General features: G+C 41.6%; 3 protein-coding genes across 6 annotated transcripts; all 3 read right to left on the reverse strand.

Moving 5' to 3' along the window:
* Nucleotides 1–15499: 15499 nt before the first annotated feature.
* On the reverse strand, nt 15500–50801 carry LOC121659205 (gamma-aminobutyric acid receptor subunit rho-2-like). Of its 2 annotated transcripts, XM_042017105.1 has the most exons (10): nt 49018–50801; nt 43318–43424; nt 33931–33998; nt 29748–29971; nt 26338–26420; nt 24977–25117; nt 24606–24758; nt 23793–23989; nt 19142–19273; nt 15500–16174 (listed from the first exon to the last, which is right to left on the reverse strand). In XM_042017105.1, exons 1-10 carry the CDS (start codon nt 49371–49373, stop codon nt 16136–16138), a joined length of 1500 nt encoding a protein of 499 aa, XP_041873039.1. In that variant the 5' UTR covers nt 49374–50801; the 3' UTR covers nt 15500–16135. The 2 variants fall into 2 exon arrangements, with proteins under 2 accessions (XP_041873039.1, XP_041873038.1); XM_042017104.1 differs by having other exon boundaries at nt 15500–19273.
* An 805-nt stretch (nt 50802–51606) lies between these two features.
* Nucleotides 51607–80532, reverse strand: UBE2J1 (ubiquitin conjugating enzyme E2 J1). Of its 2 annotated transcripts, XM_042016730.1 has the most exons (8): nt 80390–80528; nt 69452–69525; nt 67634–67765; nt 66985–67069; nt 65475–65580; nt 63484–63613; nt 59650–59781; nt 51607–52827 (listed from the first exon to the last, which is right to left on the reverse strand). In XM_042016730.1, exons 1-8 carry the CDS (start codon nt 80418–80420, stop codon nt 52555–52557), a joined length of 963 nt encoding a protein of 320 aa, XP_041872664.1. In that variant the 5' UTR covers nt 80421–80528; the 3' UTR covers nt 51607–52554. The 2 variants fall into 2 exon arrangements, with proteins under 2 accessions (XP_041872664.1, XP_041872666.1); XM_042016732.1 differs by lacking the exon at nt 59650–59781 and having other exon boundaries at nt 80390–80532.
* An 11323-nt stretch (nt 80533–91855) lies between these two features.
* Nucleotides 91856–111325, reverse strand: RRAGD (Ras related GTP binding D). Of its 2 annotated transcripts, none has more exons than XM_042016859.1 (7): nt 111061–111325; nt 104304–104599; nt 103688–103887; nt 102597–102711; nt 96859–97001; nt 94959–95107; nt 91856–93025 (listed from the first exon to the last, which is right to left on the reverse strand). In XM_042016859.1, exons 1-7 carry the CDS (start codon nt 111206–111208, stop codon nt 92874–92876), a joined length of 1203 nt encoding a protein of 400 aa, XP_041872793.1. In that variant the 5' UTR covers nt 111209–111325; the 3' UTR covers nt 91856–92873. The 2 variants fall into 2 exon arrangements, with proteins under 2 accessions (XP_041872793.1, XP_041872794.1); XM_042016860.1 differs by lacking the exon at nt 111061–111325 and adding an exon at nt 110901–110954.
* Nucleotides 111326–115417: the final 4092 nt, after the last annotated feature.

Genomic DNA, 115417 nt, shown 5'->3' on the forward strand with positions numbered 1-115417 from the left:
AAAAAAAAAAAAAAAAAAAAAAAAAAAAAAAAAAAAAAAAAAAAAAAAAAAAAAAAAGTGAAGGATAAATGAGAGACAAAAAGACACTTTCAGAAGTATACTTTGCTGTTAGCAGTTTAACAGGGTTGAATTAAAATATTGAAACTACGTACCAGTGCCTGGTGCAGCCTGGTGGAAAGGATTTTTGTCTGCTCCTAGCAGATATACTAGGAAAGGCAGACATGGGATGCTAGGCATGTCAAGGATTCCCCTGATGCTCCCCAGTATGTCCTAATCCCCAGAGCACACAGCATTCATTTACTAAGAGGGACTGCTCCCTTAAAGGGAGTTCTGTTGGAAGGTCCAGAACTAAAAAATTTTAAAGCATTCAGACTGGATCGAAGTTATGCTCTGAACATTGTAGACAGGGACTAATTTCACTCCAACTACTAGATTCTGGTCCTTAGTCCTCTTATCCAGCCCATGCCATTCCGCTTTTTTGCAAATAGTAAATTTCTTACACATACAACCCTAGCTAAAAAGGGTTTCCCACTTTCCTCTGCTGTTCTCACAGCTCATCCGTAGCACTCCATGGGAAATTCCAGCAGCAATATGCTAAGGGCCTCTGCCTGTTGACCAAGAAATTGTTCCAAATGTTTTTCAAAAAACAGGAACAAAATGGAAGAAAAAACAAAGGCGAAGAGTCTGAAATTCTTACACACAAACACTGAGATTCCAGCAGGACCATCGCAAGGTAAAAGCTGACATGGGTATGAGTAACATCTACAGAACTATCAGCAGCAATTCAGAGAAGACAGTAGTGCTTAATAAGAGAGCTGCTCTGCCAATATTCAGAGGGGATTAAAGGAACAACTGGACTAATTACAGCCCTCAGCCTGACAAAATATTGGAAAGGCTGACATGGCATTCAATAAATGAAGAGTTAGTGAATAATTTGATTAATGTCAATTAGCATGGCTTTAAAGAAAAATAGATCTTTCCAAGTTAATTCTTTTTTGATTAATTTAAAATGTGTTTGCCAGAGGAAATGAAGCTATGTGATGTGCTTCTATAAGGCATTTAATGTTGTAGCACATGGCATTTTTATTAAGGGACTGCTGCATTTCAGTACCAAGATAAAATATGGAAAATATTTTAAAACTGGATAAACTCCCCCATATTGAGTATGACTGTAAATGGCAAATCTTCATCAGGTAATGCAATTATCTCCCCAAAGAGACTGGTTCTTTATCCTATGCTGTTCTTGAATTCAGGAATAAAACACAGACTGCTTCCTGAATAAGCATGCAATGGCACAAAGCAGATCAGAAAAACTGAAGGATAACTTGACAAGGAGTAAATGAAATATCATAGGGGAAGGCCCAGAAACTACTAGTGTCATTTGACTACAGCTTGCTACAAAACTGTTTCCTTTGTAGATACTAGACTGTATCTAACAGTCAAGAATGTGCCTCATAATTTTAGGATAAGGAGGAGAAATTCTAGACACCAATGGAGAGTTTTCTTGGAAAACTAGCTGACCTTACCATAGCAAAAAAAAAAAAAAAAGAAAAGAAAAAGAGGAAAAAGAAATAGCAGGGACAGAGTTTGCTAGCTTTTGTGTTTCAAAAAGGAATATTGTAAGAGTATGAAGTATGAAGCTTATGTTTCCTCTTTTGGTGTTGAAACAAACTGGGCAAGTATTGAAAGTGAGCGTTCTCTATCCATCAAGCTAAAGATTTATTCAAATAGCTTTATTAATTTTATTACAAGATCCAGTGCCTGGAAGACCACAGAACACAAATTTGAAATAGAATTTTTTTTTCACCATAGCAATGAAGTTAGTTTCACTATACATGTATTTATTAACTAAAGATAGTATGATTTTCTAGGGGATTTGGACTAGTACTCAGACAGCGATAAATACGAGGAAGTCCAATACTAGGGCCATAACAAAGAGATGATTAGATGATCAAATAATGAGCCAGGCTGAGAACCATCAACTGTTGACACCAGATAAGTGATAAATTTGAACAGTGCTTTTGAAAGACAAATTTGTTTGGATGTGACAACCTTTGCTAAATTTGGCAGTGAATTAACTTCAGAGGGCAGGATGTTATAACAGTTAAGCTTTACAAAATGATTGGCCAAAAAGAGTTTCCTAAATGAATAATAGGCTAAAACAGTTTGTATTTTTTAAAATAAAGACAAAAAAAGTCACAATATTCTCCCTTGATAGACGTATTCTGAGGCACATGGTGGTTGTCAGTTAGCTCCTTCTGTCCGTCTGGTGGACCCACCTGCCAGTGCCAAATGGTGTCTGGCCATTGCACACAGGACTCACACAGTTCATACGTGGCTGCAGAGTCAATGACATGATTAATGTCAGCAAGTCTCACCTTTCTAGTCTTGTTTTGTTCTGATGGAGTCTCGTATGAGGAATGCCCCTGGGCAACCTGTCCTATGGCTTCCTGCATATTTTCCCTCACTGGAGTCACTGCAGTTTAGTTTTGGCACAAAGAAATCCAGTAGGTTTTGTTTTCCTCTGTGAATATGCTGCAGCATCTCCAGCTCTGTCAGTTCTGAGATATTTCAATTTTGCACTAACATTGAATCATGACTGCAGGCTGGGGCAACTCTAACAATAATATTCCCTGAATTTCTGTGTGGAAACAGTATTAGCTGGCATTTGGATATACTGAAGCTCTGTGAATTATACATGGTCATTTGGAAAATTACTGGTTGGGTCCTTTCCTTCTGCTACTCATCTTTGCTGTAACAATGATGCCTCAAAGCAGCAGTAAAAACGAAACTGAACAGGTAGTATGAGGAGGAAACAGGAGCCACTAATTCACATGCAATTCTGCAATTTCAGTGGCAACATCTAAAAGCTGCTAGGTGGGTATCACAAATAAACTTGCCTGACACAGCTTCACCAGCATGGCTGGTGCTGTTCACTGCCTCTGGATCCCAGACTCCTGCAGTCCTTCCAGGTCTTCAGATCTGTGGTTAAACAGAAACGCCTCAGCAGACATTTCAGACAATGTCTCCCTTTAGCCCGTTGCCCAGAAGCGTAACCCCACTGGTGCTCATTTGCTCTGTCCTCCAGATTTACAGAGATGAACTGGAGTTCTTTTAGACCATTTCCTCAACCAACAAATTCCCTGTAAAAAATTCTTGTACAGGATACATCTAGGATTTCCGTATGTTTTTAAAATTTTATTGAAATTGGAACAATTGACTTTTTAATTGTCTCTCAGGATCTCAATTTAGCAAAATGATCATTTGCTCAGTTTGTCTTACTGCTGTTGTTAGTGTCTTTATAGAAATAGTGGGCTGAATACAGTGAAACGTTTTGTGTTTCTCCACCAGATTAGCTTCTGCCTCTTGTCTGCAGATACCATATGGTGTAATATGGGAAGAGACAAGACTGTAATTAGTAGACCATTAGTCTGATTGCAATATTTAACTGAAATAAAATGCTAATAAGAGGTCTTGTTGTGCAGACATTGACTGCAAGTGTGCAGGAATCAACAGATGATTGTGTAGCGTAGAAATCACTGCCACTGGCAAATGACCAAGCTTAGAATGTAAAGATTCTTGTCAGATCATCCTGCTTTCCCTCTGCAGAGTGAGGGAGTTCATGACTTTTAATCTTGTTGTTTCCCAAACTGCATGGTCAGTAACAACTGTTATTTGTCAAGTCTTAGTGGCATAATAGATTTGTGTTTGGAATAGAGCTTTTATTAATTTTGGTCTTCATATAATTTACAATCTTTTATTAGCATCATTTTGATGTTCCTTTTGCAGCACAAATTATCATTGGTCTCTTGAGATGTAATTGAAGGTTTTGATAGGCTCTTTTCACATCAAAGTCTTAAAGCAATTTTCCTTCATTGGATGTGAGACAACTGGCCTTGGTATCTGACTTCTTGCTGTACCAAGAAATTGTCTGGGATCCAGACTTATTATTAACACAACCACTGTCTGGAGATGAGGTATTTATCCCATGCCATGGGTTTAATTTTTTCTTGTGGTTTGCAAAAATATTTGAATTTAGTATTTACTGTTCAGTATGAACTGAACCTTAAGAGGAAGTCCTGATGTTAGTGTGTCTTTTCTGATGACTATACACTGGTGAACTGGCCTATTTCCCTGTATAACCTACTAAAAAGTTTTGATGGTACTTTATGGTCTCCAGACTGAAAGATCCAATTAGATCAGGCTTCTCAGGACCCTGTACAGTCGAATTTTTTATACCTCCAAGGGTGAAGTTTCTACAGCCTCTCTAAACAGCTTTCTCCTTGTACCTTGCTGCAGCTTGTCACTATTGCCACTTGCCTTCTGCTGAGCATCGCTGAGAACAGGTCTACACCTCACAGAAAGCAGATCAGCCACATCAGCCCCCAGCCTGTATCCGTGCTCAGGGCTATCCTTCCCCACGTGCAGGACCCTGCATTTGCCTTCGATGAATTTCAGATGACTCCTCTCTCCACCCCGTTGGGGTCCTTCTGAAGGGCTGCACAGCCCTCTGGATTATCAGCCACTCCTCCAGCTTTGTGTCATCAGTGAACTTGCTGAGGAGGAATCTGCCCCTTCATCCAAGTCATCGATGAACAAGTTAACTCAGCAGGGTCAAAGATGCCTGGACCTGCTGTGAAGCAGAAGCTGCATAGGAAAAAGAGTGCCAGATGTTGAAAATAAAGGTGTACAGTGTTGAGCTTGTAATGTGTTAGGTGAGCTGTGTTACAGAAAAATCCAGCCCTTTTATTTTTTACCTTTTCCACATCATTTCACCATTGTTTCCTCTTTCCCCCTTCCAAACCAGGTCAATCCCAGTTATATGAATCCATGCATGTACCACTAAAGCCATTGTGTGGAGGCCATTGAAAAGAGTCACTGAAGTATATGAGCAAGCATAAGGCACATCACCAGGAGGACTGGGGCACAAAAGATCTATTAGAAAGGTCTCAGCAGTTCACTGAGGTGGAATAGATAGAAGAGGCAGTCTTTATCTTAGTGGTTTTATTTCCAGATAAAATAGAGAAAACTGGATGTACACTTCGCTGCAAGCACACTAGCAAATGGCAGACTTTAAAAAGGATTATTCAGACCATAGAAGAAGAAAAACACAAACATAATTAGTACAGTTTTTGCTATGACAATTTTGGTTTCTCACGTCATTGATTTCTGCACATATTTCCTCTTCCGCGCATTTATTCCCTTTAGCCTCTCATAGCTAACACATTCCCTTTCTAGTTCAGTTTCTTGCTCTCATTCCATGACACATCCAAGCCAAGGTAAGCAGAAGTGAACAAGCCACAGCAGTGGCAGGACAGCTCAGCCCTGAGCAGCTGCCTGTCCCCAGGACTTGTGTCCACATCAGGGCTGCCCCACTTCTGCCACCAGTGCCATTTGCTTGTGTCGCATCTGGGGACTGACCTCGGGGATGAGACAGGGTGGGGGTGAGCCTTACACCCAGTACTGCCCAGACAGATCAAGTCCTGTAGTGTCAGTCAGGGGAACAGAATCATCTGCAATTTTTCTTTCCACTGCAGTACAGAGACATGGAGGTTAAGGAAAAGAAAGGGAGAAATTTTGCTGTCATTCACTCTATTCTTTCACGTGCTTTTCCATCTGGAATACCAACTTGGAATTTTTTCTTTGCCAGAGACTCCAACACTGCAATAGGCAGCTGCGTCAGGAGGCAGCACCGACTAAGGCCGGGTCTCTGCCTCTTGGAGCATAACGTGGGCAGTGGGGCTGGCAGGGACGTGGGAAGCAGCGGGGGCAGAGCGACAGCCAGGCGGCAGTGGTTGAGGCTGCGGGGCTGAGCGGCGGAGGCAGGCAGCCGGCGGGCAGCGGCGCAAGCAGGCGGCAGCGCTGCAGGCAGGCAGCATCGCTGCAAGCAGGCTTCCACCTGCTGGCCACCAGCGGTTCCACAGCTGCTTTTCCGCGCTGCCTGACAGCACGGATCCCAGCAGATGGGGGCCTCGCAGGAAATGACCGCACAGTGAAGCCATCACGGCCCAGGGGCCAGGGTGGGTCAGCAAAGAAGTCTTTGTCATGCAGTTTGGTGTATCAGGGTGCAGTCATGCACCTTTGTCATGCAGTTTGGTGTATGCTGTATTACCCCAGCATGAAAGAGGCTGCAAACAGATGTGTATTTGTATCTGGAAGGAAATGACACCTTCCTGATAGCCTCTGGCCAAGGCAGAGGATTGGAAAGGATGCTTACTGCCCAGGGTGGGGGAAGCGTCAAAAAAAATCCAGATTGCCATAGTCCACACTCGCTCCAATGTGCGGGTAACTGGAGGCTTCAGGAGAGCCAGCTGAGCAGCTCCCGTGGGTGGTAAAATTCACCCAGAGATGCAACAAACCAGAATAAAATAGATCTACCCTCCTTCCTCACTCCCTCTCCAAAAGGCATCACTCTCTAGCTATGGAAAGATGCTTAGCATTAGTAGGTTTGTTTATGGCTTTGATTTAAATGACAGTTTTTCCTTCATTGAACTCTCAGGCACCTGAAAATGGGCTCTGATTTCTTAGGCTAAATCCTTCCCACTCCCTCTCTGGCAACAGCAAATTTGTTGTCAGAGGTTTGATACTAATAGCATTTGAATGGTTTATGTTTAAAGGAAAATAAGGTCATTATTCCAGAGAGAAATCCAGAGCTAATAGAAGGAGAGATAGTGGTTTGAGATGCTCTGGGCAAGGACCCAAAAAGCAGGCTATTAGCATGTGGAGTAGCAAGTTTATGGCTTTGCAGGACAGTGTGCTGTTGTCAGCCCAGAAACAGTCCAGGAAAATCAGAAATCTCCAGGAATTCAATCTGTGGTATGGAGGAACACAATGGATGAGGTTTGTGCTGAATATATAAAGCATGACATGTACGGGAATACATCATACCCTTCCCATGATTGTCATCAGTGGTCAGTGCAGGGTGTCCTATGCTACCACCCAGAGTTGAGCTCTGAGAATGCCGCTTTTCCAACATTAAAAAAAAAAAAAAAAAGAGAGAGAGAGAGAAACCATCTTCCCCTCTACAATAAAATGTTTCTTTTCAATATTTGTCCTTGAAAACTTTTCAAACTTTTTCCTTCTGTTGACTTCCTTCATTTCCCTAGCTTCTCAGCAAAGGCTGAGCAAAGAAACTAAATAAATCCAGAAAAATACAGAGCAGACATATCTAAAGCAGCATGTTTTGAGACAGAAAATGTTGGTGAATTTTTCTTTTAAGATTTTTTATTTTAAAACTGCAAAACTCAAGATTATATTGAGATTTCTAAAAAAAGGTTGTCTGTTTTTTTGTCTTTTTCTAGTGCTGGAGGTTGTTATTAATCTGTACATGCTTTTTGCACATGGATTCTGAAGCTCTTATTAGAGCTTATCTCTTCATTTTACACTAAGGACATTGTCCAGAGTGCCAGAGCCAAAAAAGCCATTAACAATCTTCAGACTGGCATCCCTTTAACAGTGACTTCTTTCATAGCCCAGACAAAGTATTAGAAACCATTCAGCATTTTTGAGAGATGAGTAAGATGATCTAATGGGGCTGTTTCATCTCTGATGCCAATAGTTGGATGTTTTCATCTCATTGCTCACTTTGTATTGGTGTCACAAATTTTCTCTCAGCTATAAATGTGGCCTGTAATTTCCATTACAGCACATACAGAGTTGTCCATGAGTAAAAAGTAGGTGGATTTTGCCTTGTGCTGAGAAGCATAAAGCTGCTCAGAGACTTTACTGGTAAAAAGCAGTGTATGAAAAAGGCTCAGAGAGGGGCTGTTGACCATTTTCTCTGCTCATGTTAGTACCCAACCCGCATTGCTTGCATGGCAGCCTGCTGGGAAGCCTCCTTTGCACACCCAGGTACTATCAGCTGACAGACCTTTGGTAGTCAGGGACTTCTGGACATGTATTCCCTGGGCAGCAGCCCCGTGGTGTTTCTCTCCACCCCTCTCGTCTGCCACAGTGTGTAGCTTAAGCTGCAGAGAAGTTTGGGGGTGCTGCTGGCTGGGCTGTTGTGTTGGAAGTACCTCAGTGGCGGTGCTCCTGTCCTCCCATCCTCAGGATCTGGGAAGCCTCAGGGGCAACATCACGGTCCTAGACAGGAGAACAGGGCTCTTCCAGGTCCCCCTAACACAAGTGTACATGAACGACAAAAACTCTAAGGAGCCATTTAAACAGAAATCAGTAGAGTTCAGCCTCACTCACGTGTACCCCGCTCTGGCCATGCCAATCAGCTGCAAATTCAATCACTTGCCATGCCTCTTTTGAAGTCTCTGCCTATGACAGTATCTCTGCCACCAGCCTCTCTCCCTGTTTGAAGTCCTTTGCCTGCACAGAACTTACTTTGTTCTCACACTTCTTACAGATTTAATCTGCTTTCCGCAACTTGGCATCACTGCAGAAACGCAAGGTGAAACGGAAAAGAGATGAAAGAAAACCCCAGGATCTGAGAGATCCCATTTAACCTGCTGAGTATCCATGCTGCTGGGGAGATATGGGTCTCCTTTGCCTTCTCCTATTCACGTGTCACAAGTTGTGGAGCTTCTCCTGCTTCATGTACATTTATTTTGGGTAAGTCAGTGTTCCATAGAAGATAAAATGCTCAAGTAATATGGAATAATTCTTGCTTTAAGACATTATTGTCAAATTCCTCAGATCATCAGTAAATTAGTAGGAAGATTCTTATCAGGTAATGAATAAAACTAGGTGTAGTAAATAACCTGACCTCACATGTACAAATCACCTGCCTGCATGTGAAGCAGTTTTATTGTATCCATACCTTAGGTCACAGGGTAACTATAGTGATTTTTAACCGGTAATTTTTGACACTATTTATCGGTATTCCAGGAGATTTAGCTTTTCAGTGAGTTTAGTTTTTGGTCCCATGACTTTGGGAGAATATCTCAGACCCTCTGCTGGGGTGGGTGCAAGCACCTCTGCAAGTTCCCCCTGCAAGGGTGACACTGGCACAAGCCTGGAAAGAAGGTGACACCTACAGAGTAGCCCAGGAACCAGCACCTAAGGCCTCCTCTCAGGGAATGTCTTAAGGAAGGGAGAGGAAAATCAGTGAGTCAGTGGAATGCCTTGCTTCCTTGCAAGTGGAAATAAACGTCCCGGGAGCCTCCTGATGGCGAGGAGGGTGAAAATCTCTGTGTGTGCATCCACCACATCATCGGCTGCCTGGATCTGGGCAGCTGCACAGTCCCCTGCCAACACCCCTGCTGCTTAAGCTGCCTTTGACCTCCTGCTTTTCACAGCCCATCTCACAGCCTGGTACAGCTGCACCCCTGCTCCTTGCACCTTCCCAGGGCGACTCCTTTAACACAAGCACCCATCGGACAGCCCCAAACACCCGTGGCTGAGGTCAGGGAACCTTCATCATCCCTCCAGCTGTGAGAGCCCTGGTGTGCCCCCACAAGGCCATCTTCTGCATCCCTGGGGCTCCGGGTCCGCATCGTGCCCTACTCCTGCCTCACACCACCTCCTCTGCCACATCTGCGTCACCAGGCCATGGTGTAACATATTGTACTCTTTAGGAAACAAGCTCAGCGCTCCTGGAATTAGAATCTGAGTGACACTGGCTGAATCATAACCTTTAAAAAAATAGCAGGTTTGTTTTTTTGGGGGGTTTTTTTGTCTGTTTTTCCTGCAGTGGAACAAAGCCGGATTTAAAGGTCTGCTGTGGGTGGATGATTGCAACCCTTGATCCCCAGCCAGAAGCATTACATTACATAAAGAGTTTTTTCTTCATTAGGAATTAATCTGTGCTAACCAACTGTCAGCTGCTGGTAACAACTGTTTATTAACATGCTGCCCTCCCCAGACCAGGGGCATTTAACTGACTTATTACATTAGATGTAATATGAAAATGCACTTATCCATATCCCAGGCATTCACGTGGCACAGCTTTCCGCCTGTCTGCCCGCGCGTGTGCTAGTGCAGGGGAGCGAGGGCAGCTGGGCAGGGCAGGGCAGGGCAGGGCCTCAGCCATCCTCCTGCCTCCCTGCTGCCTGGCTGCAGGGTGTAACCTCAGCTCACCAGCAGCTGAGCTGATAAAAGAGACTTGTCTGTGAAAGTCCTGCTTTGGATTATACTGGGAGCATTATTTGCCTCCATGGCAGGAACCAAAGTTTGCAGCAATGCTGTAGGCATGGAAAAGCCCTTCTATGCATTTATGGAATGCACGAGTTCATTGGTGGTTAAGTCATTGGTTTATTCTGCCTGGTGGGAGTTTTTTGAATGTTCAAAACTAGTCACTTCTGGGCTACAGGTAATCTTAACAGGTGTTATGGAAAAGCTGGGGATGTTGCTCATGTACACACCAAAAAAAAAAAAACAAAAGTCAAATTCCAGTCTCAAATCATGCCACTTCTTTTGCAGAAGGAAATGGTGGATGCAAGCAGGACTTGTATGCCTTGATAGCAATAGGACAAGGAGAAACAGTTTTAAACTAAGAGACAGTAGTTTTAGATTAGACATTAGGAAGAAATTCTTTCCTGTGAGGGTGGTGAGGCACTGGAGCAGGTTGCCCAGAGAAGTTGTGGATGCCCCAACCCTGGAGATGTTCAAGGCCAGGCTGGATGGGGCTTTGAGTGATCTGGTCTAGTGGAAGGTGTCCCTGCCCGTGGCAGGGGAGTTGGAACTAGTTGATCTTTAAGGTCTCTTGCAACCCAGACCATTCTACAACTGAAGTAAGGCTGTTGTAAGATTTTTCTGTAAACAACCCAGGGGACTCTGAGGAGGATCTCAGACAAAGTGGAGGTCCCTTAGTCCAGGGAAGTGAAGAACAGAGGAAACATGGGATATATCTGCACAAATTTAGGTACATAAACTTTCCTTCATACCCACAGGGCATAACAGACCTGGCAAGGCAGATTCAGCCGGGCTACCAGTGAATACTTCCTAATTTTGAGGCTGGTTAATCACTGGTAGAAGCTCCCTGGGGAAGCTGTGGCATTGCAGGTTTTTAAGAGAAGCCTGCACAAGCACCTGCCAGAAGTGGTTTAAATGTGGTCAATGATGCCTCCAGGCACAGGAGCATCAGCTGCCTGGTCCTCCCCACAGCCCTGTTTGGCCTGACTGTTGTGGCAGCACTTGGCATGGCAGCCTTGTCCTGGTGGTGGGGACGTGCCCCAAGACTATCATTCCTTGGCCAGAAAGGTGTTGGTGCTGGAGCTGTGCTGACCCTTGCTGTGCTGTGCCGGAGACCTGGCACACACTGAGCCCTAGTGCCATGTGTGTGTGCTCTGCCCAAGCACTCAGGGAACCCAGCTCAGCAGCTTCACCCTCCTTATTCTTCCTGACCCTTGACAAAAGTTTTTCAGCCTCTTTCTCTCTTCAGCTTGTTTCTGGGTCATTGCTGATCTCCTCTCACAGCCTTATGGAGAGCAGAAACAAGGATCAGGGTAGATACGAGGAGACAGTTGGAGGGGTGTCTGTTTGGCATGTGAAGCCTTTGACTCCATCACCTGCTCTACTGACAGCAGAAGCTCATGAGGCTGGGATGAGAGATGGATGAGGTCCTTGAGGTGTTCAGGGATCTCCAGATTCAGGGAGGCAGCTGGGAAATGGCACCAGGGGCAGTTTAACACCACAGTGCTGAGCCTGGATAGGAAGCTGAGCCTGGAGGCTCATGAGAATTGAACATCATGGCATTCTGCTCCATACAGGCTGAGCCAGGGCCCCAAGACATGCCTTGGAGTGGACATGAAGCTTTGGGGCAGCCTCTGTACTGGAAATGGATGTGCTTGGAAGCAACTGTGAGCATTTTAGAGCTTAGGCGGCAGCTTAGCAGCCATGGGATGGAGAGACTGAGGAATGAAACTCTGGGTCTAAGGCTCATCCTGCGTGTTTGCTTCAGTCCTGGGTGCAGTCCTGGGCAGCCCACAGGTGTTTCTCCTGTGGGAAGCCTCCTGGACCTGCACCCACCATCCAGCTGGGCCATGACACCTCTCCACCATTGTGTGTCATGCATCCACACAGCCTTGACTGAGACCTGAAGTGAGGGTAAGACTCAGACTTCTTTCTGAGGCTGCTTCCTTCTCTGTGAAATCAAACAAATTTTAATTTTTATTATTTTACCAAGCTGTTTTACCACTTCCCAATTAAATAGCTTCAGCTAATTGGATTCATATAGTAAGGAAACCTTACAGAGTTTGTATTTGTGAAGCAGCCTCGATGGTTCCTTCCCTTGGCAGAGCACCAGCACAAAGGTGTTTTGCACTGGAGCTGTTAGTCACTTGTTTTTATGACTTTTGTCACCAGCTGAGACGTGGGAAGAATACTGACATTCTGTAATATTTGCGTCAGCTACCAAAGAACTGAGGAGGAGAAAGCACAAATATTACAGCTGTGATTAAAGAAAAGCTGGAGAACCAAGGAGCAGCTAATGGCTTGGCAAAAATACTGCCTTTGGCACAGTCACAAAAATACTTTCATTTTGGGGGGAGGACTTTTTTCCTCTTCTTGCCTCTTTTGCTACTTTTTCCTCTTCTTTAAGGAAGCCGTGTCCTGCTAAGCACTGCTGCATCTGCAGGAGGGTGGGTAAGAGATATGGAGAGCCCTTCAGTGGGAGGCTGAGTGTGGGGAAGGGAAAGCTGATGGGCAGCATTGTTCCTGGACAGCATCACCAGACAGCTCCAGGCGTTCCTGTACAGGTTAATGAGGTACAGAATTGCACAGAGCTGCTGCCCCAGCCTTACTCTGTGAGTGGTGGTGAAGGCTTATGGCAGCTCAGCATGTGCCATTTCCATTTAGCAGCTCAGTTCAAAATCGAGTTGCATCTCCTGCGTCATTTAGGACATAGAGTGCCCAAGAGCCTGGGACAGACCCCCTGACCCCCAGTAATCAGCAGGGCCTCCCATTTCAGTAATTTCATTTGCTTTCTGTGTCATACACCAGCCCTTCTCCAAACAAAGGAGCCCTTTGAAGCAAGAGCTCCTCCTCCTCTTCCTCTCCTAGGTCACCACTGGGATGAAAGGGAAGTCTGATGTGGGAGGAATCTGACAGGAAGATCCTGCAAACAGACACCACCTTTTCAGACTGAGCACCAGCCTCCCTCATGGATGAAGAGAGAGCCCCCACCTCAGCCCCAGAATAAGAGAAACACTTCTTTCAGTGTGCCACCCTGGGAGCACCTCAGAGACCTTTGGGGCAGGGGCACACTGATCCCATAAAGAAAGTATCTCACAGAGGCACAGAACATGGGCCAAGTCCTGAGGAAAACTCCTTTGTCACCTTGCCCGGGGTGGCAGTTTGCATCCACGGCACCGTCATGGATGGTGGCTGTGGTTAGGGTGATGACCACCTAGGTGGTTAGTGTCTCCAGGTCTGGCCAAGCAGGAGTTTCCTTTCCTCCTCAGAGAGCCTTACAAAGTCCCCCCCAGCACCACGCTTGAGCACCCAGAAATATGCGTTACATGTCAAGGCCTCTATCTGGTGCAAATGATAGGATCTTTCTCCTGTGCAGCTCCCTGGAAAGCACATTGTGTCCCTGCCCAACAGGTGAATAATTCTGCCTTTCCTGTTTTGTGGAACAGCAGCTCTCCTGAAATTCTAGACACAAAATAAGCAGGTTTTTCACTTGGATACTGCTGCAATTACAATCTGTGCAGAGCACTGAAGGTCTCCTCCCATCTGTACCTATAAAAATGTGGTCATTATGCACCTTAATAAGAAAGCTTTAAAATTCCATGGTTGAAATGAATTTGGACCCTAATAGAAATCCAGATAAAATGGAAAGAGCCAGGAGGCTAGAGAGTTTTACAGCTCTAATGTTCTGTCCCTTTTCCCAAAATATATTTGTTCAAGTAATTCAAACTGTCGTTACAATTAACTTGTCCTTTCATTTCTCTCTCTGAATTCCCTCTAAGCTAAACACACAATTTTCTTCTATAAATCTGTGTGACAAGTAGAGCAGTAAAATCTTTCCTTCTTTTTTTTCCACATCATTTATATGCATTTTGCATGGGTTGAGTTGCCAGGCATTTCTCCTAAGCTAATTTCTATGGTTGCAAGTGCACATATCCACACTCAGAGACCCCTAAAAGACTTGTGGTATAAGTCCAATTTGGACAACTGGCCAAAAGGAGTCTTCAGCATTTTCTCAAAGGGAGGAAGTCTTAAAAATCAGGTATTGTATTATCTGCTAAGGGCTTTGCTTCTTGCTCTAGGCAGTGGGCAATTCATGGGTGTCCTGATTCCTGGCTGCCTTGCAAATGGAGTGCTGGGGCACACATTCTGGATGTAGCCCCTATCTCTTTAGTGCTGCAGGATGAGCTGGGGGGGGGGGGGGGCACACCTGGGAGCTGTGCATGTCTCTCTCTGTTGGTGTGGAGGAGACTCTGCCCGTGGCTACCACAGGCACGTGGCACCTGTGTGAAACCCTGACCAAGGACCAGCTAAAAAATACACATGGCCAGAACGGAGCCCAGACCTCTGGCCAAAATAGCTACACCACCTGCACTGCACCACCTCTCATGACTACCCTATGGCTGGTGGGGATCCCACCCCTTCTGGCAGAATATAACCTTTTCATGCCCAAATCAAGGAGAGGCACATGGTGATGTGTGTTTCCCAGGCAACAAGTGCCTTGGGAAAATTGGATCCCCTCACCTTTGCCTCCACAGCAGGCTCTGCTCAGCCTGGCGGTCACTCCTGTACTTCCACAAGAGCTGGATGCCAAGAGCGGCACCTTTCCCCTGCTTGAGCACAATTTCCCTTCTCTCTTCATCTGAAATGATAATTCCTCTGACCAGGAAAGTAATGACCCTGATACATTATTTCAAATGTCATTTTTGCAAAGTAATTAATCAGCTTAATGTGGGACTGGATTACATTTTAATTTTAATAGTGCTAAATTCTTGCTGTTTTTTAAATAAATTTTCCTGCTCTTTACATTTTAGCAGGGCAGTATCTCACTTAGTTAGGCTGTACCTTGCTGTAATCTCTCCACTGTGGAAACTTGACAGACAATAACCATTATTCAGTGGTTCGGGCATCAGCCTCACCCATGCACATTTATTTTTGTTCCATAAGTCGGCATTAGGGATAATAGCTGAGATCTGGTAGCTGGGACCTCGGAGCAGTTTTATCTTCCATTGGGAAGTGTGGAGACAATGTTTTCAAAGGCACACAGCAGGAATTAAATGAAAAGTTCTCATTTGTAGTCAAATGGAGATTGAGATATATACCTGTCGCTTGATCTTTTGAAAATGTGCCATCAATTGTAAAGCAATTATTAAACTTTCTTCAGTGTGGGTTGCAGTTTTCACAAAAGGTCTCCATAGCTTATAACTGTGATTAACAGCTCCCTTTTCCCAAAGAGCTTTGCATACTTCAAAGTACTCGCACGCTTCCACTACATTCCTTCCACCTTTTGAAATGTTTTTTACTTGAAATCAATTACAAATGAGGTGTTTATTCAAATCCTTTGCCCCTGGATATCAACTCATAGATAACAGATTTCCAAACAGAATTAAAATCACATTTTAAAGTTCACACCATGAAATGAACTCTTTTCCACTCTTTCCATCTGTTATTTTATTACCAGGTTTGATTACAACAACCAGCACAGTGGATTGTACCCATTGCACAAGTTTAGCCTCAGCATTGCTTGCATCCTTCTCAACACCTCCTTTTTCAGAAAAAAAAAAGTAAGAGAACCCATATTTTTTGCCAATACCTCACTTCTTGGCCCTTGGCTGACAATAAGAGCTTTTCTCCATTCAATGTAGTAAGTTTTCTGGGCATAATAAACGGTAATTTACATACAATATATTACAATTTCACATATGGACACTATTTAACGTAGGTACATATCCCAGTGTCTTCGTTTGTTATAGATTACGCCTGCATACACATTATACATCTGTGCACATAGATATATACTTACTTTTTCTCAAAGACATGATTTGGTCAGAAGTAAAAGTAAAATGGAGCCAGACCTAGAATGAGCAGAGCTGGCATTTTCTCTCATTCCAATTGGACCAGGTTGTGCAGAGAAGGCATTTTCATCAGTGACCTCAATTTGCCCAAATCTCCTGTGCACTTCTGAAAATCCTGTCCTTCAGTAGGTTCATTGTCCGTCTGCTCAGTGCCTCCCAGGATTGGGTTGTATCCATCAAACAGCATTCAGAGCCCAGCTTCAGGCACTCCCTCTCAAAACGTTGGTTGGATCTGGCAACTGGAAGTTAGACAGTGCTCATGGAGTCTCTTGTAATCCAGGTGAAATCAAAGGTGAAATACATTGTCAATACCATACTTCAAATATTTGTTCTAGCTTCATGCCTAGCCACTCTTCTCTGAATAAACAGAAAAATACAATTCATAATGCTGACTGAAGGAGAACTCTTGGCTTTATTTGCATCTATACTTTTCATTTTAATTAATAATAAGCTTAAGTAGTGCCTAAGATAGAGGAGGGATTTTTTTGCTCTAGTGGAAAAATACCCTCTTGATAGTTTTATAGGCTGATAAAAGCAGACATCAATATCAGTTATGTACACATGCAAATAAAATAACAGTAAGGTATCCTCTCCAAAAGATGCTTATTAGGCTTTAAAACTACAGGGAATGCTAGTACAAAGATGGTAGGACCTAAAGGATGTCTTTGCCATCACATAACTTCTAAGGAAACAGGAGGTGTAATAAAAAGAAATGGCAAAGTAAAGCACTAGGACTTCCTGGGTTTTGTGTGCCAGGAGGCATTATTCATCAACAGCCTTCACTTTTTGGCTATTTGTCTACATTTATCCCTGGTTTAATGTCATTATAATGCAGGGGAGTTGTAATAGCATCATAAGGCAGGAGAGATACCTGCTTTCTGCCAGCTGGACTGGTTCCGAGGATGCATTTAAGAACTCACTGGTAAGTAATACAAAATTGGATTCCCACTGGGTAACCTGCTCAGAAATCATAAGCATGCCCCCCACACATGCTAACTAAGCACATTAAGCCCCTCGGCACCTTATGAGGTAGGTAAATCCTAGTGCTCCTCACTTTCTAGATGGAGGAGCTGAGGCACTGAGAGGTTAAATGGCATGTGCCATGGGTAATGCCGAAAGACTGGCAAAACAGGGGAGCACAGGAACCAAGTTTCTCACTCCCTGAACTTTCTGGTGACTTCATAGTGCAGTTCTGCTTCCTTTCCCCAGCAAAGGTCCCTTTGCAGCACTGTTCTGCTGCCAGCTGGGACATTGGCTCCTGTTTTACACTCAAAACTGCTAATGCTGAAGAGCACACTCTTATGCCCAGGCTTTAACATCTCAAAAAATGAGTGATCTATTTCTTTCATATTTTTTGTGTCTTTCTTGTAGTGATCTCCGCCTGCCAACGTGAGAAGTATCCACGTTTCAGCTGCAGGAGCAATGAGTGGTAAATGCACTGAGCTGGTGGTGGCTCAGGAGACAGTGACAGGCTGGGCAATCCTGCCCCTCATATACTGTCCTTCCTCTTCTTGCCAGCAATTTCAGGGCTGTGTTTTCTTACTTCCATGACCAGACAGAACTCCATTCATGTCAGTTATTAACATGGCTGATTAAAGGGAAACGTAGTTGTTAATTTTAGCTTCTCTCATCAATTTTGTTTCCACTAAATCGGTGCCATCATCAGCTTGACTTAGGCAGTAATATTTCTTAGGCAGTAATATTTGAGGCACAAGGGAAAATCTGGGTATTGTTGACAGCCAAGAGTTGACATTTCTCTGCCACCTTCTACGTCCCCTGAGATTTAGGATGTAAGAATTCCTGCTATGGTTAAGAAGAAAATTTCATGTGCCAACAAATACTTACAGTTACATCAGTATTCTTTGTTTCCTTTTTCTTTTTTCTAGCCTCAGTCCTGGCACTTCAAGCTCAGCCCCCACTGCTCAGTTTCAGCTTGGTAAACAAGTGTTTTGATGTACATAATCTCCACGACAGCCAAAAACTCATGGTGTTTTCTTAAAATAAGGAGCACAAAAACTTGAGCATCACTGTCTTGTTGGTGTCGTGCTTCTACATTTGGGTTTTGCTGTCAGCATTGTTAGCAAAGAGAAGGGAGATATCACGGGATAGGAGAAGAACTGCCAAGCACGTAAGTTTGTTACAATGCTGTGCAGCAGCTTCAAAGGACTTACACAGACCTTGGACCAACAGTATTACTCTTGGCCATTTAATCTCTGACATGCCTCTGTTTCTGCAGAGAGGTTCTGGCAGACATATACCCCTTTTGATCCCAAATGCCTGAACAGAAGGGCATTGTGTTGACTGGGAGAGGCACATTGGGATGTACAGTTTGTCTGTGGACTGCACTTTGTAATCTAGAAAAAAAGCCTGCTGACTCAGACATACCACCTGTGCTCTGTAACCAGCCCAGCTGATCCTGGCCAGTCAGCTGTCCTAATGGTACTGATGAAGGTCCTATCCAGAGAGAAAGCAGAATCCGTACCCTTAAAGGAGGTGTTCTTCAGAAAACAATGGAAAAAAAATTACATTTGTATGCCAAAGAAAAAACAAAAGAATTTGCTCAAAAGCAGAGATTTTGTAAAAGGAAATGCTCATTCAGTTTCCTTACAGGAGCTGCACTGTCCAGACCTCCCCATGCAAGTTGCATTTATTTAATTCCTTACAGCTCACATGAGCACTGTCTTTGGTTGTCCATTGCACAGCAGGCACCACCAGCGTGGCCAGCCCCAAACGAGCATCCAGCACATTTGGGTGTATGGTGGACACGTATTTTCAAGTATGAGAAATGGCATGTGTCATAAAGCAAACGGGAGCAGGGGTGTGGGTTGGAAATCAACCAGCACAGCAACTTCCTCCATGAGGTCTGTGCATGGAATTGCCTTCTGGAGGATGTGTCCTCCCCTTTACCCTTTGAAGAAGCAATAAAATAATCAGGTTTCTGGCTTTGTGTCCAGATCAGACAAAAAAAATACCAACAAAAGAGTGTTTTGTAGCCATCTTCTGATTCAGTCACTGCTGTGCCAGCATGCTTAGCTAAAGACAGACCAATATATCAAATTAAAAACTATGTAGGTGCCTGGGAATATTAATCTTGAATATTTATCAATTGCATGAGTGTTCTGGATGATGCGCAAGCCCACATAGCCCCTCAGGCCTCTCTTCCTTGATGAATTAGATTCATTGTTCATAGCTAAATGCACAACCACCTTTTCTGGTTTTTCTTCTTCTGGTACCATCTGGTTTCTTGTATATCCTGCCAGGCTGTTGGCATCAGATTCACTGTAGTTTCCATCCAGCATCATAGTTTTCGAGTGAGGTATTCCACATGAACATGAAAACTAGGGACATAAGCAAGAAATACAGCTGAATATTGGAAAAACACGTCAGCAACAGAAATTATGCCTTTCTATTAACAGACAGATGTAAACAGTGGAGTTCAAAATTTTGATTGAGATATTTTAAATTTCTCTTTGAACAAAAAAGTCACTTTTTTTTTCTTGTTTTCAAAATGAAGAAACAGGGTTTATCTCCACTGTTTGGACGAGCAGCTTCAGAAAAGATTAGAACAATGCTTTAGCAGACATATAGTCTAAGCAAAAGATTTTCTTAGCTAGCTGTTGTTCAGGCTTACTGTCTTGAGGTTCCTTATTTTTCATTCTTTGTTTTTATAAATATTCATGGACAAGATGCAGTTTAATCTGTGGAAATGGCTTATCCAGTACATGTTATGGGAAGAAAAGGGCCAAGTTCTGGTTTCACAGATACACATTTTCTTCATAAATCTGATTTTAAACCAAGCAGAGGACCAGCTAAAAGCATAATGTAAAATACCAGCTCTGTTGGAGCTAACATCAAAACTTTCATTGGCTTCAGCAGCACTAGCATGCATCCCACAAAAAAATCCAATGAATACATATAGAATTTTGAATAGGAAATACAGTCTTCTATCATTCAAAACCTTCAAAACCTTTTCCTGTCCCAGAAATATCGATTATGTAGTTATGCACAATGAAAATGGACTCCAAAACCTCCTTTCTGCTAGGAGCTCCTGTCTCTGATTTCCCACAGACCAATTTCCTCACCTAGTAATACTTTGCACCCTCCACCAACTTTGTTGTGTGAGTTTTCCAAGAACTTGTTTTCAAGGATATGTTCAGCTAAAGCAAATGTATATATCTGAATATATATATATATGTGTGTGTGTGTGTAAAAATGTATATAACATCAATATGTAATATTCAGGATGCCATTGGAAAACACTACAGTCAAGGCTTTTCCTTCAAATTATTTAAACAACAGATCACATTGCTTATTGAAGACCTTAAAATCAACTTAAGGATTGTTTTCTATGTTCTTGACATAACCAAAAGATTTGGTATCAGCAGGTTATGTTCAGAAAAACATGGCAAGTTAGTAGCCCACTTACTTTACTTTTTTTGAGCACTCCGTAAGTACAATTGAACATCAATTGGATTTTAAGACATATTTTATTCTAGGCACACACACTTAAAAAACCACACACCCCAAAACCAACATAACCAAACCAAAACAGAACAAAACCAGAGTGAAGCTCCCCAAAAAGGACTGTCATGATTTAATCCCAGCTGGCATCTAAGCATCATGCAGTCACTCACTCAACCCACCCTCCCCCCTGAACTCCGGAGGGTTGTGGAGGAGAATCAGAAGTAAAACTTGTAGATTGAGATAAGAACAGTTTAATAACTGAAATGTGTTCTGTGGAATATCCCTTTGGCTAGTTTGGGTCACCTGTTCTGGTCATGTTCCCTCCCAACTTCTTTTGTTTGCCTCCTCACTGGCAGAGCATAAGACACAAAAACATCCTTGACACAGGACAAACACAACTTAGCAACAACATCAGTGTGTTACATTATCCTCACACTGAATTCAAAACACAGCACTGTACCAGCTACTGAAAAGACACTAATCCTATGCCAGCCAAAACCAGAATAATACCAAACAACAAAAAAACCACAGGGAAGAGTTACACATCAGGTTCTTTATCAGGAACTTACAGGTCCAGGAGATGGTGGCTGAGCGTGAGGGACAGCAGTTGCAATAACAAGCTAATTGCTGCAGGACTCAGCAGAGAAAGCAATTCTGCAGATTTACTGTCAGCCCCCAGGTCAAATTACAGTTCCCATGGCTTCATGCACAGATGATGACAGCCACCTCTATGGACAAGAGAGCCTGACGAGCTAGAAACCCACCTCCACAGATCCTAAAATTACACTCATCCTCACATAGGCATGTACCCACAGAGGTGCACTACATAATTTCACCCTGCAGAAATTTTAGCCTATGTCTACAGCAATAATTCAAAGACTGCCAAAGAGCCTCTTTGGGCATGGGAATGCAGCTGACAGTACATTTAGAGTGTCAGAAATGTCTCTGGCCTGGATTTTGTGCAGCCCAGCTGATGCCTTAGGATTTCAGCTTTTATATTTTTCATATCCTGTAATTCGTTAGTGTATAATTCTAAACTCCATGTAGCCTGTTAGCTACAGTTCTCCCATTTTGGTCAGACAAAACAATTTCTCTCTAAGTCTAAAACTCAAGGACACCTTACTGTCTCAGGCCCTGAGATATGTAAACAAAAGTGAATTGGGGGGAAGCAAACCTGGGGTAAATGACTTCATTACCTGAAGCTGTAATTGGAGGATTAACCCCTGATATGCAAATGGACCAAACTTACAAAGGTGAAAACCTGTGACCTGTCGTTCATTTTAGGTGTAGCCCCGGGGGGCTTTGACGGCCCTAACGTACCTGAAAGCCTTTCAATAAATATAACTGCTTTTTACTCTCTTAATTTTGTCTAGCCTCTGTAGCCTTACATAGTCCCAACAAGGCATCATAGCAAGCTCTGAAAAATTTCCAGGTACGGGCTGGGAATAAGCATAGGGCCACAGACCTTTTGACACAGGCATTTCACAGCAGCTCCTGTAACCTTGAGGAAGAGAAGGCTTTGTTTTAGACACTGCATCCCTTTGTCTCTGGCACACTGAATTTCTTAATGTAGACATAACACAGCTCTTCTCTGGGTAGTCTTACATGTTCGTGCTGGACTTTTTAGATCTTTCATAGGGGAGTAGCACTGGCTGACAAGATCTACATTTACTGTGAGAAATGTCTCTTCTGCTTCTTCAAGAGCTTCCTCCTCAAATAATGCTCTTTATTATCTCTGTTCCCATTTCCCTACTGAGGAATAATATCGTCACACATTGAAGACTGGGTACAATGTTTTCCCTGTTGTAGTAAAAAGGCATTTGCTGAATATAGAATTCAGTGTACAAAACTCAGTAAAGGGCAGATTTATGATATAAATAACAAGTTACACCATCACTGGATGTGGGAAAACATTCCAGAAAACTTAGCAGAAAATTAACAAACCCTCTCAAGTTCATTTCATCCCTCTAGTAGAGTTAAAAACAAAGGAGAAGAGTTTTCATCTTTAAAAAAAACCATACAGGTTTATTCTAGGCAAGTCAGACCTAGCAAGGATGTTTCTTGTTATTTCCCATGACCTGTCAAGACACTGTATTCTTTGGACTTGGGAAGCCTGAGCATGGCTGGCTAAAATGCCACAGATCACTGCTCACATGCAGCAAGTCAGACACACTGGAGTCGCTGTGCTTGCACAGAGCATCTCTGCCTTGTGTTGCAGAGAATTGCTGGGCCCCAGGTGGGGACTAGGAAGGGCATAGATAAATTAAGAATCTTGGGACCTGTTCAAGTAGCTTTCCAGAATCATAATGCTGTTGAGAAGGCCTTGAAGAGAGGTAAAATCTCATCACAGAAGTCTGGTAAATTTATCCAATTGTTTTTTTAAGTATATCTAATTATATTCTTTTACAGTATGTCAACTGGGAAAGGTGCTGGAATGTTATGTGGCTTGTGCTGCTCTTCAAGAAAGTCATAGGAAGAAGAGGAAGGGAAGAGAAGGACATGCAAAACCAAAAGAGTAGTTCAGAGAGGGAAATAGCATGCTTAAATTGTATCAAAGATGATGTCTGCATTGGCATTTCCAACAAGCTTGTACAAATTTCTCCAGGAGTCAAAGACAGTAGGTTACCAATATTACCAGTAGACTAATGCGGTACGTTCCTACTGGGAAGAAAGAAACTGTAAAACATGGTGATGTCCTGGGTGCATGGGGACTGAAAAAATTTGGTCTCAAACCTTAGTGTTCAAAAGGAGATGGTGCTTTGTGTAATCACAAAGAAGAAGGGCTTACAGGTCTGTAAGATACTTCAGGCTGGAAAGGACTTCAGGGGATCCCTAGTCCTATGTCCTGCTCCCAGCAGGGCCAAGCTGCTCAGGACTGTCTCTGGTCAGGTCTTGAAACACTCTAGGGATGCAGGATAAGACCTTTCATGGTACATTAAAAAGTACAAGCATAAGCTTGGCTGAGCATTGTTTGTGCTCGGTAATGGGCAACACCTCCACTATTACATCCATTAAATCCAGTTCCCAGAGTAAAGCTGCCTAGAGAGAGAGGAAATTAATTTACTCCAAATAACCCCTTTAGCTTACTAAACAGGAATCGTGGCAGCTGCAGTGAAGATTTTCTATTTTCCCGTCTTGCCATTCCCTCGCAGTTCAAGGCTGCACTCTTTTCCAGTTCATATCACACTCTCCTTTCTGATGTTTCTATGAAGATCCATAAGATCGAATCCTGTTTTTCTGTGTTACTAATTCAGCCTGAGGTGGAGCAGTCTAAACAGACCCAATTACACACATGGTTGTCAGTGTTTTCCCATTAACAGACAGTCAATATAAAGACCAGATCAGCTGTAAGGAAAAAAAAAGAATAAATGGATGAACAAAAGTTTTCCTCACCCTCTCCTGCAGTTTCCTCTCCTTCTGCTCTTGCACCGTTGTCAGGTAATTCACAGCCGCGTATTCCAGCACCGAGAGGAACACAAACACAAAACTGACCCACAGGTAAATATCCACTGCTTTGATGTAGGAAACACGAGGCATGGAGGCATTCACCCCAGTGATGATCGTGGACATGGTCAGCACGGTGGTTATCCCTGAAAGGAACCAAGAGAAAGAAATGTTATTGACTGATACAGTCCATAAAGTTTTTTTGTTTTTAGAAAAGCAGAAATTACAGTCTACATGATGATCTAAAAGATGTTCAATATGAAATAAATGTGCATTAAGTATCTGTTCTGCCAGTGCAGAACTGCTCCCCTGCCTACGTTTTTGTGCTCATGATGGGTTGAGTTTTGAGGAGTAATGGAGCAGTCAACATTTTGCATTTAACAAACAGCATTTAACTCCTTCCTTAACCTCGAGGGTTTAAACACAATGCTGTTAAAACACATTTTTAACACACCTAATCCTAAGGTCAGGTCTGCTAAGACCAGTGGAGACAAGGACTCCTGTTTCCTAGCTGTACCAATCTGTGTTACAGCTTCATTTTTAAGACCACAGCACTTTCTGTCCTGAGCTACAGAAAAGTGAGGAAGACAGCTTAGTGATGAATGACTTAAAGTGCAAGTTATACATTATATTAATCATCAGATAATACCACCATTTGCTTGCACAATAACTTTAACCATCAAAATGAACAGTTCCCTTTCCTGCCAAAACTTTCATGTTCAAAGTTTTCACACAGCCATGGTTTGTTGCAGTTGTTCTCACCCAAAGAGACTCTGGCAGGAACTGCTCGTCGGTCGATCCAGAAGGACACCCAGGACAACATGACCATGAGAGTGGCAGGGAAGTAGGTTTGGAGCAAGAAGAAAAAGATGTGTCGACGTAAAGTGAAATTTATATAGAGTCGATTGTACCAACCTTTGAGAGAGGAGGAAAGCCAGAATCAGTGAGAACAGCCTGGACAGTAGGCACAGAGAGAAGATCTTTCTTTTGTTCTTTTATTTTTAAGACTAGTAAAACAAGAAACTGAGTTTTCAAACAGATTCTGAAGACTACATTTCAGTGACATTATCTCTCACAAGCAGTTAATGCAGCATTAGGTTTAGCAATAGTAGGAAATAGGAAAAGGTCAATACCCGTGCTACTGTAGAAAGCCAGTCTTGATGTGGTGTGGAATTTTTGTATCAAAAACTGAGACAAAGAAATTTTTTCATCAGTTTTCAGAGATTCATTGCCATTTTTCCAATACAGCATCAGATCTTCATCAGTGTAAGCATCTTAGGAAAAGAAGAAATACAATGTGATGTGACTTTATCTTAGAGGTTCAACAAAAGTTAATACATCCAGTCTTTGGCATGAACTAATGGCACAAATAAGTTTGCCAACAGCAAGGGAGTTCAAAAGATCTTCTCATATAATGTACCATGACAACAACAAAAATCCAGGTCATCCTGATTCAAGAAAACAAATCCTCTTTTCGCTCATCATTGAAATGACAGCTAGAATGGCACTCCTCTGAACATCACAGACCAAAAATAGATAACAGCTCAGGAAATAATCATGGGTAAAACACCTTAATTTAGAGGAAGGAGGAAGCATGGACACTTCAAACTATCTTAGAATGATAAAAGCAAAGAGGACTGGTGAGAAGCAAGAGCCCAGAAATATGTTAGAAGTGTAAAGAAAAACTTAGAGAATTTGTACAGGAACAGGGAATGAGAAGAGGGTTATCAAGATGGTCAGGGACTGGAGCACATGGCTTAAGACAAGAGGCTGGGGGAGCAGGGCTTGCTCTCTTGGGAGAAGAGCAGTCTGTGGTGGGGTCCTGTCATGCAGAAGGCGGCAGAAGCCTTTTCCCAGACACTTTGACAAAATGGAGAACAAAAGGACGAGAGGCAAGGGATGCAAGTCTCAGCAAAGGATTGTTCCCAAGCAAGTAAAAGGAAACATTTTCAGGATCAGGGCTGTCAAATATTTGAGCAAGTTGCAGAGAAAAGTTGTGGACACAGCCCCAAGCAACCCATCATAAAGAGCTCCCTGCTCTCAGGAGAGTATTTGGGCAGGTGATCTCAAGGTCAATGAAAATTATCCTCTGATTCTGATTCTGGCTTTTTGCAGAGGAACATTCAGTTAAACAGCTGGAAGGACCTCAAAACAACTGGATACTAGTCTTGCCATACAATGGAAAAAGTCTACAAAAACCCTTACTGTTCACATTACTTTCTCCACAGAACAACTCCTTCCCAAAGAAGCTGAGCCCAGATCACAGTGTTTGCAGAATCAGGATTATGACATAGGACACTTTCCTTGCAAATTCCTGTCTTGCAGCATAAGGGCTAGATACACAATACTGCTGAGTCAATAGAAGGACTCCTAGTAACTCTGATGAACTATTTTTTCAGGCTCTAAAACAGACAGTATTCTGAAATGTGTCCAATGAAATGTCTGTGCAGCCAGCCTTGGAGCACATCTAGCTACAAACACAGATATAACATACAGCTTTCCAGCTCCAGAGAACATGTCTGAGAATCCAGGGGGAAGCGGCTGAAGTCCATGTTGCACATTGCTGTCACTGTGACCCTAGAAATTGAAAACAAGAAAAGCTGGTTTCTATGAGGAGCAATCAAGCAAGAATGTTATTGCAGATAATTATTCTGCAGCTTTAAAGCCAGCAATCATGCACGACGTAAGCAAAAAATCCACAGGAAAATGCCTACCAGTTCTCCAAGTTCAAGCCAGAGGGATTATACACAGAAACTCCAAAGAAAAACATAATCTCAATATCTAGCCAGGAATTAAAGTGCTGTCTTGGGCATTACTGTTATACTAATGTCAGTACAGATATTTCCACTATGTTTAATATCCAACTATTTGCCTACAAGACTACAATGTAAAGTAACTTCATCATTTACATTTGAAAATTCCCTTATGTGCAGTTTGATTAAGGTTTCCTCATTTCCCCTATTGCTCAGTTCGCTCCATAGTCACCCCCAGAATGACCCAAGCCTAAGGAATATGACCACCCTTATTGCAAGCTACAAAATTCGTCCAGTACATACATGATTAAGGCAAAAGCAGCTTCTTACAGCACTCAATAAACTCTTTTAATCTGAGGGGTGTATTTCCGGGGCAGGGGTTGTAAAATGGGTGCAGCTGGTTTTCAGCAAGTGAGATTTGCTTCTGTTAAGTTTGTGTCTTAGCTAAAGGACTGCAGCAATCACAGCTCTGGTTTTTAAACTAGTCCAGTTGTGCACAACCTTACATAAGAAATTTTCCATTGGATCAGTGAACTTTCTCTTGCAGACAGATTTGCAGTGGAGCTCTCGATTTAGGAGGGGCAAATCAGCTGTGACTCATCATTTCAGAGGCCAACTTACGTTGGCTGTGAACATTTTCTGGATTCTTGCAGATGTCGATGAAGAACTTTTCCTCTGTTCCAGGGAGTGTGATCCAAATCCTACCCTGACCTACGCACTCATCACCTCTGAAAGGCACATGCTGTTCATTTTGACTATAAACCAGAGCAAAATTTTGCCATATTTGCAAAATTTAAAGAATGTTTTTGGGGATACACTCCAGAAGGTATCCTGCAAAAATGACCTCCCCTAACTGTGTGTAGCATTTAAGCATTGTATAACTCAGTCTCATTAAAATGTGTTATTTTCTTTCCTTGGCATCACCTGTGGCACAACCTGTGGTCAATAACAGTTTGTTAGTCAGGGACAGCACAGAAACTTGCCTCATCAATATGATATTCCTCAATTAGAGTGCAGTGTCCAGGTGGCTTTGAATGCCCAAGGCACAAAACAGGAATGAAATGTTCCTCAGTCCAGTGTCAATCCCATGCAGACATCTCAAGATATCTGAGGGCATTTCCAGCACCACAGGACACTCATGTTTTTTCAGCTGGATATTGTTCTGAGTGCTCTAAAGCACCACCAGGCTCAAATGCTATTGAGATTTTCTTTCTCCTTGGATTTTACCTATCAAATGATCAATTTGAGTCTTGTGCAATCAGCTGTGGCTTACTCACAGACTTGTCTCTTTTGCGTAACGTTAAAAAGTCACATCACCTCCTCAACAGATCACAGAATCAAACTTTATAGACAACCTTTCCTAGTTTTTGAAAATCATTTTACCATAGCTGAAGCGAATAAGTTCCAGAAAGATCCTAGAACAGAAATCCTTGGCTACAAAGCATTCAAAGGTCACTGTACACTTAGAGCATGCTTTCTGTCCTGAGGAAATATCCTTTTGTTTGGGCTCTTGAGCTTTTCTCCTCTGTCACTGTGTTTTTCTCCGCTTCTCTTTTTTCATTCGTCTGAACGAAATTAAATCTGCTGGGATGCTGATGTGAGCAGCCATAAAGGTAGCCTGGTTAGAAGGAGAAACTACTGAGCAAAAAACCTGTCTGCTGAAAAATATGGACAGAGGTCTGCCAAGCCTACCAGCCTGGGAACAAGACAAATCCTTGAGAAGCACAGCCAGCCTCTTTGACATGCAGATAGGGTACCTAGAAACTGGAGATATCCTGAAATAACATCAATAACTGCCAAAAAAAGTGATTTTAAAGGCAATTGATTGTCAGAAAAGGTAAGAAATTATATTGAAAATAAAAAAGGGTCTGAGAGAGCAGAAAACCTCATTATCTATTGACCATCACAGGTGAAAAGCAGAAATTACCAGCATCTACTGCCTGTTCAAAGTGGTGGCATCCTACACCCTCTTATCTCTCTGGATATAAGGAGGATATAATTTTTATCCAAAATGAAGCCTTCCTCTGAGAACTTCCCATACTACACATACTTTTCTGTTCCTTAGAAGGTTGAATTCAGTGCATGAACTTTCTACCATCTCTTGGACACCCACCAAGGACACCTGGCTGACTCCACACCCTATGACTCAGAGCATCTCTGAAATGAGATTCTGCTGTCTCACTGGTCCCCTCTGAGCCCACTTTGGAGTCTGTTTCAGTTTTCCCTCCCATCTGTTGGATGATTTGGATCACTTGGTGGTATCTCTATGCACCCACACAAGCAACCTGTCCTAAGTGTACCTGAGGGTATATTGTGGACGAGTTGCTCCACCAATGCTAAGTAACCTGTAACAGTGTATAACCTGGTTAGTTAATGGCTGTTGCCACATAATTGATGGATGCTAAATTATTGACTGCTGATAGTAATTTGCAATAGCATGATATGTATATATAGTCACTTTATTAATCACAGGCATAGTTGCCAGTGGTGATTTTGTGGTAGTTTACTGGCTAGTGGTGATTTTTGTGGTATTTTTGATAATCTGTAATAAGGTAGAGAAGTTTAGAGGATTAAGTCTCTGTGTCCTTGTGTATTACAGAATCCTGCAAATCCACAGTCATGGTCTGGGTATACCTGCAGGATGGATAACTGTCCAGGTTATGACAGACATCCCTCAGGATTCTTCTGGCCAACAAATCTACTAGAAAACCAGGATGTCTTTAATACTGCCATTTCAGCTTCAATAAACTTAAACGCTTACATCAACAGGAAAGCACCACAACTACCAAAAAAAAAAAAAAAATTCTAGACAAACAAGAAGGAAAATAGGATAATTATAGAGGTCACCATCTGGTACATCAGCAGCTTCCAGTTTAATCACACACTGACCCTGGGATGAACACTTCAGCTTGACTAAGCCCTGCACTGACTGCAAAGAGTTGGGGCCATGCTTCCCCCTGGCTTCCCCCAGCATGGTTTCTCAGAGTTTCCTGCAAAGCATTTTGCACTGGACATTGTGGAAACAGAGCACCAGCAGCAGGAGTAGCAGGATTGGCAGTAGCAATCCTGGCGATCACCAAAGTCAAGCCTAGAGCAAAACTGGCAGCAAAGCCCCAGGGGATGCTCAGGGGCAGCAGGGCTGCTCCCTCACCTCATGCTGTAGAGGACATGCCCATCAGGGAACACTCGAAGCATGATGTTGTCTGTGGTGGTATCATGAATGAAGGATCTCTTGGAATGCACGAAGAAGACATCAGGGACCCAGATCTTCTTCACCAGCCTGCCGTCGAAGGTCCTGCTCTTGTTATTGGTGCTGGAAAATGAGAGACGCTCATCCTTCCAGTAGTGCCTTAAGTACAAGGTCATAGTGAAATCCTTCAAAAAAGGGAAGAGAACCAAGAAAAGGAAGAGAGGGGTCTGTCAGTGCTGGGCTCTACAACTAGAACACATCAGAAAGAAAACTCACTCCCAGCAGATAGATGAAATCTCTCCACTCTCAGCTCCTGATTCTTTCCTAGGTCAATGCCCTCTGTGAATAGATTTTCCTGACAAAATAATTTCAGCCAAAACAAAGCATAACCAACTAACGAATTTATCACAGTACCCAGCAATGTTCAGTCCCAAATGGGATATAAATATGCCCCAACAGAAGCAATGCCCTGCAGAAATGATTCTTCAATTCTGGCAAAATTATCTTACAGGACTATGGTAGCAAAAATATGGTCAAGAGGAAAAAATTGAAAGTTAGCTTAATGCTCAGGCTAAACACTAAACAATTTATCCCCAAAAGGACTAAATTGTTGCAAACACCAACCAAGTGAGGGAACTGTGTTTCCTGCCATATAAGTGTGTAAATAAAGTTGCCTTTTAGGCTTGTTGATGGGGCAGGAACTTCAGTCACATAAACAAAAACATCTTTTTGTTGATCCCAACCTGGCAGCTCCTGCTTTTAGAGCTGAATCCACTCTCATGCTGAGAGATCAAATACACTTCTTTTCTTTATATTCCCAATTAAGCAAGTGATTATGGGAGCTGCAGCCACCAAGCCCAAGCAGGCAGCAACACAAGCCAGGGTCTCTCCCTAACCATGTGGCAACCACTTTCTCAAACCACAACTGATCAGTTTGGTGACAGTGACAATCAGTTACCCTGACTCTGCTTCAAAGGGCTGTTTCACAACTGCCTTGCATTGCCAGGAGGTTTTTCATTAATTTGTCAAAGAAGGCTTTAGCGCCAGTCCTCACCTTGCAGCCCTGCACAGTACAGAGCTGGCCAGACACCCACCTCTCTGACCATGGCAGAGACTGGCCTGGGGGACACTTCTGCTCACCCACCTGCAGGTCCTCACCTTATCAGACTGGTCCCAGGCTCCCCCACTGCTCATCCCAGGGATGCTGCCAGCTCCTGTTTCCTACTGGACACGGGACACCTTCCCCTTACATCTACTGCCACTGACAGAGCTTAGGTTGCAACCTGGCTAGAAGAGTCAGCCTCAGGGGCCAGACATCCAACTCATCAGTTTGACTAGAGCTGGGAAAAAGGAAATCAAGGAAGAGGCACAATTGCTGCTTTCTTAGGAGATAGGGCAAGTTATGGTAGAAGTCAAAAAAGGTGTAAAGAAGAGTCTGGCTAGTCAGGGTTACCAGTTGCCTGGCCATGACATGAGGGGCACAGGACTTCAGGAGAGGAGGACCATTCTCATGGTTTAACCCCAGCCAGCAACTCAGTACAACACAGACACTTGCTTACTCCTCCCTCCCCCCACCTCCAGCTGATGGGTTGGGGAGTAGACTCAGACGAAGCTGGATTGAGATAAAAACAGTTTAATAATTGAAATAAAGTAAATATTAATAAGAATAGTAATGAAAAGGAAGATAAAAAGAGAGAGAGGCGCAAAACTCCAGAAAACCAAGTGATGCACAAGACAGTTGCTGACAGATGTCCAGCCTGTCCCCCAGCAGCGATCAGCCCCTCCCAGCCAACTCCCCCCAGTTTTATACTCTGGGCATGACATTCTACAGTGTGGGATATCCCTTTGGCCAGCTCAGGTCAGCTGTCCTGGCCATGCTCCCTCACAGCTTCTTGTGCCCCTCCTCACTGGCAGAGCACGAGACACTGAAAAGTCCTGACTCAGAGTAAGCACTACTGAGCTACAACCAAAGCACTGCGTTATCAGTATTATTCTCATACTAAATCCAAAACACAGCACTGGACCAGATACTAAGAAGAAAATTAGCTCTGTTCCAGCCAAAACCAGGACAGCTGCAAAATGCCTCTGGGCAGCTCCGTCATCAGAGCACAGGGAAACAGGAACCATCAGCCAGGCACCCTCGGCATGGCTTACAGCTGCTGGAGAGGAGGGGAAAGAGACTGTCTGAAGGCACAACATGGGAAGGAGCCCACTGCTTTCCAGGTCACCCCTTTCCCCATCCTACCATACAGGAGCTTTTCATCTTTCACCTTCAGCCCCTTTCTCTCTCCAAACAGCCAACACAGTGGCCTCTGCAATGGCCAGCTCTCCTCTCTCTCCAGTGGCCAACATGGTGCACCAAATGCTGCAAACACAGAGCCAAAGTGGCAGCTGACAACAGCTTCTAAGTATAAAATCCAACTTAAGGAGTCTTTTTCATGGCATGACTCAAAAGAGGCAGTGTGCTGATGGCTTGTTCCTTTCTGACCAGCACACACACTATTTAAAAGCAAGAAAAGGGGTTTACTTCAGCACTCACAAATAGGAAAGTCCCGTGGAAAACAAGGTTTTACAACAAGCTGGGAGAACAATAGTACCTGCCAGAGGGACAGCCAGTGAGTCTACACAAGTACCTCGACTTTGGCAGCACATTTCATGTTTGTTCCATGCTCCAGGCAGCCTCAAGAGCATGCCCCGCCACTGCACACAGCACAGCCCATCCACATCAACCAGACAGGCACCAGTTTTAAACTCACACACTTTAAACAGCCCCTGGCTGCTCTCATTGGCACGCACAGCCTTGCAGATACAGTGGGTTGCGGCTGGTGATGCTCTTCTTTGGGGCACCAGCTGCCTGCTCAAGCAGTGATAGGTAAGGACTGCCCAGCCAAGAGTACCTGATTTGCAGGGCCACTTCAGAGCAGTTTGAAACAAGCCCTGCCTGCAATGGGAAGACAAAGAGGGCACCTTGTTGCAGGCACAGCCAGCCCTGGTCCCCTGGCCAGGCAGACAGCTTACTGCCCACTCTCCTCCCTGCAAACACACATGCTGGGACAGTCTGTTGGAAAAACATACCAAGATAACTCAGACCGACCCGGGACAACATTCTTCTACCCCAAACACATGTCAGCAACTGCTCTAGAAAGTACTTGAGCTGGGAAAACAAGAACTATTAACAGCTAAGGGAGAGAACTGACCTCAAAAACTTCTGATGGGCAAGATTTTTGTTGAATCCTGACAGAAAGCACTGTGAGTTATTTACTTGCGCTAATTAGGCCTCTTTGCTGCTCTGACATTATCTTGATATACTAGAGCCCCAGTTCTCCTCCTGGCAGCCATTTCCTATACTGACAGCTCCCTCCCACACACCTCACTGCATGCATAGCCCCAAACCCTCTCTTTCAATATCCAGGCATGCAAGCTCCCTGGTTTTAATCACACAACACAGAATAGTTTGGGTTGGAAAGAACGTTTAAAGGTCATCTAAACCAAGCCCTCCAAAATAGGATGAAGATGTAACTGTAGCATAGTAAAAAACACTCAACCTAAAGCTCTTCCTTTATCTTTACGTTTTGTCTAGACCACAAAATGTGCACAAGAACAGGGAGGAAAAGGCACAAAGAGGGAGGAGCCAAGAAGCTTCCTCTTCTCCTCTGTGTTCCCCTTTCTACTTCTCTTTCAAGTGTTTTTATTCCATTTCCTACAATTAAAAAAAAAAAATCACCATGAAACAACCCAAAACCAAACAGTGAAATGTGTGTGAGCACTCATGTTATGTCATGAATGGTTCCCTAAGGAAGAAAACTCCTGCAGCAAGTGCAGCTTATGTGAATTTTACCATATAGCTTCAAACCTTCATATGCAGCTGCTTGTATTTTAGTTGTGACAGATCTTTCATAGCATTGATTATTCTCCCATTCAAGGTCCCTTTTCCCTTCATGCTTTTTATCTTTATCTGGAGATACAGAGGTAAGACTTTGATCACCTGGTTTTATTAAGTCTTTGGCTCTGAATATCAGCCTCTTTGAATTTCAGAGGTGCTGCTAGTACTTTCATCTGACCAATGATTACAAGCCCACAGATTTCAAGTCAGAAGGTCTTTTTATGACTAGAAGTAATTGAGGCTTAGAAGAGGATTACATACCATGTCAACCTCAGAAATGCTGTCCAAGCTTTCAACTTGCACATCCACCCCAACAGGAATCGCAGGGCCTGAAAGAGAATGAGATTTAGATATGTAAATAAATGTTCTCTCACATCATCTGCATTTAATTAGCACTTCTAAGGTGACATGCAAACATTTCTGAGCTAATGTTGTACATTTCTGTCAATGGTTCTTCATGAGGGGGCTGGGGAAAGAGTCAGTGAATAATCATGTAAGGGCCCTTTCGAAACATTGAATTATCTTCCCCTTGGCATATGCTGCAATGTTGACACTTTGCCAGTTAATCCAGAGCTTGGATGAAACATTTGCATATGTTTTTAAAAACTAAGCCATCCCACCTTAAATTTTAGGCCTTTTTGAACAAATTTATCCCCAAGGACAGGGGACTCAGATGAAGAAATGGCAAGCAATGAGCTCTTGCTTGGAGGTTTCTCATTTTTTACCAACAAGACAAGTCACATTAATCTCTCAAGAGCCCATCATCATTTTGATTCATGTTACTCACTGATGATATCACTAGTTTTCCACAGTAGTTTTAAAATTAGCAGCCAGAGAGTTCACAAAGAGTAAATAAGCAGAAAACATCCCATAATGAATGCCCACTCCTCTATTACTAGAAGCCCTGTATCAAAACTTCACTGTAGACTGCTACTCATTAATGGCCAGGATCTGCTCAGATGACTCAAGATTCCTTTAGTGTGTTTTCATGCAGCTTTTCCCAAATTCTGGTGGTAAGCGCCTCCTGAGACATGCACACCAAGCACGACCCAGCGGGGCAGCTCAGCAGGAACTGCTGAGGAGCAGTGCAGGTGGGTTCAGTGTTGCCTGGTGGTCTCAGTGTGTCGCAGTGGGTCTCACAGGACTCACACCAATGACCCTGCCCGGGTCGTGTCTCCAGCCTGGGCACTGTCAGTGAGTGTGACCATGCCAAAGGAAGCAGAAGCTCTGAAGACGTGTCTGGGACTTGACCAGCAGAAATTAATTTTCCAAGGACCATAGTAGCCTCCATGAAGATATGCAAAGACTTTTAGCAGCTAGATTTTGAACCTGCTTAGCAGTCAGATAATACGTAAGATGCACCACAGTCCCTTTGTGGACTCAGACCCATATTTGCAGTGCCACAAACAGCAGGGCCTGCTGCATGCACATATTTAGCTAGAGTAGCATCTTCCTCGAGACTATATTGAAGCTCTGAATACACCACAAGCCTAACCAGAGAGCAGAAATGCTGCTGAGAGAGCAGCACACTTTTGCAAGCTGATATCCATCCTGTTCCTGTACCTGCAGCGGCACGTACAGACTCCCACACATCTTCAGGGCTTTTGAACACAGCCTTATGTTTGCCTCTGCTGGGGGAGAAAGAAGCACCAACTCAGCCTCAGTAGGGAAAGGCTGATCCCCATGCCCTTGAGACAAGATGTGACCAACCCCACAGCAGGTTTGCCAGGGCTTTGATAAGCCAGCCTCACCTGATTCCAGCAGAGCACACTGTCCCCTTCCCACGTGCCCAGCTCCAGCCTGTTATGCCCCCAGTGTCTGTCAGCAGCTGTGCTGGGAACAGGCACCTCGAAGCAAGCCCTGTGGAGCAGGACCAGGCTCCTCAGAATGACCAATTCCAGTCTGAGTGACTGTTGCCCCCAGCAGAGAAGCTCTAACAGGGCTAACCCAGCACTCTGAGATGACTCCCAGATGTTTACAAGCACCTACATGACACATTCAGACACATGGCTCAGCGCTACGTACTTTAAAAAAATTGCCAGCAAACATTTGCAACTGAGAGAAAGAATTTTTCTATGACATTTCTCTTGCTCAGTAAAACATGCTTTGCTTTATTGGGCTTTTTTTTTTAAACAAGATAGCAAAAAGCACTGTATCTGTGGTGACGAGACATTTTGATGTGCAGTACAATCAACAGAGAAACAACACAAGCCTGCTGATGGCAGTGTCCTGTTGGTAGCCAATTAGACTTGTTTTGCTCAGATACCTTGTGAAGTCATACATGGTAGTCAAGAAGAGCTTGGGCAATAATTCAAATACTTATCTATTTCCTTAATGCATTCAAGTACCTAAGAGCTCTTCAGTGTGGCCATGCCTGTGACACTGATCTTGGGCCTGTGCTACAGCGAGGCTCGATGCTCAGAGAAGCCTCTTCAGAAAGGTTCCACAGCCCAGCACAATCCACTTCAGGGCAGGCCCAAGGCTGCCCTCAGCACTGCCCTGTCTGGCAGCAGAGAAAGCGTGTGTGACTAACATTACCATTGCCACATCCAGCTGGGGACATTGCAGCCGTGCCCCCCGCAGACATGCCGTGGCAGGCAGGGTGCTAATGGAGGAGAATCGAGGTCTCTGCCAGGATAGCCTCACACTGCAATCAGGCTGTGCCAGACGAGGATGGCAGCAGCTGGCCGTGGTACTTCCCACCACATCTCCCTGGTGGGAGCCGAGGAACACATGGTGGGCTGCCCCCCACAGCTCCCAGACTGCAAGAGAGACTCCCTGTGTATGGATCCTTAATTTAGCCTTGATTCAGGAAATCAACACCCACCCATAGTCTATTTACTGCTGCGATTTCTATGCTTCTCTGAACACTAATCACAGATTTAAAAATACCCAAAAAACAAACAACTAAAAACCAAACCCATAAACATAAGAACACTGCCAAGCTGGTATCTGTCCCGCCCTCCTATTCCTTCCCTATCCGCTCTTGAAGATAAAATACTATGTCCATGTTCTTTTCTTTGTTCATGTTCCTGCATCAAACACTCAATAACCAGAAGTTATCTCATTGCAAGGACAAAGCCTAAGGTTCAGTTTGGGGCTGACACAAAGCTTTGTTAACCCCAAAATAAAGGGTGTTCTTTGTTAAGGTGGATGGTCTGGAAAGTCCTTGAGAGAAGAGGTCCTAGGCTGGATTAGGTGTCTTTTCTGCAGCTGATCACAAATTTGGGGGGATGATAAAATAGTGGTTGTAATAGAGAGAGGGAGAAATTATTTGAACATTGGACTCAAATGTTTAGTACTTAATACAGAAATGTAAAGATGAGACTGCAAAACCAATTTATCAGCAGAAATATTTACTCTGTCTTTTTTTGGGCAAACTCCTACTACAATCAGCTGGAGTAATCACTACTTTTTCCTTCTCCCTGCTCCTCTTTCAGCACCTGGGGCTGAGGCAATGAGAGAGCACACAAATAGGATATGTTGAGACACCAAGACCCTTTGGAGGAGGTTTAGACAAGAAGCTGGACCGAGCAGGGAAGGGTGAGTGAAGGGCCAGTGGGGACAGCCTGTGAGGTAGTGACAGGAATCAAATGATCACCAAGTCCTGCTCTCAGCGATGAGCATAACTGATAATGATAATTGCGAATTCACTCGGCCCATCACTCTACAAAACTTCAAGATGTAGTTTTGCAGAAGCACTTGATGGAAGCAACACTGAAAGTGCATACAGCTTCTGAGGCAAAACAGAAGCCCTGTCTAGAAATTACCTCTTTAAACCACAGAAACAAACCCTGTGTTTCCTTGAAGGTCATGTTGGCTACAGCACATACCATTGAATTAAATGGCTGTTGATCACTCAGAGAGAAATATCAGGAGATCTTTGGTCTCACTAACCCATGGAGTCAATTAGCAACTCCCAGCTTTTTAATCCTGTCCCTCTGGCAACTAAACTGTTGAACCACAGAGGCTCTGGGTGTTTTGCCAAAATCCTAATCAAATGCCACTAGGGATGAACAAAAAGAAAAAAACCTCTGTATTGAGAGGGAGCAGGGTATGATGAGGGTGTGAATGTGAACAAACAAGAACAGCTGAGATGGCATATGACAAACTGAACTGGTAGACAGAACAATTAACTTAGATTACAGCATTAGATGCAAAATAGCCCTCATCAACCAGCCTTTCTTTGTCATAAGCAATATTTTATCATTATTCACTTTTTCTTCAGAAAGAAGAAATACAGAAGGATCATCCTAGAGAAATATAAGCAACAAAAGACTCAAACACTTTAACACCGGAGAGATCTCAAAGCTCAGGCTCCTCTCTAGGATGTTCACTGCTGGACAGGCAGCTAAATGGATCCATGTGAAAGCTGGGGATATGGCTGACAAAAGGAAACAGTGCTGCTTTGCTCAAAGACTGCAGTCCAGCAGAGTTTTTTAGATCACAGTTTAGAGTCTCTGAAAAATATCAGCCAAATTCATGGAATTATCTGAATTAAACAAGTATTTACAGTACAAGGTCTAGAGATAAATTGTATAGCCTTCAACTGAAACATTTCTTCCAGAAACAGCAAACATGTCAACATCCTTTATCCCCATCACTGTCCACAGCAATATCTTGCAGAACACAAATCCTAATTCAACAGGACCGATAAAGTCAGGAAACAAATCCTGGACTCTTAAGGCTTCATAGAAGTCACAGGCTTCTCTTTACAACACAGAAATGAACACACCAATAAACACAGCACAGCAGCAACTTCCAAACAAACTCAAGACACTTGCACCATCATTAGCAAATTTGACAATTTAAAAATTGGAAATGGAAAATAGGAGATTTTCCTTTTGATGGAGATATTTATATTTGTGTGTTGAGGGAGGATTTAAGTGACCTGAAGCACAAACTGGGGCTGATGGGAGGGAGAGCACTGCTTTCTCTCTTTTATTGGGTAGTATCTGTTAGCCCCAAAATTTCTGCATGGGATTTACATGCAACATGATGGAGCACCCTTGCACCTTCTCACCATAAAGGTACTGCCTTCTGAAACTGAATCAGACACATCTTATTTCTGTAAATTCCTCCACATCAGTGTTCTAGCCTCAGCTCAAACTTTGATGTTAAAAAGATGCTCAGGAACCAGCCTGTCAAGGTGCTTGTGGCTTCAAATATTCATTCCTTTGCCAAGCTCACAAACTGGTGTGCTGACAATCAGTGGCTCCTTATTTCCCTTTCCCTTGCAGCAAACTGCTCTGTCTTGAGACCTGCTCTTCAGTGAAAGCCATCACCCATTCAGCCTAGGTGCTGCACACAGAAAAGATGGTGTTCAGAATACCTTTAGAGAAGACCCACCGCACATCTGCATTCAGTGGTTGTACAAGGAGAAGAGATGTACCCAAAAAGCCTCCATTTTGGGTGGGTTCTGTCATGAAGACTTTGTGGCTTGTTTCATATTGCAGAAACTCCTGTTTGAGTATCAAACTGCCCCAGATAGAATGGGATGTCTGGCCTGTGGCTAACCTCTCCAGGGAACCCAGGAGGTTTCCACAAGTCCTGTGCAGGAATGACTTCAGAGAAAGTCCAACATTAAAGCCTGTTACATCCCAGTGTGTCTCCACACCTAAAAACACCCACCAGTGAGCAGCATGAAAGCTTCAAAGGGTGAGTCAGTTGCCAGTTAGAACTGGGCACAAACGTGGTTTCTATTTCTGACCACTGGAGCAGGCTTTGGAAGATAGGGAAGAGTGTGCTACCATGAAGATGCCTGGAGTCAGTTTTCCACTCCAGCTCTGAGAATAAAGCTTTGTGACGCCTCTGATTTTTCTCTTTGGCAGTGCTTTCAAAGGCATGTTTGTTTCTCTCTGAGACAGTGTCTCAGTCCACTCATCTATCTTGGAAGGAGGGAGGACCTGAGATAAAAATATCTACATGGGAAACAAGCAGGTTTGAGATTTCCTTCCTGACAAGTATCTCATGCACACCCAGAGAGACTGCAAATATCCATAAGAGATCCATCCCATGTCTGCAAGAAGCAAAACAGCTTTCAATGTATCTTCATTTATGTGTGTGTGCGTATATTTACTTTTTAATGAATGTATATCTGATTGGGACCTCTTAGGTGTGGGCAGCTTCCAGGCAGAGAGCACCAGGACATGCTCATCACCTGCCTCATGCCTGCAGAGCTTCGTCTCTCTGCATCTCACTGACAGCTGTTCCTCAGCAGAGAAGCAAGTTCTATTCCAGTTCTTGATACAAACACTCAGTGAACTGCTCGTGCTTTATTCACCCCACTGTTCACCCATCCTGGCAAAAGCACTGCCCAGAAAGGGCAGTGAGGACCAGCTGACGTTAGGCTACTAGGCTATGAGCAAATATAATACAAGTAAAGCATTAGGCTGGTCCTCAATAAAGAAGATACAGCTATTTTAAGTATCAACTAAAGCTGCTTATTCACAGGCTCCCCGTAAAATACGAGATGTCATAAATGAAATGCTTAAAATGGGTGTTTAAGGAAGGCAGGAAAACAAACATTTACATAATCTTTAAATATTAATAATAGTAAATAATACCTGAACATCTGCTAGCTAGAACAAGGTCACTGACATGGAGATAACTCCCTAAGGGTCAAAACCCCTGCAGTCTCTTTTAGCTTAGGGAGGCTCTTTGACCATCAGCAAAGCAAAAGAACTTTGTCATTGCCTCTGTACCCAGTTGCCTGTCTCTAATGGGCTGAGGGCAGGCAAGACAACCATGCTTATTGGGCTGTTAATAACACAACTTACACAACATTTGTTTGCTCACTTGCTCTTTACAAAAATACTTTTTCTTGAAAAACCCTTCACCTTTCTCTAACATTGGGGGTTTTTTTCCATTTCACCTTGCATAACCCGAGCCTTCTCTGCCCATTGGTCACAGCTGTGTTGGGCTGGCAGCTTGCTGACTGTCATCTGCAGACCAGCAAGAGTCACTGTGGCCACCATAAAGCAGCCCATACCCCCGTCCCCTTTTTAGCTTAAGGTGAAGTTGCAGGCTGGCCCACCAAGCTTGGGAACCATCATCATCACAGTACTGGGTTTCTTTTAGTGTTAATACCACTCACAATTTACTTAGGGTATTATTTAAATTTTCCAGAACTGAGGTGCCTTTCCCACCTGCAAGGTAACATCACAGGCCCATTGCAATGCCACAGAGCTGGAATCACAATTAGACCAGAGAGGGTCTTAGGGCAGCGACCCATCACAGCCACACGTATCCCACAGCCTCCTCTTCTCCACTTCCACAGTACAAAAGCCTTTTTATCCTCCGCAGGTCAGATTACATCAGTTTGACTGACATTGCCACAGCAAAAAGCTGGAAGCACTCATGGTCCATAGCAAATCGCTGTGATTGCCTGACGAATAATATTACAGACAGAAATATGAGGAACACCTCTTACCAGACTTTTGTTTCCTTTCCTTTATGTTTTTTTCCATCAGGCTTATCATCTGTCACTAAAACCACACTGTGCAGTTCTGCAGCTGAGCAAGAACCTGTAGCACCTGCTATGTCCGTGTGTCTGAGTCAGGCTTTCCAAGGCTGGAGCCTCAACAAAGCTGTTTCCATGCTTTGCTGCTTCTCACATACAATTTCAGTACACCTTTGTCCAAGAATCTCTGCAAGTTAAGGAGGTTTTAAGCAAATTTTTTTTTTAAATGATGAATTGCCATTATAAAAAAGGGAACCTTCTCAGCAAAGCCTCTTAGGATATTTCTCAATTTTATAGACATTTTTCCAAATTTTGGCTCTAAAAGAATCTTGATGCCGTGATGGGAGGTAGCATGGGAAAACAAGGCATAAGAGAGATTAAAATGCAGTTCCATTAACACTAGAGGAGTGACTGTGTAATTCAGTGTGTCTGTTTGCTGTGACCTGTGCTCAAATGTGTTCTTCAAGGACTCTGTGACACTGATGAAAATAGTTAAATTCAGATCTGTTTCCAGAAATACAATGCAGTGGTGCCACTGGGCATCAAACCATCAGCACAACAAAACAAAACCCCACAGCTTCCCCCCAAAACAGGTATGATGGCCTGGCACGCATCCAGTTAGGGGGAAAAAAGTTAAAAAATCACCATGGCCCCCCAGCTGTCTCCAACTGAGTCAAGGTAAGGAGTCCAAATATTCTCCCAGAGAAGCCCTATCATCCCACCCATCAGACCAGCATGTCTTTTGTCCAGAGGACAGATCAGCTGCAGAGGGGACAGATCAGCAATTCTAGTTTTTCCATATCAGGCACTCAGGAGTCAACAGCCAAGCTTCAAAAATTGAGATTGGCTGGAAAAAAAAAAAAAAAAAGATCTGAAAACCTAGGACAGCATCCTCTGAGCTTATAGCAGGGGAGGACATACCTGGGATTTAGGGTGGCTTGTGCACTTTGGTGAACTCACACTTTTCCAGCCTATTCATAAAGGAGCCCAGTGCCTCCAGGGCCAGCTCCCAAACCTCATCCCTGAGTCTCAGCTGCACCCAGGGCTCTGTGTGTTCCCACTAGCCCCAGGGAGATCCGCCTATGCTGCACCCAGAGGGCAATTTAAGGCAAACCCTTCAACCCTACAAGTAGCAGATCAAGGTTATCACTAATTAGCAAAAACTTACCTCCAATGGTCGGGCTGGACTACAACTTGCTAGTAAATAACATTGTGGGGGCAGGAAACACTGGTGATGACAGGTTTTGAACTCTGGAGTTTGAAAATATATATATATAAATTGTGAGCAGGGGTCAGCACTGTGCTCTCCGAACGGCACATGTGCACCGAGGGGCAAGAAACATCTTTTCAGCCATGCCAGGAACGGGCAGGTCTGAGAAGCTCTGTTCTACGGACCAGGTGCAAAGGGCACAACACTCGTGTGTCCCACTGGGCAGGGAGAGGTAGCACTTCACCCTAGATGGCCAAGTGACAAAGGATACAGCATTAGTCCTTCAAGGAAAACTATAGCAAACGCTGTCCTTAGCTCTGGAAGGGCTTGGTGATTGATCTAATCAGAAAAGGGATTGTCATACTGGTATTCCAGCAGTTTTTGTTCAGGTACGCTCTTATCTCTGCAGTAGTGAATCTAGAAAGGTCAGGCAAGCACATTCCTGTAACTGGGTGTGACCAAAGGCAGAAGTGAACGTGGCAGAGGTCTTCCCTCCCACTCTTTTATTCACTTATGAGCATTTGAGACAAGATTTTTTCTGGACAAAAGTATTCCATTTTCTCCTAGCAATGATGGGCTGTGATTCACCCAATGAGTTCTTTACTCTGCAATTTAATCCCATCAGCTGAAAAGCTCATTGCAACTTCACAACCACAAGTGAATATTAAAACCTGCAGCTTGCTCCTCTTCTCATTAGAGTGAAACACTTACTGGGAGGGTCCATCCTCAGCTCGGGGGAATGCCAGCCAAAACCAGAGCCAACTCAGTAACAGGAAGGAATGTAGGAACTGTACAGAGCGCAGAGGGCAATGAGAATGAGTATGAGGCCTCTCTGAATTGGCACCAAGTCTGTTTCCTTCACACTGATGCATCTGGACAGAGGTTGGTTTGTTTGTTTTAATTAGATTGTTAATTGGATAATTAGATTATTCTTAATTAGATTAGCATAAAATCAAGAGAACCATTTTATTCTCACCTCCAAAGGCCGGCCTCATGGTGAAATCATGTTCGTCGATTTTGAGAAGCTGCTCTGTCTTTCCTTTCCAGGCTTTGGTCAAGTCCTCATTCTTCTTAGAGATGTGGCTGCAAAAGACAGCAATAGCATTGTTCTGAGGTTTCTGTGCCCAGGTGCCACAAGTGCCAGCCTGATTTCGGAGCTACAGGAGCAGCAGCCTTGCAGGCGCTGTGCCAGGGACTGTGGGGAGACTGCCAGCACCAAAACACAGACACAGCGCTGCCTTCCCCCAGCATTAGTTCAGACCTTTGTACCCCACAGGCAGCCCTGCTGCCTCTGTCCCCTGCCAAGGACATGGGGCTCACTCTGCTCCAGACACCAAGGCTCCCAGGGAGGCACAAGGCGGAGAGCACAGCATCTCACAGGGGAGCTGGATGCAGCGAATGTCGCAGCTCAGAGCAAGCAGCAGTAGAAGCAGCTGGCTGCTCCGTGTTACCTGGCCAGGATTTGGCCAGGTACCAAGGCAACATTGTCATGAGAAAGCTCTTTTCAATGGTGGTCACGCAATGTCATGCACTACTTGGAAACTGCCCCACAAACTTCAATTCAGTGCTGGCAGTTTGTGTGGACAGAGGGTCTTCTGGCTTTCAGCAACAACAAAACCACCCATTCCTCCCCACAAGAGCAGGAAGAGAAGAGTTTTATCTAAAGAAGCCTTCAGTCCTTCACTTTTCTGAACATTAAGGTAGGAAAAATTCTTACTTTTTATTTGAGATACAATATGATGAGTGGGAGAAGGATGACAGCATACCCCTGAGAACAGTGCAAGATAGTCACTAAAATCACGTAAGGGGATAACTAACCAGCAGGCAAACATACTGCATGCACTTCAGGAAGAAAATCCAGATCAGCATCCCTGGCTTTTCTCCAGTGGTGCAGAATGGAAGACTTGGACTGTTAAGGCTCCTCAATCCCTTTGTGCTCTGGACATAAGATCTGATGAAATTATAAATACTGCCACAATTAGCTGATTTCCAGTAACTCGCTAAAAATAATTATGATAAATAGAAAGAACTTTATACAAAAGGGTTCAGGTTCCTTTTCCTGTATGGAAGAAATATTACTGAAAATAAAGAACAGAAAATCTTGGAGGAAAAATAGAGAGACTACTTAGGCTTAAAGTATTGGTCAAAAATTCAGAACTTATAAAACAATCACACCTCTCATAGGTGTGGGTATGGAAAGGGGTTCTTAGCTTCATTAAAATATAAAGCATGATAAGTATGAGCCAAAGGGAGCATAAATCACAAATTAGATGAAAAGTTTCCCATCAGAGCACTCATTTCAAGAAAGAAATTATGAAACCTAAAGGGTGTGGATAGCTGCTGCTAACATCAATAATCCATTTCCTTATAAAAAGGAGGTGAAAAGGAAGCAACAGAATTTTAAAATAATTATATCAAATAGATGTTTTGAAGGAATATAACCCCTTGTACCCCAGGGCACATGCTACATAGGAAAAGTTGGATCTCCCTCAGGTTACTTTGGGCTCCTGTTTCACTCGGGATGTCAGGGCTTCTCCCCCCGCCGGCTGTGAGAAAGAGCCAGCTGGAGCAAGTGCCCGGACAAGGCTGCATTAATGGTTACCTAAACGCAGGGGTGTAAAACCAAGCACAGCCATTAATGGGAATGGTTGGAGGCAAAAGTTTAGCTTTTAACTGCTTGCTGCAGGGGGGAAGCTTTGTTTTGCTGCAAAGGTTAGGGCTGCTGCCAAAGCGCTCCACTTCACCATCCACAGCGCAGCCTCTGCGCCCGAAAAGCTGCAAGTCGGGAAGAAGGATCTGCCTGTGTCTGCTTGACTTTAATTATCAGGGAGAAGCCAAAGTACCAGTGAATGTTCAACCAAGTCTCTCTCCTCAAAGAAGAGGGTAAAAAAAATCTAATTAAAATCCGCTAAAACATTGGATTGCACATTGTATGAGGAATTAGTATGGAAAACCCTGGCAGTGTTATCTTGTAAATCAATGGCTCAGCCTCACTGAAATGCTACATTTTGATCAATTCTTTAAAAATCATCAAACGGCAAAGAGCACACAGGAGAGCTGCTGAAAACAGTCTGTGGCTGCAGAGGCTTCAGCGGGATGGTTGGGGACACAGACACTGTCTTAGGAAGAAAAGAGGTTTTCAGGCACATCCTGAGCCAGAGGTTGCATTTAATAACCATCATTTAATCATCAGTTTGTGCCCAATCCTTCAGGTATTATGACGGCCGATTCAGATTTTATAGAAAGAGCTCTGTCAGCCCCTTTTAAATCAATTTAATCCATTTAAAAAGTTTTTGTGTTGAGATATTTTTAATGACAGGAAGTCTACACAGCCTTTAAAGTTTATTACTACTTTTGTCTATTTAATCCAATTCAATTCAAGTTTGTTTGAAAAAAAAAATCTTTATAACACAGCTTTTATAACAGCTGATGTTTGACATCAGCTCTGCCGTATCTTCTGCTCTCCTCTGGCAGGCACCCCGTGCCAGCCCCACTGCTGTTTGGCATTGGGAACATCTCATTACCTGCAGCAAAGGTGACACCAGCTGCTAATGCTCTTGCAGAGCTGAAGGATGCTCTGAACACTGCTGCCTGCCGGGTGCCTTTACTGACAATCTGATCACCAGTATCTCATAAATCCTCCCTGATGTACTTATGGTCTTTAGCATTTCTGATTATAGATTTGTCAGGGTTTCTTTCAGCTTTATGCACACTCTGCAATTCACCACTATTCATTTAAATCCACCCATCTCCCTTTGTCTTCTTTTGCCACATTTTTCATATATAATTTTATTGCTGTTTAGATTTCATTCAAGGGGCATGAATTTGATAAATCTGACTTCTGTGAAGAATTGTTTCTGTTTAAAGAGGAGAGAACTTTTTTAACCAACAATGCTGTTACAGTTCTAGAGCCCTTGGTTTCGTGCACCATTTGTATATCTTGCACATCAGCAAGAACACCCTCAGCTTCATACAAACAAGTATCACTGATACCCTTCAAACAGTTTCTCAGTATAAGTGGCAGAGACTCTACACCCTGGAAAATGTGAAAAACTACTGTCAAAGTACAAAGCTGGGAGCTGCTACGTGATGAGCACACACCAATTTCCTACACAAAGCCTGGGCTCTCCAGAGCGTAACATGAAGCAGTGTCGGGCAACAGTCAGGGCAGTGATGCACAGAGGCAGTTGATTCTTTATGTTATACCTCAATGTGTAGGAGGAGAGATGTGTTAGCAGTGAGGGGGGGATGCAGGAGTAAGAGAAAATTAAATGCAAGGTAGTTTCTAATCAAACAAGGATTATCCATTCAGCATGCTGAGCGAGGCACTGCTCACTGAAAAAAGAATGTGTTACAATTTATTAACACAAACCACTGCAAGTAATTAAGGATGCACAGGCAACCCTTAACCTGGCATTTGTTAATTTGTGTTCCTAACCTGACTTTCCCCATGTTCCTTTCCCACTTAGGCACAGGCTCAACAACTCCTCTGCAGAACGGTGGCAGAGAGCTGCCCCAGAACCTGCAGGACCAGCCACCCCAAGCTCCCAGAGCTCCGTGGGGAAGGACCTCTGCGCCAGGGGAACCTCTGTGCAATGCCCACGTAAGAAACTACAGCACTGAAGGGGTTCTGCACCTGCACAACCCAAGCTATCTTCTTCAAGTCAGTATAAAGGTCTTTACACCAGGCTGATTTATCCCCTTAGTGGACACAAAATATCAAACTTACCAAATGTACATTCCCAAACACAGGAATAAATTTTCTTGAATAAGAAAAGCTTACAGTAAAATTTACTCTATTTCTTACGGTAAGTCAGCAAGAGAAATACTAGGCAGAAAACGTGATGAAATCATTTAAAAGATCATTCTTTTAATTTTTCTCACATGATTAGGAAACCAGCCTAGGAACTAGTTTTAGTTTCCTTTTACTAGAACAGTCCACTATTCATTGTTGGTTTAGGGACAACAAAATTTTTTCTACATAACTAAAAATTAAAATATTAGTGACACTGCTCCATACACTTCTTTTTGTTGCAACATTGCAGAATTCTCTGTATTTAAAACGTAATTTACATTTGACAATCCCTAAAATCTGATTTTATAAAATTTTAAATAACTACATTGCATAGGAATTGTGGGGGGGGGGGGGTGCGTGTATACATATCTATATCTGGCATATAGTTCCTCAGGTCCTACCTAGATGGAAAATTGTTCATTAATCATTACATCACAGAAAACGAAATAGTATTGTTATTCTTTACAGTATATTTATAAAAATAATTTTAGCAGTGCTTCGACTGCCACAGTCACAGCTCATGAAAATATTGGCACTGTAAAAACTGTAAATTATTTTCACCATGTTCAAATAAAGTACAAAACTTTTAACCCAGGGAATAGCTCTACTTCAGGGCAAATTAATATTTAAAGAAGGATTTATACTCTTTTGTTACTTCAAAGCACATGATCTCTACTACACAGAAAAAAGGTTTGCAAGGAAGTGCTACTGTTCAATCCCCCGCCTTCCTCAGAATACAGACTTTGAAATATTTTCAGAGTTCAGTGAAAGATTTCACTCAATAATTGAGATTCTGTGAACAAAAGTGGTAAAACTTCAGTAGACTTTAGGATTTCAGGGTCAGGCCCAGGCTGTTTCAGCTTTTTAACATTTACGTCACTAAAAGCATATGCCACTGTATTTTTTCAATACGTAGTGTAAACCTGATAGCATATTATGTTTTCTTTGCTTCCAATTACATCATATTTCTTTTCAAAACATTCAAGTAACACTGCTCCCTATAAAAGTGTTGAGTGATAAACCAAGAAATTCACAAAAATAAATGAAAATACGAAAGTTTACTGCCATAGTAAACCACTTAATAAGATGGATTAACCCAATTTTATTTTTGAGCCCTTCAAACAATGAATAGTCTTGCAAGATACAATTGCCACTGGATGACATAACCACAAAAAAGGATAACATACTTTGGACTGTCTGACAGGTTTGGAAGATTATCTGTTCTAATGTAAACCTCTGGACAAATCTCAGCAGCAGTAAATCTAATAAACTTTACTAAGACCTTTAACTCTTTCTTGTGCTTTCACTTAACTTTTTTTTTAAAGCTTCCATGTATTTCTTCAAAATATATTTCTAATTTTACAATCCCTGGGTAACTTCCAGGATTTATTTTGTTATTAATTACCACAATGTGTGCAAACCAACATCCCCATCTCAAATTATCAGAGCATAATGGGTAATTCCAAGTGAATGTAAGTAACACAGACATTCCAGCAAGCAGGTAAATAACCTGCCCCTGAAACAGCGCTGAAACATTAAACAGTACGCACATTTGAACACCTCTGTTAACTGCAACTCCTCTGAATTCTCTCAGTAATTTGCATTTATGGCTAAGAATAATTTTACCACAACCCGTGCTGAAGTAGTCCACTTCTCTGCAAAACCTGCCTCACTCACAGTTAATCAAGGTTAGCATTAGAAGTGTCCACTTACAGATAAAACTGATTATACTACCAGACACTGCTATAAAGACATTACCTATAAAGCTGTTTGCACACACAATGCACACAAAGACATTGTCAGAGTGGGTTTTTATTTCCCTCTAGTAATATATTTGTAACACTCCAGGAAAAGATACATACATGGTTTAGCAACCCTTACCTTGCCCTCTGCATACCCAGATGGGTCCACCTCCTCCTCCTGTGTTTTCTGCTTTCCACAACAAGAACTAAGCAGAATATTAATAAAAGGAGTTTTGTGAAATAAGGCATCTTGCTGGAAATGGGAGCCGGGCACTCTGCACTCCAGTGACCTCCTGTAGTACAAGATCCCCCAGGCTTAAACATTGAATCAACTCCAATTCTGGTGTGGCGCGTTGGTCGGCGATCAGTGTCAGAAACGCTGCGCTCCCGGCGTGATGCATTCGACAGGCTTTCAAGGGGCTTCGCACTCAGAGCTTTTCCCTCATCACTGCTAAATGATTGGCCATTACTCACCAAGTTTGCCTCACTAAACATTTCCACTGGGTCCTAAAGGATACTTACTAAAGCCATTATATAAAAACCTGCAATTCTGCATGCCGGCTTTTTGCTCAATCCCCTAATCTCAGCGCTATCCTCCTGCCAGACTGCAAAACCAGGCTGTCCCTTTTCATTAGGCTTTCTACATTTTTTGATCCTCTGTACGGCATCTTTTTCAACTGGCAACTGCCTGTGCCACGTTTCAGGCATGTATCTCATTGTAATATGAGTGGATTTTAATGGATTTAGGGCAGGTGAAGTTTTATTTTCTGTCTGGCTCTTCATGCTGTTGAAGACAGAACATGAGCTACGTCCCCTGAAAATGCTGACTTATTTACAGTTAACTTCAAAGGAAAATTAAAACAGTAACTCCCAATCTATACATGCAATTGCATTCACATAAACCAAGTCACCTTTCTTTTTTTTTCAAATAGTTATTTGCACAATCAGGCATTTTAACTTTTATCAAAGAAGATCAAAACTAAAATTAAAAGATACAAAGCAGCTATTTCTTTAATCACAAGGAAGAGGCTGTTTCCAAAATCCATTCAAGGCCTATTTCCTCAGAGCCTGGTCACAGGGCAATGCTGATTTGGCCTCTCTGCGGAACACCGGGCTGTGTTAACAACAGCCGGTGTGTGGTACTCACAGGAGGGCAGAAGTCTGCTTGGCACAGCAGGGATTCTGCAGGAAAAGCAGAGCACATTCAGAGCAAACGCTCCAGAGCAGCAAGCGACTCAAAATCCAGCAGAATGTCTAGTGGGTCATACCTCTTCCAGAACTCTCTTCCGTGAGCCCATGTTTGCAGTACTTGAATTGAACAGGGATTCAAGCACCACACAACAAGGAAACACAGTACTTCTATTTTAGAGGCTACAGGACCTGAACAGGTTTTTTAGGGTTTTGCTGTGTGATTTTAGGGGGGAATTTGTGTAGTGGTTTCTGCTTGTTTTTATTTAATTTCTAATGAAATAGACAAATCAGGTTAAAAGATGTTAATATATTGACATCAAATTAGCCTGCAGCACAAAGTGTAACTGCTGAACAAATATAGACTTTTGTCTGAACTTCTCACAGAAATTATTTTTTCACCTTTGCTCCCTTATACCTGCAAACAAGATTACCAACAATACAGAGAAACCCTAAAAGACTCAGATTTAGGGGTTTTTATATATTTACACATCCCCCTTAGATGCAAAATGGGCTTTCCTTATTTTGGAAGTTGTTATAGCTACTTTAGTGTTGCAAAACAGTAATATATAGTATAGTTGACAAAATTTAGGAAAGCTCTAGGTAGCTTGATAAATACTTGCTGAAAAACAGGATGAGAATCTCACTTAAGTCATTGGTATTGATGCCTTAGGTTTTAACTTTCATATTTTTCAAATCCTATACTGCCTGGTGTGTAACTCTGAAGTTTCCTGTAGCCTGTTAACTTCTGCTCTCTCCTGCTAGGTAGACATAACAAAGCCTCTCCAGGCTTTGTCTTCAAGGACACCCAGACCATCCCTAGGCCGAAAAAGCATAAACCAGAAGCCTCTAAAGGGGGGGTAGGCTTGGGGAAATTACATCATTAACTGAAGCTTTAATTGGAGAATTAGCCCTGACATGCAAATGAACCAAACCTATAAAAGTGTGAAGAACTCGTGACCTGTTGTCCATCTTGGGGTCCATCTTGGCAGCAGCCTCTGGCTCCCCAGGGTGTACCTCTGAAGGCCTTTCAAATAAATACCTACCTTTATTCCCTTACTCCTGTCTACCTGTCTAGTCTCAAATGTTTTTAGGTAGCCACTTCAGGCATCACTACCATGTTTGACAGCAACAAAATGAAAGCTAGCTAAATTTCCTTGTCTATGAAATAAACATGCTGAACAATAATTTGAACAGTAATAATACAAGAGGAAGATTATCCCACCCATTGCTGTCTTCTACTTCAGTATTTAAACAGTCACAGATGAATCTTCTCAAAACCCTAACAATTGTAGGCCTACTGCTTGTACATGCTTTTTCACAGTATTCATGAATATTACCAGGGACTTTTAAAATAAACTTATTATAAGATCATCTCTGGGTGCAAAGTATTGATTTTAGGTTAAAAAAAAAAAAAAGAACGCATTAAAAAAAGCCCCGAAAGTAACAAAGAAAAAAACCAACCAACCAAAAGAAACCCCCCCACAAAAACCCAACCAACCAAAAAAAACCCCAGACAAACAAGAAACCAACTGCCATGTGATATGTGAAACATATCCAAAGACTGGCTTGAAACTTTATTACTAGCAGGGTTGTAATAAATATTTCTCTTAAGCATGTTCATATATATGAGAATTTAAGTATAATAAGGTTTAAATTTTCTTTAGTAAATAAAACTACATATGAAACATTCAGTTCAACACATTATGTATATTTCTGGTATAATTAAAAGACAATAGCTCTGGGTAAATAATTATATTACATATTTATAACTATTGCAAGAATAGACATGTTTCGTATAATCTTCAAATTTTAAAAACAAGATATACAATTGAAAGTACTAGAAGAGGACATTCAAATCTTTCAAAAGATTATCCAATCTTTGTTCCGAAAAATAAAAATCAAAATAATGCAAGTAGTTTTCTGGCACCTACTTTCCTCCCATACTCCTTTCCCCCTTCCACACACACAAAGCAGCGTCACAACCAATTTGTATGTGTTTCCCCCCTGGAAATGTGTCATGGCAAACTAAAGTGGTTACAAAATTGTATTCCCTCTAAATTAGGAGTTCACCAGACACAAACACATAATAGTGTTTCATTTTGTAATCCCCTCTCCAATGTCAAATCTCATACTAACTTAGGGTACTTAGATGGGTGTTTATGCCCCGTAAAAAACTTAATCAACCACTTCTTAAAAATTGTCTTTTTCTAGTTTATAAATGACACAAATTTAGTCCCATTCCACATGCCTTAATGTTACTACTCCACTGCACTGTTTCTCCAAGTATCTAGCGGGCACTCAATTAAAACTTGTAGCTGCATGTCCAACTTTGCTTTTCTTACAAGTAATGTATCCGTAGGTACATTAACATTCATAAGGATTTAAGCGTAAATACAAAAGTAACCTTTGTAAACAGTTTCCATGTCATAGCCAATACAGAATGTTCAGTGAAGCATTCAAGTCACTGCTGTTAGGACAAACCACCTTACAACTCAAATATATACTCGTTAGCCAAACATATTCTACGAAATATGAGAGCTGCCAGCGCAAAGGTCAGCAGGACGATGAGCACAGTTGAGCCCGTGTGGTTCGTGTTGACCCTCGGCTGCTGTGCCCGGTTGAAGTCGGTTGAAGTCGGGGCCCGTCTCTGGCTCTGCTGCTGCGCACGGCGCTGCCGAGGACTCATCGAGGTGGTGGTAGTGGACACAGCTGGAGTACGCTCCTGGCCAGCCACTGCACTGCTGTTCTGAGTTTCAGACTGGAAAAGAAATGTTGGGAGTTGTGAGACAATACAGCACATAAGATTAGTAAGAGATAAAATCATAAGGACTAAAATGTACTCTTCAGATAACTGTTAATACATGTCACTAATAATTACAAGATTGTTATAGCTGAAAATTAGCAGTCCTATGGACAACAAAAGGCTGAAGGAATTCTGTCAAACCATATTTGTGTTAAAGAGATTTCAAATATCTTTGTCTATGATTTGTTTTAACTCTTTGCTGCTCACAAAATCTTTAATAATCCTCCAGATAGTTAAATCTCTGAGGATTTGCAATGTCACCTATACTGAAGGGGAAACAAGTTGGGGAAGCCAAAGGAAGGATGGAGAGAAGTCCAAGTACTGTAATTAAGCAATGCTGCAGTGCTTCCTTTGGACAGCTGAGTTCAGAAGTCTGTTCTCATCACCACCACCACCACTGAAAAAAAAAAAATCACAACGAAAGTCCTAACCACAAACCACCTACGTGATACCAGCAGGCGTTCCCAAGCACAGCACGTGTGCAGGCACTTATCTATTGCCCTCTACTGGTCAAATTCGGTGTGACATTACAAGTACTAAAAAAGAAACTTCAGCTAATCATGTTCTCCTCACGAGAGTTTTACACTGAAGAAAACAAGTTTCAATCTTATGAACTAGAAAATATGACATCTGATCTTCCACCAGTCTAATCCTTCTTGCAAGACTAAAAAGCTCAAACTTCCGACATTTAATATCAAAAATAGTGATACAGGACAGTCATAAGAAATAAGCATTTGACAAGGTTCAACTTTGAAGTGTTTAAAAAAAAAAAAGAAGCTCTGAGAAAAAATCGCAGATTTTAAAATTTTTAAGTCTTATTTTCAGTCCTCAGAACAGTTTTCTGGTATTCCTATTTAAAGCAACTTGCAGCTATTTTCCAGAGTTAGCTTTCTCCCCCTTTCCTTCTAAAAGATTATCATTACAGCAGGTAAAACTAGAACTCCAGACATTTTATATTTGTTTCCAAAGCCTTTTAATGGACACAATACCCATAACCTTAAGCACTGCTTCAGGCATCTACGATATCCATAAAAGATAACCTTTCCACACGACCAGATAGGGAATGTCCTCAACTGCGTATCAGGTTTGACAATCCACAAAACAGTAAATATCACTTGGTCGGCGTGTGGACAAATTTTCACCTCGTCAGTGATTTGTCTAGCCCAGGGAAGAGGCTTTCCATTCCTACCTCCTCATCATTATTATTTCCCACTGTTTATCACTGGCAAGGAAGTACTTACGCAATTACTTGCCACATTTGACAACTTGCCTGTTTACACAGGTGTCTTGCCTAAATAAGCAAAGCAGCTTGGGTAGCTTCAAAGAAAAATGTTTTTAAAAGACACATTTTATCAGCAGAGACAGCCACTAACACCCCAAGCAGCCTGCCATGATTTCCAGTACACTGCAAAAAAAATAAATTGCTTCACACTGAACTCACTTGAAAGCTCCTCATGCCAAGGAAAATAAAGACTTAGGGAAGCCAAGTCTTTGAAAAATGAAATTCCTAGACTCATCTACATTCCCATCATCCAGAAGGTGAGGGGGACAAAAGTGAATTCAGGACACAAGAATTACCAATTCAAGTAGGCAGTGTTTTTCTTCTAATAGTTTTTAAAGAAATTTTAAAAATCTATAAATATTCCTAGTCCATCTTACTAACAAAAGTAACTAGCACTGGCTGTCCCACACATCTTCTCATCACTGCAAAACTTTAATAATAAAACAGAAAGGCCCTGTTCTGAACAGAACAAGCTGTCATACACTGACATGAACAGATCTGTGATTCAAGAGAAATCTCACTTAGAATTTCAAGGTTTTAAGCTATTTTTCTGAGGAAATTATAGATGGATTGGGGTGGCAGCAGACCAATGGCTTCACCCAAAGCTCAGCTAATGCACCACCTTGAGATTCTCAATCAGTGGCCAACTATTACCAGACATGCAGAAGAAAGATAAGAAATGAGTGATTATGATCCAATATAAATTTGAGTCCTGGTGCTACAGTATCTTAAATGACAGATAGATAGATAGATTTTTTTTTGTTTGAAGACTAAATTGTTAAGAATCCTAAAAGTGGCAGATGCGCTGTACTAGCAAAAAAAATCAAAATCATCTTGTCTTCACCCTAATGGCAAGTCTTTAAACTTTTCATAAGCAAACATTACAAGTTTTTTAGACTAACACAAAACCTCACATAACACAAGTTCCATTAATTATTTCTGCCAAATCATGGTTTTTGCCAAACCACACTGGAAATATGGATGAGGGCTTAACAGACTAAAAATAGAAATATTTAATAATAGTTACATTGTAGCCACCTTTAGCAGCTGATCTTATCTTTACAGACATTTAATACACACATGTAATATTATTACATACTATTTATATTACTACATGTCATATTATTTCTGAAACTTCTGAAACTGTTTGGACTGATAGAAAACTTTGCTCCAAGGACATCTGATTAATTATTTGATGAATAAGCTATTTCAGTAAAATATACTTATATCAGAGTTAACAAAAACTTGTATCGTCTAACAAAATGCAAGTAAGGAAATTTGTAACATGTTCAGTCTACTGAAGAATGGTGAAATTCATTGCATCCTTTATATCTCCAGGCCATTATTTAAAAAAATTTTATCAGAATACTAGAAGGATTAAATAATCATCTTAGAAGGGATGTTTTAAAAATACAGCAAACTCTAGGAACACAGAACCATATAAATCGTCTGGGTTACTGAAGTCTCTTTCACTTATACTAATGATCTGGGGACAGATGCAGATATCAGGATAGGTGAAATACTTGTTTGTTTGTGTAACTTCCAACTGAAGAAAAGCCAAAGTTTGACACAGCATGGCTTAATGGCTAATATGAAAAACATCTATTTTTTAATGAATCAAAGTTGGGACAAGTATTGTCAATTGCCAAGACATTTAAAATTGTTGCTGTAGTATTACAAAACTAAGACACCCCTTAACAGAGATAAAGGGAAACACTTTTTACCAATATATCATTCAGAACTTATGATTAAAGATAAGGGCTTCTATAAATCTCATGCATCAGAACACAGCCTCATTTTTTGACAGAAACCTCCTTCATCAGCTCAAGAGTAGCTGGCTTCAGTTACACTGTTTATTGGCCCTCATAATGCTTCATCCAGCCACTACTATCAGTGCAGCTCACTACTATAGGATATTGTTTACTAACAGGTGTACTGAGGCTTAATGTATTCCCAGCTTATCAGAAAACAGCCTAACCACAGTTTTTACCTTGTTCCTTGATAAAGCTTATCAAGCATCAACTTTATTCATTAGCTATAAGCCCCAAGGTGGGACATCATTCCATATTAATACACCAAATGTATTGCTACAGATTCGGTGGGAGTTCAGACACCCATAATCCACATGGATTTAGTCAGTGCAATCAGGGGGGAAGACAGAGAAATGCAGCCTATCAGCCTCTGCTGCTGAGTAAACTGCAGTACTCTCCAGTCTCCACCAAAGAGTCCCATGGACTGTGATCAGAGTTTTGGTACCAAAATTTAGGTGACCACTGGACCTGAGTCCAACCCAAGTCAAACCTGAGTATCTATAATATATTCCTTCAAAAACATTGTTTTGCTCAGATGTGGAAGGATCTCACCTTAATACTAAGGGCAATTACTTTTATCAAGCCAACTTTCAGTAGTACCTTGCCTGCAATTTGAATACTGAAACAAGAATAATGTACCACTACTTTGCCCTGAGCAGACAGCAACTACAAATTAAAAGAAAAAAAAAAAAAAAGAAAAGAAAATATTGTCAGAAGTAGTCCAGAGGTGTTCTCTGCGCTGGGTTTAGACTCCTCAGATGTACTGTGTCGCGTAATGCCTTGGACAGCCTGGTGTTTTACTCTTATTAATGCCTAAAGACGGTTCTTTGCAGCTCTGTATCCTTTTATACAAGTTGCTGTGGCAGCATTTTCCAGAGTAGTGTTGTTCCTTTTCTTGTTCTCATGCTGTTGTACTCGTTGCCTTGCACCTGGAAAACCTCAATAATGTTGTTGTGACAAGTTCTCTTGGGAAGCAGCTCTCACTGGCATGAGAGCCAACCCCTTCCCCTTCTTCTTCTTCCTTGAAAAACAAGCTGTTTAAAGCCTTGATAAATGTTTAATAATACAGGCACATAAAACTTAGCAGCCAACGTGCAACATCTGCACCAGTGTTGCACATTCCAGTCATTACTAACAGGGCTGTGAATGGGAACAACCACAGCTGGTGTGGCAAAAAGACGAGAGAAGGTGGGGAGGAAGGGAAGTGACCTGGAAGACATGGTCATGTAGGGAAAGCACGAAAGTCAAGAACTCTGAGTGCACCTCTCCCACAGCATAGACAAACACATCCATGGGGCAACTACACAGCATGCATCTTCAAAGGGCAAGAATCTGTAAGACTGAAGTACTGAGTAACACAATGACAGCCAAAATATAAACAGCGGTTTCAAACTGAGTTTTGAAATCGGTAAAACACATGCTTAACTGAAACACTGTAAGTAGTCTTGGTCCTTCTTTAGTCAGTGGGCATACAATCCTTTCCCTAAGTGAAAGCTGACAGAAGGGAGAGCTAATTGAAAATATATTTTCTTCTGATGGAATGAAAAATTCTCTCTTCAGGAATAAGGGCCCCCACAGAACAAAGGAATGGACACAAAGTGATGCCATGCCAGAGACACGTTTCAGTGTGCTCTTCATACCAGAATTATGATAAGCCTGTCCCAGAAAGGACATCACTGTGCTCACAAATATATTGCCATTAATACATTTTAAAAATCCCTGTCCTTTCAAGCAACTTAAAGGTATAAAACATTATGGAATGGAGAACTGTTGCTGGAGAGAACAAACATGAAGCAGTCGCATAGTAAAACACAGTCTAGAGATTCCTTCACCTTCACGTAGGGGTGAGCCTTTCCTTAGCACCTATTTACCATTGTGTCTTTAATGTAAAGACTGGTTACAACTGTTCTAGGAGCAAAAGAAAGGTAACACTCCATTTTTTCTGCATGATTACTTCTAGTATTCACCTCTGTATTGTTTAGAAAGACAAAAGGTCCCATGGCTTCAGAGTGAGACACATTAATCTACTGTACCAGAAGGAATTACACAAACTAATACAAGAATTCAGCACTGGGCCTACCTCTCCCCTTTATACTCTTTTCGAAGAGAGTAAACCCAGCAAATTTTCTACAATAGCTTTTAATTAAACACACATTGTAGAGTACATGGCAAACATTTATTTTATCCACGAAGAGAGAATAATATGTTTTGGTGCTGCCTACATCTAACACAACTTAATAAGGCAGACTTAATCAGGTCTTTACATAACAAAAACTCAATAAACAGATTTTACACATGTAAGAAACCCAGCTGAGTAGAAAAGATCTGAGGTTAGCATGGGTAGTCTTTCACACATCTAAACAGAACAAGGCCCAGAGTGCCCTACTTTGAAAAGATTTCTATTAACTTTCACATGAATAAGAACACAAAAATAGCAAGCTCAAATTCCTTAAAATAGTCTTTCCTGTTACACATTTCTTTCTTCCACTTGGTGGCTGTTTTCCCTACTGAATGGCTCCAGATAATTCCTAACACTCAAAATGTGACAGCTCAGAAACACAGGTGTTGGTTCAAACTAAAACTAAAAATCCCGAATATTAATTCCCTAAAACATGAACCTGCTTATCATTTACAGTTAATCATATATAAAAATATTTTACATGCATTTATATGTTTAAAGGTCTGATTTCCCATGGGCCTGTTCTTCTGGAAATTAAATTTATCATTAATTATTAAATCAGTATAATTGATAAAACCAGTTTTCTTAAAAGTGTGATTAATTTTAAAAAGTTTCTCTCCTCAAGAAAACACCAGCAATGCCTTGGTATGTCAGCTCTTTCTACTATATTAGCCAGGATTTGTAACAAGAAGAATAAAATAAAACAGTTTATTAAATCCTGAACAATCTGGAAAAATTCTTCTTGTGGGGAAAAAAAGTATGCTATTAGCATGTTTTATATTTCTACATAGCTTGAAAATATGTTTCAAACACACAACAGATGTTCTGACGTTATTTGACATGTTTTAGGTTTTTTAACCAATCTGCAGCCCCATCCTCTCTAAAAAAGGCAGCTTAGCTGGGATTTGCCTTCAATTTATCAGTGAATTTAGATTGCATTTGCAACAGTTATATCAGCAGCTGCCTTGGCCCATCACCAGACCTCAGTCACTTCTGAAACCTTTATGTAAGCCCTACACCTAGCAGTTTTAAAACATAAGTGTCATACTTCAAATGGTAAGAATATTTTAGACTTACTTAAGAGGTTATAAAAGGCAGGGAGAACGTATTGATTAATATTTAAAAGCTACAGGTTATCACTGAAACATTTTTTGCCTCTGGCTAAGAATTCTGTTGAAAAAAACCCATGCTACATTATGCAGATGGTAAATTGTAGTGCTTCAGACACCATAAAATTTTAATCAACACTTAATGTAATTAAAGGAAACATTGGGAAGAAGAACTGCTAAAAGAACTTTATTTACTGTTTTAAGGGAAGGAAGTGAAAGCAGAGATTGCTATTTCTAAAAGTTATTCAGCACACTATTTGCTAATAGATTTTATATAAAAGTATGCAAGAGTTCCAGAATAAATATGTGAACTACATACTCTTAATCAGGACTCAGCTTAAGAGAACCAATTTCATGTTCAGACTATGCCCAATAAAGCTCAAAGATGGACCATACCGTCGCACTTGTTGGATCTGGGAATGCTCTAGCTGCACCATCCTGCTGAGGCTCACATGAAGCAGCAGAGTGGTTCAGTCCTGATGCGTTTGAGGGTCCAGCCTCAGACCTCCTGGATGAATTGACCTCTGCCTACAAGAAGCACATATGTACACTTCACAGACAAGATCAAAGTTGCTCCAAAAAGATCTGGCTTATTGTGGAATGTGTATTTTATTGTAGAGAATATGAGGCTTACCAAAATGTAATAATCAGATGTGCCAGTTGCATCTCAATCACACAGCAATACGTTAAAGAAATTTTCATTCTTTAAAAAAGTCTGCAAATGTGCAGTTTAAAAAACAATTTTGAAGTTTGTTTGCACGTAAAAACAAATACAACATTCAAAAAAAGCACAGATGTAGAGAGCAAAAAATAAAATTCTTTAGAAGATCCAGGACATTATGTCAGAATAACACCATTTTTAAAACTTGTGTTTTGCATGTCCTTAAGACAATGCTGACCTACTGTTGATACAAGTGAAGTAGCACAGCCTGTTTCCCCACAAGACTAAGGAGCGTCTTGTGAGTGCTAATGTAATGTGGCTATACTGGTTTCAGTACCAAAGTTGCCTCACAGACAGAGTGGGCATATATGCATGACACTACATTGGGTAGTATATGCATGCCAATGTTCAGTATTTAAATTTCAGCACAGAGTAAAACAAAAAATGTATCTTATGATACTGCTTTCGTATACATTTACAAAATGTCTACTAGGCATTATTTCCCAGAATTTAGGTTTCATGCCTAGGAAATCTGAGACAAGAAATCAGTAGTATCATGTAGGAGAACACAAACCCTAGTATACGTGCTAGCAATAATCTCTTGGGAATGGAAAAGTACGTACCATTATAGTGCTGAACTGAAATACTTTTAAAATCGACACATTTCAAATAAAAAAAGAAGTCATGACCAGACCAATTTTTATCAGTAAGCAAGCCACCTCCCAAGTCATGTGTCTAGATCCCAATTTATTACAAGGACAACAACTTCAAATATAGTAACTGTCTTCAAATGCAGATATAAGTAGTGGTGGTAGTAGTAGCAAGAAATACAAACGGTGTATTAGAAAACAACCAGTTATGGTGACAACAAACTGATAAGATCACAGTATAATATTCTTTCATTATACTATTTAGTGTGAGGAAATTAAGTTCTCTCTTTCTTGATGTGTATTACCTCAAGAGAATCCAAGAAATATGGCACCGAAACAATCTGGAGATGGATTTAACATTTGAAAATTTAGAAGCTGACAACACTGCTTTCCCCTTGCATTTGATTATTATGAACAGTAATATCAGACAGGAAAAGTTATGACTCAAAAATGGATCATCAACAAAGCAACACAGAATTATGAAAAATTTAGACTGGAATAGACCTCTAGATGTCCCTGGACCAACTCTCTCTAGAGTCATGTCCAGACAAGTTTTGAGCATCTCCAAAGCTGGGGATTCCACAGCCTGTCTGGGTAGTCTGCTCCAGCAATTTGAAAACACTTCTTTCCTACATTCAATCATAAGTTCCCTGGAACCTGTGAGTACTGATTTTCATACTCTTCCTTTTTCCAAGATGAGCTTATTTAACCTTTACTGTTAATCTCTATAAAGGACTACAAAATGTGCATATGATTTACTTTAGTTTATGAAAGTACTAAGTCTAGTATCTAGACTGAAGTCAGACTAACATTCAAAAGATGACCAACATATTTAAACATAAAAATGATGGTGAGCAGAGAATTAATTTTACTGCAAAATATGCTTTGTAATGGCAACATGAAGGTAAACCATACTGTTTTACAGTGATACATATGCTATCAGTAATTTCTTTTTCTTTATCCTTTTTTAAGCAAAATGGAATTTCTGTTATATAACACCTAAAATGCAGAAGAAATTTTGGAAGTCAATATAAAACTAATACAAAATATAATTTTCTATTAAAACAGACAGGAACAAAGGTGGATGTTCACAGAAGCAGGAAAACCGTAATGAGAAAATGTGTTGGATTTTTTTTCCCTCCTGAATTTCATATTCCTATCTCAATACCACACATGGGGCTTTTTTTTAAATTACCACTTTGTTTAAAGCTGGTAAGAAACACAACAATCCTGGGATCACCTACACAAAGTTAGGAAATCTCTTCTTTAAGGATGAAGCTAATGCAGAGTTTGCTAGTATGTTTGCTAGTAGAGAGACTCTCCACATTATACACTCAATCAGCAATCTGATGTTAAATCTTACCCTATAAATTGACATGAAATGTATCCAAATGATTAAAAACTTCTGTATTTCCTGCTAGTAATTCATACTATTAGTTTATTACAAACACATCAATTGAACACCTCAGCCTAACATCAAACAGATAAGAAAGTCAAGCAAAGCAGAGAAGCAGGAAGCTTAAAAAACCCCAACCCCTAAAATTTGATTTGAGATGGGAAGAAGGATGCAATCAGAGGACAGAACTGTTTTACCTTACTAAAAAAACCCCACAACGGATTGTAAAAGGCTGTAGAAACCTAAGACTTTTGTTCATTTTTTCCCTGACAAGTGCTTGTTCTTAGGAGGTGGTGTCAAGCATATAGGTACATGGAAAGCACCAATGTTCTTTAAAGACTGATGTCCCTAAGTCTTTCATTTTAAATCTGAAAAAGGTATGAAATGTAAGCTACGAATTTTGTCTCACAGAAGAAGCCCAAATAAAAACATACTCTGATATTTCTAGAATTTCTCTGATGAAGATTAGCAGTTCTTAAGTAAAAATCAATCCTACAATTTTAAACCCTTATATATTTTTAAAAAGCCAGGAAAAAGCAGTCCATTGCTTCTCCAAGTAGCTCAGCTTTAGAACTCTGTCCCTCTATCTCATCTTTGTAAAATACTTGGAGATGTTTTTATCATAAGCATTATGGCATGAGAACATGCATGTCCTGCAAAATTGGCAGGAATGCTCAGAAGATGACCATCTTTGCTTTCATGGCACACAAAAAAAGTAAAAGTAGCCTTTAGGACAGCGTTAGAAGAACATAGGTGACAAAAGGGGACATATTGCCAGCCTTGGCCTTAGTGAGGATGTGCTCTGCACTAATGCCGCATTGTCATAAAATAACTGTAGCTCCCTGCCCTCATGCACAGTAGTCTTCCTCAGTGGCTGACTTAAGAGTTTAGTGGTAAACCCAGTGAAAATCAACACTGTGCATGCAAGACATGCAATTCTCTAAGGAATGTATTTGTCTAAACAAACCTTGCTTTCACTGAAACACAAGCTAGAGAACACATTTTTCGGTCACAGCAACTTCCATACCAGAGTTCAACTTTCAGTATCTTCAGATAGTAGCAGAGTAGTTCAAAAGAATTTGCAACCATTTTTCAGTAGTAATATGTTTTATTCCTTCCATAAGCCAAAAGGGAAAAAAAAAAAAAATCACAAAGGTAAAAAATTTAGGTTAGCTCTGCCCAAACTTTCCTAGAACTTTCATGATAAGACTAATTCTGGAGAATTCAATCAAGTTATTAGTGTCTGAAAATAGGGAAGTAAAAGGTAGTTTTTACCACACTGGTCACCACTAGAATTAAAATTAACCAATCAATGCTTGAGATGCACAACTTATTAACTAGCAAATTTCAAGAGATCCACTCTTATTTTTCTCTTTTAGACTATACCAAGAAAACAGGCTTCCAAATAGCCATAGATGAAGGTTTTCTGAAATTATGAATGTTTCTGCGATTTACAAGTTTTTCCTCAGTATTTTTTTTCTAATTTTATACAAGAGAGATAAAAGTTTAAACAGTGACTTCACCTTGAAGCTAATTTGCCTGGCAAGTTCTTTAGCCTCCTTGTCTGCCTGGCTTGACACGCTTCCAGATGTCAGTGGTAAGAGGGCTGTCTTCATAGATGTGCCACACATTTCACAACAGAAGTCTTGCGACCTGCCCACAAATGACAGAATAGCATGTTCTCAGTGTTCCTGTGTGCTTGTTTAAACAAACTTTTTGCAGAACAATCCATACAAAGTCAAGTGGTGGCAAGGCCAGTAGCTTAGAAACACTTCCCTCTACCTCAAATCACATTATCTTGAAAAAATATGTTGACAATTATCTATATTACTAACACAAATTCTCTCATGTCATTTAGGAAAGTATTAACAACTGACTTACATAACACGGTTATTTATACTTTATTATAAAAAACCTATTTTATATCTGCAGCAAATAAAAATGATAAGTGATAAAGATTTAACTATTATTACAAATGTTATACTGGACCCAGGAGCTTGCACCTCCAATCCAGGAATTTCAGTTTCTAGGAAAACCTTACCTTCCCTCTCTTGCACACATCATCGGTATATGGGGCACACTGCAGGCAGCTCTCCAGGCCAGTGAGGAACCGTAGAGCCTCGACAGCACAGTATCAAGACCAACCTGCCCCACTGACTCACTCCTGTTACTGAATGCCACTGAGAAGAGTCTGGTTCTGCCTTCTTTACAGCCTCCTTTCAGATATTAGTACACATAGATATAATCCCCTGAACCTTCTCTTCTCCAGGCTGAACACTCCCAGCTCTTTCACTATCTCCCTGTATGAAACATGTTCCAGCCCTCAATCACCTTTGTGGCACTGCACTGAATTAGCTCCAGGAAGTCCTTATCTTTCTTGTACGCTGACCTGGCCACAGCCCCGACCTGAACCCAGCACTCCTGGTGTCTCACCAGTGCTGAGTACTGAAGTAGGATCACTTCCCTTGACCGCCTGGCAATGCTTCTCCTCATGCAACCCAGGACACCATCAGCCTTCTTTGCTGCAAGGGCATCCTGCTCCCTCATGATCAGTTTGGTCTCCACCAGAACCTTCCCTTCCAAGCTCCCTTCCAGATAATCAGCTGGTGTTATTCCTCTCCAGGGGCAGGACTTTTGTCTGACATTCCTCCAGCCCGCTGAGGCTCCTCTGAATGGCAGCACAACCTTCTGGCATATCAGCTACTCTGCTCTGTTCACCTGCAAACTTGCTGAGGGTGCACCCCGTCCCAGCATCCAGGTTGTTAATGCCACTAATGACACTGAATAGCACTGGCCCCAGTAATGACACTGGGAATACACCAGTAGTGACCAGCCTGCAGTTGGATATTGTGTTAGTTATCACAGTCCTTTGAGCCAGGCAGCTCAGCCAGTTCTTAATCCACCTTACTGTCCCCACCTACCTAGGCTGTACTTCATGACTGAGGATAAGGGAAAGAACACCAAAAGCCTTGATAAAGTCCCTATAAACAACACCCACTGCTTTCCATTTGTCCACTAAGCTAATAATTTCATCATAGTAACCTCATCTTAAGATAATTTCCTGGAGATCATTTAGAAGCAGTTGCTTCAGAATTTTGTCATTATTTCATTATTATTATTATTTACTTAAGGGCAAAGATACATTATTGTCTTGGTTGTTTTCTCCCCCACTTACTATCAATTTCATCATACCCACTTTCCCTCCATGCTGCAATTAGTACAGGATCACAATGTTAATTACATCTCCAAGCCTGAATTTCCAACAAACCTCTAATATGACCACACAATGCTGGAAAGAACAGAGCCCTCTCAAAAGTATTTTGTTTGACTGCAAGTTCCAAGTTTGCACAATATTCAGAGAAAAAAAACCAACTACATATGCAAGGCATCAAACTTGTTTTATATTTGGAATAAATGCAAGATAATAGACTGAAGTACCTTATTTTCTACTCAATGCATTACTCTAAAAGTGAGTGAATATATATGTACCTACAGTAACAAACTTAGCACTTACTTCTTTGCAAGAGCTCTTCTTTCTTCTGGTGTGTAATCTAGAGATCCTATTGCTCCTTCACCTTTGGTTGGCATAAAACCAATGATGGCTAATAAAGCTGTTCTTACTAAAATGGGAAAACAGAGCTATAAACAAGGTGGCAGAAACAACAGTCATGTAATCTCATTCTACACTCATAAAAGTTGCAGCTCTGACTGCAAAACTTCATTCTGCCAAGTCAATTTCATACAAGCAGCTGTGGTTTGGTGGTTTTTTTGGTACACTGCAAGGCTTTCTTAGTTTTGTTTTAACATCATATTGTAAATAAAGAGAAGGCCATCAGCGAACAGAGAAGAAAAAATCAATTGTCACAAAAATGTTCCAACAAGAAGAATATTCCATACTTTAAAAATGATCAAAAAAAGGTAAGGCGGAACTGGCATATAAAGGGGAGGGGGACAGGGAGGGGAGGGGAGGCAGGGGGAGAAGAAGAAGGTAAGAAGGTTCACAGGGAATTCTTTTTGTGTGTGCTTTCTATTAGACATTAATTCTGCACTTTACCGTATACATGCTCAGTGTTTTTCTTTTACGTAAAGTATCACAGAGTTTGTTCCTTTTATGTCATCATAATAGGGGAAGGAGCTCACTTAAAATATTAATAACTGCTTGTAACAGAATTGTCATCTAAAGCATCTCTCTTGACAACATCTATACTTGGATTTTGTTTTAGAGAAGTAATGAAATTTTAGAATTCACTTTGCTAATAGATTTAGTAAACAAATACCACATCAAAAATAAGTACCACAGAAAAGAGACAGGTATTTACAACTCCTGTTTAGAAACACAGCATTTTCTGTGCTTTTAAAAAACGTAAGAGACCTAACAAAAGTTGAAGAGTGGTCTGCTAGAAAACTCCTAAGATCTTACCAACATATTTTAAAAGTGAAACTGATATGTCAAGAAATAATTGATATATTGTACTCAGCAAAACTAAAATTACTTTAACACAAGCATATTGCCTTGGATGAACTGTGCCAACTCTCAATTTCTGTGATAATAGTGTTTTAAAAAATAGAGTAGATTCAGTTATTCTGAACTCAGACCACATTATCTTTCCTCTTAGTGCTCAGAACCACACCATTAGACTTGAAAACTCCCCTCTATTAATATTCAAGCTGGCTTTAGTGATCATACAAAAACAGGGCAAAGTAATAGCATTTATTTTCATAAGAACAATTTAAATATCCACAAAGAATATTCTAACAGTCTGAGAATTCTTAATGCTTATGCATCCAAGTAAAGTAGAGCTTACCATCACCCCTCAGTTTCTCAACCCTGGCTTTTACTTAATATCATTTCCAAATCCATCTATTTTGCTCTTTCATAACCTTACATTTGACAAATTCCCCCACAATTTTACACCCCCAAAATCTGTCTCCTTTTCCACTATAAATATTCTTCATGAGATTTTTTTAGTTTAAGAAACAAGTAGTTTGACAGGGGTAACATTTTCCAAATAATTGTTACTTACTACTCCACGAAGGCTGCCATGTTTCAGGATGATGCCCTGAGATGCTTAAACAAATTTTCTTCCCCACTTCAAACCTGCCATTAGCCTTCAAAGGAAGAAGGAGGATACAAAAAAACATGCTAGAAGTTAACTCTTGAGTTTTGGTAAAAGTTGTAAAAATCATGATCAAAAGAATTCCATATGCAAACAGTATGTGACAACTGTATTACTGCCACCTCACAAAATTGGCATTCAGCTTGCTGAACACAGAACTCTGTCATCTGACTCTATTAGTGCATTAAGAAAACCTTCTACAAAACTATGCACAAAGGAAGGCCTTTGCCCCAAACTACAGGTCTGCCTTCCTACATCTGTGCAATGTTTTCAACAGAAACCCAGCGGGCCCATGAGGAGAACAAAATGTTAGACAATCACATCAGCAATGTGATTTCTCCCGAAGGAAAAAACTTCAATTTATTAGGCATAAAGCTTCATGCAATTAGAGATTACCAAAATCATCTTGGAAGATTTTGGATCTTCAGTTATACTGTACTATGCAACCTTTCTTACAAAAACAACATTATGTTAAATGCCAAGAATCTCTCTCTCTCTCCACCTATGATAAAATTGATGACATGAAAATGAAAAACTAGTAAGCATACTTACTTACCGTCAGCAAAATAATGCTGGGTGGTTTCATGGGATATTCAGGTGGTAGCACTATTCGCCCATGATAAATCCCTCCATCAAAATCTGAATCTGGCGGGCCTCTAACAGTGAAGTGCCATTCAAAAAGATTATCCTAAAATGCCCCCATCAATCGAAGAAGTGGAACAAAAAAAAAAAAAAAGGGTTTGTCACAGAAATAGACAACTCAATGCCATTTTCCTGAACAAGGACAGGCTGAAGAAACAGTGCTCAGCAGAAGTTTTAAAAAGTCAAAATCAAGCGGAGAGTTACTAGAATGCAGCACTAAGGATATAACATTATAGTTTTCTGGTAATTTTCTTATACAATAATTCGCCAAAACCCTCAAATTCATTATCCAAATTTTTTACACTAGCTGTATAAATTATGACAAGAGTTTTATTACCCCGCAGATGGAAAACTGAGTCAATGAAGAGAAAACTGGATCCTTGCCTCAGTTAACAAAAATCTCTGGAGAACCAAGGGGAGACCTACACCAAGAAGAACACTAATGACAGCCTCCCCAAAGCTCCTTCTGTGCCCAGGTCAACACAGGGACTTGACTCACACCCCAGAGAATTCCTATTCTTCCTCTTCCACTAACAGTTTCGAAACAGCTACTGTGCCTTATTGCACAACAGGTACACTTTGAAATTTAGAGTATTATTTTCATTGGACATATAAATAACTTCTCTTTAAACATTATTTCTTTGGGGTTTTGAGCTGGTTTTTGTGTAGCAGAACTTGTGCTGCCAATAACTTCCTAAGTATTTACTAGCAGAACAACTCCTCCTGTTAGGACAGAAGCCCCAAAGAGGCTTGCTGCCAGTGAACGAAATCCCTCAGCTAATCCTAAACACTGGTATTACAGCGTTGGGACTGCCCACCTAGTTACAATTTTTCAAGTACAGGAGATAACTGTTAAGATTTCCAGCATTTCCTTTCATCTGCCACTGTTCTCTTCCCAGTGAGACATTGTTCCAATCCAGAAGTAAGACCTTCATGTAGGTTACAAATAATAGCAAGAATTAAACCTTTCATTTCACCACAGGAAGGGGAAACAAGGTACAGATAGAAACTAGTAGACAATAAGGTATATTTTATAGCATCTAGGAACATGCATCATTACGTGAGCATGTTTAGCATGTTATACATTTCTGCAAACAGCTAAAAATCAAACCTCCCAACTGATACCACAGGACAGTGCCTTTTTTTAATTAATCCAGTGAAATTAGAAGGGTTTTCTGTTTAAGCTTCTAACCACCAGAACTTCGTTGTCCTCTCAGCCCAAAAACTTAACCGGGTGTTTAGGCAAGAGGCTACTCCTTACATGAAATCCCTCTCTCTTACAATGCATCCAGAATTGCACACATTTATGTTTTTCACAGGTTTTCTTAAATGCAAAACAGCAATCCTCCGAGATCACTTTGGGTTAAGTATTTCAGTGAGCAACTCAACAACTGAGCCCGATTTCAGGTTTGGGTACAAAAAACTTGACTTAAATATTATGTATTTACACAGTCTTGGAAAGGAGATGGGGGAATAAACACATCCATGCCATAAAACTACTCAGGTGCAATGTAAAACTATTACGTACTTTCATCAAAAACCTGGAACTACAAAACCATTGAAGTTGAATTCTGCTGCTGATTTCCATCATAGGGAAAAAAAGAGGTTTGCTAGCACTTAAATAGGTACATTTTAAATATATATGCATTTTAGAGAAGTATATATTAATTAAGAGTATATGTGAATAAAACTGCCTAACTACAAGCTCTTGCAAACATATAGAGAAACAAACCTCCAAAGGCTGTGCATGATAATGATCTGTAGGATCCTTCAGTTCCGCAGCCTCTTTCATCAAACGTTTGACAGCTGAAAAAAAAAAAGGCATAAGACATGAAAATGAAGAAAATAAATTAATATGCATTGCATAGAAAAATACATAAAACATTTCTTGAAGAACTCTACTCAGCTAACTAATCTTTTCCAGCATATTCCAGCTTCTTCACTAGAGTTCATAATTCAAGACACGATATAATTACTTACGATGAATAAAACTTAAATGGGTTATACAAGCATAAAGTTATGAAAAATATGTTGCATGGTCACAGAGTTTCTCAATACTGAACACTGGGACTGAAGTAGTTTTATATTAGTAACTGCACCAGACAGGAGGAAAAACATACATATCATTAACAGAGTTTCAGACTACAAGATATACATGGCTAACAACCTCAATATTTTATGATACAGGACATCAAAGATGTGCATCTTTAACAACTGCTGAAAAGCTTTATCCTGATACCTCCTGTAACAATTATGTGACTACTCCCTGAGTTGTTCAAAGGGAGGTCACAGTAATACTGGACAGAAACCAACACATCACCAGTGAGAGGAGATGAAGTAAGTTTTTATTTGGTTTGGAAACACATATGCCTAGCCATAAAAATTTACCCAGGGCCTCTGCAGTTGGAACCTGCCACTGAGTGTGAATGCCCAGGTATTTTTCTATCATAACTTCAGGATAGTCATTAGTAACCTTCTCCAACCTTCTACTTCAGAAATACCAGCATCATCTGTATTTTCTGCATCTCCTTCTTCTGGCCACTTTGTAAGATGCTACAACACTTGTACTTCCAGGTGCCCTCATGTGCACCATACATTAATGTCTAATAAAAAACTCTAACCACCCCACAGAGGAATTTTCCTTCCAGTCTACTGTGAGAAGTTCTTTTCCTCCTTCACGCTTTTGGACAGCTATAAACAATGGCTCAAAGTTTGAGAATTTCACTTCTTACAACCCAAAAAGAACAACGATTATGTGGAAATTTGCTGCCGCCAGTTACCCCAGTTATGCTGCTGCCACAGGGAAGTGTCAATTAAACAATTTACAAATCCCACCAGGTCACGTCACAGGTAGCAGCATTCTGCTGAATAACAGTTTGTCTCTTTCATCTTCATTAAGGTTTACCAGTTCATTAGAGAGGAATAATAAGATAACCAGTCTGGACCAGAAAAGGCTTTGGACTCAGCATTGGCTCACAGCCAACAAGCCTGGACACTTGCCTTCAGAAGAAGAGTGGCATGCACCAGGATGAGCTAATTCAGGAGCAAACACCCCATGAAGCAAAAGGGTGACCATGAGAAAACTGAGAATATATGTAACGAAGCCTAATAAAGACAGAGCAGTCATGGACAAGGCAGACAACTGTTTCTGAGATTTCCCAGCTGAGGCACCAAGACAGAAAAGAAGAAATACAGTCTCCCATAACAGCATCATGTGCAGTCACCCATGTTCACTGCAGGAAAGCTATCAGAGCATAATACTATTCCACTCTTGGGGCATGAAACACAGCAAAATCTAATTTAGCTCTCATATACCACAAAGATAATTTGCTTATAAGAAGTTTTCAGTATTAAGCAACCCAGGACATCTTAAAAATCTATCAGGTGACGTAACTTCAGCCTTCCAGTACCTGAAGAGAGCCTACAAGAAAGATGGGAAAGGGACTTTTATAAGAGCATGCAGCAACAGGACAGGGGGAATGAGAGTAGATTTTGATTAGATATTAGGAAAAATTTCTTTCCTGTGAGGGTGGTGAGGTGCTGGAACAAATCATCCAGTGAAGTTGTGGATGCCCCATCCCTGGAAGTGTTCCAGGCCAGGTTGGATGGAGCTCTGAGCAACCTGGTATAATGAAAGGTGCCCGTACCCATGGCAGGGGGGTTGGAAGCAGGTGATCTTTAAGGCGCTTTCCAACCCAAGCCTTTCTATTATTCCATGATTCTAAGCAGCACATGTGTATGCAGAAAGGCTGAGAACTGGGGTTGTTCAGCCTGAAGAAAAGGCTCTGGGGAGACTTTAGTGTGACCTTTCAATACCTAAAAGATGCTTGTAAGAAAGAAGAAACTTTTTACCACAGCCTGTAGTGACAAGACAAGAGCCAATGGTTTAAAACTCAAAGAGTAAGTTTAGATTGGACATATGGAAGGAATTCTCTACAGTGAGGGCAATGAGGCACTGGAACAAGTTGCCCAGAGAACAAGTTGTGGATGCCTCATCCCTGGAAGCACTGAAGGTCAAGCTGGACACGTCTTTGAGCTGCGATCTAACTGAAAGTGTCCCTGCCTGAGGCAGGGAGACTGAACTAGAAGACCTTTAAAGATCCCTACCAACCCAAACCATTCTGTGCTTCTCTTCCCACATTGCTGAAAAATGCCAACTGAGAGGCTGCAAAGAAAAGCCTGGAGCAATAAAGGTTCATTCTGAGGACATGTGATCCAGTGAAGAAAGCATGAAACTGTTTCTTCTTTAAGCACTGCTGCAGTATTCATGAACACAGCTCCTCCTTTGGCTACCAAAAACTGTGGTGGAAGAAACAAGCATAATTCACAAAGTCTGCCTTCAACAAGTTATGGTATTTCAACCCAATTAAGTCACACTGAGTCACTGAGTAAACATTTGGCAATGGCAATTCTGAAAAATCAGAATAGTTTGGGCCCATTTGAAATAAAGAATTGCAGACTATCAATGAAGTCAAAGAGTATCACTAATTCAGCCAAAAAAAGAGAAGTCAAGACACTGAATTTGTCTAAGACAGGTTTTAGAGACACAATTATCAATTTATTTTTTAATGCGGCATAATCATCAGCATGAAAAATAACCACACTTTCACAGATACACTCAGCAACACTTTATCAATGTTCATCAAAATTAAATGCTGAGGAAATTAAGTTCCTGGACTAGAGATTACAGGAGAGTTCCTACCCAGCAGGAAGTGTGGGAACTGTCTACTGCCCTGAGGAGGAAAGAGAATACTACAGGTCAGAGACTCTGCCTGACAGCCTGCCTCTTGTGTTACACTGAACTTAACAAAATTTTCTGAAAAGCAAAATATGGATATTAAAAATCTGAGAATCAAATTTAAAGCCCCCAGCATGCTTTAGGATTGAGTGGTGGAATAACAATTAATGAACAGAATCTGTACAATATATGCATATATGATTCGTAGATTTATTTCTGCCAAAAGCCACGTCCAGTCAAATTCCACTTTCATCATCACTTACTTTAAGCTACCCTGAAACTTCAGTTCACACAACTGCTTCTCTTGGATATGTCTGGAAGTCACATTCAAGTACTCCTGCTATGTGGAGCTGGCTATGTGCCCAACTAGACAAGTCTGCACCTAGTGGCTCAGGACACCTTCTGGACACAGAAAACGCAAGTGATCAGTCTTTGTAAATGTCAGTATTATTGCTTAAAGGGATGACAGGATTTGAACATCCACAGTGTTCTCTTAGTAAATCATTATGCCTTTTCTTTAGAAAAAAAAAAGAAGGTTGTTCATGACAGTATCTTCCTCAAATGCGTAGCAAACCTTTCATTCTGAAATGAATTCCCAAACCAAAATTTCAGTTGTACTGTTTGAAAAAGGAAGTACATAATGAACAAATAAATAATGGAATCCAAAACAGCTGGCATAAAGCTAGAGATCGCTCAATCTTTCAAGTTGACTTACCTAATCTGGGGAAAGAGGAATAAAACAACTTGACAGCTTTTACTGCTTTGGCAAATGTTTCCTACCTTTTTATTTATGACGGCTATTTTTTTTTTTTCCACTTTAAGCAAGATTTAGAGGTCTACTCAGAAGAAATATAGAAGAAGTAGTAATTTTTCCCTATGGCTCTGCTGACCAAAACAGCACAAGTAAGGATGCAATTTATTTACTGAATACAGGTTTTCCAATGAAAGTAAAACTCTCATAAAACCCTTCATCTCAGAGAAACTTCTATAACTACTCAATCCACTTAAGCTATTAGTAAAACACAGGTCATCTTTGTTACATGTTTGTCTATTAATGAGGCTACTATCTACAATTACAAAAAACAGACAACAATAAGAAAAACTTTAAAAATTGAAATCACATAAACCATTTGAGACAAGCATCAAGTCCCTTCAATTACATGCATGTGTCATGGGTGACATGTTGGGAGGGTCTTCTTAACTCCAGCTGGCTTTGTTTTCTTCCCCCCTCCACTCTATTGCCTCCTCCACTCTATACCTGACCATCAAGCCAAGAGTGCCTGACCCACGGCTGGGGTAACCATCAAGTGACTGCAGAGGTCAAAGTGCAGAGAGTCACCTGCTGAATCACCAGTCCCCACAGCAGCCCAAAGTACCAGGGAACCCAAACTGCATTGGCATTCAAAAGAAAATCCCATTTACTAAAGGTAACGTTTAAATTTCTTGTAAGGGGAAAAAACAACAGTGAATCACACTGTCAGTAGTTCCACTGCATAAAGAATGGATCACATCACTAAAAAAAGTTAGGATTAAGTTCATGGGTAAAATACACAGGATTTCTTGTAAGATGACAATACTTGAAGAGCTTTGACATTTTAAGCAAAAAACCCCCACCTTTAGTGATGTGGTCACTGATGCATGTAAGGAAACATATTTAAAGAGTCACAGTACCTCTTTGATATGGAAAACAGTATTTTTCAATAGCGTTTTTTTTTGCTGGACTCTGTAGAGAATGGCTTATTAAATCTAAACACAAAGCAACTCTAACAGGTTCCCAGTGACCCACACAGTGTCACTAGGTACCTGTGTGTTACCTGTTCCTTCTGGATGTGATTCTCCTGGACAGCTTAGAACCTGTGAATGATGTGCAATCATTTGTGAACTAAAAATAATAGAAGAGGGGGAAAGGGGGCTTGAGACAACTACTCTGAAATACCAATTACAATCCTTTTGCAGAACAGAGTGTTAAATGGTATCTACTCTAGAAATTAACCCAAGGTACCATATTTTCAAGTGAGCTCTGTATCACTTGAGTGATACAGTGCTTTTCTCCTCTACCTCTGCATTCCTTCTGCCTATTCATGAAGCCCCCATCTTAACCCTTCCAAGTTTGCACCTGTCTTTAGATTTTTGAGCTCCTGTACATATTTTTGTATGTTATTTCACAAAAATGTGACTATATTTTCATAAAAATTTGCACAGTAGTTTATAGTAAATTAATTTTGAATCAAGACTACAATTAAAGTTTCATTAGGACCCAGATACCTGATCCTTCTTCACAAAAAAAAAAAAAAGCTCAAACAACATCCCAGTCACAGCCAAAAATAAAATCCCTGGAAGACAGACAAAGCTTCAGTTGGGCAAGTCCTTCAAACCACTGATGAGGAGAATATACTATATATTCTGTACCTTTAAATCTCTTTTACAAAGTATTCCCTACCATCTCTGTGATGGGACTACACAAATCTTTGCTCTGACAACTCAGCAGCCATGCAAAGATGTACAGATACTTACACATTTTTCAGTCTTCTGGCACCAGAAAGACAGCAGTAGAAGAAGCAACCCATAATGCTAACGATCCTTGCCATACTACCAGTGATCACCTTATCAAAACTACATCCTCCTGTGCTAGAGGAATGGGCAAAATGAAGAAGAATTAAATTTTCAGTCTCAATCTCTTGAAAACGGTGAACCACATAATTTTAAAATCACCACCTATAGTTTCCACATGATTTTAAACATCATGAAGTACAGAACACTATTCTTCATACTAAAGAAACCACACTTCTTTGTCTAAATGAAAGCAAATGGAGACAATTAAGTTGCTGATCACTGAACGTCAGTACTGCTGTGATGTTCTTTATTAATCAAGTTCCCATTTTATTTTGATCTCATGTACCAAGACAAAGCAATTGTTCTTACAAAACCAAAATGTCTAACTGCAGAACTGGAACAACTGTCTGGGGCAGCCATAGCTTCCAAAATTGCTTTTATTTTCAAATTTGATGTTTTGGTTTAACCCCACACAGCTACTAGAAATTACACAGCTGCTTGCTCATTCCCTCCCAGTGCTCTACTCTGGTGGCAAGGAGTATCAGGAGTGAGAAAAAGTAAATCTTCTGGGTTGAGATAAGAACAGTTTAATAACTGAAGCAAAGTAAAATATAAAACTACTAATGATAATTTTAAAATCATGATAATAATGGTAACGAAAAAGAGAGAGAGAAATAAAATCCCAGAAAAACAAGGGATGCTCACCACCCACTGACCAATGCCCAGCACATCCCCCAGCAGCGATCAGCCCCTCCCAGCCAACTCCCCCGGTTTATACTCTGGGCATGACATTCTACAGTGTGGGATATCCCTTTGGCCAGCTCAGGTCAGCTGTCCTGGCCATGCTCCCTCACAGCTTCTTGTGCCCCTCCTCACTGGCAGAGCATGAGACACTGAAAAGTCCTGACTCAGAGTAAGCACTACTGAGCCACAACCAAAACATCTGTGTGTTACCAACATGATTCTCATACTAAATCCAAAACACAGCACTGGACCAGCTACTAGGAAGAAAATTAACTCCATCCCAGCTGAGACCAGGACATTTCTTTGGCAGTTCCTTCGACTTCTGCTACAAAACAAATGGAATCACCATTTCTGAAGAAAAAGGCCAGCTGTTTTCCACCCTCAGGGTCTCAGATACATCCTTTCTCAAGACCCATAAGCCTCCTGAATAGCTGCTTTACATCTTCACAGCCTCACATACATTCTTTCACACAACAAACAAGCCTCCTGTACTCATACAAAGTATTAAAAACTATTAAAAAAACCAAAAAAACCTTTAAATTAGTCTTGTCTTGCTTTCCTCTCACCCTCAGAAACAGCCAACCTTTAGTACTCATTTCCCTCAGGGCAGCAGCAAGTACAGTGCTCTTCTTGTAGTTGCAATTCAAAACAACTGGTTTTTTTGTCGTTGTTAACAACGGGAGGTTAAACTTACAAAATGCAAGGTGCTTGTTGAACACACTAAGATCAAACAATATCTTCAGCCTTAATAAAATTTTAACATCTGTTCAACTTTTTGTTTTTAAACAATCTATCCTTATTTCGTACACAGAAGACACTAAGCAGCACAATAGCTACTCGCTACTTCCTATTTGCTCTGTTTTGCTAAAAAAGAACTGACATGTGCTTGTTGGCACAGAACACTTACTTGTACAAAATATGGAGTGGAGAAAGAAGTACAGTTTGTAGAAAAAGCCGCAATCTTATTGAAGATGACAGCTAAGACGATCACAATCTCAGCATTGTTATTTTTCCTATGCCTCCAAGATCCCAAAGCACTGCCCTGGGCAAAAATGCAGGACAGCTTGCCTGCCTCCCTCCACGTGCTCTCCCTATGCCTCCAGTGCCCTTGCTAATCAAATAATCGATGAGGTGGTCTGCTGAAAACAAAACAAACCCTGCCCAGAAAAAAAAAAAAACCCCACTGCTGTTTGTGGGCTCTGTGTGAGGCACTGTAAGTAGCTCTTCATAATTCAAGTGTCTGTGCTAATACCAGCTCAGATGCCTGGTCACAGCCTACGCAAAAGCGAGAGATTGTCACTACAAGAGCAGTGACTACAAGATTTGGTGTCTGATCTTACAGCAGGCTAAGGGTCACAGCTCTTGGGGGAAAAAAAAGTTAAGAGATTATTCCAAGTAGCTGTCTTATAAATTTCAGAAAATAGGGATGTTCCTGAAGCATGAAGAGGATGAAGTCTGTGCTTTAGTCAGCTGAGCTTTAATATTGATGGGAGAGGTTTATCAGCCATGTGGTAGCAGGCTGATATACACTGACTAAACCATTTTGAAATCCTATGACAGAAAATAGCCTGCCCTTTTACAAGTGCTAAAAATACACACAAAAATATGAAGTAACAGCTTACAAGGCTTTGCCTTATTGAAGCAATACAAAGAAGCCTGAAGTGTGAAATTTCATCCCTTCCAAAATTACCGGTCTTTTTGGGAAGAAATAAAAAAGAAACTCAAGTTCATGGGCAGTGTGAGAAGACAGCATCACGTGAATTCTTCCATGGCTCCTTGCTCTTACAAAGAGTAACTGGCAGGAAACAGGAGCCGCTTGGCCATCCCAGACCTGCACTGGCCACGGCCTGTACCTATGGCAAACTGAGACCTGTCAGAGCTGCGCTGCCTCTCATCGACACAGATGTGGTGTGCAGCGGAACAATGTGCTTTGTGTTGTGGAGAGTTACCATCTTTCAGATATGTTGGGATGAACTAGTATTAGCTGTAGAAACAGGGATAAGGATGAAGATGAACACATTGCCTAGGAGCAATCAGCAGCAGGACAAAGCTGTGCAGCAATATTGCTCTTTTGTGGTCTGCTTGAGAGCACACAAAAAGTACGGCACTGGAGAGCCTAAATGATACCCACTCATCAATCTGGCCCAGCATATTCATAGAAGAGGAATCCAGGTATTAACCACAGATGAACCTCAGGTGCTTCATAATTCTACAGCAGAATTTGGCTTAAAAATAAAGATCAATTAAAAACACATGTTTCTTTTACCAAAATTTTCCTATTTAAAGTGTATTTTCACCTATAACATTACATTAAAGCAACTTATACTGAAAGGGTTTCTAGGATTTGCCCTTTTAAAAACTACTGAGCAGATGGAAGTCACCATTTGCAGTTTGCTCAAGTCCAAAAGCAGACTTCAACAGTAGAAGCCTCTTGTACAGGTACAAAACGATTACTTTTTCCACTCTGTCTCAAGATAGCATGTTCCAAATCCCTAAAGCTGACCTAAAGGTTAGCAGCTTGGTTCTTCCTCTATTACAGGCAAAGGAACAACAACAGGCACAAGGACAGTTACTTGTTCTAAAGCCCTAGAAGGCTCAGTTACCAAAATAATCCCTTTAGTTCGGAGATGACACAACCCCTTGAAATAGAAAATATGGTGGACTTCTTTTTATGTATTTTAGTGCATTTACATTAATTGAAACCACCTTAATATTAGAATATTCTACAGTCCCATCTTAAGCCTGTAGTCGAATGGCAAGAGTAAGATACCACCACTAAACTGCACATGCAACTGTAACAAGATCAGAAATTGTAAAACATGCACAGAACTATTAAGTAATTACATATGCTTATCTACCTGGTTAGCAAGTAAAGTGCCAGACTAAAAGCAGTGGCTATACATAATTACAGTCAACTCATTTTAATGGACAACTGTTGAAGAAACAATATTTATTTAAAGTATTTTTTTATACTTATTCAACACCTTTCTGCCCATCTGTTCAGTGAACGATTTCACACATATTGACTATTGAAATCAATATTTTAAATCGTTATAGAGGTTTTAAAAGTTATTTATATAATTTATAAACTGTCAGTATCTATATAGAAAGAAATAGTTTAATATATTAATATGCAACCAAACATGTTTAATTGGGAGAAGTAATATTGATCCATTGTATGAATTATTTGTCTTTGCTGCATAAAGTTCATTTTGCTATAGAATAACACAGGTGCTGAAAATTAATTCCAGTAATTTTCTCTTGAATATACGGGAGACAAGTAACAACAAAGGGGAAGAACATTTCTAAATTAAGCCACAAGTATTTGTCCTCTCCACCCAGATCCCAGGTGCTTGTCATACAGCACACCACCACTGTTTCCCATGACGTGGCGAACCACAACTAGTGAGCATGTTTGTGTGGCCTTGTAAATTCACATATGGCACACATCCTGCATGTCTCCCTAAAAAAAGTATTCCTTCCTGATATTTTAAATGACAACAAGTTCATAATTTGCTTAGTGATTCTTCTTATCTTTGGGTTATGCAACTTGGGTTGGGTGAGGCTAAATGACATAATTTAGCAATAGACACATCATCTGCATGAGATATGTTTGTAAACAAGCCTGTCACTGACATTTGTAAAGTACAACTCACCGTAACATTCAGTTTCTCCCCACCTCCCACGCTGGTAACAGGACGGTATGATTAAAAAATAAAGCCACTATTCATCATAATAACATGAAGCCGATAATGCCTATTTCTCAACAGCTGGTTAGGGGAAAGCAGGGGCAGAACAACAGCCGACACACAAACCCGACCAGCCCTTACAAGCTGCGGATGAGGTTTTGCTTCGGCAGTGTCAGGCCTCTGGCTGTGCAAGCAGCTCTCAGAAGGTGAAGCCCTGGCACAGCCGGTCAGAAGCCACTGCTCCAACACAGCCATACGGGCAGACGTTTCCTGTGCACTATTTGCTTCCTAGGAATCAAAACCTTCCCTTCTAGCGCTGTTTCTCCAGGCATCACCCACATCTCTTGAGGCGTCCCTCTCACTTCAAGGATTCAAAGGAAAGGCCAGGAGTTACAGGCATGAATTTTAACATGCAAACTTGTCAAACCAGACATGTGAACAAACACAGACACACAAGTGAATAGAGCCTGTACAGCAACACTTCTGCAAAACAAACTGACGGCACACAGGCCAAGTTATCCTTGGCAGTCTGTCCCCTCTCACGCACCTAGTCGGAGAGGAGGCGATGCCCCGGGGAAAAGGGCACGGCCACCTGACTAAACGTTCAAAGGTACGTTTCCACGAACCACCAAAAAATGCGTGGGCACACAGACTTGGCGGTCAGGGCGTTTTGAACCGAATTACAGCTCGGAGGAAGGTTTCAACGCCATCGCACTGCGAAGGCTAGGCGAACCGATCCCGGCCGGCCTCCGCCTGAACGCCGCCACCGCCCCGGCGCAGGGGACCCGCCGCCGCGGCCCCCGGCCCTCCTCCCGGCTGCGGCCTCGGCCCCGGCCCCCGACCCCTCCGCGACCCGCGGTAGCCCCGAGGCGGGCGCGCCCGCCCGCAGCGGCCCGGGCAGCCCGTGAAGGAGCGGCCGCCACCCCCGCCCGGCCCCGCCGCCTACCCGGGCTCTTGAGGTTGTACCGGGCCTCCATGGCAGCGGGCACCGCTCGCTCCGTCCGCGGCGGCTCCGGCGGCGGGGGCGGAGGAGGAAGGCCGGGCCCGGCCGAGCCCGCCTCGCCTCGGGACACTCCCCTGACGTGGCAGCGGCGGCGACAGCCCCGCCGTGACCGCGGGGGGAGGCACCTGCCTCGCCGGCACCGCCCCGGGCCCGGCCCCGGAACCGCAGCCGGGAGGGGACGCGGTGCTGCCGTGCCCGGGCCGCGGTGGCTGGGCAGTGGCAGTGTCCCTTCTGCGTCCCGGCCCGGCTCCGCCCCGACCCGCAGAGGTGATGGTGCCTCTGGACCTCGATGGGTTTGAAAACTGGGGGCTCGGAAAGGGGACTTTCAGGACCCCCACAGACCCAACGCCCACCCCGCCCAAAGGACTTCACTGTGAGACTTAGTAGGATCTTGTTTCTTGGTTTTCAGGATCATGAAAGACTGAAATGGTGTCATACGCCAATGATTATTATTTTAGGCAAGAATTACCAGCAAGAGTGTGACTTGATAGCCATCCTTTCCATGCCACAGTGACAGAGGGATATTTGTATCTACAACTGTTTCTCTTCCACCTGGTTATAGGCGTAATATGCTTGGGATAGCACTTTTAAGAATATATTGCTAAGAGAATATCTAAATTAAGGTGGTCAGAATCTCAGGAGTCTCTGTTTCCTTTTGATTCAGTACAAGCTCTAAATAAGAAAAAAATGTGCTTGTCCTCATCAGAACTTTGAAGCTCATATCTAGCTCATATTGTCCTTCATTTCACCTGTGAAATTAATTGTCCCTAATTTCATGTTACTTTTATATTCTTCATAATCATACTAAGAAAAATAATTCTTTATGTTTTGATGTCTTAGTTCTCTTTTTCCCTCTTTGAACAGCAATGACAAACAGTTGTAAATAAAAATATTTGAGTAGGTACATATTTTTCACCTTGCCATGTTCTCAAACGCAAAACAATGTGTTGGTCTTCCCTTCAATAAGTAAAGAAAGGGACTTTACTCCTGAACAACTAGCAGAATTTTCAAAGGGAAGAAGTGATCATCGTTTTTACAGGACAAAGCACTATGAATAATAGGGTTATTAATGTATAGAGATGGGAAAAGAGGTCATCAGACCTTGGGGTTCCCTCTTGCAATGAAAGCACCCTAAGGTACATTAAATGGCCATCAACTCTTGATGACATTTCAGCATTTCTGACCACTTGAGACAGTGAGCTGCAGGCACTGGCTGTCAGGTTCACAAACTGTTTTGGTCACAAGTATGCCTCGTCTTTCCTTGTCTTCCAGAGCCACCTTGCTGTGCAGCTGGAGAAGGGCGTTGGGATGATCTGTCACTAAATCGTGCCCTTCCCCAAAGTATGAAAGAGATATTTTGCATTCAGAAATCTGGATTTCCATGTAAAAAGTTCTGGAATCTATTTTGGTTGAAGATAATTTTTGAAGTTGTGTTATAACATTAATAGGATAAAGTGGTACTACATAAGTGTCATGTGGAGTTCAGCTTTGCCTTCTGGGCTCTGGCCTTTGACCCTGGATGCACAGTGTCATTTTTTATAGTTCAAGGAGGAAGCACCTGCAGTTAATGTGAAACTTGGGCTTTCAGCTAAAAAAAGATAGTCACTCTAACTGCATGACAGCTAAGCACTATTGAAAATAAGCTGAATAGACTTAAAGCAAGAGAAGTAACACTGAAAGGAGGTGCACATTTTCCCCATTTAAGTAAGCTACAGTGTGGCCTGGCTGGGAGCTGCGGGAATCGCCATGAGATATTGTGCAGAGCTAGCGGTACAAGACTGTTTTCATTTTCAGATGTACCATTAGTTAAAAGTCAGAGCTGCAGGACATGAATGCTGCCAGATGAAACTGCTGATTCCTGCAAGGTAGTCAGCATACAGTTGGAGATCTGGGGGTTAATTCCCAGCCCCATATCCCAGCAGCTGCTTGGGGCACATGAGGAGCTGGCACTGCAGAGCTCTTGCACAGTCAGTGTTGCCAGTCCAGAAGCAGCAGCCTCCCTCCTCTTCCTGCCTCTGGTTAAAAATACCCTTTGGATTTGTGTTTTCATCTGCCTTTTGTTTAGACTTTTGCAGGAAGAAGCCATTTTGTACTAGAACTTGTGGGTTTTAAAACCAAGCACCAAATATAGTAGCAAAATTGCAGTCAAATCCTACATGCTGGCAGCACTTCATGTAGCTTGTGTATCCTGTCATATGATCTAACTTGGTGAAAAAATAAACATGCTCAGCTGAAGCACATAGAAACTGAAAGTTTGCCTGAACACTGCTGCAAGAAAGATTTTGTTATTTAATGCCACACTGAATCTGTGCTGAATTTTTTTCTCATGTTTCTATGTACTTTTCTGTAGTTATCTTTGGATGAAAACAGAGACTCTGATAGATCCACCCAGGTTCAGAGACTGATAGATCCACCTAGTAGCATATAGGCCCTTTTGGTGCAAAAAAAATTATAAAATTAATGACATCATAAGGTTTGATAAAATGAATAATTTTTCAGTTGAAGGTGTTTTTACTGTGAAAGAAAGGCCAAGTCAGAGTAAATAATGGGCAGAATTCTGCTGAACACTTGCAGACTATGGATACACATTTCTGAGCTGATTTCCTGAGGCTCGCTTTATAGCTGATTGAGAGAGCTGGGAGTTCATCTTGCCTGGAATAGATGTTAGCTGTACACCCAACAAATCATGCGTTAAAAGTTCCTGCATTTTTCAGTGAGCTGCAAAGGGGGTTAAGCTAAGTCCTCTGTGTTCTAGACCACCCTAGTTAGGTATTTTTAGATGGATGTATATATATAGCTGCATCTGATATACATAGCTCTCTATACCTGAGAGAAATGTATCCTGCATTTTCCCTCAGTTCAGAAGAATTACAAGCATTTCAGTCAATATAGTCTCTTGTTTTTAACAGTAAGATCCTTGAAGAACTGATTTTAAATGTCCTAGAAGGGAGCTCAGCCAGTATGGGAATCACAAAGGTCAGCATGCAGAGTTGGGGGGATGGACACTTCTCTAAGAAGAGTCCCGCAGGAGCCCCCAAAGAGGGAGTTACTCCCAAAACCTCCCCTTTCTCTGGGAGGCAGAACACCTGTGTGACATAGGGGTTCAGTTTTTGCACAAAGGCGTGATGCATCAGTGTATATTCTTACACATCTCAGGGAATTATGCTAGGTAATGTGACACTGAACTCCTATTTATTTCTCTGTGCGGATCGTGTAATTGTACGAGATGAGGTACATTTCAACAGTGTATAAATATTACCTAAAGTAATTACCTAAAGTAAATTACCTGAAGTCATTACCTAAAGTCAGTTAGGTAATGAGTGGGGTAAAGAGTGGGGCTTGTATGCTTTGTAGGCTGTGTCATAAACTCAGCTACAAACTATTTATTCTAGAGAAGGTTTGAGATCACAGAAGCTTATGATAATACAATAGTTCTTTGTACAGAGTAATCACACCCTGCTTTTACAAATTCACAAAATGTAGAAGGGTTTGCCTCGTTTATAATACTAACCTTTCAATACAAGCAGTTGACTGCAGAATTAAACTGTAATGGAATTAAGGAATCTAATATTCATATGCCTATATTGTCAGTGCGAACAGATATGACTCACTTGCAAGAGAAATCATTGTGGTACTCATTGTGGCTGATACTGTCTCGGCTTTTAAAATCCTTTATGTGAATTCAGACGTTGTAAATCTGGATTCAACAAGCACACCTCCTCCTCACCCATACAAACAAGTGTGGCATTGTGTAACCAATGCCCTGTAGCAATTGCACAGATGGATGGTGCTTCTCAGGAAAGCAATTACTGTCTGTTCTTCAAGCTTAGTTCTAAGGCAACCATCTCACAAAATGGGGGGCTTTGCCAGCTGACTTTTAATTAGCATTATTTCAGAAATTAAGAAAGACAGTGGGGAAAGGAATTACCAGATTGCTTTAATTGATGAAGCAAGCGAGTGCCTGATCTGGACCATTGGTGCAGAGTTAGTGTGGACTAACAATATGTTCCACAATGTGAAGTCAAAATAAAGCTACAAATTTTTCGCCTTTTCTTTACTCCCTGAAGAATGGGGAGAGTCACGACAATCAGTTGACTCACAGTGTTCTGGCATCATTGCTGTAATAGTTCAGATGGTTTCCTGGTTCAGAAGACATGTGCAAAGACCCAAGTCAAAGCTGAAGCTGTGTCCAAGTGACAGCTGTTCGTGACTCTGAACTTCCCTGATTTAGTTGCTCTATCTTTAGCAGCTACAGATAATGGCAGAAATTTTCTCTGGTGCATATTCTTTACCATGCAAATTGCAGAGCACACCAGATAGTTGGAGGAAGTTGCGAACTACTCAGATTAAAAAATACTTTGCTCCTGTGCCACTATTTAAGGAGAAAAGGCTGAGCATAGCCTTTGACTCATGCAACCAGGTCTCTTTAGGGCTTCAGGCCCCAGATTTTCTTTTTATCACTTTTTCCATGTTTGAATGGCTCTACATGCCCCTTCACTTTAACTTACTCCCATAAGCTTCCTTCTGGGAAGGGAGCACCTGTCCTCACAATTACACACCAGGCAGAGGGAAAGCAGTCAGGTTTGTCTGTTGGACTGCCATCAAGCAATCTTTCCACCCCATCCATTCCAAAACTGTTACTCACAACTTTAATGTGCACTTGCATGTTCCTGCCTGCATACAGCTCTGACTGACTCAGCAATAGAAATGAAGGATTGGTGATCAGGCTCTTAATTTAAAGCTCCTCAAAAAGCATTTACCAATCAGTGTAAGCTTACTGTGTCATTAACCAAGATATTTTCAGTTACCAGCTCTCTTCACCAGCCTCCTGTAGATATGTGGGACACACAGGAGTTTCTCAGATGGTTAGTGGAAATCTGTGGCTTGATTCAATTGCACACACATAAGCATCTGATGCTGTCTGAGGTATCCTAAGGTATGCCAGATATCTGTACAGAGCAGAAAGGTATGGGATACTGGTGCCATTCTGAACACAGCAGCAGCATGAGGGCAGGTGAAGTGCCTAGAGCGCCTTCAATGACACAGGGGGTCATGTGGGCACCCAGACTAAAGCCCTAACTAAAGCCACAACAGTCAGGAGAGCCCAGAGAGTGGCTCTGCTGACCGAACATGCCTACCCTCTGGCAGATTGCATTGCTCCCTGGACTCCAGCTGACTGTACTGCCTGATCTCCTCTGCCTGATACCAGGTCGCTCTCCTCTGCATTTTCAGCTGCTTGGGCTCCACAGTCCAGTCCTGGTAGGGCTTAGCCCCGGAGCCTTGGTTCGGCATTCTCAGGGAAAGAGCTGCACAGCAGAGCCATGCAAGGTAAGACAGACCCAGACATGGAGGTAGGGCTGTTGAGATATGGTCCAGAGAAAAGGCAACGGTGTTGAAAAGGTGTAAAATGCTGGAAGTAAAAAGCGGGGAGTCAAAAGATGGCAGTTTGGTGACACTTGAGCCAGGGAAGACTCATCTGTTGTCTTGCACAGGAAGGTGAGCATGTTCATGCTTAGTCTAGTAGCTTGCTACCTATATTAACCAATAAATTACTACTTTACATTCCTAAATTGTCTGTAGCTGCTTGCAGGCTTTTTTTTCCTTGCTGAATGGTGTCTAGCAAAGTGACTCATGGGGATGCAGACTTGCAGGGGATGCAGGCTGCAGAGGAATGTTATTATTCTGGAAGAGAAATAACAAAAGCTAAAACCAACTGTGCAGCCTGGTGTTGTCATAACTATTCAGATGACAGGATTTTTATGGGGACTATTAATGGTAGCAATATAAAAAGGGGGGAGAAGAAGGAAAGAACTTCTTCCATCCTGAGAAATTTCTATGAAAGCATTCAGTTCATGGGAGCAGGAAGCTTTCACGGGAGAGAGTGTACTGAGTAAAGCAGAAAGACATTTATAACCTGTCAAGAGAATACTAAATTTAAAGCAAACACTCAAGTTTCTGCATAATGGACTTTATGAAAAATACAAAATTTGAATGACAACTGCTGCTTTATAGACAGAAAATGTGGAATTGAAATATGAAATGAAATTACTGAAGGAACAGAGCTAGAAACAGTGCTGAGGAAGGGGAACAGGACTGGTGGGAGTGAATTAATTTGTGTGCCTCTGCTGCAAAACTTGCATTCAGCACTTAGGATATGAGATCAAGGCAGCATGATGAATGGCATACTGACAGCCCAAAGAAGTTCAAGCAGCTGCAAAGGGAGTATTGGAAGAGAAGCAATTTGTGGATCAGACCATTTGGATCACCAGAGGACAATTCAGTCATTGAAAATGGCATTGCAGAGAAACAAGAGTATGGTTCCACTTCTCAGCACAGGGTTTGGAGACAAAGATGGTCCCAGGACCTTTTGATCTGGCACTACTGGATTTGCCAGAAGGCACACCTGTTCTCTCTGTATACTGCTGTGCAAAAGGAGTTGAAACAGGTTACATTTCCCACAGCCCAGATGGCTCTCATTATCAGAGCAGCCCCAAAACCAGATGTGGATGTGCATAAGCAATGGGAAAATTCAATCCATAGTTGACTTGACCTCAGAACAAGTCAGAGTTGAATGATACCACCGCACTGGATGGTGGGGCTTCTAGAAACCCCAGGAGTGCTGCTGAAAGGTTTTAAGTTTATTGCTGGGGCATCCATCACTCCATCCAATTAGGCAGTTTTATCACCAGCATTAAGAGGAACTCCAGCTTCAGAAGAGAGCTTGCAGCACTAGTTGTGATGGAGTCTGAAAGCACTACTGGCTCCTAAACTGTTGGATGATTGTTTTATCTGGATAACAGAAAGCTGAGGAAGGACTAGTGCAGTATTTATCAAGGAAGCATGCGCTAGGTATGGGAAGGAGTGTGTGGGAAGGAGTAAGGAGGCAGCCCAGTTTTGAGGACCAAGAACATAAATTTGCAGTGATGCATGGATTGAACTGGCTGAGTGGGCACCTACCTGACGCATAAACACCAAATGCAAACGTAAGTTCATCTGGGTCAGAAATTTGCAGTGCTGATGAGGAAGTGAGTTAAGACTATAGCATTCCCTGATGCTAGCACTCTCGAGGAATTGACACACCACAACTTACACCCATTTTCACTGGCAAGCTGAGGTTGCTCTTGGATGTAGTCAGACTGTTTGCTCTCCCTGTGCTGCTCTCCTGCTGTAGAATTCTTTTTGATTTCCAGTGTGAATGTGTTCATATGGTTTACTTATATTTGTACTGACACTACGCTTCAGTTCAGCACAGTTAAGAATAGCATTTAGTTTGCACTGAATAGAGATAAAAACCTACACAAAGGGTAAATCCTGCTATAAAAGGAAAGGCAGCTTTGATACTGTCCTGTTGCTCCCTGTCAGGGCTCCTTGGGCCTTTGAGGACCATATGGTGTAACCAACCTCAACCACATCACCTCCCTGTGGCTGATCCTGTTGTGATAAGCCCATTATCTTTCCTTAGTATACATTTTCACAGAACCACAGAATCAATTCAGTTGGAAAAGACCTCTGGGATCATCAAGTCCAACCTATGACTGAACACCACCAGGTCAACTTAGTGCCACTAAGTGCTATGTCCAATCTTTCCTTAAATACCTCCAGTGATAGTGACTCCATTACCTCCCTGGGCAGCCCATTCCAGTGTCTAATCACCCTTTTTGTGAAGAAATTCCTCCTAATATCCAACCTGAACATTTTGTGTAAGGCAGCTTGAATACACCGCAGTGTTCTGGCCTACACACTGTACTTTTTGCTACTCTGTACTTTTTTTCTTGCTTCTCATGTTTGCACTCACCTGTGTATCTGATCCCAATGCTTCTCAATTTAGGCTAGTACATGTTAGTTGTTGGCTTGGTTGTTTTTGGTTTTGTTTTTTTTAAGAAAGGACATCAATGGGTTTTTTTCTCTTTTTCTTCTGCTATTCTGCCATTCTGAACTAAATAATCCTTCTTTCTTGTAGCAGGTCCAGATATTAAGGAAAATATTCAGCACAGTATCTTCTCTGACTAGTGTCATGAAAATCTTTCACCTTATTGAAAATGTTAGTTTAGTCCAAGAGGCATTGTGATAGACTGCTGCACTAGGGTTTTTGTCCTGGACATATTTATATATTTTTTTTTAATTTTAAAATATGTTCTGGAGATGATTAATAAATGTTTAAAATCTGACTACGAATATAAACTGTAACTTCAATATGAACATGTATTTTATGGCATGCATAAAAACCAGGATTACATAAGTATGTTGAATCTTTTTAAGGATGTTAATAGCATGTAATGGATTTTTACAATTTAGGTGGCTTCGTACTCAATATTTTTTCAGTATTTTTTAGCTCAAGACCTAGCCTCTGGCTCATAATGCCTAGAAGCCAAAGGGAATAGGTTGGCAGGAACCAAGGAGACTGGGTATCAGAACTGGGTACAGAGCAATGTGAAATTCAGAGATAGCAAATTGAGAAAGGTAACACAGAAGATACCAGGGAGAAAACAAAAGCAACAATCTGCTAGTGTCATTTTTAAATGTAGCTATTTGAAGATATGTGCATGAGCTAATATGCAAATATTAATACAGTGAGAAATCAAGTGGGATGTCAACCATATGCCACCATATAGAGGAGCCCAAAAGAACTTCCCAACCAAGCTTATTTCTCATTTTCCACATAGCTCAAATGGGAGAATTTGATGTGTTTATCTGTAACTGAGTAAATTCACATGCGGCTATTGATAAATATTTAGAATCTGAAAGAAATTTTGGTGTTAATGATCTGTCTATCGAACAGGACAGAGATAAAGCTGCAGCACAAAAATCATGACAATGTCATGTACATCATTCAGTACAAAAAAGGGAAAACCTGTGTTCAGTTTAAGAAAAAAATATTCTACAGTGACTATTGCAAATGACAGTGACAGTAAATATTAAAGTCATTAAAGCAAACAGTGGCTGCTGTATACAACAACCTATTTAGGGTTATTTTCTTTAATTCCTCAACTTAATCTGATGATGCATATAAAAATAGAGGGAGTTTGTAGGTTAACATTTCTTTTAAAAATTCCTGCAGTACTTTCACAGAATGAACTCCCTTAATATCAAACCATCAGGAGTGCAATTTCACATGCAAGAAAACACAGCATTTTTGTTTTAATGAGAAAAAAACCTGTGCTATCATGAAACATGAGATCTCAAATGATCCATCTGAATTATACTTTATCAGAGTAGTTTGCTCCTGTCAATTACACTTCCATGCCAATGCACAGCATGTTGGCAATCACAGGATTTTAGAAAGTATTTCAGCACTGTAACATTTTAAATAGCCATTCCAGTGCATGCTCAAAGGTGCATTTTAACTCTTCAGAGAATCCTTTACACACTCTGAGCTGCTGACTGTTGAATTACTTACGGGGACTTCCTCAACTATAACAAGTTCTTGGATATAACTATTGTATAGTTATCTAGCTCCTGACTTTAAAATGTCTGTGAGATACTAAATTGGTTTGGGTTTATTATAAACCAGTGTTTTAAAATTACAGGGCTAGTTCATTAATGGTCCCTAGCCTTTTTAGTTAACTCCAATGTGGATACAAAAATGCTGCTAGCAAGGATTTTCTTGCTATTTTCTAAGTCCGTGAGAGACTTCTCTCACACAGAAGAGGTAGCAGAGTTATGTAAACAACCAAACACCTGCAGCCTTGAAAAGTCTTGTTTATGGTATAGTAGAAAAATATTTTGACAATGGATGTTTTAGGATTTTAGCCAATCACCCAAGGGGTGGCTGATCCTTGTCCAATTGGACTATGAAGAAAAAAGTCTATAAAAGAGTTTGTAAAATAATTAAATAAATCAATCTTGCTGCACAATTCCTGCCTGCTGGATCTTCTCTCCTCCTCCCTACGGCTGCGGAACGCGGTGATATACCCTAGGGTTGCAGTAATACTCCAATGATAAATAAAAAATGGAGACTCTCGGATCAGGTACTTTAGAAATACTGGACTATTTGGAAAGTAATTACTTCTTGCACAATTTCTAATTTTAGAAAATGTGTATCAACACTGCCTTGTCCTAAGTGGCTCTTGTAGCACATGGGGTATTTCACTTCTTTAAAATAAAAACTAGAATCTCAATAAAATTTAAAATAAAGTTTTTTTAAAAGAAAAAGCAAGTTTTAAAATATGTTCTTAAAAAGAATGGCTCACTCAGTACTCAATCACTTCAGCTAGAACATTACAAAATGATTACTCAAAAGTGAAATGAGTCATCACCTAACCTGAAAATACCAAAGTTAAACACTAAAACGAATGAATTTTTAAAATTCTTTCAATTTTATATTTGAAACAGAAGTAATCTGATGAAAATTATATTTACTCTGATAATATCCAAGTGGAAATTTTATCTTGGCTAAAGTCACCTTCACTAAATCATGCTAGATAGTCTATTCCAAATTCTAAGGGGGACTGCAAGAGCTAACTCCACTGTCTTAAACAAACTGATGGTCTCTAATACAGGGGCATGCATGACTACATGGAATTCAGGCCAAATATATGGAAGCTACATTCAGTTATGACTCACACCATAGCCACTATGAGGAGATACTTTATTTACACATTAAGAAAAAATCTGGCCCAGCCTGGTAGGTGTTCTTAGTCCCACATAGCCACCTACACCTGGATACGTGTAGGAGTGAAGAGCAGACAGAAATTGTGACCCAGTGGTGGATCTCAACAAATTGAAAGTCCTGTGGAAAGCTGCCAAAAGGTGTTTCTTACCCATCACTGCTTTGGTGAACTCTGAAAACAGCTTTCCATTACTTTACCTGAGGGGCTAGTCAGAATTGCCCTCAACTAAGCTATTACTGGTGACAGTACCAAAAGGAATCTGAACTCTGTGTTTTTGAAAGCACACTGGTTTGACTACAGCTACTGTCACTATTCTTCACACCAGCACCAGCATCAGTGGTTTTCACTATTATCAATATTTCTTACCTTCCTGAGCACCTAGAACTGCATTACTTACCACACAACTCTTGACAGAGCTATTGGTTCGATCCTCCTGCCTGCCTCCAGAGCTATTTTGGCTAGGGGCAGATTAGCTGTGAATAAGGTACATTTCCCCTTACCTGTTCCTGGTGTACAGCAAGCTGCCTCCCATTCTGGTCAAGTTCTTCTCACTCCCAAAAGCTGCCAACAAAATCACTGGACTATGCATGCAATTGGTAAAAAAAAGTTTCCCTTCCAACTAGAAACTATAGTTTTGTATCACTAATTAAACAAAAACACTGAATACAGAACATGGAAAGTAAGTGTTGCTTCTTTTTAGGTTTGAGAGTGCTCGCTGTCCTGGCTGATCCTGTGGTAAATCTCCCCATATTCAATATTAAAATAAGAAGTAGTAATGTAGGCTGATTATTACAGCAGGTAGATTGTCCAGTCCTCATTTAATGGTCTCGTCTTGATTTCAATCACAGATGTACCCATTAGAGGGAATCAGAACCCAGTGCTCACATCTTTATGACTTATCAGTACATCAGAACATCAGGGTGGAAATACATACAGATTCTTCACTGCGCCAACTGTACATGTGCAGGCTCTCAACACAAACTTAGCAATGTAAATCCAGCCGTACAGATACAACATACTCCTCTGAAGCCTTAGAAAAATACCAGTGCAACATAGAGCCATTTTACAAAACAATCATCTTTATAGAAAGGTATTTTAGTGGTATATGCTGAGGTAAATAATAAAAACAGACCCAAGAGAGGGCATGACCAGTGTTAAGGAGAACTCTGGATGAAATTTGGCCAAAAGCCTGTTTTATAAAAGCTAATATTTACCTACCAGTTACGATCCCTGGTAAGGTGCTTATTGCTGTAATACTTCAATATTATTCTTCAGTTTACAAATTGAAAAATATATGAAATTAGATCTGTATGAATGTTAGGTATTAGCTGTCATAAATTTAAAAAGGCATTGTACCAAGTTTTCTTAATTGTTTACTAACCAATTTGATTGTAGCAGGTAAATAAACTACAGCATACATTTTACCTGACACCATGCATCAAAATCACCAAAAAACCTAAGTTTATCAAAGTCCAACTCCACAAGGAAAACATGAAAAAGTGCAAATTATGTACCCAGTATTTCTGTCACAGCTGTTTTTTCTTAATATGGCATGAAAAAGGTTTACAGCATATATTAAGAAAATTCTTACAAGTGTTCACCTCAATGTTTATATATACAACATTTTGCTCAAAGTGCTCACTATATGAAAAAAACTGATTGGATAAAAATATTTAAACAGTGCTTTCTGAACGTTCAGGGAAAATTCATATAATACATCAGTCCCATTTGTTCTCCTCTTCACTCAGTGCAATGAGATGCAGAAGTCACATCAACTTCCTGAAAACTTTGCTTGCCACTTTGCCAGAAAACCTCAGTTACAGTGGCATTCTTGGTGTCCCATTGGGAGTGGGTCTTTTATTTTTTTGTAGGTGGCTTTGATGTTTTCGAGATCTTACTACTTTCATTCTTACTTCAAACACTTCTTGTATGGCTTTTCGAAAACAATGGAAATTGTAGTCTATTAATCCTACAGAGACAGAAATGTTTTACATATTAATAAGGACATTCATATAAATAAGGTAATGAAAATATTGCTTATATTCTATGTTTAGTGAAATACCATACTCTCTGTCTGGAAGTCATATTCAGTAAACTGTCCAGGAATTTCTTCTGTGCTAAGCAAAAGCATATTTGATAAATACAAATAATTCAGTAAGCATTACAGCTTGATACCATGCCTGCTATTAAATATACCTGCAAGTTTTAAGAGAAAACAAATAGAAGCTCATTGGCAGATAACAGAGCCTTAATTTCATAAAGGGCTTTGAAAAAGTGCTCAGTATACTAGAAGAAAAACTGAAATCTTTCATAAAATATGGTGTCATTTTGGAAATTTTACAGAATAACTGTGATAGAAATAAGTAGCATCTATTAATCAAGAAATGTTCCTTTTTTGACAATACATAAACTTTGAAATGGATACTTGATAGAACTATTACCAAATCTCAGCCAGCTCTGTTTCATCTTACATTGTAATTAAGAAACAACACAATAGACATGCTGTTAGGTTAGATACTTACATAATAGGCAAATCACATTACCATGTCAGTGGGCTGAATGTGATCCCACAGAAAAGCTGTAAAGCCATATAGGTAGTCAATTGGAAGACTTACTAAGTGCTACAATTCTGTAATACCACAATACAATTTTAGAATTTTGGTACTGAGCTCATGACCTCATTCAATGTTAATGCCATCAGCTTTCTTAAATACTGCAGCATTTTCCACTTCAATTTCCCTAACAGGAGATACATATTTTTAAGTGGTTTAAATCCACCATGTTACACTTTGGGTTTTTTTCCCCAGGAATTATCTTCCCTCTCCCTAGAGTTCAGACAAAATATTACTTGGAAATCATGAGGCATAAAAAGCTCATCTCCATAATAATACTAGAACTGAACTGCAGAAGAGTGCAGGCTACCAAGTTTCCCAACTATGCAGACACAACAACCTCACACAGTTATGGACAAACCCTAATGGCTGTTTATTCACCATGGTGTCTTTTCTGAAACAGTGCTGCTACTAAGTATGCAGAAATAACACTTTTTATGCTTACAACAGAAAGTGTCTGCATCCAACATTCATATGCAATAAAGGTGGTAGAGGTATGGAAGAGGCATTTGACCAGCTTAAGTTCTATCAAAAGCTCACCAGGCTGTCAAACAGCCCAGCAGACACGGTACAAGTGCTTCATTCACAAACACACCAACACTGACTGGTGAATTAATAGCACAAGATGGGGCACACAAGCCCAGATGACGGCTTGCTCTTCCACTGTTGAGTTTTGGTCTCAGGGCATGTCACAAAGACCAGTAACTCAGTGAACATCGTGCCAGTGAGCAGAGAGATCATGAAGTAAGGGTTCAGTATTGACCTTGACCAGGGTCAGAGAGACAACAAGGAAATTTTATGCACTTTAACTACAAAATATTAAAGCACTCCTAAACAGGACTAGGTCCAAAATATGCAACTTTTCAAAAACCTCCTTTCAGATATAAGAAAAGCAAGAACAATCTATCATCCAGTTTCAAAAATTTTCCCTTGGCAAGCAGGCAAGCTATTCCAAATGTGTATGCTGGTATCAACAGTTACAAATCAGTGTCAGTCAAGACAAACAAACACAGTCTACAGTTGCAGGTGGAAGCTTTACTGCATTGGATGTAAGTTTTCAAATGCTTTCGTATCAGAATGTTGTCAAATACGCTTATGATTTCATCCCATCTTAATACCAACACAAGTACTTCATGCCTTTAAACATGTTATGTAAGCTTTATCAAGCTGTACTTACCTCAATATTTATCATACAGTTAGAAACTGTTAACAGCTAGTAACAACCTCAGTTATTCATTAACTCAGTAATACAAGGGAAAATTAATGCAATACCACAAAAGGGAAAAATACCTTTTCTCTCAAAGCTTTCTTCTCTCACAAAACAAACAAGAGCAAGGAATTTTGTCACCTCTTTTAAATAAAGGACAGTTGTATTATTCAGTTTTATGATTGCCATTGATTCTTTGTCATAAGGAGTTCCAGTGCCATCATCTTTAAGCCTAAAGAGCAACATTCAAACAAACAAGAAAAGGTAAGACACCAGATTAGCTAACAAAAGTACTGCTACATTGGTTCTCTCACCAAAGAATCTCAAACTTTATGAAATCTTCATTTTAACCTTTCAGGGATCTCTTCTTCAAACTACACACTACGTAAACTAAGAAGACAAAGAGATTGTTTATCCGATCACACACCAAACCTTAGATCTGGGGCTAGAAATCAGATTGTTTGGTTGCCACGTGCCTGAACTGGAATCTTATTTTTCCTCTGTAAGTTACAAGCCATTTGCCACAAGGCTGCTTTTTTTTTAATCAGTGCTTTCTATTATGACATCATAAACATGTGAAACAGTAGGTCTGTACTGGTAAGTCCAAACCCAGTAACCTTGCTTGAGCGGTGGCAGCTGACTGATAGTTTAAGACATCATGAGACTTTCCTCATGAGACGTTGGCTTTTGCAAAATCGTATTATGAAAAGAGATTTCTCCTTCACAGATGCTGTGTCATGATGATCACTGTATTATGTTTTTGTATGTTGTAACATTGTAATTTTATCCTCATTCCTGAATGCACACACAGAGATTGTTAAATGGGTAGTTATCACCAATCTCCCAGAACAATTAGTCTCAATAATATATTAAGTTCCACAGGAACAGAGGACAAGAAATTAATTGTAGTATCATGTCTTTAGTCTGTAACTAAAAAGTGGCAAGCAGATCTCTGGTGATAAATGCTAAATGGCTACACAACCAGTGGCAGAATGATATTTTGTAAACAAAGAGCCCCACAAGTGGTGTTGTACAGATAATTATTAAATGGACAGTCTTTTGAACTACACAGCAGCATCTTTCTCTTTATAAAAATCAGCCATCCTTTATTTTATACCTCTGTAAAACAAGTTCTTACACAGTTACTGAAGTGATGACTCCAAAATCTGAAATGCACAGTAGAATATACAAACTTCAGAGATTTTAGGTAAGTATTCAACAGTTTATTGCTCCAGTGCTTACTGCACATCTGCACCAGGACTCTCCCTTGTACCTTCTCCAAGAGTGCAAGTCTGTCAGTGGGTACAAATGCAAAGCTACCTCAGCCCACCACTCTCTAAGCATGCTGTGCATTGGCCTCCAAGTGTAAGCATCTTAATGCACTAACTCTTCACGTGCTCCTGCCTTTCCCAGGAATGGCTGGCATTACATTTAGCCAAGGGCCAAGCCACTGAAAACATAGCTTGCAAGGAGATGTACATGCCAGCCCAGGAGATTCCCACTTGCTAATGTATAAGAAGGGGAAACTGAAAAAAACCAGAAAGGTTATGTAGGAAATAGAGGACAAACAAGGAACTGAAGTGAGAGTGAAACAACTCTCTGAGGTAATTAGAGGCCACTGGCTATTAAATGAAACTAAATATGGCCCCACTTCTTTTTAAAACAGGAGGCATCCTTCTGTTGACTTCATCCCTAGGGAACAAAAAGATGATGTTTCCTTTTATTTTAGGTTGGTTTCTTCCCACTTCTTCCTCCAAATAAAATTATTAGCATAGAAAGAGGAAGATGCTCACAAAAGAGGCTGAACACGGAGCAGTGCTTGTTGCTGGGAAGGATCAGTCCCTCAGAAGCCAGCCACTTCCTCCTCCCCTCTCCTGGCAAATTACCCATTCTCATTATTGTTTATACCCACATCACTCTAATTTTGAGGCTATTCAGATTGCCAGTACACAACTTTATGGAAAACATTAATAATTTACTTACCCATATATACAAGAAATGTCAATCACGACATCTATCATATCACAGCAGAGCTCGTAAGTTTGCATATCCACTGGAGTGCTGTCCGTTGCAATATAGATCTTACTGACTACATCAAATAAAAACGCTTTTTCAATCCCAGAATTCTATTCAAGAGAAGAAAAAAAAGAAAAAAAAAGTGGAAGCCATGCTTTCAAATTAACACCAAGCTTTTTTGCTCCCTTACTTGCCTGCTGTACAAAACAACTAGGCTAAAGAAGTTAAACTGCAATCAAGCTCATTTTGAAAGAACTGTACATACAGCACTGTCATATTTGTAACAAAACACAGTGCTCACAGACCTTCCAGCAGTATCTGCCTCTGAGCAGACATAATGCCAAATTACACTCCCAAACTTCTCCACCTGGAGAGAGTACATTTCTTTTCAGTGGAAAATGCGGGGGAGCAAGGGGGGTAAGAAAAAGCTTCCAAGTTCAAGCTTTTGGTGTTTTAATTGTAGCAACAGACATAAAAAAAAGCTGGAATCCAAAGTTTTTCTAGCTGGAAATATAAGAAGATAGAAACAAAGGAAAGAAAACACTGATGGACAAAGAAGACAGTATTGTTCAGGAACTGATCTCTCAAAGAAACTAAGAATTTTTTTCATTGGTCTGTAGCTGTTCTACTGTCTGGTTCTGTAGAACATCTTTTAGGACCACAGGAGAAAGACCAGTGTTTTGATGGTGCCTTCAGGTTTCATGTAGCACTGGTGGTTAAAGCCATGTTTGAAATGCTAAGGCTTGTTAAAGTGATGACAGCTATGTTCCTGTCATCCTGCCAAGCTGGTTAAGATGCTCTCCATACTGGAGATGTATCATATTCACAGCTCTGAGAAGCTAGCCAGGAATGCTAGCTCTTACCCTTTGTGTAGATAAGGTGAACTGCCATAAGGCTCTGCTTCCTGGAAAAAAAATGTGTACGGCTTAACTGAAAACAGTAGCCTTGCTGGCTATCTGGATATCAAGGGATTACACCTGAGCAGTTGTCCCAGCATGAAAAGAAAGGGCAATCTCCCAGTATTGCTTAAGTTATAGAATACACTTCAGTATCCACCTATACCGGAAGACAAGCAACTTTCTTCATCCAACTGAATTGTCTCCATATATGGGATTCCCTTTTTAACATGGTTTAGGACTGCTGCCACAGTAGTTTTGTAACCACCAAAAACCACACTGAAAATCCCTAACAAGTTTTAACAGTTTCAGCTTCTTTTGTAGTTACAGAACTTTTCCTTTTTTTCTTCTTTCTTTTCTAAGTCAACTATTTAACACATAGTTAAGTGACTAAAGTGACTCTCCTGCTTTCCATATTTCCTGAAATAGGCAGAAAAATTTCCAACACTATATATGCTATTGAACAATGGCCAGTAGTATTTTGGGCATTTTCTTCTTTAAAAGGCGTCATTCTTCCATCACTGCACACAGAGCTAAGGCTGCAAACATCCATTAGTAATAACAGAGTATAGAGGTGAATTTCTTGCATTTCATAATGGAAAAGACTCTCTGAGCGGCATATTTCAATAAGTCAGTAATAAAAAATATCAAAACAAAGTATACACTGTGGATACCTTAAGTATATGGGCTGAAGCACAGGATGTACAAGGAAAGTCTAAGAGAAATGGCTTTGTTCAACCTGAAGAAGAGAAGGCTCATTGCTATCTACAATATCTAATGTAAGGGTTCAGGGAAGCCAGAGCCAAACTCTTCTCAGAGCTACAATGTTGAAGGATAGAAGGCAAAAGGCACAGGCTGAAATTCTGACTTGATGTAAGGAAAAAAAAAAAAGTAAGAGTGGTGAAGGATTGGGAGCATGCTGAACTGAGAGTTTGTAGAGTTTCTATCCTTCCAAATGCACAAAGCTGAACTGGACCCAGCCATAACCAGCTTGCTGTAACTGGCCTGACTCTGAACAGCAGCTGACCTCTAAAGGTCACTTTCAGCCTACAGGGCTCTATGAATCTATGTTCTTTGAGCACAAAGAACAAAAATGTATGCATATTTATGCTGGTTGTTCTGGCCACACACAGTAGTTCCGTAATTTTACTTTTTAAACAGTAATTCTGACAGCACCTCACACAGTTCAACAGATGCTGTCAAATAAGATTAATTACAAGAGTCACTTGAAATATCACGTAAGTACATAGCTGTAATTAATGGCCAAAATTGTATTTGAAAATACAAGTAATTTCAGACAGAAGAAGCTGGAACATGAGACCTGCAGTGTCATTCTGGAGAAGTCAATTACAAAATTCTGTATTACGCAAAGAGAGACATAGCAACAATTTCACCTGTACAATTGCACCCCTAAGATGCACTTTAAATTATTAGGATGTCAGTGACAATATAGTAACGTTTAACAATGAGAAGTGATGTTTTCATCTCAGAGCTCCAGGTGCTGCAGCCTGCCTGTACTTGCAGTGACAGTTCAGAAAGTTCTCATCTTGAGACGTTTGCCATGCCAGCCATTACCCGTGCTGGTAAGGGCAAAAATTGGTCTCTTAACTTAAGCTTGTTTTCAATTGCAACTCATCCATTGTGGTAGGACCTGCTGAGAAACTGCACGTATTTGCTTCCTTAGAACTTTTTATGGTGACAGATATCTCTGTGAAATGGTAGGATGGACTGACAGGAGTAGTAACCACTAAATTGTACCCACATGTCTTCAAATATTTCATTTGCCAGGGTTTTTATTACAACTGTAACTGAAAAATCAGAGGATTTCCCAAAATTTTTGTGTGGAAATTACTCAACACCCTCCTCGCTCCACCCCCAGCCCCGAAAAAACCCAAACAGAAATTGTAGAAACAATAATAACAAGTCATAAAAAACCCAGGAAAAGGTGGATAAAAAGTACTATTCAAAGAGACATTATATCATTAATACTCAGGGAAAATGGCAATAAAAAATCAACTGTTTCTGTTACTAGAGCAGGTGGGTTCCTCACTGAATGAAGGGCTGCCACTGATTAAATGAGAGCAGGGTCTGAATAAACACCAGGTCTCTCTGACACAACCCTACAGTCTGAAGAGAAGATGTAGTAAAATGTGCTAAAAGCACTCCGAATCAACGTAACAATATTCCATGGTTAATCTGAACCAAGACATTGTGAAAAATCTGCAATGAATATATGAAATTTTATTTTGGATAGGTAAAGATCATGAGGTACTTGAAATTCAAACCATGTTTCTCAACTATTTGTTGTATGCATGATGATGTAGAAGACAGCTTCTATTCGTTAAATAGAATGGGTTCAGTAAAAGTGGTAGTATTACTCCAATTCCTAGGATAGGTAAGCAGGCCTATCTTTTTCTGTCTTTAAAGTATAAAGAGTAAACCAGAATCTGGCCCTAAAAAGTGATTCTCAGAAGAACTCAAGAGGATATTGCCAGTCACATCCAGTTAGGAATGGATTTTGGACAATTATTTAAACAGGTCTTACATCAAACAGCAGATTTCATGAATTAATTTAAAGCACTACCTTTGAATTTACAGATTACAAAATTTAAGTCATTAAATGATCAAACCTGTACATAATTTTATTTTTACTTTAATAATTGTTTAGTTTTATGCATACATTTTAATATCCCTCAAAACAAACCAAACAACCCTCAAATGAAAATCCACATTCCCATGTCACACAACTTGACTGGTTGATAAGGCGACAGTAATTAAGAAACAGGCATCCTTCTATATGAAGCTGGTAAGTGTGTTAGGTAAGATTTACACGGATTTTGAGTGCCAAACAAACTGTTATTTTATGACTTACAAGTAGTTAAATTAAAGAATGCAGAAGCAGTATTATCACACTGATGGTTCCTTAAACATGCTTGCACACTGTGGCATTATAAACTTAGGCAAAAACCTGCTGCGAACCTGAGAGTGATTGCAGATCTATTTTTGTAACCATCAGGTTTTTGTGTTAGAACTCTCCATGGCATGTATGAAAGCACTTCCTCATGAATGCTGCTGCAAAACCAAAAGTAGAACACGAATACACCCACACCCTGATATCCAACACGCTGGCTTCCTGAGGTAGGGTGTGACCGAAATCCATGCCAAAATTTGTTGTTACTAAGTTGCCAAGGTAAAGAAGCACCCCCTAATTAATTGTATACAGGAGAACAATGTTTAATCTTCCTGTGGTTGCAAACAATCATTCTGAGTCTCTCTGTCTACAGACAGAAGATACAAGCATGCTCTGAGCATAGTGATGCAGCTACACGTGGCCCTTGGTCGCCAAGAAACTGGAGCCAAGAAACAGTCTGAGACTCTTTCCCATACTGAACAGGGGAAATAGCACACTGCCCTCGCTTTTCTGGACTTCCCATTTATTTGAAGTACTTGTTCTTCCTTACAAATTATACCTGATATTCAAGGTATGATTGGGGCTGGGTGTTCCAGACACACGAGCAACTGTCATCAGTCATTCAGGAAGCTCCTTGTGCTCAGTTCATGTGGAGATTCTGTACAAACCCTTCACCAAGTCCAAACAATGAGGAGACTCCATACAAAGCTCTGACACACAATGAGTGACTGGGGTGACTCTGGCACAAGGAAGACTGTTATTCAGATAGCTTTCTCTGTAAGACTGTGTGCCAAAACCACTATCTAAATGGTCTAGAATTGTTGGCATCATTTCTTCATTACCTTTCTGTCATGGAGTTTTGAGACTACGTGATAATAACTAATATACAGTCCAGCTGGTTTGGAAGAAACTGATCTTTGTAGTAAACCATTCATTATGAAACAGTATAAATATGTTGTTTAATAGTAAGAGAATAATAATTTCTTATGTCAAAATCACAAAAAGACACAACAAAATACCTTGCTTGGAAATTGAAGCTTCAGAAATTAGTGCTAGATCCAAGTGCAAAATTAGAATTCTGTGAGAAAGTGTGCAGTTTTTGGAGCCACTATGACCACTAAAATAGGGAGTTTCCCCTTTTCACAACCTACTCACTGTGCTCCCCTTCACTCATTGCCCCATGTTTCCATCTCTTACCTTGTGTCATAACAAGAGCATGTTGGACTCCTCCACCACCTGCTTTTTTAACTAAATTAAATAGTGCATAAGTGCATGTCATAGAAACCCCAGGAGGGAACAGGTGAGTGTCAGAACCACTACAAAGGAAAGGAAGGGATCAGACATACAAGAAGAGTGGAGCAAGCAATGTCTTCCACAGTGATGATAAACCACTAGAGATACAAAGCTCCCTAACTGGCCTTCAGGGTAGCTATGGAAGTGGTAAAAGTTGTGGTAGACGCTACGTCTAAAAATTTTGCAACGTAAGAAGATTTTCTTAAGCTTGGTAAACTTCTGATACAAAGTAAAATTAATTCTGGGAAACACTATAGACAGCTCCACAAATGAGGTCGGACTAGATTATGTTCTTTAAAGTATTTATTCATACAAGTTTTAAGCACATCTTAAACAAATGCATGCAGCACAGACTTTTGCATCATTCAGATTGATGCTACAATGTGACTCAGGAAATACTGTGAGTAGCTCAGCAGCTCACCAATGCTGTTTAATAGAAAGGGAGGTGAGGCCAAGCTGCATGGAGGTGCATTTCAACTAAGTTCTGATACTTTCTCTGAGAGTTCACACTGCTCATGATCTCTAAGAAGGCAGTGAACAGAGTATCTGAACATGCATGTTGGACATAGCCAGATCTACAGACAAAGGATATGGTAAGTACTTACTGAAATAAAGATGTTAAGCAGGTTTTCCAGTGTTGGGAGCTGTGGAATCAGTTTCTGTACCACTTTGCTAAATGCTTCAAATATAGAATGATCATATATGCTTGTCAGATAAAAGCTGGAAAAAAACGTCACCACATTTTCCTTTTAGCCACATACTGTGAACATGATGTACCTTTCATAATATGAGTGAAATAAAATATTGTCAAACAGTAAGTGCCTATAGTAATGCAATTACCCTGTGATCAAAAGTCACAATATGACTGCAGCACAGGACTTCATCTCTCTACTAAAAAAACCCCAACCTAGACACTGAAACCTAGACCTTGATGTAGAACTTTTTAATGCGACTCCCATGCTGGTATCCTTACAAAACTATTTATCAAATTGCAGGAGGGGAGTATTACTGACTATGTCTGTTGTGATCTAATTTTTGAAAGCTGTGGACCCATTTATCAGTGTAGTGATGCAGTCGAGTAGTTAAGAGCTCTAAAGCTGGCATGTTCGCAGAGCAGGCCTCTCTTTTTAATGTATTTGTATTTGGCGTTAAAGTGCTAAGAAAGCCATGACAAACTGATGTCCTCTGGTTCCCAGCCTGCAGAAGTCCACTATTTGTCACTATTTGCTACAGTAATCCACTTTACCAGAAGACACAAGGCAAGAATACAGCACAGGTCCTCCCAGGTGGCTCCAAGCCAGCTGCAGCAGTGAGGATGAGCGACTGGGAGGGGACTGTGTGGCAGAGAGCTCTCAAAGAAGGCAGAAGTGATGTAGTGGCATACACGCCACTGCCTGGAACTCTACTGGTTGCTGTCACTGTCCAAGCCAACTTATTTCAAGACAGCAACTGCAGCAAAAACTGAAAGGACTCTGGCATGTTTGTCATCTGTTATTAAGCAGCTCTCCATCTTTCACTCCAAGACAGCAATCAGAAATAAGATACTTTGGCTCAGGTCACATGTAGCATCTCTGATTATCCCTTTCCTTCACAGATCAAAAGCACATTGCCTGCTACTTCAAGAAAACAGAAAATGGTAACTTCTCAAATAAACTGCTCTCCTCTTTAGCATTCTCTGCACAGCAGCTTTTCTCACCTGAGGTGAATCTTCTCCAATCCAGCATCTGCAAGGTCATCATTTGCCCGCTGGTGAATATCCCTCTGCGTTTCAATCTTGTGATCATCAGATAAACCATCCACTTTATGGATAAAGATTTCAAAGTTGATATCTGGATTCACTTTATAGGCTCTGGTCACAGTAAGATGCAGCCGAGCTAATGCTTCCATATAATCATCCTAATAAAGGAAAAAGAAGAGCTACAAGTTATGAAAGTATTTAAAAATATATGTATTAAGTTTTATGATACTTATTTTTAGATAGTACTACAGCTCAACAACAGCTTAATTTTTTTAATGTTTTATAAGTAGAAGCCTGAGCCTACATCCAGCATGTGCACCAATCTCATGCTGTCAGCACTGAGGAATCTGAGTAAGAACATTGAGATGTTAAAACAAATTAGTTAAACTTCTGAATATACTGCAGAGAGAGATTAAAAATAGCCAAGCAGCTCTTCAAGTTTTAATGACTTCTTTTAATGTGTGTTTGTGATGTAGATTATTTATTTGCTTTGAAAAAACCCTATGCTTTCCAACCCATTTGTCTATTGCTGAAGGAAGAAAAGAAAAGAGTAGCTTAAAGCCCCTTTTTTTACCTGAGAATCAATAACAAATATCAGTGCTCCAGTGCCTCTGAAAATCATCTCATAATCAAACGTAGGGTCAAAGAAGTCAATTTGCCCAGGAAAATCCCATATCTGAAAGTTGACAAAGGAGCTGTTGGAAACATCCTCTCTGCAGATCTTGTTTGTGCTCTCCAAGAAGAGAGTCTCATTCGGCGACATTTTGTGAAAGACAACTTTCTGAATGGAAGACTTTCCACTTCTTCTCAATCCCATGAGCAGGATTCTTGGCTTAACTTCAGTACTGAAGGGATCATTGAAATCCAAAACTGAATAAAACCACACAAGAAGAAAAGGAATATACTATGGCAATATAATTAGTAACTGCCAGATAACATGCATTTGATATTTATTTTCAGGAAATTTTTATTTGAATTTATGCAAATGTTACCAATGTTTAAGCTTAGAGAGCAGTGCTACAGGCATTTTAACTTATTTGCCCCTTAGGCTATACTATCAGAAAATCTACTTCTCACCTCTAAGACACAAACTGTAGAAGCCTTGACTGCTCTGTTTGTACATGAAAGATCTGTTATCACACACAGACATCCTAAAATACCTAATTTTACTCTAATTAACACTATGCCAGATATATTCTTCTTTAAAAGAGTATCATCTGATAACAAATACCCTTTTCCGCTGATAGCTACATCACACTGCTGGAAGAACAGAGTAAGACTGTGTTAAGTACTTCTGCATGACCTTCCTACCTGAGGGCTTCCCTTCTCTAAAATCAACCAACCAATAAATAAATAAATGAATGAAATCACAAATGCAAGGAGCTACAGGAAGAGTTCAACTCAGCAGGCACACAATTCTTCTATGTTGGAACGTACAATACTGAGCCCATGAGGAGTCCTTTTCTAAGGTGCTTAGGATTTCACCTGCTGCTCAGTAATTTGTGTTACAGTCTGTAAAGTTTTGTTACCCAATAAATAAGATTACAGCATATCATCTGCCTATTTGTAAAACAAAGGCCTGGAAACAGGAGTTTCATTGTGTTACCTACCCCAGTTTGAAACTGGTACCACTTTTCCTGGTGCTGATGCAAGTTATATCAGCATCAAGCAGTTCTAACAGTAAACTATGCTGTTATATCTCTAAGGACATGAATGCATAGCTATCCATTCCTGTAGGCACACCAACTTTAGCTTCAGGTATCTCCAATCAAAACACCTACAGCAGTCTAAATTGCTGCATTTAGTTGGCCTGTAACTTTGAAATGTCTTTTGGTGCTGAGGTGAAATAGCACTGCCCTTATAAGTAAAAAGCTTTCTAACACCTCTGTGAAACTCTTTCTGCAGTGTCAAACACAAGCAACGCAAAAAAATGAGTTGTCAGTGCTAAATCCACAGAGTACAACTCCGAGTACACAGAGGTCAGGTTTAAAATACTGATCACACAACAGGCTAACAGGCTACTGATCACACAACAATCTAGTGATGTTTGGTAGACCTCCCAACCATTGCACTACAGACTATTCAGATAATACCTCATAGCACAACATAATTGCATTGCATTTCCTTCCCTTTTTCTGCTGGGTAGGTTTTGAATTGCGGAAAACTGGCACATATTTATTCACATGCATAATTCTTGAATATGCCCTGCATACATTAAGCTTTACTCCCAAAATATGAAAATCCAAACCAAGAAACCTTAGCAACAATTTGAACCTGTCAATTTATTACATAGCCCTCTCTGCCAAAAAAGATGGAAAGCTTAAAGGAATCTTTTGCCTAGGAACATGTTTTGCACCCAGGGGTGGTGACCACATCTTGTGTCTTCTTGTGTCCCTCAAGCCTCACTCACAGCTTCCAGAAACACAAGAGCAGGGTATGTCTGCCAGGAAGGTACAGAAGCATGTCCAGGTCTGTTTGTGCCTCCCAATTTGAGTGACAGAGAAGTAGAGCTTCTCAAACTGAAGGTATTGCAGTGTTAGCATAAAACATCTCCTGGCACCCTCTACTGGCTTGTGGGAGGTTGTGCCACTCGGTGTAGCCCCGTGGCACCAGTGACTGACAGGAGTTTTCAACTCATATCGGTGGGATACTGTCCATTTCAAATACAATTGAAAGGCCTTGGCAGTTATTACCACTTACTGTGGTCTTGTCAATTATCACACATGAGCACTGCCAGGCAGGAGTAGTGCACAGGGGAAATGCCTTCAGGCAGAACAGGGATAGGTAACTCTGTAAGAATCTCATCCTACAAACACAGCCACTTCTGCTGATCCACACACAACAAATTTAGGAGGTAAGAAACTGAGGTCAACATGCTGCTCTACTCTTCCCATCAACTTGAATAGGGGTAGTACCTCCTGTGGCTGAAAGAAACATGTGCCCTACAACACTTCACACCTACAGAAAACATCAGCTCTAAGATGATGTAACAAAATTTTATGTTTTGGGGGTACTGTGTTGTCAATTAACCAAACCAAACATGCAAGATTTAATGGTGTATCCTCCACCTCACTCTGATTTTTGGCCATCAGAACGGAAAATAATTTATCCAAAGCTTTAAACAGACTTTATAAAAACATATAAAGAACAGTCTTCAGGTGGAGGTTTTATTGCATGTTTCAAAAAAAAAAAAAAAGCCTCCCATTTGCTCTGTACACAACTGAACTTACAAAGTCTCATCTACCATGGATTTGTACTTTGTGTCCCCTTCCTCTTCCCACCACAATAACACCAACTTCCTCCTGTATGTCTTATGACATCTCCTCCAAATAACAGATATGACATGCTGTGGCTGATCTGGAGCTCAGCACATTTCAGCTGGCTACACCGTGTACACCCGTCTGCCAGCTGCTGCCACAGAGAAAACACAAAGCTGCTCCCCTGTTCCTCTGAGGACACTTCATTTAGCTTTCTCCTCTCTTCTGAATGCCAGTTTTCCTCAAACTTGTGGGAACTTAAACTTTGAGACGTCTTTTGTTCAAATTTGGTTGAAGGTGGACAGCAGTTTCCAAGGTTCTGACCATTGACGAGACAACCTGAAGACAGGCTACCTACCTAACTTCCTTTTCTTTAAGAAACAAGCTAAAAACCCACATATATCTGAAGAAGTATTTTAAATAACTTGGTGTTTTTATGTTGTTGTATTAAATTATTCCAGGCTGTTAAGATTTTTACTGATTGTAATGCTTAATACCAAGAAATTGCTTTCTATTAAAGCCATACTAAAAAAAAATACAGTTGCAACTGCAAACAGAATTAGCGATGAGAAGAATGAAGACCAGCTCTTCTGCTAGTAAGACTGTTATTTAGCTTTTGAAATCCTGCCAGTTCAAAGACAGGGAAATGTTAAGAGTATCATCCAAACCTGATGAGATAGCAAGGCTTCTATAGCACTTCCCTCTCAGAGAGAGTTAAGAGATTACCTTATATGTAAAGGAATTGGACGATGCTTTGCCTGCCCACATTCCTTTGCAGGAGTACTTGACAACTCCTTTTTTAATTTGCCACAGAAATGCCAGTAGATGTATCACTGCAACTTCCCAGACTAGGTTACTGAGTGAGATCATAATAAGCCCAAGAGAAACACTAAACTCTTCTCTGTTCTATAACGGGAAAGATATTTTTCCCTATTGTGAGATGCAACACATTTCCTGCTTCATTCACTTCTGCAAAAAGTAAATGTAAAATGCCAGTCTCTAATGCATATCAACAGCCCTTCATATTTCAACTTTTCTAAGCAGCCATAAAGAACAGAAGCCATGCTGGTTAGAGACTATATCCTTTGAAGTATTCACGAATTTAACTCAACAAACCTAAAAGCACTTTCCCCTAGAGAAGCACTCAATTCCTTACAAAACTTCTGTTAACTGCAGTTGTGTCCTAGCTTAGGGAGTGTGTTTTGCATGCATTGCAACATGCAGAAGAGCACAGCTCTGAGGAGTTGAGAACTCCACGTAGCAGTCCCGACCTGTCTCACCAGGATGCACAGTACAGAACAAATACTTTAATATCTCCTTTATGCTATTAGATACACATGGATAACTAAAACAGTTTTTGAAGCCCATCCTGAATTCCAGGTCAATTGCAATTAATTATCAAAGCAGGTGACTATCAGTGCTTCCCAGGTGTATGGGATGGGGATGCCATGTTCCGTACATCCCACCAGCTTTCAAACATCCAAATAAAAAACATCACAGCTCATCTGTTCAAGTAACATAAAGCCAAAAGGAATTGTTTCGCTCATGTTACCATCCGCAAGTAACAAGCCTTGGAGTCTAGCTTTGAACTAATACAGCTAATAATGTGGTTTTTTTCCCACTTATGGAGTTATATTAAGTTTTAACCATTTCTGTGTAAAGGAGAGGTAGCAGTCCCAAACTTTCTACTCTTACCTTCAAACCCATTCATCTTGTAGCATTTCCAGTACTACCGTGACTGTGGTATTTGCAGCACTTTGGATTGCTGTCAAGACAATGCCCTTACAAAACACATACAATGAACATCTTCAACTCTAACAGATGGCCTGAGACTAAAGAGTTAACAGAAAAAGCTTGTATGCAATAAAGAAGGCTGTTCAGCTACTGTGGGTTCATAGACATTGAAGAAACGCCTGGTGGAAGGAAATTCTTGTGGCTACAGAAAAGACTCAGAACCAGAAGACCTGGTTCCACACTGCCTCAAGTGCAGCACTGTGCAATGCTATGTCTTAAAGCCACTTCCTTGGACACTCTGCAGAGGGCTTCCCTGCTTCTAAACACTTTTTAATTGCATATTAAAAAAATATGACTAGGCTTTATGTAAATTTTAGTGTTTTCAAGTCTCTGAATATGTGTAAACTAAGGACAAGAGCTATGGTTTTAGCCATTGAAGCTGGAGACACAAACCCAGTATGGAGTGAGAGATAACCAATCTTCTGCATGCTTACAAGAATCAATTATGCTTTTACTTTCAAGCCTGGCTTCTCTCTTCACTGTCAACAGCCATGCATTGAAGTCGTCCTTCTTATACTGCCCTTTTCATTCTTTCTTTGTAGAAAAGTGAAGGCTGTGATACTGAATTTTGGCCTACTTGCTGTACAGAGCCAGGAAGAGAGGACAAAAAATAAGGGAAAGCCTCTTGCCCTGCAGCCCAGTGTTACACAAAACACAGACCTGAATCCCAACCCCCTCCATTTCAGATGCTGTATGTCTCTTTCTCCAGACAATTCAAAATGCAACAGAAAACCAGGGAATCTGGACAGTTAAAATAGATTTTGTTTTAATCCTGTGTAAAAAAGTCCCTGCAATGGACTGTCTTCTCCTGCTATTCACTATGTAAAGGTTTTTTTCTGTTAAGTACAATATTTTGGTGTTACTATAAAGAAGCAATTGCAATTTTTAGCAGTCTAACAAGTTCCTATTCAGAAATATCCAAATAAATTCATCTGAACACAGAATACAGATTACTTTCTACAGAAAATATTAACTCAGTGTAGCACTAAAGAAATTAATTAGAATTTCTTCTCTTTGCATCAAAATGAAGGCAGTTCTTTAGCAGGTTCAAGTAAGACTTTATTTAGTCTCAGTTATACTCTTATAGTCTAACATTCCTATGGCTTTTAACCATGAAGGCTTATACTCAAAGCACTGACCTTCCTCCCCTCCCCAAAATTACATTAGTCAATGCAGCACCTCCCATGGCAGCCTGTAGGACTGGGCCTTTAAGGAGAAGGGTTCCACACACTAATATAGAAGTAGACTTAAAATATGTGGCCTTTTATTATGCTCTTATAAAAAAGCACTTCTTTTTTTATCCTGCTAAACTGAGAGTTCTCCAAGCTCCTTTGTGAAATATGTCTCAGAAGAATGAATTCAGGCTCTGAATGAACGCAACAGGCTCTGAGCCGGCATTTCCTTTTTCTACTGAATGAGACTGCTTTTCCTGGTAAGCCCGTCCTTCTTAGCATCACCATCCATACTGCCACGGACATGCAGTGAGTAACGCGGGTTCCTCACAAGCACAGACAGACATTTAGCAGAGCCTGCCACCGTGGGACTGACACTCGCAGCTGCGGAGGAGCCCCGGACACAGAGCTGCGTGTGGCCGCTGCCTTTTATAGCGTGACACCCAACCCCCCACCTCCTTGGCACACTCGGGTCACATCACCAGGCTGTGGCCTCTAAGTAATAACTCCCACCCCAGACAAGAAGAATACTGATGAGAGATTACACACACACACTTTGCCTGCACTCCCCTTGCCTCCTTCCTCCTTCCCGACGCTTCCTGTTACCTGTCAGCCCTTGCCCCGCTCCTTCCTCAGAGCTCCCTGCACCCTCTGACCCACCGAGTACGGTGTCCCCGTTCCGGCCCTTCCCATGGCCACCTCCGCAGCATCCCCGCTCCTCCCGGCCTCTCAGCACCCACCCCCGTCCCCAACTGGGCCTGCCCTCCCTCTGGACGCCTCGTCTACCCCGCACCGCTGTCCCTGGCTCCCCCCGGGGAGCCTCGCCTCCTCCCTGACCCACATCCACGGGCCGCCAAACCTCACCTCCTGGCGGCTGCCTCGTGCCCCCCGCCACCGTCCCGACCTCACCCCTACCCCCGCCCCCGCCCTGCCTCACTCCACACCCACACTCGTTGCCGGCCGCTGCCCCGCAGTGTCCTCCGAGCCCGATGCTGCCTCTCGGCCCTCCGGGAGGAGCCCCAGCCTCCGCCCCCGCAGCCCCGCGGCCGCTGCCACGCCGCTCCCCGCCGCCCCCGGTGCCGCTGCGGCCGCCGCGAGCGGCACTCACACGCCTCATCGCCGCCGCTCTCCGCGTCGCTGTCCGAAAAGGACTCGGCCCTGTCGGCGTAGCCCGCCAAGCCCACGATCTCCTCCTCCTCTTCCTCCTCCTCGTCCCCCTCTTCCTCCTCCGGCAGCTTCCTCGGCACCTGGCTCATGCCGGCCGCACTCCTCGCGGGGCTCCGCGGCCCCTCTGCCTGCGGCGGTCGGGGCGCGGGGGTGCAGGTCCCGCGCTGGCGCCGCGCCCGCCGCCGCTCCCCTCCTTCCCCCCGCACGGCGCTGGCGGAGCGCGGCGCAGCTGCCGGCGGGGCGGGCGGGGAGGCGGCGTGACCCGCGTCACCTGACGCGCCCGGTCACGGGCCGCCGGGGCCTCCGCGCTCGCCCGAGCCCGCTCCCGCTCCCAAGCCCAGCCCCGCCGCTGGCACCCTAGCGCCGGCGGGCATAGCCAGGCGCTCCGGGCTCACCAGCGGGACGGGGACTGCCGGCGCCGCCGCCGCCCGCCCCGGCCCTGCTGTCCCGAGGGACACCCGTGGGAGCGGTGCACACGCGAGGCGCTGCTCCTGGCGTGCGGGGCACCATGGGTGGGCGAGCGGAGTGGCCAGGTGTGCCAGGCAGCGGCACCGAGATGGCACCTGGCCCTTCTGTTACAAGCAGCCCTGCTCAGAACCCTTAGAGTCATAGAATCAGTTAGGTTGGAAAAGACCTCTGAGGTTATCGAGTCCAACCTATGACCGAACGCCACCATCTCAACTACACCGTGGCACTAAGTATCACGTCCAGGCTTTCCTTAAACACCCCCAGGGGCGGTGACTCCACCACCTCCCTGGGCAGCCCATTCCAATGTCTAATCACCCTCTCTGTGAAGAATTCCTGCCTAATGTACCACCTAAATTTCCTCTGAGGCAACTTAAGACTATGTCCTCTCGTTCTGTGTTACTGGTTGCCTGGGAGAAGAGTCCAACCCTTATCTGACTACAACCTCCTTTCAGGTAGTTGAAGAGAGTGATAAGGTCTCCCCTGAGCCTCCTCTTCTTGGTCGTGTCATGCAATCTCACCCGGCACAAAGCCCAAAGATGGACTCGGGACTCTCCTGCATCACCCCACACCTTCAGCATGTGGGAGACTGTGGGACCTGGGCGGGACCAGTGTGTCTTTCACCAGTCTAAGCTCCAGAGTGTGTGTGTTAGTCCCTGGCTGTTATCCCATGCTGCCCACTGTGGTGACCGGCAGCTGAATTCCTTATTCACCAACACCAAATTTTCCTGTGTTTCTGTTTCTCTCTTACTACTTCTTCTTGTCCTGTTCTCCCTCCTTGCATTCATTATAATGATTAGATTTCTGTTTGGAGTCTCCACGTTTTTCCCTGCAGCTGGTTATTTTTTCCCACCTGTTTTGCACTAACCCACTGGAGATAATGGAGGTACAGGTCTGTTCAGAGGCGGGAGAAATCCCCCTTGTCTATTAATATACATATTTATCGAAATGCCTGCCTTTATTCTCAACTGATCAACCTGCTTAGAAGTTTTGCTTGAACAGATTAACAATGTACTAAAAGATTATGGGAAATGTTTCAAAGTTAAACCTTGTAAAAGAAATTAGAACTTAGGTTTGGAGCAGGACTTTTTTACCAGTCACGTTTTCAGCATTGTGTCTTGGGACAGCCCTGGCAGGCATTAGCCTGCTGAAAACTGATGGAAAGAGGAAGAGAGTTTCCAGGTGTGTAATGAAGGGCCATCTGTCTCACACACCAGCTGACCTCTTATGCGCACAAAGGGCTGTTAGGTCTCAAGGCCAGCTTTGGATATTAGGTCTTGCCCAGAAATCTGTCTGTATTAGGTTTCTTCTATACAAAGAGCTATGAAACATGACCAATGAGAGAGAGAATAATTTGGATATATTAAATACTAAATCAGGCTGTAGAAACTTAAAAAAGAGGACTGGTTACAATGCAGCTCTTCCCAAAACCTTCCCGCAACTGACATCAGTGACCTCCTACCTGACCACAGCTTCAGGTTCAAAGCCATGTAGACTCCAGGCCCATTGCCGGATAGGTTTTTAGAGTAGGGCTGAGGAACTTCTGCCAATCCCTTGGCAATATAATGTCATGGACTCTACATAAGCCTCAGGACTTGCTCCTCCTCTGTCCTTTTGCCACCAGGTTGTTTTCAGTCCCCTCTGCATTGGGCCTTTTTCTCCTTTTCCTTTAGTCAGGTCACTTGACTTTGAAGCTGGGTGCACATAATGAAACAGCACCCAGCCTTCAGTCACAGGACTTGTAGTAGGGGCAGGTAAACAAGAGGTTGATTCTTTGCATATATGACATGTACAGTGTTAGATGTGACTGTGTCCATGGAGAGCTGTAGTTCATAGACATGATATACTTTCTGTTTCATTCATTTCTCTTCCCACTAGAAAAAAAAAATCCAGAAAAATACAAAACGGACTGTCTGGATTAGAAAAGGTTAATGTTAATTAAGCACAGGGAATGGTCCCACTGACATCCATGCAATCAAGGAGCCTATCTGCATCTAGGTTTGCAAGATCATGATAGGGTCTTATCCTGTTCCTGTTAAAGAGTGAAAATTTCCATAAAATACATTGATCACAGATCAGTGCCAAGAAAGCCTTTTTCTACAACGTGGTAACATCTCGTTTCTCAATCATAATGATCAAACATAACCAAAATAGTTCTGCAAACTTTTACATATATGGAACTTATTTAACATACAGATTAACTGTTACTCACAGAAATACTTCTATTCCTACATTAGAATTTTGCACAATATCAAATTAAATAAAATTCACATGAAGTAAGCCTATCCTGAATATGGAAATAAGCAAACAGAATTGTAGTGTGAAGAATCACAGTGCGTTTTTATGTGTTTTAGCAACTACTCTTTAACTTCGGTAATGACACCAGACTTCAGATTAATATTGGAGTTTTGACAAAGCCTTGCTGAGATCAGGGAGGCATCGGAACAATAAATCCAGTCAGTCATTTGTGGGGAGCACCAAGGGTTTTGATGTAAACCTGTGGTATGACTATTGCTACAGAACGATGACTACCATAGTAATTGCTTAGTGAAAAAGGCATAAATAGAGTAATCTGAAAAAACATTCAAAAGAATGTATTCATGACATAACTAGGAAGTGGCTGTGATACTTCATTGTTTAGCTTGTTTAGGGCATCAGTTCATTTAGGGCATCCTGAGAATGCCTTCAAGCCAGAGAAAGAGCCTTTGAAAGCGACCAGGCATTGTATGGGGAACAGCTGCTTGTTTTCTGTTTTCTCCTTCTTCCAGTCCCACTTTTATCATTTTACTCAGCCTACTCATACAAACTCCTTTCTCCTCTACCAGCGTCTACAGATGGTCCTGTCTAACTTGCCTCCCTACCAGTTTGTGAATTACTGACATTCACCCATAATTGCCCATACAAACACATGCCTTGGGTGAGCGGAAGGTCCCAGGGATATTGTGGTAGCTGGAGGGGTGGGTGAGGCAGTAAGGAGGTACAGTCAGCTTTCAAGGCGTCCCTCTCTGACCTTCAGCTCAGACTTCAAAGCCCGCTGACTGGCTCCCTGCTGGAGGGAAGGGCATCTAGCCTGCCCGAAATTGGGGAAATTTTATTGTGTCCGGTTCTGGGCTCCTCAGTACAAGAGGGACATGTAGCCGCTGTGGGTCCAGCAGAGGGCAAGGAGGGTGATTCAGAGACTGAAACAGCTCTCTTACGAGGAAAGGCTGAGGGAGCTGAGCTTGGTTGCTGAAGATGTGACTGAGGGGAGACTTCACTACTGTGTATAAATATCTAAAGGGACCGTACCAAGAAGATGGATCGGCCTCTTCTCGGTGGTCTCAGCCATTCCAACACGAGGCAATGGGCAGAAACTGATGCATGGGAAGTTCCACCTGAACATGAGGAAGAACTTATTTACTTATTTACAGCCCAGAGAGGCTGTGGAAGTTACCTCACAGGAGATATTCAAGAGCTGTCTGGACGCAGTCCTGTTCCATGTGCTCTAGGACGACCCCGGTTAACCAGGGAGGTTGGACCCGGTGACCCACTGCGGTCCCTTACAACCTGACCCACCCTGTGATTCTGTGGCTTTGTAGCGCTTCTGCTCCTACGCAAATTGTTATGAGCTTCCATAATCAAGTTGCAAAGGAGCTTCGGTCCAGGAGAGCGTCCAGCCCGCGTGGAGCCTGGCTCCGGCCAGAGCCCTGCGTTCCTCGCGGGGCTCCGTGCTGGCTCGGCCGCTCGCCGGCGGGGCGGGAGGCGGCCCGGGCCGATGGGCGCTGCCCGCCCGCCGCGGCCGCTCGGTGTCGCCCTCGCAGCGGGCACGGAGCGGCGGCGGCGGCACCACCCCC

This window comes from Corvus kubaryi, unplaced genomic scaffold (genome assembly GCF_017639235.1).
Source record: "Corvus kubaryi isolate FWS band 111438036 unplaced genomic scaffold, C.kubaryi_AGA036_p1.0 split3-73, whole genome shotgun sequence".
In the NCBI taxonomy this organism is placed as follows: domain Eukaryota; kingdom Metazoa; phylum Chordata; class Aves; order Passeriformes; family Corvidae; genus Corvus; species Corvus kubaryi.

What these genes read in the sequence shown, in the direction of transcription:
- LOC121659205 (XM_042017104.1), bottom strand. Translation starts at nt 49,373, where the DNA reads ATGTTTAGTGAGGCAAACTTGGTGAGTAATGGCCAATCATTTAGCAGT. An exon ending in GCATTTCTGAGGTTGACATG is followed by an intron (nt 29,972 to 33,930) that starts GTATGTAATCCT and finishes CCTTTTTTGAAG; the next exon opens with GATTTCACTATGACCTTGTA. An exon ending in AGAGGAAACTGCAGGAGAGG is followed by an intron (nt 19,274 to 23,792) that starts GTGAGGAAAACT and finishes TTATGTCCCTAG; the next exon opens with TTTTCATGTTCATGTGGAAT.
- UBE2J1 (XM_042016730.1), bottom strand. Translation starts at nt 80,420, where the DNA reads ATGGAGGCCCGGTACAACCTCAAGAGCCCGG. An exon ending in CCAGGCAAATTAGCTTCAAG is followed by an intron (nt 59,782 to 63,483) that starts GTGAAGTCACTG and finishes TGCTTCTTGTAG; the next exon opens with GCAGAGGTCAATTCATCCAG. An exon ending in CAGATCCAACAAGTGCGACG is followed by an intron (nt 52,828 to 59,649) that starts GTATGGTCCATC and finishes TTTCTTTTCCAG; the next exon opens with TCTGAAACTCAGAACAGCAG.
- RRAGD (XM_042016859.1), bottom strand. Translation starts at nt 111,208, where the DNA reads ATGAGCCAGGTGCCGAGGAAGCTGCCGGAGGAGGAAGAGGGGGACGAG. An exon ending in TTGGAGAAGATTCACCTCAG is followed by an intron (nt 102,712 to 103,687) that starts GTGAGAAAAGCT and finishes GTTTTTTTCCAG; the next exon opens with CTTTTATCTGACAAGCATAT. An exon ending in GACATTTCTTGTATATATGG is followed by an intron (nt 95,108 to 96,858) that starts GTAAGTAAATTA and finishes GTTGCTCTTTAG; the next exon opens with GCTTAAAGATGATGGCACTG.